The 144,179-nt window shown below is 43.2% G+C and overlaps 2 long non-coding RNA genes across 3 annotated transcripts; one reads left to right on the top strand and one right to left on the bottom strand.

Moving 5' to 3' along the window:
- Positions 1–40,016: 40,016 nt before the first annotated feature.
- Positions 40,017–120,929, bottom strand: LOC132398348 (uncharacterized). Of its 2 annotated transcripts, none has more exons than XR_009513620.1 (3): positions 120,787–120,929; positions 47,321–47,480; positions 40,017–40,597 (listed from the first exon to the last, which is right to left on the bottom strand). It is a non-coding gene; the product is annotated as an uncharacterized LOC132398348 (long non-coding RNA). The 2 variants fall into 2 exon arrangements; XR_009513621.1 differs by having other exon boundaries at positions 120,834–120,929.
- On the top strand, positions 120,816–130,317 carry LOC132398349 (uncharacterized). Its single transcript, XR_009513622.1, has 4 exons — positions 120,816–120,919; positions 127,534–127,637; positions 128,818–128,962; positions 130,250–130,317. It is a non-coding gene; the product is annotated as an uncharacterized LOC132398349 (long non-coding RNA).
- The last annotated feature ends 13,862 nt before the right edge of the window (positions 130,318–144,179 follow it).

Genomic DNA, 144,179 nt, shown 5'->3' with positions numbered 1-144,179 from the left:
TGTGAGTGAACCTCGTGGTGAGAAGGCCGCAGGTTGATGCACGAGCCGATGTTTGACCCCATTTTGCCGATCACAGCTTCCGTTGCTCACTGATCGAAGGGGTGAGGGCGATTGAAACATCAAGGCTAATGCAGAAGTTTGGAGATCATTTGGGTGTTGCAGTCGTCTGCAGTCTCTGAGAGGATTCCAGGAAGCAGAGGCAGCGTGCATGAAGCTCATAGCGGCAGGCTGCAAGATGGAGCGCTAGACAACGTTTGGCTCCATTGCGCGCCGATTGAAGGGACAAGGGAGACTGACGCATCAAAGTGAGCGCAGAGGGTGAGCACCGCCACTTGCCTTTTCATCAGTTGCTCTGTACCTGAGAGGTGAGAGCCTGCCGCTGCACCCGGAGAGCATCGCCCAGGTTTCTACTGCGTTTCGGATGCGGACTTGGAAAATGGACTCTATTTTCCAGCCTTATAGTTTTTATACTCTGTGTTTTTCTGCCCGTTCTTCTTATTTTTTCTTTTGTGCGGTTGGGGGGATTTGGAGGGGTCAATGTGTCTGACCTGTTTTTTTTATTTTTGTGTGGAAGGAGGGAGTTGGGGGTTGATGTGCCTGTTCCATATTTGTTTTTTTTTGCAGGGAGGTGGGAATTGGGGATTGATGACCGTGCTGCCTTTCTTTTATTTCTTGGTTTCATAGCAACCCGGAGAATTGGAGAGTTTCAGAGTTGTGTACTTTGATCATGACTGAACCTTTGAACTCTTGAGTTGGTTGTGGCCCTTGATCTGATCAGGATCACAAGATCACAAGAGAAAGGAGCAGAAGTAGGCCATTTGGCCCATCGAGTCTGCTCCGCCACTCCACCATGAGCTAAACATTTCCAGTTTTTTTCCCATATCCCTTGATACCCTGACTAATTAGATACCTGTCAATCTCCTCCCTAAAATCCCTCAATGATTGGGCCTCCACAGCTGTATGTGGCAACGAATTCCATAAATCCACGACCCTCTGGGCATGATTACTCCATTACGGTCAGTCATTCTGAAAATGGGCTTTCCATTCATAATTATCTTCTGCCCTAATTTTCAAGTCAAACTTTCAATCTCAAGCACCCAAATCCAGCGTCATAAGCTGGAAGCTTCCAACTCCATACTGGAGGTCCAAATGTGCTAAATTTGTTAACTTGCTCATTGTTACTTACAATCTCGAATCTCCATGAGACTGTTGTTGCAGTAAAAGTTTTAACCTATCTGCCTGTAGAAAGCCACTCCACCATGGGAGGTGGGTATTGGTCTGTGTAAGGGGCATCGCAGCCCTCCCACGAGCTACGGTTCAGCTGATGACATCACAGAGCTGGTGGAGTATGACCCCCATGCACGGTAACTACGCACTCCTTTTTCACTCTTCTGTCACTGTGGACAAGGTAGACAAGGGGGGGGGGGACAGAAAATGTAGACAGTGGAGATGTGCTGCAGTAAAGAGGGCCCATGCGCACACTTTAGGTAAGTATCTGCCACTGTGTGTTTTGTTCTGCCATTTTGGGTGCTCAGGTTAGATAAGTATTTGTAACCAAGTTTAGCTTGTAGGGTTTAGCAGATGTTTAATATCTGTTTTTTTCTTGTAAATAAATAGTTACTGGTCAATAAGTCTTATTTATTTATTTGTTTGTTTGCTTATTGAGATGGAGCATCTCAATGGAGAAGGCCCCTTCTGGGCCTTCCAGCCAAACCGCCCAGCACACCTCACTTTAACCCTAGTGTCATCACAGGTGCATTTACAATGTCCAGTTAACCAACCAGCCGGTGCATCTTTGCACTGTGGGAGGAAACCAAAGCACCCAGAGGAAACCTTTGCGGTCGTGGAGAGAACATACAAACTCCTTACAGACGGTGGCGTGAATTGAAACCAGGACTCTGGCACCGTGAAGCGATGTGCTAACCATTGCAATTTTTACCTTCCAATCCACATACATTTCTACAATCTGGGGATTTCTGGAATATCAAAACCACAATCTCCTGAGCATCTTAAAATCCTGGGATTTAAATGAACAGCTGCAGAAAACCTGTTTTTGTGGATAACTTGGTCTCCACACTTGCACAATATTGAGTATTTATTGATTAGATCACTTATGATTTATGATGTGATCACTTGAGCTGAGAATAATTTCTCCTAAGGGGTATCGTAGTCAGCCATCGATCCCGGGGATCCTCTGGTGGGCTGGGTCCTCTCCAGATCGCAAGCTGGGGTGGGGAGATTTTGAAGAACTGGCTGTTGCCCATGCAGTGGGCTCCGCCTCTCCACGTCACTGATCTAGTCCGAGGGAAGGGCAAGCGCCAATACAGCTTGGCACCTGTGTCATCGCAGAGGTTGCCAGAGTGAAGTTGTAAACATCATCAAACTGCCCTAGGGACCCCGGCTCCAGATTTCTTCCTCGGGGTTTACTCCCGTAGTCTTTCCCATGGGTGGGTATGGCCGCAAGGCAGCAGAGGTTTAAAATCAGAGTTTTCTTTCTCCTGAGTAGATTTTCATAAAGGAGAATGCCTGTGAATGACTTTGTTTAATGTGGGGAGGCTGATGCATAGCTAACCACCACATAATCCATATCAGATCGAGGTCAGGGTCCAGAGGCGTGGAATAGACGATCACTGGGGACCCTTCACCATTGCAGCCTTCCTCCCCCTTCTCTGTCTTTGTGATGTGTCACCATCTTCTGCCAGCTCCACTGCTGAGGTCTTGGTTGGATCAGCATTGCCTGGAGCATCCCCTTTGACCTTACCACCATGGTTGACCCTACCTGAAGCCTCCCCTTTGACCTCACCACCATGGGTGACCCTACCTGAAGCCTCCCCTTTGACCTCACCACCATGGGTGACCCTACCTGAAGCCTCCCCTTTGACCTCACCACCATGGGTGACCCTACCTGAAGCCTCCCCTTTGACCTCACCACCATGGGTGACCCTACCTGAAGCCTCCCCTTTGACCTTACCACCATGGGTGATCCCTACCTGAAGCCTCCCCTTTGACCTCACCACCATGGGTGATCCCTACCTGGAGCCTCCCCTTTGACCTTACCACCATGGTTGACCCTACCTGAAGCCTCCCCTTTGACCTTACCACCATGGGTGATCCCTACCTGAAGCCTCCCCTTTGACCTCACCACCATGGGTGATCCCTACCTGGAGCCTCCCCTTTGACCTCACCACCATGGGTGACCCTACCTGAAGCCTCCCCTTTGACCTCACCACCATGGATGACCCTACCTGGAGCCTCCCCTTTGACCTCACCACCATGGGTGACCCTACCTGGAGCCTACCTGTCTAGAACTCCAGACAGCATCACTCAGGATCTCCGTGGATCCCAAGTCTCTCCATCAGGACAATTGACGATCCTCGGAGAAGATTTATTCATTACGTTGCTCTCTGCTCCCAGCATTCTCCATGTTAAAAGTTAACTCGTTTCAAAAGTATTAGATCTGACATGTTTTCGGACATTTGAAAGATGTAAAAACCACTATTAAAATTCACTATCCACTGGTGCTTCCATTAGATTCTCTCATTCCACTGAAGCCACTGACCTATTTTTAAAACAGGGTTGCAATTTCATTCCGTGGAAACTTCACTGGGAAATATTTCTCCCTCTCGAAGTGGAAGCTGTCTGAGAGTGTGCAGCTAACTTCCCAAGTATCTGGCTCCAAAAAGGACCATTCCTTGCCTCATCAGAGTGGCTGAGGTTACTCCCGATTTCATTCTGCATTCGGTGCCATTTGCTATCCTGATCTGTTACCTTATCTAAATGGTAGTCCTTCCCAGAACAAGGAAAAATATAAGCAGGGAGCATTGACTTTGCAGTGCTTTTGGTCAAGATTGAAACGAGAGGACGTAAGTTAAAAACCATCACAATGGAATACTAATTGGCTGCAGTGTGCGTACTTACAAGGGTGATTGATGGGCCCATTTGGCAGTCCATCTGCGACCCCACGGCAGAATACACAATTGTGACAGCGACCCCTCCCTAGACACAGATTCGAAGGCACCAGACACCTGTGACCGCTGTAAGTCCTGGGTGAGGGACTTGTCCAGGATGTCGTAGGCTGTAACCCAAGAATGTTCCTCAGCGCAGTACCTCTCTCAATCCTCGAGATACCGGACCCTACCCCACACCTGGTGAGATGCCGCACAGAGTAGATGAGGGACTCGTTCAGCAAGTGGGGAGGAGGGCCAAACTGGGACAACTGGAGCAAGAGGGGAGGAGATATTGGCTTGAGTAGGGAACTGTGGAACACTAGCTGAACTTTAATCGATGATGGTAGCACAGTCCATATCAAACCTTGTTAATAGCTTTCTCCACTATGAAACCTAAAACCTGAGCTTTGTCTGACATCAGAATGTGTACCTCCTACCTGATAGTAACAGTGAGAAAAGGGCACGTCCTGGAGGCTGGGGGTCCTTAATAATGGACGCTGCCTTTCTGAGACACCGCTCCCTGAAGATGTCCTGAGTATTTTATAGGCTAGTGCCCAAGATGAAGCTGACTAGATTTAAAAGCTTCTGTAGCTTCTTTTGGTCCTGTGCAGAAACCGCCTCCATACCAGACAGTGATGTATGTAGCCTGTCAGAATCCTCTCCACAGTACAATTATAGAAGTTTTTGAGTGTATTCGTTGACATGCCAAATCTCTTCAAATTCCTAATAAAGTATAGTCGCTGTCTTGCCTTCTTTATAACTACATCGATATGTTGGGACCAGGTTAGATCCTCATAGACTGACACCCAAGAAATTGAAACTGTTCACTCTCCACTTCTCTATGAGGATTAGTGTGTGCTCTTTCATCTTATCCTTCCTGAAGTCCACAATCAGCTCTTTCACACATGGATAGAGAAAGATCCATCATGCCAAACCACAAGATCTTCTTCTACCCTTCAGCATTATGTGAGAAGAAAAGCACAATGTGAATTTGAAAACAAAGTAAAATCAATTCTGGCTATTAATTATCCAATCGATTGTAGTCTGGAGTTTGAGTTCAGTGTCTGAACAGCTCAAATTCCTTCTATTTAAGATTCAAGATTCACAATTGTTTAATGTCATTTCCAGTACACAAGTGTAAAGAAAAACAAAATAATTATTACTCAGGACAAAATAATACGCAGTAAGATAAAGGACACAATATTGAAAGTGAACGATAAATATAAGATAGCTTACACACTGTACATATGTTGAGATTTCAAGTAACAGGCAGTGTTTGTAAAGAAGATGACTATGAAAGGAAATGACAAAGTAGTGAGTCTTTGTTTCTGTTATTCACAACATTTATAAATTAGCTTCAGATGTGTATTGTAGATGGCTTGGTGTTTCTAGAATGTATAGTTTCAGCTGCTCCGTAATAACGTAAGGCTATTGATGCATTAGCATATAGAATTACTTTGTTGGTCGAAGATCCATTTAGCAGTGTAATGTTAGGGTATGAAACTGGAGTTACTTCAGACCTTATGATGTCTGCTGAAGCTATAGTCTCAGTCAAACTGACATCAGACCCAGTATAGTGTGAGTCTTTCCTGTTTCTATGGTGATTAACGCAATCCAGTGTTAACTTGTTCATAGCTGTAGTGTGGAAACCTGAACTGCATCAAGAGCTATCAATAAAGGTTGCAATTCATTTCTGTTCACTCCAGTAATGTGGAATTTTATAGCACCTTAATGTATTGTAAATCCGATAACGTCCTGGAGTGAAGTAGATCAGCTGGTCGTGGAGTTGCCATAACAGCAATGCGCTCAACATCAGCAAGGCCAAAGAATTGATAGGAAACTTCAGGAGAACACACACCAGTCCTCACTGGGTGGTCAGCCGTGCAAAGGGTGAGCAGTTTTGAGTTCCTGGATGACAACATTTCAAAGTATAAGTCCTGGGTCCAACGTATTGATGCAATTACAAAGAAGGCACCCCAATGGCAATACTTCATTAGGAGTTTAAGATTTGGTATCTCACCAAAGACACTAGAAAATATCTACAGATATACATTCTGACTGGTTGCATGACCATCTGGTATGGAGATGCCAATCTATAGGATCACAAAAGGCTTCGGGGGTTCTGGACTCAGGCAGCTTCATCTTGGACACCAGCCTCCCCAGAAGATAAAGATTATCTTCAACAAGTGGTGCCTGAAGAAGATGGCATTCACCTGATGAACCCTCAGTGATCTGGGACACGAACTCTTCTCTTACTACCAACGGGGAGAAGTACAGGAGCCTGAAGACACTCACTCAACATTTTAGGAACAGCTTCTTCCCCTCAGCCATAGGATTTCTGAGCAGTCCATGAACTCATGAATGCCACCTTGCTATTCCTCTTTGGAAATGTCATTTTTATTGTGACTGACAGTGAGTTGTTATTCCAGGGCTGCACTGCTGGCAGAAAATAACACATTTCACAACTAATATCAGTGACAATAAACCCGATTATGATTCTGAATCTGAATATGAGAAAGGATAGCCAACAATATAGCTAAAAATGGCTTTCAGAGGAACTTTGTTGGAATCAGACAGGGAAACAGATTTGTAAGACAGCAGAGAACCTCCAATGATGTGCAAAGGGATCTGGAGCCAAGTGCTTGGAAAATGTTATAGAAAGGTTTTAGCCAGAGAGTAGTGAATCTGTGGAATTCATTATGGGCAGCTTTGGAAGCTAAGTCGTTGAGTATATCTAAAGTGGAGGTTGATAGGTTCTTGATTGGTCGGAGAGTCAAAGGTTACAGGGAGAAGGCAGGAGAATGGGGCTGAGAGGAATAATAAATTAGCCATGATGGAATGATAGAGCAGACTAGATGGGCTGAATGGTCTAATTATACTCCTATGTCTTATGGTGTTATGGTCTTAAAAAAAGGAGATTAAAAATAAATCAGGGAATTTAAAATTTAAGACATTGGCTCCTAATTCAACATAGCTGTGAGACTAGGTAAGAAATCAGCAGAACCTTGAAGCTGTTTATTAACTATAAATCATTCACGTTCCAATGTTTGCTATAATTTGTGACTGTTGGTGAGTGCCATCTAGTCATCGACTCAAGGCAACCCTATGGATGGTGTAGTTGTCCATAGAGATATGGAAGTAGACTGTTAGGCCTTTCTTCCGTGCAGATCCTACTGCTGCCCAGATTGGGACCTGGCTGGATTCGAACTCAGGATCATCCGCCTCGAAGTGCAGTGATAATGCCACTACACCTTTGCATCCAAAGCCGACAGGATTAGTCATTTGGTTAATTGGTCAATTGGGTGTAATTGGGCGGTGTGGGCTCATTGAGTCAGAAGGGCCTGTAACCGTATTGTATCTTAAAATAAAATAAATAGAAATAAGTTAGCTATTCCAATACCAGATTTGTTTCTTGCCCTATTTTCTGCTATTGCTGACATGACTAATTGTTTGTAACATCATACACAAAATGCTGAAGAGACTCAACAAGTCCAGCAGCATCTTTGGTAGGAAATAGATGTCTACATGAAGGGGACACGGTCCAAAATGGCAACTGTTCATTTCCCTTTGTTGATGCTGCCTGACCTGCCAGGTTCCTCCAGCATTTTCTGACTAACTGTTTACTGGCTTTCTTTCCTGCTCCCCCAATGTGCCAAGTTAAAGATATCTATTAGTGAATCAGTCCAAAGCCTGACATATTCTGTCTGTCGCAGCTGCTGTTGCACATAAGACTCCAGGATCATAAGACAAGGGACAGAACTAGGCCATTCTGCCCATTGAGTCTGCTCTGCCATTCTATCATGGCTGCCTTATCATCCCTCTCAACCCCATTTTCCTGCCTTCTCCCCATAACCTTTGATGCCCTTACTAATCAAGAATCTATCTAATTCTGCATGAATAAATATACCCAATGACTTGGACTCCAAAGCTGTCTGTGGCAATGAATTCCACAGATACACCACCCTCTGGCTAAAGAAACTCCTCCACATCTCAGTTCTAAAGGGACATCCTTCTACTCTAAAGCTGTGCCCTCTGATCCTAGATTACTTCACAATAGAAAACATCCTCTATATATCCAGACTTCTAATATTCATAAGTTTCAATGAGATTTCTTCCTCCATCATTCTTCTAAACTCCAGCGAGTACAGGCCCAGAGCCATCAAGCCCTCATCATACATTAACCCTTTCATTCCTAGGATCATCCTTATGAACCTCTCCAATGCCAGCATATCCTTCCTTAGATGGAGAGACAATACTCCAGCCGTGGTCTGATCAATGCCTTATAAAGCCTCATATTGTTTGGCTTTTCCTGTTTTCCCTTTCACACTTTGCCATCTTCCCCACACTGCCACCACTATCCCAGTTACAATCAGTGGCACACCCTCTCGTTCTCTCTTTTACTTTTACATTTACTGGTAATAACATCAGTACCATTTCACTGTGTTTTGAATTTCTTTCTCCCTAGTTTGATTTCTGTTAGCAGCTGCCCGTTCTTATATTACTGGCTCAATGCGGTGTATTGTGTCGTAACAGTGAGATCCCTCAAGTCCAGTATCATGCTCTTCCAAGGGGTCTTCAAATGGCTGAAGAGGCCGAACCAGGATCCACATATTCTAGACTCAGGGCTTCCAGGCCTCACAGTCTTGCCCCCTTTGCCACTTGCTGAACACCATGGGATTTAACTCAGGATGTTAGGGTGGATTCCCTCCAAGGAGAATCCATGTGCGTGACTCTGTTTGATGTGGGGAGGCAGCCATTATGTAGTCCTTGACAGATTGGGACCAGGGTCCAGTGACAGGGAATGCATGAATGGAAAGCCTTCACTACTGTTGTCATCACCTTCCACCTTTGGTTGGATTGTGCTTTGTCTGGAAGATCCCCCTTGACTTTACCGTCATGGGTGACCCTACCAGGAGCTAAATGCCAGACGGTATCGCTTTCAGGATCTCAGGTGCTCACAAACCCCTCGACCACAACAAGGTGATAAACCTTGAAGTGGGAAGTCTGCTCTGAATCAATGTACGGCTGTGTAGCCTGCATTTCAATTTGCATGCTCTAGATGGAGCTGTGCTTCAAGCAGACGTGAAGGCTTGCTTTACATGACTCAATCGTTTTTCAATTAGTCATCATATTCTCAGGTAGCCCTTTGGGATTGAGTATGACTCACTCTTATTTCTGATGTGTGGGTTCTGAGGTGGTTAATGTTGCCACAGGGGCATGGGAGGTGGGTAGTTTGGGAGGTGGTACACTCCGTCTGAACTGCACACAAGACTTGTCTGTGCTCCCAATTATCAGACTCGATGTAATGCAAAATGCTCCTCCATATAGATCAGGAAAGGTCCTGATAAAGCATCCTTTCATGTCTCTTCATGCCCTTGTCTTCAGTGAATATCGATAAGTATTCATTTAGAACTTGACCCACACATACACCCAGTGAAGAGTTTATTAGGTACACTTGTACACCTGCTCCTTAATACAAATATCTAATCAGCCAATCATGTGTCAGCAACTCAATGCGTTAAAGCATGCAGACACGGTCAAGAGGTTCAGTTGTTGTTCGGACCAAGAGTTCGAAGAGAAAAAACTTCCAGTGAGTGACTGAAAATCCTTGTTAATGAGAAAGGTCAGAGGAGAATGGCCAGACCGGTTCAAGCTGACAGTAACTCAGAAAACCACGCGTTACAACAGTGGTGTGCAGAAGAGCATCTCTGAAAGCTCAACACATCGAACCTTGAAATGGATGGGCAACAGCAGCAGAAGACCATGAACATACACTACGTGGCCATTTTATTAGGTGGAAGAGGTACCTAATAAAGTGGCCACTGAGTGCAGATGACCCCTTTGGTCACTAAGGGAACCACTCATTTCTCCTGCTCATGATGCACTATAGACTGACTTAGGGTTCTCCCTAATCTTGCTTAACAATCATTGTCCCTTTTCTCCTCTTAATTTCTTTCTAATATCAATGCTGCTATAAAGAAGGCAAGACAGTGGCTATGTTTCATCAAGAATTTGAGGAGATTTGGTTTGTCACCTAAAACACTCGAAAACTTCTGCAGATGTACCGTGGAGAGCATTCTGACAGGCTGCATCACTGTCTGGTATGGGTGGGGTGGGGGGCTACTGCAAAGGATCGAAAGAAGCTAAAGAAAGTTATAAAATGAGTCAGCTCCATTATGGGTACTAGCTTCCGTAGTATCTAAAACATCTTCAAGGGGTGCTGCCTCAGAAAGGCAGCATCCATCATTAAGGACCTCCAGCACCAGGACGTGCCCTTTTCTCACTGTTACCGTCAGGTAGGAGGTACAGAAGCCTGAAGGCACACACTCAACGATTCAGGAACAGCTTCTACCCCTCTGCCATCCAATTTCTGAATGAACACTGAAGCTATGAACACCACCTCACTTTTTAAAAATTATTTCTGCTTTTGCACTACTTTTAATTTAACTATTTAATATGCATATATATTCATTTTTTCTATATTTTTCATGAGTTGCATTGTACTGCTGTCATAAGTTACCGAATTTTATGCCAATGATAATAAACCTGATTCTGATTCTTCTAATGCACTTTCTGACAAGATCTACTTCCTCCAAGAGACTCCCTTGATCTCAAATACCAATGCAGGGGATTCTGATTAATGGGGCCATCGGTTAATCAGAAAAGCTGCTTATTTGGGACAAAAACTAATCGAGAAAATAGGTGGAATTCCCTTCGGTTGTTTGGGTTGCTGTGCTGCTTGATTGGGACAGGAGCCTGTTGCTGAACAGCTTCTAATTAGTGTCAGTCACGTGTACTTGCACAGGTGTTAGACACTACACTGTGCTTAGACCGAACAGTTTTTAAATAGCATCAACTGTGTGTGTTAATGTTCAAAAACCAGTGGTTATTGTCAATGACAGTTGGTGAGAAATAAGCAGTAAGACAATTCAGAACTGTTTTGCTCACTGTGGTTTCAAGCACTCAGGCTTGGAGATGCCAAAGATAGCCAGGAGTGAAATTAAGCAATTTTGCTATTTCAACAAATATAAAAACTACAAAAAATTTGAAGGCATCAACAATTATCTTGAATGTTACAATGAAAATGAAGATTTGGAAGATGCAATTGTTGAAATAATTGTTTGAAGGTAGTCCATTATCTATGCTGCAGTAATTTTGGTCAAATAAAAGAAGTGGCAATGTGTACAATGGATAGATTCCTCCATCGATAATTATTAGGAACTAATTTATAGTTTTATAATACTGTAGTAATATTGATATTGCACAAATTTCTGTATTTCATTTAAACACATAATTTGTTAATCAGTTTGTCTTTTTTATACCTTTTAAACCACTTTGTTGAAATTTCGGCCAATTTGGGCAGCTGTTTCATTGAGGCAAAACATACTGGTCCCAAAGTGCCCCAGCTGAGAGGAATCTACTGCATTCTTTTTCTGATCAAGCCTTCACTGTTCTTTATCATGGTTATTTACAGAACCTCCTGTGGAGGAATCATGTCTCCTTCATTAATAAAAAGGCTTGGCAGAGAACATATTTCCTGCAGGTTCATAAAATTCAATCTTCCCCAGTACACACAGGTTCAATTCTACACTGCCATCATAGACAGCATCCACACGTCAGCCATTACTGCCTCGCTTGGCGCAGCATCTTCTCAGAAAATACAAAAACTGCAGTGAACCATCAAGTCAGCAGAAAAGGTCACTGGCTGCGCCTACCATCACTGTAGAACTTCCATGTGTCCAGGACAAAGAAATCAGCAGGAAAAACTATTGTGGACACTACCCACCCAGCAAACTTTTTTTTTCCCCCAGAAGCTCCCTTCTGGAGTGGGCTATAGGTACATTAAAACAAAAAAAAAAGTTCACACCATCTTAAAAGTTTCTTTTCCCTAGCAGCTAATCTGAATAACCATTCTCATTAACCCCCTGCTCCCCTCTATCTATGCCTTGGTCACTGCACACTACAGTACTGTAAAACTTTCTTCTTAAAATACTCTTAACATATCTGGTATTTGTACATTTTATTCTATACCCATACTTCTAACTTTATTTTTATATGATCCTTTATAGTTGCTGCATGTCAAGCCCAGCACACCACTGCAAAATTACTAATATATGGTAATATATATGGTGAATAAAGTTGATCGTTGATAGCTCCAGAGACCCAGATACAATCTCATTCTCCGGTGCTATCTGCGTCTTTTGCACATTTTCCTCGTCAGCACTAGGGTTTTGTCGTCTTTTCCAGTAAAGCTTGGGCCCATTGCTCATTCAGAAAGCCAATACCATCGCGCACAACCTTCCTGCAGCTGCTGTCGCACATGGAGTCATTTGAGTCTGAATAAAGCTTGCTCCTCCATTTAAAAAGACATATAACAAATGATAGATATAATTGGCACTAGAAAGCTGAAGGAAAAGTTGCTAACTGTCTACTCGTTAGAGACCACACAGGGAAAGTGATCACCATAGCAACTTGCAGAACCCGACTCTAGATCAGCTGGAGACCTAATTATCTGAACTACATGAAAGATTCTTGGAAAAAGCAAATGGAATGTCAATAAATCCTGTTCTGAGAGATAGTGGAACACAATACGAACCGGCACTACTTTTAGTAATTGAAAGGTGAGCTGTGGCCCAGTTGGCTGCACTCTGACCTTCTGAGTCATAAGGTTGTGGATTAAAATTCTGTACAACAACTCTAGCATAAAACTGCAGGCTGAGTGACCCATGCAGTACTGAAGGAGAGTGACACACTTGGGGTGCTGGCCTTGAGAGGAACCCATCTGGCTTCTAAGATGAACACAGAAGATCCCATAGTACTACATCAAAGGGGAATTTTCTCCTTTTATGTCCTTGTCAACCTCTATCCTTGTCAAATTCATGAAAAGGCTCGCTAGTAGGTATCGTGGATCTGCTGTTGTGGAGCTGAATGTGATCTTCAGAAGTATTTCATTAGTTATAATAGACCAATTGGTCCAACCACATGGACACCACTGTCTAGAAAATGCAACGCTTCCCCAGGTGGCTAAGGAAATCGGGCATGTTTATATTGCCCTTACCAATTTGTGTAGCTTCTTTTCATTTCCATACCAAACCAACTGAGTCACAGCTGCTCAGCCAGAGACCACAAAACACAGGAAGGACCCTGTCTCTCCTCACTGCATCAGTAAAGCAGCCAACATAATGAAAGACAAAGCCACCCCAGACATTTTCTCTTCTCCCTTCTCCCATCAGGCAGAAGATATAAAAAAGCTTGAAAATGTGCAACACCAGGTGCAAGGACAGCTACTATCCCACCATTATAAGACTACTTAATAGTCTCCTAGTCTGATGGAATGGACTCTAAAATTCACAATCTATCTCACCGTGGCCTTGCACATTATTGTTTGTTCGCACTGCCCTTTTTCTGTAACTGGAAATATCATTGTTTTTTCCCTTGTACTCACTAAGTGGGATCCTGTGAACCAAAGGTTCTTCAGAAGTCAAGACTGAAGCGTAAAACTTATCACATGGTATTATTTTATTAAGTGTTACAAAAGTGGAAGAAAGAGGAGTTGAGAGAACAAAGAAAAGACAAAGGAAAAAGCAGTCATAGTCATCTTGTACTCGGACCAGGGTTACAGAAATTCCAGTGATGACCATTAACCTATAAAATATTCTGATTCGTGTAGTGTGACACCTGCTACAGAAAACTAAGAAGCTTCTAGAAAAACACAAAAGCAACTGTACCATAATTACTGGAAAATTCACTGAATAGTTACATGTAATTAGGTGCTTCTATAAAAGTACAACCAAGCATGTGATAGTTAAACTACAAGAAAAACACAATTCTACACCCTTGATCCAATATCACCTCAATACACTCATGCAATGGAATAATTTGTATAGATACCATATAAAGAGAAGTTGTGGTACAAGTCACAATAATAATTTGATTTACCAATTAATTTTTAAAGGGCATCCTGAAGGTTTGTCTCATAAATGAAAATCTCCGTTTTAAAGGGTGTGCCTCACTCTATCCATGAGTCAACCAGATTGACAGAGTCAAGCTATTGGGTGATGAATCTATATAAAAGCTCAAAATGGTTTTCATAGAGGAACGAAAATGGATCTGCTGCAGAGATGGGTTGAGTGACCTCCGGGCATCCCATAACCTTCAATAGCACAGAAATTGGCCTTGGTCAGACCCCACTTGGAGTACTGTGCTCACTTCCGGTCATCTCACTACAGGAAGGATGTGGAAACTATAGAAAGGGTGAAGAGGAGATTTACAAGGATGTTGCCTGGATTGGGGAGCATGCCTTATGAGAATAGGTTGAGTGAACTCGGCCTTTTCTCCTTGGAGTGACAGGGGATGAGAGGTGACCTGATAGAGGTGTATAAGATGATGAGAGCCATTGATCATGTGGATAGTCAGAGGCTTTTTCCCAGGGCTCAAATGGCTAACACAAGAGGGCACAGTTTTAAGGAGCTTGGATGTAGGTACAGGGGAGATGTCAGGGGTACGTTTTTTACACAGAGAGTGCTAAGTCCGTGGAATGGACTGTCGGCGATGGTGATAGAGCCGAATACAATAGGAAAATAGAGGGCTATGGGTAACCCTAGGTAATTTCTAAATTAAGTACATGTTCGGCACAACTTTGTGGCCCAAAGGGCCTGTATTGTGCTGTAGCTTTTCTATGTTTCTATGCTTCTAAATCAATTTGGAGAAAATAATGTCACCAATTCAGTATGTAGAGTTGTCTGAATCCTGTGCCGAGGGTAGATGTCAACGAACACATCTAGGGTATGATTTGCATATGACCTTTAATATATCAGCTAATTCTTCTTATTGTCACCTCATCATTGTGAAAATACTCGTGGGTTCCTGAGAGCCTGAGAGTGATGCCGTCTGGTGTTTAGCTCCTGGACTGGACACCCGTGGTGGTAAGGTCAAGGAGAAAGTTCCAGAAGAAGAGCAATCCAACCAAGACCTCAGTGTTAGAGCTGGCAGAAGGCGATGACCCTCTGCAACCACAGTGAAGGGGCAGGAAGGCGTGGACTGTGAAGGGTCCCTAGTCGTCTTACGCGCCATAGCAATGGACCCTGACCTCGATCTGATGGCTGATCATTCAGCTGCTTCTCCATGTTAAGAAAAATCAAGCACAGGCGTTCTCCATTGAGGGAATCCACCCTAACATCACGGTTACGTGGATCCCAGATGGGCCTCTACAGCCACCAAAAGGCAACCCCTTAGGAGAGCATCACTCTCCACTCAAGTGATCGCACCACAGTGGTGTGATTTGAGCTGACAGGATAACGTACACTAACATCTGAATCCGAAGGGAGACACTCCAACCACATGGCTCATAGTCTATTTATACTGTGTGCTTTTCCTGAATGAGGGGACCACCCTAGGACTGTCATGCTGACTGAAAAATACCACCCATAATTCTATTCCAAGGGTTGATCAATACATATATCTTTTTATTTATTTGGAGATTCAGCACAGTAACAGGCCCTTCCAGCCCAATGAGCCTGCACCACCCAATTGACACCCATGTGACCAATTAACCCTCTCTGTGGAATGTGGGAGAAACGGAAACCCACACTCTCACAGGGAGAACACCAGCTCCTTACAATCAGTGGTGGGAATTGAAGCCAGGCTGCTGGCATTGTAAAGCGTTGTGCTAACCACTGCCACACTGTGCCACCCCCTATACTACCATGCTGCCACAAAGTGAGACCCTCCTCTTTGAAAGAACTTCTGTATTTCCATGTCTGACCCAGGTCACTGAGACAGCTGTTCTGACGCACGGGGAAGGGGACACATTGATGAGCCCAACAAGAATGTCCGAGTGCTAGGACAAGTGTGACATGAAGCCCAGATCGAAATTCTCAGCTGTCCTGTGTGTGGTGCCCAGTTATGTGTTTACCACGGGAAACCACTCTTCCCAGAACATCATCTGAGCTAATGACAAAATTATCAGAGGACCACTGTTAGATCAGGATTGATGATTCAAGTTTATTTAAACTTTGAAGCCTGAGTGAAATGTGCTGTTTGCATTAACAATCCACTTCCGGATCTGCCCACAAATAGCACCAGATATTCCGATGCCGAAATAGCATGCACACGACGCTGGGCAGAACCATACGACAAGCAACAAAACAACAACAGCAGAATAAGCCCCATTCATCCCTCCTACCCACCAACACACACACGCAGAGTCCTCTTCAGCCCCCAGCGTCCCGTGAGCCCGGATTCTGTTACTGCAGTACCGTTAATGTTAATGTGACTTTCCCCGTCATTTGCAGTTGAAGTAAAGTCAGGAGAACAGCAAAATCAAAGTTCAAAAACACAGCATCTCAGGTCCTGGTAGCAATAAGTAGAGACGGCATGGAAACCCCGGGGTTAGCACAAGCTTTACAGTGCCAGCTGCAAGACTGGGACTCGATTCCTGCTGACACCTGCAGGGAGATTGTACCTTCTCCCTGTGACCGCGTGGGTTTCCTCCGGGTGCTCTGGTTTCCTCCCACATTCCAAAGATGTACAGTTAGGGTTAGTGAGTGGTGGGAGTGCTGTGTTGGTGTGGAAGCATGTCGATACTTGCAGGCTGCCATCCAGCACAATCCTCGCTGATGTGTTTTGACACAGACGATGCATTTCCCTGCATACTTTAATAGGTTTCAATAGGTACGTTTAATGTCAGAGAAATGTATACAATATACATCCTAACATTCTTTTTCTTCGCAAAAATCCAAAGAATGAGTGACAGATAAATGTTTGAACCCCTAAGAACCCCCCTCCAGCTCCCCCTCCCATGAATAAGCAGCAGCAAAGCAAAGTCAAAATGTCCATTGAAAAATCTGGTAATAGCAGATGGAAACTATCCTTGATCATGGTGGCTTTTGTAAATTCCGTCTGTTGGAAGAGGGGGCAAAAGGGAATGCCCGGGGTGGATAGAGTCTTTGACTATGCTGACTCCTTTACTAAGGCAGTGAGGAGTGTAGACAGAGTCCACACCCACACCCACCAGCAAAATGCACTGGCAACCCCTACTGAACACTCAGGCATTCAGCAAAGAATCAATAAAGACACAGACTTACAGTATCGCAAAGACTACTGATTCACCCGGTATTCAACATGCCACAGGCTCTCTCTCACTAGTTAAGGAAAAGAGGTGTTCCAACATACACGGCACAAATAAAGCTAATCTTTACCCATGCAGTCGGATTAGAGTGTAAACCACCACTGCTTCCAGTAGGACTCCGCACTGCCCACAATGTGTTTCATTCAGCAAGTATCTTTCTCTGACCAAAGATGCTCACAGATCTCCCACTGAGGTCTCACCAAATCCTAAATATGCACCACGAGAAGACTCCTATCAGGATGCATCTTGGTACCACAATGGCTCTGCAGGTGACTGCAAGGAACTTAGGAGAGCTTATGCAACCCACCCTCCGCACTGGGGACTCCCCACTGTCTACACTCCCCACTGTCTACACTCCCCACTGTCTACACTCCCCACTGGCTACACTTCCCCACTGGCTACACTCCTCACTGTCTACACGCCCCACTGTCTACACTCCTCACTGTCTACACTCCTCACTGCCTACACTCCTCAATGTCTACATTCCTCACTGTCTACACTCCTCACTGTCTACACGCCCCACTGTCTACACTCCTCACTGTCTACACTCCCCACTGTCTACATTCCCCTCTGGCTACACTCCTCAGTGTCTACACTCCCCACTGTCTACACTCCCCACTGTCTACATTCCCCACTGTCTACACTCCCCTCTGGCTACACTCCTCAGTGTCTACACTCCCCACTGTCTACATTCCCCACTGTCTACACTCCTCACTGTCTACATTCCCCACTGTCTACATTCCCCTCTGGCTACACTCCTCAGTGTCTACACTCCCCACTGTCTACATTCCCCACTGTCTACATTCCCCACTGTCTACACTCCTCAGTGTCTACACTCCTCAGTGTCTACACTCCCCACTGTCTACACTCCCCACTGTCTACACTCCCCACTGGCTACACTTCCCCACTGGCTACACTCCTCACTGTCTACACGCCCCACTGTCTACACTCCTCACTGTCTACACTCCTCACTGCCTACACTCCTCAATGTCTACATTCCTCACTGTCTACACTCCTCACTGTCTACACGCCCCACTGTCTACACTCCTCACTGTCTACACTCCCCACTGTCTACATTCCCCTCTGGCTACACTCCTCAGTGTCTACACTCCCCACTGTCTACACTCCCCACTGTCTACATTCCCCACTGTCTACACTCCCCTCTGGCTACACTCCTCAGTGTCTACACTCCCCACTGTCTACATTCCCCACTGTCTACACTCCTCACTGTCTACATTCCCCACTGTCTACATTCCCCTCTGGCTACACTCCTCAGTGTCTACACTCCCCACTGTCTACATTCCCCACTGTCTACATTCCCCACTGTCTACACTCCTCAGTGTCTACACTCCTCAGTGTCTACACTCCCCACTGTCTACACTCCTCAGTGTCTACACTCCCCACTGTCTACACTCCTCGCTGTCTGCATTCCTCACTGTCTACACTCCCTGCTGTCTACACTCCTCACTGCCTCAGTAAAGGAGCCAGCATAGTCAAAGACCCTATCCACCCCAGGCATTCTCTCTTCTCCCCTCTTCCAACAGACAGAATTTACAAAAGCTCCCATTATCAAGGATAGTTTCCATCTGCTATTATCAGATTTTTCAATGGACATTTTGACTCCTGACTTTATAATCTACCACGTTATGATCTTGCAGCTTATTGATTACCTACACAGGACTTTCTCTGTTGCTGTTACACTTTATTCTGCATTCTGTTAATGTTTTACCTTGTTCTACCGCAATGCACTGAGGATTGATGTGATCTATATGAACAGTATGCAAGAGAAGATTTAAGTTTAGCTCAGTTTGTGTAACAATAATAAAATGATTCCAATTCTACACTCAGTGGCACTTTATTAGGTACATTTGCTTATCCAATCAGCCAATCATATGGCAGTAACCCTGTACATGGTCAAGAGGTTCAGTTGTTGCTCAGACCAAACATCAGAATAGGAAAGAAGTGTGATCTAAGTGACTTGACTGTGGAATGATTGTTGGTGTCAGACAGGGTGGTTTGAGTATCTCAGAAGCTGTTGGTCTCCTGGGATTTTCACGCAACAGAGCTTATAAAAAAAAAGTGCGAAAAATAGAAGGAAGCATCCAGTGAGCAACAGTTCTGTGGGTGAAAATGTCTTGTTAATGAGAGAGGGAATGGCCAAAATGGTTCAAGGGGAAAGGCACTCAAATAACAATGCATTACAACAGTGGTGCACAGAAGAGCATCTCTGAATGCACAACACATCAAACCTTAAAGTACACGTTTGTAGATGGGTACAGCAGCAGAAGACCACGAATGTTTCATTAGGTCTCTATTAGGCACAAGAGGTACCTAATGAAGTGGCCATTGAGTGCATACCTAGCCAAATACTCAATCTTCTTAATTTAAAATAAGAAATGTTGTTTTGCTTTTGTGCTAAACTGATCCATGGAAGTCCATTCATTCTTACATTTTAAAATTATTCAGGTATTTCATTAGGGAAATAACTGATTTAAAGCCAACAGATTCATTCATCTTAAGCTGAAATACCTTAGCTTGCAAGGATCTTGCAAAGCTTGGAGTGCATGCAGTTGAACGTTCCAGCCTGTGGGAAATTCCACTGAATTAGAATTCATCCTGTTTAGGAACGTGTGCAAGCATTTTCTGGGAATGAAAGGTTTAACATATGAAGACTGTTTGATGGCTTTGGCCCTGTACTCACCAGAGTTTAGAAGGATGGGGGGTGTAGTGTTCTCGCTCAGGTGTAAGAGAACGCTGAACTAAACACCGAGGTAAACCATAGTCAATGAAAACAGGATTGCAGTAAGATTAACCGTTTACTGTTCGCTCTTCCTCATTAACGTATGGTGAAAACTGTTGATAAAACGATACAAGATTTGTACAGTATTTGTTTCCTTCTTGATATCACATTTACATCGTAAATACTTGCAAAAGTAAAACTACAACTACATTGCATTAAAGTGCAGCATACAGTCAGAATCTACCTACGCCATTGACTGCTTTAAATACACTTCAACACAAACTATCCACAACTCTTTAACTAACAAAAACATAAACATTATCAACCGTCATTACTTTTAACAGAATCAGCGTTAACACTTTAATTCAACATATCGATTATCTCATGAACTTACGGCGTTGCTTCATTATGTTTCTAGTGTGCAGAAAGACAACTTTTCTTGCGCTGATCCTGCACATGTGAGCTCCCTCCTTCCCATTTCTCCAAACTGGTATTTTCCCACAGAACGCGGCGAAACCGGATGTGACGTCATCGCATGCCGCGATATATCACAGACAACGAATTTACTCTAAACAATCCTAACTTTAACTAAAATGCTAACAAACGAATTACTAAAGTGAAAATATTATAAACTAAATAAAGGCCATAAAGACAACACAGGGGGATCTCATTGAAATCTATTAAATGTCGAAGCCAAACTAGAGTGGACATGGAGAGAATGTTTCCTATAGCAGGGGAGTCTAGTGCCAGAGGGCACAGCTTTCAAATAGAAGGGTGAAACTTTAGAACAAAAATGAGGGGGAATTTCTTTGGCCAGAGAGTTAAAAGTTCAAATTAAATTTATTGTCACCATATACTATCTGGAAATTCAATTTCTTGTGGGCATTAACAGTAAATAAATGGAATAGAATCAGTGAATAACCACACATAACAGAGACGCACAAACAACCAATGCACACAACACCACAAACTGTAAACACAAAAAGAAAAGAAAAAAAAATATACAAAAAAAAGAAAGAAATATGAGTTGAAGAGTCCTTAACAGTGAGTAAGTTGAGGAATCAGTTTGATGTTGAGGTAAGTGAAGTTATTCACTCTGGTTCAAGAGCCTGATGGCTGAAGGTTAATTGCTGTGCCTGAACATGATGGTAAGGGACCTGAGGCTATCTGGTCCGCCTTCCTGATGGCAGCAGGGAGAATTGAACATGGCCCGGATGGTGGGGGTCCTTGATGATGGATGCTGCTTTCCTGTGACAGTGCTCCATGTAAATATGCTTGGTGGCGGGAAGGGCTTTGCCTGTGATGGACTGGGCTGCATCCATAGCTTTTTGTAAGTTTTACTGTTCAAGGGCAATGGTGTTCCCATACCAGGACATGATGCAGCCAGTCAGTATATTCTTCTGTAGGAACTTGGCTAAGTTTTAATTGGCATGCCGAATCTGTGAAAACATGTAAGAAAGTAAAGGCACTGCTGTGCTTTCTTTGTTAATGCACTTAACTGCTGGGCCCAGGACAGGTCCTCTGGAATTTAAAGTTGCTGACCCTCTCCACCTATGATCCTCTGATGAGGACTGACTCGTGGATCTGGTCTCCTCCTCCTGAAATCAATAATCAGCTTGTTGCTCTTGCTGGCATTGAGTGAGAAGTTGTTGTTCTGGCACCACTGAGGCAGATTTTCAAACTCCTTCCTATGCGTTGATCAGCAAGCTTAAGTATGGCATTGGAGCTGTGCTGACCTTCGCAATCTAAAGCAAGTAGAGTGGGCCTGATCAGGCCAGTCCTGTAGCACAGTGGGCAGCTCTGAAGCTCATCAAAGCAGGGCAAAGCCAGGCAGAGTGTTAGTGAGAAAGGACTGTATAGTTACAGGGACCGACAGAAGATTCAGTGGCTGTGTGAGAGAAGTCAAAATGGTGTATTACCTCCCAGGTGCTAGGGTCCAGTACATCTCAGTATAGCTGCAGAAGATGCTCAAGAAGGAGGGTGAGCAGCCAAAAGTTGTGGTGTACATTGACACCAATATCCTAGGTAGAAAGGGGGAAGAGGTCCTGCACAGTGAGTACAGGGAGTTCAGGAAGAGGCTGAAGAGCTGGACCTCCAAGGTAGTAATCTCAGGATTATTCTCAGAACCATATGCTAGTCAGGACAGGAAGAGGATGATAGTTCTAATGAATGAGTGGCTGAGGGAGTGGTGCAGAGGCCGAGGTTTCAGATTTCTGGATCATTGAGATCTCATATGGGGAAATTGTGATTTCTAAAAAGATGTATGTGTCACATTAGAATGTAGTTTACTCAATTTTTTGTAATATTTGAGTAATATTGAAAATACATTGATTAAGCATTTTTCTTTGATTACACAATTCATTACAGGTTATATGTAAGAAATACGTGAAAGGCATACGTCAATGCTCCACCATGTCATATTTGAGTGCCTCACTAAAATAAAACTAAATAGACAAGTTATCCTAAGCACCTTTGTTTTCTTTTCGATTCGTTTCTGGAGTTACAAAACACAACAGTGGCTAAGTTCAACCCAAAATAACTACCTTGAAGCACAGCACGTTTTTTTCTTAACAAGGGAAGAAAGAGAGATATTTGAGTCTTTAAAAAAGCAGAACATGGATGTACAGTAATTCATGGGTTCATATACAGTGTGTACTGTGTGATAGTAATAATAATACATTAGAAAGAAAGCAGAAATGGCTGGCTATGTCAGAAAGAGAGACATGTTTGATTGCACAACAGATAACTGGATGATATAAACTGAACAAATTGAGCAATAATTGGAAACAAATGAAATAGCCAATAAAAAATGAGTTCCAGTATTATTGAGTGCAATAGGTGGAAAAGCATGTAGTTTGCATAGAAGTTTAACTATTCCCAACAAGCAAGCCAAAACGAAAATTGCTGCTATTCTAAAAGTTATGTGGGAATGCTTAGAACCAAAACCACTGCTGATTGCAGAATGCTTTAGGTTTCATAAGCAGAATCAAAAGAAATTCAGCTTACATGTCTGAACTGAAAAAATTGTCTCCAGCATTGACAGTTCACCACTGATGGACTTAAAGAGAGAATGATAGATTGTTTAGTTTGTGGTATCTCACAAGAAAACATTAAAAATGGCTCCTAACTGAAACACAACTCACTTTTAAAAGAGCAGTTGAAATCACTGTATCTATGAAAGCAGCAGCCAGAGGCACAATTGAATTGCAGTCAGGAATAAAAGTGAGCATGAATAAAATAGAAATGTCTAAACAAAAAACAGCATGGCTGAAAAAGTTGCATTACCATTGTGGCAGGGAGCTACATGCACCAGACCAATGCAGGTTGAAATATGAAACGCAGAAAATACAACAAAGTAGGACACATGCAAAGGGCGTGTTGGGCAGACAAAACTAAGCAGACTGCACAGGGAAGACAAAAATGTCCTTTGACTATCCTGCTTGTTATTTCTTCAAAGGATTCCAACAGATTTGTCAGGCAAGATTTTCCCTTAACGAATCCATGCTGACTATGGCCTATTTTATCCAAGTAGCCTGAAACCACATCCTTAACAATTGAATCCAACATCTTCCCAACCACTGAGGTCAGATTAACTGGCCTGTAATTTCCCTTTTTCTGCCTCTCTCCTTTCTTGAAGAGTGTAGTGACAATTGCAATTTTCCAGTCCTCTGGAACCATGCCAGAATCTATTGATTCTTGAAAGATCAGTACTAATGCCTCCACAATCTCTTCAGCCACCCCTTTCAGGACCCTGGGGTGTCGATCATCTAGTCCAGGTGATTTATCTACCTTCAGAACTTTCAGGTTCCCAAGGACCTTCTCCCTGGTAATGGCAACTTCTCACACTTCTGTCTCCAGACACTTCTCTAACCTGTAGCATTCTGCTAGTGTTTTCCACAGTGAAGACTGATGCAAACTACTTATTCAGTTCATCTGCTATTTCCTTGTGCCCCATTACTACCCCTTCAGCATCATTTTTGAGCAGTCTGTTATATAATCTCACCCCTCTTTTACGCTTTATATATTGGAAGAAACTTTTGGTATCCTCTTTAATATTATTAGCTAACTTACCTTCTTATTCTATCTTTTCCCTCTTCATGAATTTTTTAGTTACTTCTGTTGGTTTTTAAAAACTTCCCAATCCTATAACTTCCCACCAATTTTTGCTCTATTAGATGCCCTCTCTTTGGTTTTTCGGGTGGCTTTAATTTCCCTTGTCAGTCACAGTTGCAAAATCCTGCCTTTAGAATATTTCTTCCTCTTTCTTTCTTCTTTATCAATCTTTTCATTGATTTAAAAAGAGCATATATACAAGCAAGAGGAGAATTAACTCAAATATATGTTTGTATATATCAATAACTATACATTCAGAAGGTGAAATAAGCATTATCAAAATATACATAGTATTAATCTGATATAGAATGAATAATAAGGAAAAAGATAATTAATTCTCCTCTTATCAGTTCATATAAAGAAAAAAAGACTTTTTGAATTTTTTATATGAAAACAAACCCACTATTCTCTACAAACAAAAACAAAAAGGGAAAAATAAGGACTGGGCAGTCCATCCTGAGAGTAAAACCAAAAAAAGAAAGACTTTCTGATCAAATCCAAAACTTCGAAAAAATAATTGGAAGAGAATCAGTACAAAATCTTCCTCTTTGGATGTTTCTATCCTGGGCCTTCTGAATTGATCCCAGAAATTCCAGCCGTTGCTGTTCTGTCATCATCCCTCAAATACATTCTGTATTTGAGATGAGATACATTCTATACTGAGCTGGAGTTTTGAGCCAAGCAAGGAGGAATGGTGTGCATTTCAGCAATATTTAAGTAATATTGTAAATATATTGTTTGATTAAGCATTTTGTTTACATAATTTGTAATGGCTTATATGTAAGAAGTACATGAATTGCTTACGTTATTTGAGAGCCTCACTAAAGTAAAACCAAGCAGACAAGTTATCCCAGGATCCTGGGTTTTTCTTTCAATTGGTTTTGGAGTTACAAATCGTAACTCTGAAGCCGAGAGGGACCAATATGCCAGTGGGTTGAATAAAGCTGCTGAGGAGGGTTTAAACTAATTTGGTAGGGGGATGTGAATCAGTGTGTTAGGGCTGAGGATGCAAATCGATGCAGTGTGTGGTGAGACATGTGAGGAAGGACAGGTAGACAGTAGGGCAAAAATGCAGTTAGTGGGATAGGTGAAGTTTAACATGGGGGCAAAGTCAAAAAGAGTGATGAGTACAGTAAGTGTTAAATAGGACTGAAGGTGGATGATCTTGTAGCACAGTTAGAGATTGGAAGGTGCGGTGCTGCGGGTGTCACTGAGCCAAGGCTGAAAGAAGATCACAGTTGGGAGCTAAACATTCAAGGATACACATTGTATTGAAAGGACACGCAGGTAGGCAGAGGGGTGGGGTGGCTTTGTTGATAGATCAAATCCTTAAAAAGACATGATATAAGATTCAAGAAGTGAAACTGCGAGGGTTAAAAGGCCCTTCTGGGAATTATGTATGGGTAACCAAACAGTAGCCAGTATGTAGGATTTAAATGACAATGGAAGATTGAAAAAGCATGTAATAAGGGCAATGTTACAACAGTCATGCAGATTTCAATATGCAAGGGGATTGGGAAAATCAGATTGGTGCTGGATCTCAAGAGAGAGAATTTGTAGAATTCCTACAAAATGACTTTTTAGTGCATCTTATGGTTGAGCCCATGAGGAGAAAGGCAATTCTGGATTGGGTGTTGTATAATGAACTGGATTTAAATATGGAGCTTAAGGTAAAGGAACCCTTAGGAGACAATGATTATAATATGATAGAATTCATCTTGCAGTCTGAGAGGAAAAAGATAAAGTCAGATGTATCAGTATTACAGTGAAGTAAAGGGAATTACAGAAACACAAGCGAGGAGCAAGCCAAAGTTGATTGGAAGGGAACACTAGCAGGAATGATGGCAGAACAGCAAGGGCTGTAGTTTCTGGAATCAATTCAGAAGGCACAGGATACATACGTCGCAAAGATCAGGAAGTATTCTAAAGGAAGGATGAGTCAATCATGGCTGACCAGGGAAGTCAAAGACATCATGAAAGCAAAAGAGGGGGCATATAATATAGCAAAATTAGTGAGAAGCTGAAAAGCTTTAATAAAACAACAAAAGGCAACTAAAAAAGCCATAAGGAGAGAGAAGATATTTTAGAAAACAAGCCAATAATATAAATGGGGATATTAAAAGTTTTCAGATATATAAAAGGTAAAAGAGAGGTGAGGGTGGATATCAAACCACTGGAAAATGATGCTGGTGAGGTAGCAATGGGGGGACAAAAAATGGCAGATAAACTGAATAGGTACTTTGCATCAACCTTCACTGTACAAGACATTAGCAGTATAGCAGAAACACAAGACTGTCAGGGGACAGAAGTAAATGGAACTGCTAATACTAAGAAGACGGTGCTTGGGAAACTGAAAGGTCTGAGGATGGATAAATCTTCTGGACCAGATGGGCTACACCTCAGGGTTCTGAAGGAGGTAGCTGAAGAGATTGTGGAGGCATTAGTAGTGATCTTTCAGGAATCACTAGATACTGGAATCGTTCCAGGGGACTGGAAATTTGCAAATGTCACTCCATTGTTCAAGGATGGGAGGCAGAAGAAAGAAAATGATAGGCCAGTTTGCCTGACTTCAGTGGTTGGGAAGATGTTGGAGTCAAGTTTTAAGGATGCGGTTTCAGGGTACTTGGAGGCACATGATAAAGTGGGCTAAAGTCAGCGTGGTTTTCTTAAGGGGAAATCTTGCCTGACAAATCTGATGGCATTCTTTGAGGAAATACCAAGCAGGATAGACAAAGTAAAATTGATGGATGTTGTGTACTTGGATTTTCAGAAGGTTTTTGATGAGGTGCCACACATGAGGCTGTTTAATAAGATAATAGCCCATGGCATTACAGGAATGATACTGTTATGGATAGAAGATTGGCTGATAGGCAGGAGGCAAGAAGTAGGAATAAAGTGGTCAGCCGGTGGTGACCAGTGGTGTTCAGCAGGTGTCAGTTTTGGGAACACTTTGTTTCACATTATATGTCAATGATTTGAAAGATGGATTTGATGGCTTGCGGCCAAGTTTGCAGAAAAAAACAAGGGTTGGGGGAGGGGCAGGTAGTTGAGAAAGCAGGGCTGACAGATTGGGGGAATGTGCAAAGAAGTGGCAGATGGAATATTGTGCAAGGAAGTGTATGGTCATGCACTTTGGTAGAAGGAATAAAGGCATAAACTATTGTCTAAAATTCAGAGGTGCAAAGCTGCAAAGATTTCCTTTAAGGTTAACTTGCATTTTGAGCCAGTGATAAGAAAGCCAAATACAACAACAGCATTTATTTCAAGAGGACGAGAATATAAGAGCAAGGGTGTGATACCGAGGCTTGATAAGGCATTGTTCACACCACACTTGATGTACTGTGAACAGTTTTGGGCCCTACATATAAGAAAGGATGTGCTGGCATTGGAGAATGAATCCAGGAATGAAAGGATTAACACATGTGGAATATTTGATGGCTCTAGGCATGTACTCACTAGAATTCAGAAGAATGATATCATTGAAGAATATCAAATATTGGAAGACCTAGATAGAGTGGAAGTGAATAGGATGTTTTTCTATAGTGAAGGAACTTAGGACCGGAGGGTAGAACCTCAGAATAGAGGGATGTTCATTTAGAACTGAGATAAGGAGGAATTTCTTTATGCATGGGATGATGAATCTGTGGAATTCATTGTCACGGACGGCAGTGGAGGTCAAGTAATTGGGTATATTTAACGCTGAGGTTCATAGGTTCTTTATTAGTAAAAGTATCAAAGGATACTGGGAGAAGGCAGGAAAATAGGGTTAAGAGGGATAATAAATCAGCCATGATGGAATGGTGGAGCAGACTCAATAGGCTGAATTTTGCTGCTATGTCTTACGGTCTAGTGGGCTAAACACACAGCCTGTGCTGATGATAATTGTGGAGAAGATGTTGCCAATCCAAACTGATCTGAGGTCTGCAAGTGATGAAATTGAGATTCTAATTGCACAAGGAGGTATTAAGGCCCACGGTTTAGAGTTTATGATTAGTTTTTGAGGGATGATAGCGTTGAATGCACAGCTGTAGTCCATGACAAGATTCCTATTGTATGCATCTTCTCTGTCCAGATGTTCCAGCTTTGAGTGGAGAGCCAATGAAATCTGTTCTTGACATGTTGTGATGGCAAGCAAATTGAAGTGAATCCAAGCACTTAATCATAGTGGATGAAAGTGCTATGAATGATAGTCATTGAGGTAGATTACCAAATCTTCTTGAACACTGGTATAAATGAAACCTGCTTGAAGCACGTGGTACCTCAGACTGCAGAAACACTTGATTAGATTTATCAGTGAACATTCCAGTGAATTGATCAGCACAGGTCTTCGGTACTCGGCTAGATACCCTGCGTGAGCCGAATGCCCTCTGTGGGGTCGCCCTCCTGAAGGATGCTCTCATGTGGGCCTCAGAGACTGACATCACAGGGTCGGGGGCTGTGGGTGTTCATGAAGTTGCCTCTATGTTTTGTGGATCAAAAGTGGGCATAAAAGGCATTGAGCATTTCGGAATGAAACCTTGTTATCACATATGTCGCTTGGTTTCTCTTTGTAGGAGGTGACACAATTCAAGCCCTGCCACAGCTGTCAAGCAGCCTTCAGTGTTTCAATTTTGGTCCGGAATTGCCACTTCACATATGAGGTGGCTTTCGGGAGGTCATACCTCGATCTCTTGCATTTTACTTGCTTCCCAGACCTCAACTCCACTGAACTGACCCTCAGCGGGTTCCAAATCTCCTGGTTCATCCAGAGCTCCTCTGGTTGAGGAATCTGTAGAATTCATTGCCACCGATGGCTGTGGAGGCCAATTCAGTGGGTATATTTAAAAGAGGAGGTTAGTAGGTCCTTGATTAGTAAAGGTGTTAAAGGTTACTGGGAGAAGGCAAGAGAACGGGGTTGAGGGAGATGATAAATCAGTCATAATGGAATTACAGAGCAGACTCAGTGGGCTGAATGGCCAAATTCTATTCCTATGATTTATGGCCTTCCAGTCTTATAGTCATTTCCATTGCTACTTTATTAATTGACACAAGTGTCTATTCATATCAGATCATATTCAGTAGATTATTATTCTCCTGCGGACTGGAGAACATTTTCAAATCAAACTGAATTTATTATTAAAGTACCTATATGTCACCATATACTACCCTGAGATTCATTTCTTATGGCATTCGCAATTGATACAGAGAAACACAAAAGAATCAGTGAAAAGCTATGCAAAGAAAGACAGACAAGCAATTAATGGACATAAGAAGACAAACTGCATGAATACAAAAAATAAAGATATAAATAACTAACTAAAAAGATAAATAAATAAATACTGAGAACATGAGTTGTCCTTGAAAGTGAGTCCATAGGTTGCAGAAGAGTTCTGTGTTGAGGGGAGTGAAGCTATCCACACTGGTTCAGGGGACTGATGGCTGAAGTGTAATAACTGTTCCTGAACCTGTTAGTGTGGGTCTTAAGGCTCCTGTATCTCTTTCCCAATGGCAGCAGCATGAAGAGTAGGGGTCCTTGATGATGGATGCTACTTTCCTGAGTCAACTCTCCTTGTCGATGTGCTCAGTGGTGGGGAGTGCTTTTCCAGTGATGGACTGGGCTGTGTCCAACGCGTTCTGACTCACTGCGTCACCACCTGGTACTGGGGCTCCAATGCCCAGGATCGCAAGGGGCTGCCGAGGCCTGTAGACACAGCCAGTTCCAGCGTCGAGGACCCCGGCAAAAGGTGGCGCAGCACCCATTAGTAAAGACACTCAACATCTAGGACATGCCCTCTTCTCATTACTTCCATGGAGGAGGAAGTACAGGAGACTGAGGTCCCACACTCAGAATCAGAATCAGGTTTAATATCACTGGCATATGTCATGAAATTTGTTGTTCTGCAGTACATGGCAATGCATAATAAAAACTATAAATTGCAATAAGAAGAATATATAAAAAATAAACTAAGTAAGTAGTGCCAAAACAGAGGAAAAAATATACTGAGTTAGTGTTCATGAGTTAATTGTTTATTCAGATATCTGATGGCTGGCAGGAAGAAGATGTTCCTGAAACATTGAGTGTGTGTCTTCAGGTTCCTGTAGCTCCTCCTTGATGGTAGCAATGAGAAGAGGGCATGTCCTGGGTAGTGAGGGTCCTTAATGACGGATGCCACTTGTATGAGGCATCGCCATTTGAAGATCTCTTGCACGTGGGGGAAGCGAGTGCTCAAGATGGAGCTGGCTGAGTTTACAACTTTCCGATCTTGTGCAGCGTCCTCCTCCCCCTATACCAGATGGTGAAGCAACCAGTTAGAACACACTCCACAGTAAATTTGTGAAAATTTGCAAGTGCCTTTGTTTCTCTCAAATTCCTGATGAAATATAGCTGCTGTCGTGCCTCCTTTGTAAGTACATAAATATGTTGGGCCCGGGATAGATTCTCAGAGATGCTGACACCCAGGACCGTGAAACTACTCTCCCTTTCCACTTCTGATCCCTCGATGAGGACTAGTGTGTCTTCCCTTGACTTCCCCTTCCTGAAGTCCACAATCAGGTCTTTGATCTTACTGACTTTGAGTGCAAGGTTGTTGCCACTCAAACAGCTGAGCTATCTCGCCCCTGTATGCTTCCTCATCAGGATATGAAATTCTGCCAACAATACTTATATCGGCAGGAAATCTATAGACGGTGTTGGGGCCTAGCCTAGCCGCACAGTCGTGGGTGTAGAGAGAGTAGGGCAGTGGGCTAAGCACACACCCTTGAGGTGCACCCGTGCTGATTGCCAGCGAGGAGGAGATGTTACTTCCAATCCACGTAGACTGTGGTCTCCCGGGGTGAAAGTCAAGGATCCAGTTGCAGAGGGAGGTGCGGAGGCCCTGGGTTGGGAGCTTGTTGATTGGAACTGACAGTGGGATTGTGTTGAACGCTGAGCTGTGGTCAATAATCAGCAACCTGACTAAATATTACTCGTGCTCAGGTGATCCAAGGCCGAGCAGAGACCCTGTAAAACCTTAAAACGATGCTGTATGCTGAAGTGCTTATGGCTGTGACTGGAGATTTCAGCTGTAGTAGTTGTAAATGAGAATATTTGATGATTTCACATGTAGTTACTTGCAAACAATCACCACTTAATGGCACCATTTTGCACTCAATGATTCCACAGCTTCTTCCCCTCCACTATGGGGTTTCTGAATCGTCCAGGAACACTACCTTCTTATTCCTTGTTTTTGCACTATTTATTTATTGTTGATGATTTTACCTCTTTGCACTGTACTAATTAAAGTCAAAAGTTGAGTTTATTATCATGCACAGTTGTAATGAAAAGCTTGCAAAAGTATTATAGCCACAGCATCATATAAACAGCATATTAGTTGCATTCACGTCATATAAAGTAATAACAAATCTGAAGTAAAGTTGCATTCAATGCAGTTAGGGTTGAACAAATGCAGGGCTCTGACTTGGTGAACTGGACACTTAGAGCACTACAGTCATGAGCTTGAGAGACGTGGTTTATATTTCAATCTATCTCTTCCATCCAGTGAGAAAATGCTTCTGAAATTCTGTGAGCCATCAGCGGATTCTGTACAGATGACACGGTAGCAGTGTAGTAACATGTCACACCATGAAAGGTGACCTTCAACTGTGTCAAGTGCTTGCCTTATTGATTCTTTTGGTGAGACAGCTGGCACTGCTGAATAATTCTCATCTCACTGACATACAGCATCCTCTCTCCCTGCTGTCTCTAAAGTGACACCAAAAAGGAACAGGTGTTCTATCAATGCAGGAGCTGAAAAGAAGCCACTCGTGATGTTTTTAGATCGTAAGAGCATAAGACATAGGAGAAGAAGTAGGCCATTCAGCCTGTCATGTCTGCTGTGCCATTCTAACATGGCTGATTTATTATCTCTCTCAACCCAATTCCTGCTTCAGACTTGGTTTTTCTAATGAACCTGAGTGTGTGAGGACTCAGATGGACCTTGTAGCAAACACTACGTTTCTGATCAATTCTGTGGAGCACCGTGGTAGTGGACCTGTAAGCTCAATGCTACTGCAGCTTGCTGTGAATCAGTTCAATTCCAACAGCATCGGAAAGGAGTCTCCGTGACTTCCTCCCGAACGCGTGGGTTTCCTCTGGGTGCTCTGGTTTCCTCCCACAGTCCAAAGATGTACTGGTTAGTAGGATAATTGACAACTGTAAATTGTCCTGTGATTAGGCTAGGGTTAAATCAGTGGGTTGCTGGGCAATTCAACTCATTGGGCCAGAAGGGCCTGTTCCGCATTAATTCTCTAAATAAATCAAAATCTAATCTTCAGGGATTTATTGAAATAACATTATGATGAAACCTTGATTAAAAATTGATACAGTAAACTTTCTTAATATTTCTGGGCATGTTTCAGTCCTGCAATTTACACTCAGTGGTCACTTTATTCAGTACCTCCTGTGCTAATAAAGGGGACACTGAGTATATGTTCATGGTCTTCTGCTGCTGTAGTCCATCCACATCAAAGTTTGATGTGTTGTGTATTCAGAGACGCTCTTCTGCACCCCCCTGTTGTAATGAGTTGTTATTTGAGTGACTGTTGCATTCCTGTCGGCTTGAACCAGACTGGCCATTCTCCTCTGACCTCTCTCATTAACCTGGCATTTTCACCCACAGAACTGCTGTTCACCGGATTTTTTTTTCACACCATTCTCTGTAAATTCAAGAGACTGTTGTGCATGAAAATCCCAGGAGATCAGCAGTTCCAGACATACTCAAACCACCCCGTCTGGCACCAACAATCATTCCACAGTCAAAGTCACTTAGATCACATTTCTTTCTCATTCTGATGTTTGGTCTGATCAGCAACTGAACCTCTTGACCATGTCTGAGTGCATTGAGTTGCTGCTATGGGATTGGCTGATTAGATATTTGCATTAATAAGCGGGTGTACTTAATAAAGTGGCTACTGAGTGTACCTGTCAGCAGTAAACTATATAAAATGGGGTTTGGAGACCTCAGTTTACCTAGTCCACTTAGTTCATCAGGATGTCAGTAATTCCTTTGCCAATATTACCAGGACAGTCACACAACATTTTGTTCTATCAGTACTTTTTGAGCAGTCCGCTTGACACTGGAAATGCAAACTATTATTGTTCTCTGTCATAGCTCACAGCCTTTGTGATGCCATGGGACCTTTCCCCCTACAGTGACATGCTCTGCATTTAGAGTTATAGAAACTGGCCCTTCCGCCCTTCTGGTCTATGCTGGCAAAGATTCCCATTACACTCGTCCCATTTAGGGTCAGAATCACGTTTAATATCATTGGCATACGTGTTAAAATTTGTTGTTTCGTGGCATCAGTACATATAAGCATATAAATTAAACTACCTAAGTAGTGCAAAGTGAGAACAAAATAAGAAAAAAAATAGTGAGGTAATGTACATAGGTTCATTATCCATTCGGAAATCTGATGGTGGAGGGGAAGAAGTTGTTCCTAAAATATTGAATGTGTGTCTTCAGTCCCCGGTACCTCCTCCTTGATGGTAGCATTGAGAAATGGGCATGTCCTGGGCAGTGAGGGGCCTTAATGATGGATGCTGCCTTCTTGAGGCATCACATTTTGAAGATGTCCTAGATGGTGGGGTGGCTCGTGCCCATGATGGAGTTTGCAACCTTATGAAGATATCCTCTTTTTCCTACTTACCCATATCCCTCTAAATCTTTCCTATCCGTGCACCTGCCCATATCCCTCTAAACCTTTCCTATCCGTGCACCTGCCCATATCCCTCTAAACCTTTCCTATCCGTGCACCTGCCCATATCCCTCTAAACCTTTCCTATCCGTGCACCTGCCCATATCCCTCTAAACCTTTCCTATCCGTGCACCTGTCCATATCCCTCTAAACCTTTCCTATCCGTGTACCTGTCCGTATCCCTCTAAACCTTTCCTATCCGTGTACCTGTCTGTATCCCTCTAAACCTTTCCTATCCGTGTACCTGCCAATATCCCTCTCAACCTTTCCTATCCGTGTACATGTCCAAGTACCTCTTAAATGTACATACCTCAACCACTTCCCCAGGCAGCTCATTCCATATATTGTTGTCTCACTGACTGGGAAAAGTTACCCCACAGGTTCCTGTTAAATCATTCCCCCTCATCTTAAACCTACCATATGTCCGTTGTTTTTTTATTTCCCAGCCTTGGGAAACAAACTGTGTGTTTTCACCCTGTTGATATCCCACCTGATTTTATAGTCTTCACTAAGATAAGCACTCATTGTCTTACGCATCAACGAATCAAGTCCCAGCCTGGTCACAATCCCACCTATACTCAGTCCTTCAGATCCTGACAACATCCTTGTAAACATCCACTGTACTCTTTCCATTTACTGGCACCTTTTCTGTAGCAGAGTGACCAAGACCCTCAGAATCAGGTTTATTATCACTGGCATGTGTCGTGAAATCTGTTAACCGAGCAGCAGCAGTTCAATGCAATAGATTATACAGAAGAAGAAAAAAATAATAATAACAAATAAATAACTGAATCAATTGCAGTATACAATTATTGAATAGATTAAAATTGTTCAAAAAACAGAAACACTGATATTAAAAAAGTGAGGTAGTGTTCATGGGTACAATGTCCATTTAGGAATTGGATGGCAGAGGGGAAATTGTTCCTGAATCGCTGAGTGTATGCCTTCAGGCTCCTGTATCTCCGGCCTGATGGCAACAGTGAGAAAAGGGCATGCCCTGCTAATTTGAAGCTCAAGCTCAAGTTTATTGTCATGTATAGAACCAAATGAAACATCGTTCCTCTGAGGCAAAGGAGCAAAGCTCAGTACGCACAGTCAAACACCGCACATATAGTATGATCCAGCACAACACAGTCACAAAACAATATCAGCATAAGTACTTGAGTGACATGGCCTGAAGACTGACCGGTTGACATAAAGTGTGAGGTGCATGTTCATGTCAGACAGTGTAATGTTACTGGCTCCATTATGATAAAACAAGCAGTCATACAATCATGTGAAACATCAACAATAAGAGATGAAAAGTGAGCAGAGCAGGATGGAAATGTGTCTGTGAGCTGGGGAGTGGTGGGGATGTTGTGTTTGGCGGCAGTACATTCATACAGAGCTCAGACAGCAATCAGAACTAAACACAATATCCCAAATGTGCCATTGTTCCCTTTTCATTACAGAAAGCTGCAGGGGACATCTTTCTCGTTGTCCGAACGGTATTGTAATGAAGCAAGCATGAAACCCGGTTTGTGTACAACGAGCTCCAAGAGTCTTTGGAATATTGTGTTCAGCTCTGGTCATCTCATTCCAGGAAGGATGTGGAAGCTTTAGAGGGTGCGCCAAGGAGATTTACCAGGATGCTGCCTGGGTTCAAGAGCATGTCTGATCAGGATAGTTTGTACAAGCAAGGGGTTTTCGTTTTTGAGTGAAAGAGGATGAGAGGTGATTTGATAGAGGCATAAGAGATAATCTAAGCATAACTTGAGTGGACAGTCAGAGATTTCTTCCTTGGGGAGGAATTGCTAATATGAGGGTGCATAATTTTACGCTGATTGGAGGAAAGCATAAGGGAGATGTCAGAGGTAAGTTCTTTAAGCAGAGAAGGGTGGGGCCATGAAATGCTCTGATAGGGGAGGTGGTTGAGGCAGATACATTGGGGATATTCAAAAAGCTCTTAGTCACACATGGATGATAGAAAACTGGAGAGCTGCGTAGGAGGGCAGGGTTAGATTGTCCTTAGAGTAGGTTAGAATGGTGAGCAGAAGGGCCTAGACTGTGCTGTAATGTTCTCTGCTATTAGATAAATAGCTTATTTATTTCATTTTATTGAGTATACGGTGCAGAGTGGGCCTTTCCAGCCCTTTGAGCCACACTGCCAGCAGTCCCTGATTTAACTCTATTTTAATCATGGGCCAGTTTACAATGACCAATTAACCTACCAACCAGTATGACTTTGCACTGTGGGAGGAAACTGGAACACCCAGAGGAAACACACACGGTCACGGGGAGAACGTACAAACTTCTTACAGGCAGTGACAGGGTCACTGGTACTGGAAAGCTGTGTACTAACCACTACGCTTCCGTACTGCCCCAGTATACTGGTGTGTAAGCTATGCTATCCGACCACCCATACCCCCTGTCAATGTATCTCGAAAGTTGCTATGTACCGGTTAGTACATTAAATTCAATGCTACTAACAGTAGTCACTTCACACTTATGACTGTGTGGCTAAGCACAGTTCCAATGCCATATTCAAGGTTGTTGGCAACACCACTGTCTTTGGCTGAATCAAAGGTGGTGATGAATCAGCATATAGAAGGGAGAATGAAAATCTGGCTGAACGGTGCCACAACAACAACCTCTCACTCAATGGCAGCAGGACCAAAGAGATGATTATTAACTTCAAAGTTTACGAGCCAGTCTTCATTAGGAAATCAGAGGTGGAGAGGATCAGCAACTTTAAATTGATTGGTGTTATTTCAGAGGACCTGTCCTGGGCCCAGCACATAGGTCCATTACGAAGAAAGCACAGCAGTGCCTTTACTTTCTTAGAAGTTTGTGAAGATTTGGTATGACATCTAAAACTTTGACAAACTTTTATAACTGTAGCTGTGTGGTGAGGTGCATTACAGCCTGGTATGGAAACACCATTGCCCTTGAACAGAAAATCCAACAAAAAAATTGTGGATATGGTCCTGTCCATCTTGTGTAATGCCCCCTCCACTATTGACCACATCTATACAGAGTGTTGTCACTGGAAAGCAGCATCCTTCATCACGGACCCCCACCATTGACGCCTTGCTCTGCTTCACTTCTGCCATCAGGAAGAAGGTACAGGAGCCTCAGGGCTCACACTACCAGGCTCAAAAACACTTATTACCTCTCAAACAACAGGCTCTTGAGCCAGAGGAAATAACTTCAGTCAACTTCACTAGAACCATCATTGAAATGTTCCCACAACCCTATTGACTCACTTTCAAGGACTCTTCATCTCATGTTCTCAGTTATTTATTGCTTTTTTCTCTTTTGCACTTGCACAGTTTGCTGCTTTTGAACGTCTGTCCACCCTGTTGGGTATGGTCTATCATTAATTCTATTATGATAATTAGATTTACCAAACATTCCCACAAGAGAACGAACCTGGGGTTTGTACATGGTAACATATACTCACTTTAACAATAAATTTACTTTGAACTTCTGAAATTGAAATGAATGTTGAAGAAAGAGTTGAATGCCTGTCAGGGGTGGTGTAAAGACATACATCAGAGACATTTAAAAAACTCTTAGATAGGCACAGAATGATAGAAAAAATGCACGTCTTTGTAGGAGGGAAGGGTTAGATTGATCTTAGAGTAGGTTAAAAGGCTAGAACAAGATTTGGGGCCGATTGCTCTGTATTGTTATACGCTCCACGTTTGAAAGTGAAATGGGGCACTAGCCCCCCCAGCATCCAAGACAGCTTCAAGACCTGATGACCCTAAGATGTGGCATCCATTAAGGACCCCCATCAGTCAAGACATGCCTGCTTCTCATTGCTACCATCAAGGAGGAGGTACAGAAGCCTAAAGGCACACACTCAGTGACTTGGGGAATTGCTTCTTCTCCTCTGCCATCATGTTTCTGACTGGACATTGAACCCATGAACACGACCTCACTACTTTCCTATGCGTGTGTATACTGTATATATAGACTTCTTTCTGCAATTTATAGTTTTTTATTACATTGTACTGCTGCCACAAAGACAACTTTCACACACATGCCGGTGATATTAAGCCTGATTCTGATTCTGAAATGCGATAATGACCAAACAATCTGTTTAATGGCATTGACTATAGGATAACCACAGACTGGAACACTCAACACTTGTCGTCAGTCTGTCATGTTCTTTAGAGCCAGCGCAGGAATCTTTCAGTATTTCCCTGAAACCCTCATCTGGATTCCAATATCAAGATTCTGGACTGGGGCCTGAATTAACAGACTCCTAACCTGCAGGTAGGAGTGCAACCCACTGAGCTACAGCTGACACAGGCTTCAGGGGGTCGTTCAGACAAGCTAACATTTAAATCTCTTAATGGCCAGGCAGCAAGAACTTTTATTTTCTCACTCATTTTAGGTCTCAACTTGCCACCCCCAGAGAAAGATGACATGAAGTACCAGATTCTAACAGTCTGGAACTTCCCTTAATTCCAGACCACAGTGACTTAATTTGGAATTTGCTTGATAACTCTGGCCATAGATATTTATTTCAAACAACTAATATTTCAGATTCAAATTCATTTATTTATCACACGTGCATGGAAACATACAGTGAAATGGTCATTTGTGTTAACTACCAACACAACCTAAGAATGTGCTGGGGGCTCACATTCCAGCACCAACGTAACATGCTCAGCCTGTTCAGCAGGATAATGAGGGTGCGCGTTAGTGTAGTGGTTAGCATAACGCCATTACAGCACCAGCAACCTGGGTTCAATTCCCGCCGCAGTCCGTAAGGAGTTTATCCCAGTGACCGCGTGGGTTTCCTCTGGTTTCCTCCCACATTCCAAAGAAGGAGATTAATTGGTCACATGGGTGTAACTGGGAGGTGTGGGGTCGTTCAGCTGGAAGGACCAGTTACCCCGATGTATCTCTAAATAAATAAAATAAATAAGCAACGCAGAACACAGCAAGCAACGAAAGAAGAGTGGAACAAGCCCTGTTCATCCCACCTACCCTGGAGGTTAGTCCAGTGACCTTGACCGTTGACTCACCTGATGGGCAAGGCTGACAGAATCAATACCAGCTCCAATGTTCATCTGCTTCCAGCCATAGAAATGCATATTGGTCAGCTTGCCGTAATTGGGCTCGGCCACATGGACGTTGAGCAACATCTATGTGCATGCTAATATTTCTGTATTTTACTCCTTCTTCTGCAGCACAGACAGCCAGAGTAGTGAGATACAGTGTAATTGCTTTATCAGAATTGTATTGTCCTGATGGCAGAGCTGTTTCTGTTTTGGACAAAATCCCTTGCGTATATCTTGTCCTACATGACAAGTATTGCAGGCGATCCAGCCAATCCGATTCATCAATCTTGTCATTACCTCCCAGTGGTCAGCCTTTGGTGAGCGAGTTTTTAATTAGGTACTTTCGGGTTGCTTGCTTTGTGGCCGACAAATCTCAAGGGTTGTGTAATTTATTTGTACTTTAATAATAAATGTACTTTGAATCTTTGAGTCTCCCAGTGTTCCCATCTTTGCTATGGAATCATAGAGTCGTAGGGAGCTACAGCACAGAAACAGGCCCACCTATTCTGTGCAAACTCTTATTCTGCTTAGAATCATTGACCCGCACCTGGACGATAGCCCTCCATAGCCCTCACATCCATGATCTTATCTAAACTTCTCTTAAATGATGGAATCAAACCCGCATCCACAACTCATTCCACATTTGCACCATCCATTGAGTGAAGAAGTTTCCTTTGATTCTCATTAAAGTTCTCATTAAATATTTCACCTTTAATCTATGACTTTTAGTTCAACCTCGGTGGAAAAAGCCTACTTTCATTTACCCAATCTATCCCCTCATAATCATAAACCTCTATTAAATCTCCCCTCATGCTCCTACGCTCCCGGGAGATAAAGTCTTCAAGCTTTTTCTTCAACTTTTCCTTATAACTCAGATCTTCAAGACCTGGCAATATCCTTCTAAATTTTCTTTGCACACTTTCAACCGTATTGTTATCTTTCCTGCAGGTAAGTGAACAGAGCTGTCCACAATACTCAAATTTGGCCTCCCCAAAATTGTACGTAGCTTCAACATAACATTCCCACAAGCATCTGAAAGACCAGACCTATCAACAATGCATAAACTGAGGAAGCACCCGCCTGGTAATTGAGTTACTGGGTTAGTATGCAGAGGCCTAGACAACTGATCTAGAGATGTGTTTGAATTCTATCAGAGTAAATGTGGCTAATTTCAAGTTGTAAGTTATATCTGGAACACATAGTCAATGTCATTAATGATTATCATGTACTTGTCCAAACAGACAATCTGATTCACTAATATCCTACACAGAAGGAAAGAAATCTCAAAGCAAATTTATTTAAAGTTCAAAGTAAATTTAATATCACCATATGTTACCCTGAGATTCATTTTTTGGGCATTCACAGTAGATACAAAGAAATACAATAGAATGAATATACACAAAGACAAATAACCAATGTGCTTGCAAGACAATCTGTGCAAAACACACTTATATTAAAACTACTTAGGACAGAAGGAGGAAAATGTATAATAGACATACAAAATTTACACAACAGTTTGGCTGGGTTAAACAGTCAAAATGTAATTGGCAACTGGTTGTATTGAATGGAATTTGTTGGTGTTGCAATAAAAATTAGTGATAAAAAATTTACACAACAGTCAGATAAAACTTCTAAAGATATATTATCTTTAACGAAAATAGGATTCAGCACCCCACACGAGCATATGAAATTCTAATAAGAAGTACACACCACTAAACTTAAATAAGAGCACAGCCCAGAAAAATGAAGACATCGTCACTATTGAAGAAAAGTTTAACCAGTGGAAGAGCATGACCCTCCATGAAGACATCCCCACGATCAGGACAGTCAAGATGTCAACAAGGAAGTGTCGAAATGGCTCCGAGTTAAAGACCTCGTCCCAGAAGCAGAGCGGTTCCTTGTGGCAATATAATACAGGATTAGGTTTTAACACAAAGAATTATCAAAAATACATCATAAAAGACCAACAAATTCAAGATAATAAATGCAGGAAATGCCAAAAGAAACCAGAAATGATCCAACACGTCACCGGATCCTTCAGCAGTTTGACTCAATCTGATTACCTACACTGGCACAATCAAGCGGCAAATATCATTCACCAAAATCTTGCTTTAAAATATAAACTCGTAAATGCCACTATACCATACTATAAATACAAGCCTGATCTAGCTTTAGAATCTGAGTTCTACGAATTGTATTATGATCAAACCATTTTAATTGCCCTAATGTAATATTATAGGATAAACAACCAAAAACAGCTTACTTAATAGATATAGCCATTTCAGATTGGGTATGTCAACAAAACAAAAAAGCTTTTAAAAACTTCTCTAGATGTACCATGGAGAGCATTCTGACATCCAGCATCACTGCATCACTGTCTGGTATGGAGGGGAGGAGGGCTACTGCAAGGACCAAAAGAGGCTGAAGAGGACTGTAAATTTAGTCAGCTCCATCTTGGGTACTAGCCTACAAAGTACCCAGGACATCTTCAAGGAGCGGTGTCTCAGAAAGGCAGTGTCCATCATTAAGGCCCTCCAGCATCCAGGGCATGCCCTTTTCTCACTGTTACCATCAGGTAGGAGATACAGAAGCCTGAAGGCTCACATTCAGCGATTCAGGAACAGCTTCTTCCCCTCTGCCATCTGATTATCTGATTCCTAAATGGACATTGAACCCTTGGACACTAACTCACTATATATATATATATATATAAAAAATCTAAAAATATAGATTAAAAATATATATATAATTTCTGTTTTCTGAATGATTTTTAATCTATTCTATATTTGTACACTGTGATTGATTTACTTATTTATTACTATTACTTTATTTTTTCTCTTCTAGATTATGCATTGCATTGAACTGTTGCTGTTAAGTTAACAAACCACGTAATATGTCAGCGATACTAAATCTGATTCTGATTCTAACACACATAATATACAAAAATCAATCATTGAAAAACACCAGAAAAATGCTGAATTAAAAGAGGAAATTGAAAGACTATGGAACATGAACAGGGTATACATTGTCCCAAAAGTAATACCTACAACTGGTATCATCCCAAAGTCACTGCACAATAGCTTTAAACAACTAGGCCTACACGGCAATATTTATGTAAATCTCCAGAAACACCACTAGAATATTTTGAAAGCTCTTTGCAATTGAGAGGAATAGATGCAGTGGACAGCCAGAGCCTCTTCCCCAATACAAGAAGACATGGCTTTAAGGTAAGGGGAGGAAAGTTCAAGGGGGATATTAGAGGAAGGTTTTTTACTCAGAGAGTGGTTGGTGTGTGGAATGCACTGCCTGAGTCAGTGGCGGAGGCAAATACACTAGTGAAATTTAAGAGACTACTAGACAGGTATATGGAGGAATTTAAGATGGAGAGTTATATGGAAGGCAGGGTTTAAAGGTCAGCACAACATTGTGGGATGAATGGCCCGTACTGTGCTGTACTGTTCTATGTTCTAATTGAGAAATGAGTGCGCTTGGCTATGCCATACCTCAGATTTTATCAGCTAGAGCTGAAATAAATTAATAAATAATGAGAACATGAGTTGTAGAGACCTTGAAAGTGAGTCCATAGGGATAGTCAAGTTTGGTGAGTCCTTCAAGAAATTGAAAAATCACTAGTTCATTCAGATGATTCAAAAGAACATTTCTCAACGGGAAGTTACAGGCTGCAGATTGCAGTGACAGTAGTTCAGAAGAAGTATATCTAGAAGTTTTGTGAGCTGCCTGCCAAATGTCACCAGATATTGCCAGTGCCATCTTGGTTCACTTGTCCTTAACCTGTCTTGTCTGTATCTTACTCCAGTCTCACAACAACAATTAATTCACTTCTGAAATGGCTTGGCATGGCACATATATTATGTGCAATTAGGGATGGACAATAAACATTCATTTAGCCAATAAAAACAACATCCTGTACACAAAACAGAAGTTAAACAAATAATTTACCAATGGTCTTCATCAAGTGTTTCAGCCCAAATCAATGACTGTTTATTCCTCTCCGTAGATGCTGCCTGACTTGTTGAGTTCCTCCACCATTCTGTACTTATTGCTCTGGATTTCCAGCATCTGCAGAATCTCTTGTGTTTATGATTTACTAATAATCTTTTGATCATAAGCTACAGCTTAGGTGTATTTCTTTTCTTACACTTCACTTAATCTTCTGTCTCAAACTAAACAAGACCTGGCCCACAAGGTTAAGCAACCAATTCCTAGTCAAATACATTCCAACAATGAGTATCCCTCTAAGACAAACTTGTACTTGCACAGATGTAGATCCCAAGTGGATTTACTGTGAATTAGAGGAAAACAGTGCAAAATTTTGTTTCAGCAGGAATGCCAGTTTATTGCTACCATGGCGAAACATAGCCTCACTTAAATCGATTGCCTTTTTAACACTTTAAACGTCAAACAGTACAGGCCCTTCCGTCCTCAATGTCTGCATTAAAAACAGTGATGTATTAAGCTAAATATCTTCTGCCTGCATGAGATCCATAACCCTCTATTTCCTGATTATTTATATATATAACAACTGTTTAAATACCATTGTCCTATCTGCTTCGAGCATCGCTGCAGTGGCACGGTCTAGGTACCAACCCCTCCCTGTGTATAGTCGCCCCACACACCTCCTTAAGTTTCACCCCCCCCCCCCATGTTAAATGTTTTCCCTCTAGTACAGAGTATTTCTACCCTGGGATAAAATTCTGACTGTCTACCCTATCTCCACCTCTCAGAATTTCACCAAACCTTTTTGTCAGGTCTCCCCTCAGCCTCCAGAGAAAACAACCCAAATTTGTCCAATTTCTGCTTTTAGCTCATACTCTTCAGCCCATGTAGCATCCTCTTCTGCACCCTGTTCAGTGCCTCCACATCCTTCCTGCAACAGGGAGACCAGAAATGGACCAAATTTAGAGCGGTGGTTCCCAACGTGGGGTCCACGGTACCCTTTCTTAATGGTATTGGTCCATGGCATTAAAAAAACAGTTTGGAACCCCTGCTTACATAGCCATAGAGCACTACAGCACAGAAACAGGTCCTTCAGTCCATCTAGACTGTGTGGGCTGGACTTCTTCCTTGTCCCATCTCCCTGCACCCAGAACATAGCCCTCAATACCTCTCACATCCATGAACCTATCCAATACTTTAAGTGTTACAATTACACTCACACCACCATCTGAGTGAAGAAGTCCCCCCTCAGATTTCCCTTAAATATTTCACCTTTCACCCTTAACCCATGACCTCTAGTTCTAGTCTCACTCAACCTGAGGGGAAAATACCTGCAAACATTCAATCTGTACCCTCATAATTTTGTGAACCTCCATGAGATCTCCCCTCATTACCCTACACTCCAGAGAATAAAGTCCTAACCTATTCAACCTTTCACCATATCTCAGGTCCTCAAGCCCCGGCAACGTCCCTGTAAATTTCCACTGTACTCTCCCTTCACAGTTTTTTTCTTGAGAAAATACGGGGGTCCTCTTAGAGTGCAAAATCAGGGCAAGGATTCACATATCTACGTGTGCATTCAAATGTAGATATTCATCAACTCCTCTTCAAATCAGAATCAGATTTATTTTCACTGACTGATAAATGTTGTGAAACGTGCTGTTTTGTACCAGCAGCACAGAGTAATACATAAGAATTACTATAAGTTACAGTAACAAATATATAGAAAATAAATAAATAGTCCAAAAAGAGAGCAAAATGGTGAGGTAGTGTTCATGGGTTCATGGACCATTCAGAAATCTGACGGTGGAGGGGAAGAGGCTGTTCCTAAAGCATTGAGTTGCATCTTAAGGCTCCTGTACCTCCTTCCTGGTGGCAGTATTGAAAAGAGGCCATGTCCTGGGCGGTGAGGGTCCTTCACGATGGATGCCACATTCTTGAGGGTCCTCCTTGGAAAATGCCCCCGATGGTGGGGAGGCTTGTGCCCATGATGGAACTGGCTGAGTGTGCAACCCTCTTGCGATCCTGGGCATCGGACCCTCCATAACGGACAGCAGTTCAACCAGTCACAATGCCTTCCACTGTACGTCTGTAGAAATTTGTTGACGTAACATATTCCCTCCAACTCCTAAAGAAGTATACCTAAGGGCATGCGTGCTTCGTGAACATCAATATGTTTTACTTTTAATTACTTTGCCCTGAACCATACAAAACTGCATATCTGCCTCTATAGGAGGTAATTTGCTTCAGGATGTGCTAGGGAGGATTATTCCACCTAAAAGCCATCTTTTGCATCAACATCAGTTACTTTAAAAAAATATGCAAGAAAAAACCTCCTTGTGTTTGATGAAGTTTATCATGGTGAGTCTGATAACATAATTGCAGTATTAAGGAACTGAACTCCCAGATTTAAATGATGAATGGACATTTGCAATTGTGTTTGTGCAGCGATAACACCTGTTTTTAATGGGAGTCATTTGCAGATAAAATAGATTTGAAATACTCCAGCCAAAAATATGTGGAATCGGCTGCCAGAGGAAGCAGTTGAGGCAACTACAAAAAGAACACGTAAAAAAAAAGACAATTTTGGGCAGGTATGTGGATAGCAGAAGCTGAGAAGGATTGCAAAATCAGAATGAGGTTTATTATCATGCTGAGAATCGAGTATTTTGACAGCAGTTCAGTGCAAGACATTAACACTTTCTATAAGTTAAGATAAAATGAGGAATAACGAAATTGTGTTCATGGATGTGGGCCAAATGCAGTCAACCATGACCAGGGTAGATAAGCCTCTTAGTTTGCATGGATGATTTGGGCTGAAGGACCTATTTCCATGTTCTGTTGACTCTATGACAATACTGAATGATTCAATAGGTTATAATTGGTTTTCCTGCAATGTGTGTGCCCATACACACATGTATATGCATGCACAGTATAAAATGGGACAATGTAACAGATGTAAGAATGTAAAGTCTGTTTTATCCTAACCCTAGAGAATTCATGTTTTTATTCATAAAAGACATATTCTACATGAATAAGAAAATGAATTCTCTAGAACTAGGGTAAAATAGACCTAAATTTCCTCTGAAATGCTGCAGATTAACGCATTTCCCAGTGTGCACTGAGTGGCCACTTCATCAAGTACACCTACTCATTAATGCAAATATCTAATCAGCCAATCACGTGGCAGCAACTCAATGCATAAAAGCTTGCAGGCATGGTCAAGAGATTCAGTTGTTGTTCAGACCAAGAATCAGGATGGGGGAGAAATGTGATCGAAGTGACTTTGACCATGGGATGACTATTGGTATCAGACGGGTTTGTTTGAGTATTCCAGAAACTACTGATCTCCCGGGATTTTCTTGCACAACAATCTCTAGAGTTTACAGAGAATGGTCCGAAAATCAAAATACCATCCAGTGAGCCACAGTTCTGTGGGAGAGCGTACCTTGTTAATGGGAAATGTCAGAACGGCCAGATTCAAATAACAGTGGTGTGCAGAAGAGCATCTCTGAACACAAAACATGTCAAACCTTGAAGTGGCTGGGCCACAGCAGCAGAAGACCATGAACACACACTAGGTGGCCACTTGATTTGATACAGGAGGTAACTATTCAAGTGGCCTCTGTGTGTATATCAATGATTATAAACCTGAATTTGATCATGACCTCCAGGCGTTCTTAATTGCACACATTTAGCACTGTTTTCTTTTATATTTAAGTGTGTGGCCTTAGTGGATGTGTGCTGGGAGAAGATGGTGGAAGTCATGCCATTCTTGAATAAGCTATAATTAACAGGATACAAACCACCTGTCTCAGTGTTTGTCACCTGATATTCACCCTGATTCTGTGTTTAGCTGACAGCTCAGAGTATACAGTGTCAAAGAAAGATATGAATTAGCAGAATTAATCCAAGCCCTTGCGTTACTTATTAGGAAAAATAATCACTCATTTTAATGTGTGCTGCATTTTTAATCCATCTGCCAGCTCAAGTTAAAGAGAGGCGTGTACCTTTTGGAGAGAGAGAGAGTGATACGTGTTGAGTCTTGTTGGTCTTAAATGTCATTGGTATTATTTCAGCTCTGTTGACAGCTCTACCCTGGAACAGGCCTTTGTGCGTTGTTCAGGCCTGCCAGGAAGCTCAACTGTACTGCACCTCACTCCGTTCTCCCAGACAAGAGAATTACACTCACCAACAATGTTATTAGGCACTTCCTGTAGCTAATAAGGTGGCCACTGAGTGTATGTTTGTGGTTTTCTGCTGCTGTGGCCCATCTGCTTCAAGGTTTGAGGTGTTGTGTATTCAGAGATGCTCTTCTGCACACCACTGTTGTGCCCTGTGTTGGAATGCCCCATCTAGCACCAACAATCTTTCCACTGTCAAAGGCACTTGGACCCCATTTCTTCCCCATTCTGCTGCTTGACCTGAACAACAACCGAACCTCTCGACCACATCTGCAGCTTTTATGGACACTCTGTTGCTGCCTCGTGATTGGGTGAGCTTGCATTAGCGAGCAGAAACGCAACAAAAAAGCTTGGCAAAATTGCAATAAAGCAATCCAGGTTCATTCCCTGTGGAAAGGACAGGGATAAAACGGTCATCACGTCCACATTATTCTGAGCCTTTCATTCTCCAACAACAGAGAGAGTAAATAAACATTTACCTTGCGTATTCTCGATGGGCACCTGCCGCTGCGAGGAATGACAAGCCATTAATCGTATCCTCATCCTGTTAGCCTCACAGAACACTAACTTCATTCTTCAGCGTTCATTTCAATAGTGCCAGCTCTGAATTTACTGTACTACCTGGTACGTATCGACTTTCTGGATACATTTGGAAGGGGAAGTGTTAGTAGGATAAGGCATCTTATTTATTTATTGAGACACAGTGCACAATAGGTGCATCCAACCCTGCGAGCCGCGTCACCCAGCAACCCGCGATTTAACCCCAGCCTAATCACAGGACAATTTACAATGGCCAATTAATCTACCAACTCATACATCTTTGGACTGTGGGTGGAAACTGGAACACCCAGGGGAAACCCGGGCGGTCACGGGGAGAAGGTACAAACTCCATACAGACAGCAGCAGGAATTGAACCTGGGTCGTTGGTACTGTAAAGCATTGTGCTAATCACTAGGCTACTGTGCTATGGTGGCCACTTTATTAGGTACCTCCTGTACCTAATAAAGCGCCCGTGGAGTATATGCTCATGGTCTTGTGCTGCTGTAGTCCATCTACTTCAAGGTAATGCAGTTACTTGAGTTACTGTTGCCTTCCTGTCAGCTTGAACCAGCCTGGCCATTCTCGTCTGGTCTTTCTCAACGGCATGGTATTTTTGCCCATAGAATTTCTCTTCTCTAGTTTTTTTTTTGTTTTCTGCATCATTCTCTATAAAACTCCAGAGACTGCTGTACGTGAAAATCCTAGGCAAGCTGGAATTTCTGATGTACTACATTCAAACCACCCTGATTAGCGTTAACAATCATCCCAGGGTCAAAGTCACTTAGATCACATTTCTTCCCCATTCTGATGTTTGACCCTGAACGACAACTGAACCTCTTGACCAAGTCTGCATGCTTTTATGCATTGAGTTGCTGCTACATGATTGGCTAATTAGATACTTGCATCAACCAGTAGTTGTACAGGTGTACAAATAAAATCGCCATTGATTGTGTGTTTATCTAATAACACTGTACTTGCTCACTTATTTTTCAAAATACTAGGTGTTGGCTACATCACAGGTTCAAATATACTAAACTTTGCTTGAAACCATGAAATAGTAAAATATAACAAACCACTTTAAATAAATAGGAAATCAAAGGTTGAACTGATTTAACTTTTGCCTATCACTTCACCTGGGTTCTCCTATCACTTGCCAGATTTTCAGCATCTGGAGAATTTCTTGTGTTTATAACAACTTCTGACTGTGTTTTCAACTAACGATCCACAGCTCCTTACTTTGAAGTTCAGTTGAAGAAGAGGTATATTTAGTTGCTGAAATGAAAAAGACTGTGTGCAAATTTTCAAATTAAAGTTGTGAAGGGTCTTGCCCCAAAAAGCCAACTGGCCATTCTCTTCTATAGATGCTGCCTGACTTGCTGAGTTCCTCTAGAATTGTGAGTGTGTGTTGCTCTGGATTTCCGGCATCTACAGAATCTCTTGAGTTAAAGGACCTAGAAATGGTCTATCGCATTTTATCGATGAGGACAATGAAACATGTGGTTTACATGGATCTTTAACCAGTTTCCAGATGAGTACTGGTCAAAACGGTTAGGACCCATGGGTTCCAGGGCAAATTGGTAAACTGGATCCAAAACTGGCTTGACAATAGAAGGCAAAGCCTGATACTTTTTATGGCTGGATGCCTGTGGTTAGTGGTGTTCCATAGGGGCCAGTGCTGTGGGACACTTGCCCTTGATGCTTGTAATATGCATGAATAATTTGGACATGGGTGTGGGAAGCATTATCAGTGAGGCCACAGATGACAAAGAAGGTTGTGCCAAACCAATGTCATACCGGTTTTTTAGATTAGATTATGAGGACATTCAGCCCTTGTTTATTGTCATTTATTAATGTATGCATTAAGAAATGATACAATGTTCCTCCAGTATGATATCCCATAAACACAAGACAGACCAAGATGAACTGACAAAAACCACATAGTTATAACATACAGTTACAACAGTGCAAAGCAATACCGTAATTTGATAAGAGCAGACCATTGCACAGTAAAAAAAAGTCTCAAAGTCCCCGATAGCCCATCATTTCATGCAGACAACAGAAGGAAGAAAAACTCTTCCTGCCATGAACCTCCAACGTGGCAAAACTTGCCGATGCAGCCTCTGGAAGCACCCGACCACAGCCAACTCTGAGTCCGTCCGAAAACTTTGAGCCTCCAACCAGCCCTCCGACACCGTGCACCGAGCACCATCTCTGCCGAGCGCTTTGACCCCGGCCCTGGCCGCCAAGCAACAGGCAAAGCCGAGGATTCGGGGCCTTCGTCCCGGAGATTTTTCCGATTGCACAGTAGCAGCAGCAGCGAAACAGACATTTCAAAAGTTTCACCAGATGTGCCTCCGTGCTTCACACATCCGTCTCCATCAAATCAGGATTGTACACGGCCCCTTCTTACAGATAACAGATATTCATTCCTGGAGTGGCCACTGCGCCCTGCTGTCACGCCGCCATCTTCTCATGGTAAATTTTGAGGAAATTACCAGGAAAGTCGATGAAAGATGTTGTCTGAATGGAATTTAGCATGGCCTTTGACAAAGTTCTGCATTGGAGGTTGATCAAGGTGAAGCAGTAAATTGGATTAGACATTAGCTTCACAGGAGAAGCCAGAGAGTGGTCGTAGATGGTTCACTCTCTGACTGGAGGCCTGTGACTAGTGGGGTGCCGCAGGGATCAGTGCTGGGTCTGTTGCTGTCTATCATCTATATCAACGATCTGGATGATAATGTGGTAAACTGAATCAGCAAATTTGCAGATGACACCAAGCTTGGGGGCATAGTAGCTAGCAAGGGGGATCGTCAAAACTTGCAGCAGGATCTGAACAAACTGGAAGAATGAGCTGAAAAATGCCAGGTGTAATTTAATGCAGACAAGTGTGAGGTGTTGCACACTGAGAGGAAAATAGAGGGTAATAGCTCCATGATAAATGGTAGGGCACTGAGGAGTGCAGTAGAACAAAGGGATCTGGGAATGCAGATCCATAATTCCTTGGAAGTGGCATCACAGGTCACAAAGGAAGCTCTTGGCATATTGGTTTTCATAAATCAAAGTACTGAGCTGGGATGTTATGCTGAACTTGTATTAGACATTGATGAGGCTTAATTTAGAGTATTCTGTGCTGTTTTGGTCACTTATGTATTCCCTAGAGCATTGTCACATCTCTGACAACGGCCTACACTTCCCTCCAATCACCTCTTGTATTAGTCATGTCTACTCTGGGAAACAGTCTTTTCATCTTGTAGACACCTCATCAACCTACGATCCAAACAGAAAAGCCCGAGCTCATCTAACCATTTCTCATAAGACATGCTCTCTAATCCACATAATATCCCAGTAAAGCTCCTCTGCACCCTTTCTAAAGCTTCCACATCCTTCCTATAATGAGGCGACCAGAACACAACACAATACTGTCCAAGTGTGGGTTAATCAGAGTTTTACAGAACTGTAACACTTGTAAAGTTGCAGCTCTACATGTGTGAGGTGGTGCCACGGGGGAGCTCCATGAATGGTCAGGTCTTTGGGAGTACTGAGGACAGAGGAGCTTTGAAACGTTACATGATCGAGACAGTTATGGAGTAATGGCATTCATTAGTTGAAATACAAACGTATAACAGTATAACAGTAGCCAAGTTATGTTCCAACTTCATAAAATATTGGTCTGACCTTAACTGGAGTAATGCATGCACAGTTGGTCACACATTCTGAGAATGATGCAATGGTGCTGGAGAGGATGCAGAGGAGATTCACCAGGTTGTTGCCTGGGGTGGAAAGAGTGACTGGAGATACCAGGTCTGCTTTCCCTGAAGTGGAGGAGATTAAAAGGTAAAGTGACTGAGGTATATGAAATTAAGTGGGGCACGGGTAGAGTAGACTGCTGGAAATTATTCCCCCATATCAGAGGTAGATAAAATTCGAGGACATAGATTTAGGGTTGGGGTAAGAGATTTAGAGAGAATGTGAGGAGAATCTTTTTCACCCAAAGAGTGGTAAGTTCCTGAAGAGCACTGCCTGAGAGAATGAGCGCAGTTTCGCCAACAGTATTTAAGAAAAGTCTAGGTTGAGCCATTAAACCATAAGGCCACAAGACTTAGGAGCAGATTTGGACCATTTGGCCAATTGACTCTGCTCCATCACTTAATCACAGCAGATTTATTTGCCCTCTCAACCCCATTGTACTGCCCTCTCCCCTTGAATTACCTAGACATAGGAAAAATTATGGGGCAAGTGCTGGAAAATGGGATTAACATGGATGGGTCCTCATTGGTGAGCATGGGCATATGGGCCGAATGGCCTGTTTCTGTGCAGTATGACTATGAACACATAACTCCATGAGACCTTCATCAATGAATCAGAAGATTCTAAACTAGGTCCCACTCCAGGGCCAAAGTGTAAAAATTTAATTTGGAACACAACGCAGTATATTGCAGTCTTTTGGATGAAATATTCAACTGAGGTTCAGCCTATATTCTCAGCTGCACATAACATGAAGAGTGGGTGGCTCAGTAACCAATAGAGCTGCTCCAGTGACCCAGGTTCAATCCCAACCTCAGCTGCTGTCTGAGCGGAGTTTGCACACTCTCCCGATGACTGTGTGGTTTCCTCTGAGTGCTCCAATTTCCTCCTACATCCTGAAGATACCAGATGCAGTATGTCTCTAGGTCCTCAATAAAGCCTTTACCAGTATTTAATCTTGACCCAAGGTAATGCTTGCAGGAAATGATTATTGGCAAATTAGTTACAACGCTGGTTATACTTTAGCAATTTAAAGTTCAAAGTAAATCTATTATTTGTGTATGTTACCATATACAACCCAGATTTTATTTTCTTGAAGGAATACGCAATAAATCCATAATAGAATAATAACCATAATAGAATCATGAAAGCCGCACCAACTTGGGAGTTCAACCAGTGTGCTCACAAAATAAATAAATAAATCAATATACTCATAAATAAAAAGGCAATAAATTGAGAAGATGAGATGAAGAGTCCTTGCAAGTGAGTCCTTAGGTTGTGGGAACATTTCAATGATGGGGCAAGTGAAGATGAGTGAAATTACCCACTTTTCTTCAGGAGCCCGATGGGGGTTGAGGGGTAATAACTGTTCCTGAACCTGGTGGTGTGAGTCCTGAGGCTCCTGTACCTCCTTCCTGATGGCAGTAGTGAGAAGACAGCGTGGCCTGGGTAGTTGGGACCCCAATGGTGGATGCTGTTTTTGTGCGACAACACTCCATATAGATGAGCTCAATAGTGGACTGTGCTTTACCCATGATGGTCAGGACTGTATCCATCACTTTTTGGAGGATTTTCCAGTCAAATATTGGTGTACCCATATCAGGCTGTGACGCAGCCAGTCAACAATACTCTCCACTATACATCTATCGAAGTTTGTCAAAGTTTTAGATGTCATGTCGAATCTTTGCAAATTCCTAAGGAAGTAGAGGCACTGCTGAACTTCCTTCAAAATTCCACTTATGTGCTGGGTCCAGGACAGGTCCTCTGAAATGATAACACCGAGTTACTAACCCTCTCCACCTCTGATCCTCCAATGAAGACTGACTCATGGACTTCTAGCTTCCGCCTCCTGAAGTCAATAATCAGCTCCTTGGTCTTGCTGAGGCTGAGTAAGAGGTAAGTATATTTCAAAGTATTTTGTAAGACCTGTATAGTGCTGATCTGATTTTGTATGTCTGATCGCCGCACTGTTTATGAGCAAAATCTAATTACATAGAACTATACCAGGTGCTAATGGGCCCATCAGAAGCCCTAGGCTTCATAAGAAGGCAGTGAATAGCAAAAACATACTTCTGGAGGTAAGTTTGGTTTACGAAAATAGCAATATACACAAAATATAAATAAGTAAGAACAATTCAAAATTCTAACATTCTGTTTTAGGTTCCAAATCTCAGATATCAAACAAAAACCAAATTCCTTTTTAGTTAGAATCAGTGAGATTCATTAGAATAACCTTCGTTATTCCAAGTTTCTCTAACTAATTAGATCTAGTGTTATTCCCTATTTAAAGGTTTCCAGACTAACAATTGCCTTTTTATTTATCCCTGGTTAGTTAGGAAACTAATTGAATTCCTATTTTTAAACATTATGGTTAACCTCAGTTTCAGTTTCAGGTCAGATTGTCTACAAATTCAAATTCAACCCCTCCACCCCAATATATCTATATATCCAGCTTAATTATCTTCATGACAAACTCTCCAACATCACAACTTTTAAACAAAGCAAATCCCATTCAGCAATTTATCAAAGCCCTGGCAAAAACAATCAGTTCTTCCAGAAAATCAAATTCAGATCCTTCGAATGAGAAGTAAAATTATACATCCAGCGTATTAAATCCTTTACGTCCCACACTGGTTCTTTGATCTTGGGTAGCTCACCATCTTGTTTCTTGGTTTGTTGGATGAAATGGCGGGTCATCCACAAAAAGTTGATTCACAATACTTACAAAAAAATCTTGACCAAATCCCTTGGTACGATTTAAAAGAACTAATTCTGGTTACACAGTCGAGGTCTTGGACCCCAGTCTCTGCCAAAATCATCTCGCAATAGCTGTAATGGTGCTCATTACAGCCATAGCTTCAATAAATCTTTTATTGATACCAGCTCTTCACCAGGGGTTTCACCCTGAGGATTTCCAGGAAGTAGGATAGAGATACTAACTCTCTACTTATAACAGTATATCTACTTTCCACTTTTCCACTATTAACAATATATCTTTTGTTAGTTGTTATAGTTTGCTGCAATTCTGTCACTTGTTCACACCTGCATCAGCCACACCTTGTTCACACATAGCTATTTTTAAAAGCTCTCTTTGCAATTCTCTAAGTCTTGTGGTCATCCCTCCACTAAGTAGAGCTCTAAGATTTCATCTTTGGGTTTAAGTAACCTGGGTTACAATTTCATGAACCATTAAGTGCCTTGGAATGTCCTGCAAGAATGCGTAAGAAGCTGTTAGACGTGTATAGGAACTTCCCAGTCTCCACCCAGCTAACAGGAGTCACCTGCACTCATTTCCAACACATCACCTGCAGCCTATTTAAACCCAGCTCTCATCCATAATCCTTATTCACTCAGCTGAACTATCCAGCCTCAACCAGTTGCTCCTAATTTTCAGTTACCTTATTACTTCGTCATTTTAAGTATGTGTTCTCTCTTCTTTTGTGAACCCTCATTGCTTGTTATTTTGCAGTTTATGAGTAAAATCTTATTTACTGATAAATTGCCTCTATGGTTCTGTTTTTGTATCAAGTTTCCTCTACATTTCCAGACTGAAGTTATATATAAAGTTTGTAAGTTCTTGTTTTCCAATTTGCCTGTGATTAGCTCAGGTGAACAGGATAGAACAGTCTCTTTCTACTTCCCATTCCCATCTCTACATCCCATCCTCTACTACCACAATGAGGCCACTCTTAGGTTAAAGGCTGCCCTCAAATTCCATCTGGGCAGCATCCAATCTGATGACTTGTACATCAATTTCTCTAGCTTCTGGTAATTTCTCTACCTGCCCCTTCTCTCTTTTTCCATTCCCCATTCTGACTCTTCTCTTACTCCTTCTCCTCACCTTTGGTTTACTTCCTCCATGGTCCACTCTCCTACTCCTATCAGATTCCTTCTTTGTCAGCTGCTTGCCTCTTCAACCTATCACCTCCCAGCTTCTTATTTCATCTTTCCTCTCCCCACCCACCCAACTTCTCCCTCATCTGGTCTCACCTATCACCTGCCAGCTTGTACTTTTTCCACTCCCCCCATATTTTTTTTTCTGGCTCTACCCCCTTCCTTTCCAGTCCTGATGAAGGGTCCTGACCCAAAATGTCAACTCTTTGTTCCTCTCCATAGATGCTGCCTTCCAGAATCTGTGTGTGTTGCTCAGGATTTCCAGCATCTGCCGTATCTCTTGTGTTTAGTCCCTTTCAGTGCAGACACTGGAATAATACCAGCAGATATGGATTGTTGAATCCTGAGGATTTTGTGATTGAAGAGCAAAAAAAGAAATATCAAGAGAAAGAAAGGTAAAAGAGACTGAAAATTAGTTGTAGTCTTCTCATAAGAGCATAAGAAATTGAAGCAGGAGGATGCCATCTAATCCATCGAGCCTGCTCCGCCATTCAATAAGGTCATGGCTGATCTGGCCATGGACTCGTCTCTACCTACCTGCCTTTTCCCCGTTACCTCAACTCCCCTACTATGCAAAAATCTAGCCAACCTTGTCTTAAATATTTTTACTGAGGTAGCCTCCACTGCTTCATTGGGCAGAGAATTCCACACATTCACCACTCTCTGGGAAAAGCAGTTCCTCCTCATCTCCATCCTAAATCTACTCCCCTGAATCTTGAGGCCATGTCTCCTGATTCTAGTCTCACCTACCAGTGGAAACAACTTTCCTGCCTCTATCTTATCTTTACCTTTCATAATTTCATATGTTTCTATAAGATCTCCCCTCATCCTTCTGAATTCCAGTGAATACAGTCCCAGGTGACTCAGTCTCTCAATCTGGTGAACCTCCTTCTTCACCACCTCCAAAAACAGTATATCCCTCCTCAAGTAACAAGACCAGAATTACATGAAGTTCTCCAGGTGTGGTCCCACCAGTACCCTGTACAGTTGCAGCATAACCTCCCTGCTCTTGAATTAAATCCCTCTAGCAATGAAGTCCAACATTCCATTTGCCTTCTTGATAGCCGGCTACACCTGCAAACCAACCTTTTGTGATTCATGCACAAGCACCCCCAAGTCCCTCGGCACAGCAGCATACCGCAATTTTGTACCATTTAAATAATAATCATGTGGCAGCAACTCAATGCATAAAAACATGCAGACACGGTCAAGAGGTTCAGTTGTTATTTGGACCAAACATCAGAATGGGAAAGAAATATAATCTAAGTGACTTTGACTGCGGAATGATTGTTGGTGCCAGATGGGGTGGTTTGAGTATCTCTGAAAGTACTGATTTCCTGTGATTTTTCACACAGTCCCTAGAGTTTACAGAGAATGGTGAAAATCCAGTGAGTGGCACTTCTGTTGGTGAAAATGCCTTGTTAATGAGAGAAGTCAAAGAACAATAGCCAGAGTGTTTCAAGCTGACAGGAAGGTTACATTTATTCAAGTAACCAACATTACAACAGTGGTGTACAGAAGAGTATCTCTGAATGCATAACCATCGAACTTTGAAGTGGATAGGCTACAGCAGCAGAAGGCCACGAACAAAAAGTGGCCACTGTGTCTATAAAAACACAGGCAAGCATAGGAAAGTTATTCTACAAGAAAAATAACGATTTTACATCCCAATCCAACGGGAAGTGAGGGAATTAAAGAACTGACTGTAGTTATAAATAAAATACTTAAAAAGTGAAGCAATAAGTTTTAATCACCTCACTGCATTTTGTGGTTCCAAAACCTCTTGATCCTTTTAAAGTTTTACAAGGAAAGTCATAAACTGACAAATTTATCTTCCTCAGCTACTATTCTGCAATCAATACCATCGTTCCTTAATCAGTGTATGTGGTCAGGCGTTGAATTAAGTTATTGAAGAGCTCAGTAATGTCTAAATAACTACAGCAGAACTGAGCTTGTACTTTGCCATTAGTCTTGAGTGATTGCTTAATTGTATTGGCAGTTCTAATAGAACACTCAGCGGTTAATGATGTTCTGAATGATTAAACATTCCACTGCAAGACCATTACTATAGTTGATTATTTGCTTGTCAATCTTTGTACATTTTAATCCCTGTCTCCATCAATTCTAAGATCTGTTAAGTAGAAATTGTCTGTTGTGTTGAGGACCAAGCCAGCATTCTGGAATGATCTGTACTGCGACCATTTGCACCGTTTGGCCTTTTAGATATACATGCACTTACAGCTTTATTAGGTCGCTCCTGTAGGTGTAAAATAGAAACATAGAAAACCTACAGTGCAATACAGGCCCATAACGCTGTGCCGAACATGTATTTACTTTAGAAATTACCTGGGGTTACAAGTAGTCCTCTACCTTTCTGAGCTCCATGTACCTGTCCAGGAGTCTCTTAAAAGACCCTATTGTATCCGCCTCCACCACTGTCGCTAGCAGCCCATTGCATGCACTCACCACTCTCTACATAAAAACCTTACCCCTGACATCTCCTTTATACCTTCTTCAAAGCACCTTAAAATTGTGCCCTCTCGTGTTGGCCATTTCAGCCCTGGGAAAAAGCCTCTGACTATCCACATGATCAATGCCTCTCATCATCTTATCAACCTCTATCAGGTCAACTCTTACCCTTCTTCGCTCCAAGGAGAAAAGACCGAGTTCACTCAACCTATTCTCATAAGGCATGCTTCCCAATCCAGGCAGCATCCATGTAAATCTCCTCTGCACCTTTCTATGGTTTCCAAATCCTTCCTGTAATGAGGTGACCAGAACTGAGCACAGTACTCCAAGTGGGGTCTGACAAGGAGGGAAAAAGGAGGGGATGAGAGGGAAAATATTTAATGGGAACCTGAGGGGCAGGTTTATTTTTACCCAGAGGGTGATCGGTATACAGAATGAGCTGGCAGACAGAAAAAATGGTTGAAGCAGGTACATTAATAATAACATTTACAAGGTGCTTGGATGGGTACATGGATAGGAAGGGTTTAGAGTGACGTGGACCAAATACAGACAAGTGGGACTGGCTTAGATAGGGATCTTTGTTCAGTATGAAACAGTTGGGCTGAAGGGCTTGGTGCCATGCTGTGTGACTAAAACTCCAACAGTTCTTGTGATTTCTTTAAAATGTTTATTCATGGGTTGTGAATGTTCCTGCAAGACTGACATTTTATATCTATCCCTAAATGTCTGTAAGAATTATTGGATTAAGGTGTTGAATTGCTATTTTTCTTGCATTTCCTTGTCATTTAACTTTCTTATGCTTGCCTCTATTTTTATATCATCACCTAATACATGAAATTGTTCAGTGAATTATGGAACAATTACTTCTGCACTTTTCTAGAAGTTTCTTAGTAATCTGTAGCAGGTGTCACACCACTTAAATCCAACTACCCTATGCACTCAGTGGCCACTTTGTTAGGTACCTAATAAAATGGCCACTGAGTGTATGCTCGTGGTCTTCTGCTGCTGTAGCCCACCCACTTCAAGATTCAACACGTTGTGTGTTCAGGAAGTTCTTCTGCCCACTGTTGCTGGAACAGGTGGTTATTTCAGTTACTGCCACCTTCTTGTCAGCTTGAACCAATCTGGCTGTTCTCCTTTGACCTCGCTCATTACCAAGGCCTTTTTATCCACAGAACTACTACTCCGCAGATGCTTTTTTTTGTTTTTCACACAATTCTCTGTAAACTCTAGAGTCTGTTGTGTGTGAAAATCCCAGGAGATCAGCAGTGTCTGAGATACTCAAACCACCCCATCTGGCACCAACAATCATTCCACAGTCAAAGTCACTTAGATCACATTTCTTCCCCATTCTGATGTTTGGTCTGAACAACAACTGAATCTCTTGACCATGCCTGCAAGCTTTTATGCATTGAGTTGCTGCCACTTGATTGGCTGATTAGATATTTGCATTAACAAGCAGTTTTGTTTATTTATTTAATTTACTTAGAGATACAGTGTGGAAAGGGTCCTTCCAGCCAATGAGCAACCCACACTAACCTTTGGACTGTGGGAAGAAACTGAAGCACCAGGAGGAGAGCCACACAGTCAAGGGTAGAACGTACAAAGTCCTCACAGATGGTGCTAGAAGCTGTCATCGAGTTGCACTAACTACTACACTACTGCGGTGCCCGGCTGCAGGGGTACCTAATAAAGTGGCCACTGACAGTAAGTACGTAGTCAATGCCACTTATAGTGTTCGAGCTGTTCAGCTCAGGTGCCTGCGTTGGATATTTGAGAGAACAGTAAGATTTGGGTTAGTTCCACTCTTTATGCTGCTCTTGTGAATCAAATCCTTCATATCCTCATGGCAACTTCTGAACACTTTTCCTGAGAGGCAGCGGCAGGACTTGGAAATACCAAACGTTTGAGAAAATGATGTTCATGCCATTAGGTGTCAGGAATTGTAGAGGAGGCGTGAACCAAACACAGAGCAGCGAAGAGGATTTAGCAGTAAGTGATAACTTAAATAATAAACTGCAAACTAATAGCCACGAGGGTTCACGAAACAAGAGAGAATGGATATTTACCTCGACAAGGCTACAACGTAACTCAAGGCTAGGAACAACTGGTTGAGTGAACTAAGGATTGTGGATGAGAGCTGGGTTTAAATAGGCTGCAGGTGATGAGTTGGAAACAAGTGGCAGGTAACTCCTGTTCACTGGGTGGAGACTGGGGGGCTGCCTGCCTGTGCTGGCCTGGCATTAGGGTGCAGGCTACCCGGATGTAATCGGAGTGTTGCTCCTCCATTCTGCCTGAGGCCTTATCATGGTGGTAGAAGAGGCCACTTCACTGCCATGTCAGAATGGAAATGGGAGGTTGAGTTGAAATGGATGGCCACCAGAAATCCTGCATTTTGTGGCGTACAAAAGAGTCCCCCAATCCGTGTCAGTCTCACCGATGTAGAGGGGGTCTCACCTGCAGCACATGCGATAGGTGACTCCAACAGACGCACAAGTCACCTCACCTGGAAGGACTGTTTGGCCTTCTTATACCCCTCATAATTGTGTAAACCTTAGCCAGCTATGTTCCAGTGAAAATGAACTGATTCTGTCCATTTTCATTGTCTCAGTGCCCAGGTTTTGAAGTAGCTTCGTAATGACTTCCACCCCTCTTTGCTTTCCTCTTCGTCCCCATGGGGTGGCACGATAGCAAAGTGGTTCGCACGTTCACTTTATGCCAGTGGTCACTGATCAGCCTGTGTTTCCGGCCACTGTCGTGCGTCCTCCCTCTGACCGCATGAATTGCCCCAGTGGAAGCAGCTTCCTCCAGTAATTCCAAAGACATACGGGTCGGGCGTAGTGAGTGGTGGGCGCGCTATGTTGGCACTGGAAGTCTGGTGACACTTGCAGGCTGCCCAGCACAATCCTCACTGATTTGGTTTGAGACAAACAGCTCATTTCACTGTACGTGTGACAGATTAAGCTCATCTTTAATATTTATCCAGCTCTTTATAAAAGCGATCCTCTGGAATATCATTCCATTGCCCTATCAGACAGTCTTGAAGATCGCAACAACCTGAAGTGGAAAAAATATTTGTGTCTCTTTTTGGCAGCCAGAACTGTTAAGTTGCTAATACAGATCTACACATTTCTCCTATATTCAATAAATGTCTTTATGCAGAGGGAGAGGTCACAGATAAAGTCATAATTATTTGTGTTACTTCAGAACAATCCATTAATTGGACCAGGTACACTGATACTGTTTATCAGATTTTCACATCTTTTTCCCACAGTGGATATGTGCTGGTGTCCTGACCGGCTGCATCATTGTCTGCTATGAGAATTAGAAGGCATCTGACTGCACATCCCTACAAGGGATTGCAAGGACTGCTGAGAGGATCATCAGGGTATCAGAGATATTTCCATCCATCAGAGATATTTATCTGGAGTGTTGCATATGCTGGGCACTTAGCATTGTCAATGATCCCTTCCTTTTGCCCGGTAAACTCTTTGACTCCCTACCATCAGGCAGGAAGTATCATAGGTTTAGGACATAGGGATGGGAAACAGCTTTGTGTAAGACCACTGAACTCCTACCACCAGCCAGGTCTCATCATGTTTAAAGCACCAGTAGCATTCTACAGGTTACTTTTTAACTTGTGCCATAAGTACACCTTATTATTTGTTAATTTAGTCTGGTAATATTACTTTATGTGTTATGTGTGAGTTATATGTACTTGGTACACCTTGGTCCAGAGGAACGATGGTTTGTTTCGCAGTAAATAGGACTATGCAAAAGTTTTAAGCACGCGCGCGTACGCACGCGCACACACACACACTCACACACACACTCTGTCACACACACTGTCACACAGACACACTGCGTCACACACACACACACACACACACATGCTCACACACACACACACACACACTCACACACACACTCTGTCACACACACTGACACACAGACACACTGTGTCTCACACACACACACACACACACAGAGCCAGGATTCCTAAGGCTTTTGCACAGTACTGTATTTCTCAAGCTGGAGCGGAGAGCAAGTTTGTAAGTCTAGCATGAGTAAAAGATGTTGGGAATGGCAGGGGTGAAGTACCATGGGAGGGGTGTGGGACGAGTGTCAGAGAAGGAGTGCCAGGAGTGGGTGGTGATGTGGATGCAGTCCTGGGACACCGGGCAATGACATTTGATTTGGTTTATTGATCATTACAGAATGTTTCCCGCTCCCTCCCTTCTCCCTTCCCCATTTCCCAACCATGATTCCCTTCTCCCTGCCCCCTTCCCACTCTCAGTCTACAAAAGAGACCCATATCAGAATCAGGTTTATCATCAGTCACACGTCATGAAATTTGTTTATTTTTATGGCAGCAGTGCAGTGTGATACATACAATTACTAGAGTACTGTGCAAAAACCTTAAGCTCCCTAGTTATATATATGTGCCTAAGAAATTTGTGCAGTACCGTACACATTTACAGTTGATTGACAATAAGCTTCAACTCGAACTTCATCTTGATGTGTAAAGAACGTTTCTGAATCATTAATGAATGTTTTTGACAAACTTTTCCTTTTGAAATTTGTGGGAATACACTTTCTGCTTACTTCCATACCCTACACTGTGTATGTTGGGACTGTGGGCTGGTTTCCACAGGGTGAAAGATAATATCTGATGTGTGAACAAAATATTTATACCTTCAGCGTCAACAGGTCAAACAATAGCATTTTCCATTCTCTCTCTCACTTCCTGGGATACAATAGCTGAGAAATCATGAATACAGACAGCTTCACAATGCAGCTGGATGACAGGTATGTCCTTGTTGACCTCATCTAGTTAAAATGTGACGAATTGTGTCATTAACAGGGCAGGGTGAAAACGGAGTCTGCCACGGATGAGAAAGTTTCCTATAGCTGTCCAGAACGTGTAAGAAAAACATGTCTGATCATAAAACATTCTGCCTGAGACTGGTTTCTAGTTACATACATGGAGATACAGTAGAAAGGTCTTGCTTGTGTGCCACCCGGACAGATCATTCCATACAGAAGTAAATCGAAGTGGTAAAAATGAAAACAGCAAGCAGAATCTTGTGCTGCAGTTACAAAGAAAGTGCATGACAGCTGGAAGTAAAGTTAAGCCAAGTTTAAGAGCGATGATGAGATACGTCAGAAAGTCAAGTGTTCATCTTTTGGCAAATAAGGCATCCATTCAAGAGCAACACACACAAACTGCTGGTGGAAATCAGCAGTCAAGTGGCATTTATGGAGGAGAAAAATAAATGCTACAGGCCGAGGCCCTTCATCAAGTCCATTTTGGAACCTGATGATGAGCCGGGCAGATGCTGACCGGTGGTATTTGCTCTTTGGCTTTTGTATCTCTGCCTGATGCGGCAGTATCTCTGAGGAGAGAAGAGATTCACTTCTCTCCCCTCCCATCCAGGATGCAAGGGTGTCCTAGATTACATTAGCTGCTTTGCCAAGGTAGTGAGAAGTGTAAACATCTTCCTTTCCCTCCCATCTGGTTCTATCTACATGTAGTCCCCACCTACCCTGGTACAGGCTCCACCTGCTATTCACCTCTCCCCCAGTGGTTCCCATGCTCACCTTCTTTTTACTTAGCAGATTCCTGCACTGGGAGCCCTCTATGTTCCAGGTAGCCCTCCATCTCCCCCCAGCAGCCGTCTCCAACTTTCATCCTACCCTTCTCACACTTCCATGGACTTTCATTTTTTTTCTGTGTCTCCCTCCATCTGTCATCCACCTGGCCACTGTTTCCCGACTCCACCTCTGCTTTCCTCCCCTACCTGGTGATAGCTCCTCATAAGTCCATAAGACGTAGGAGAAGGTTTAGGCCATTTGGCCCATTGAGTCTGCTCCACCATTCGATCACGACCAACTTATTTTCCCTTTCAACTCCATTCCTTTGCCTTCTTCCCATACTTTTGTTGCCTTGCTAATCAAGAACTTATCAAACTCCACTTTAAACGTACCTAATGACTTGGCTTGCGCAGATACCTATGACAATGAATTCTACATATTCACTGCACTCGAAGTAAAGAAATTCCTCCTCATCTCTGTTCTAAAGGAATGTCATTCTATTCTGAGGCTGTGCCCTCTGGTCCTGGAACCTCCCATTATTGCAAACATCCTCTCCACAAATACTCTATTTAGGACTTTTAATACTCAATAGGTTTCACTGAGTTCTCCCACACATTTTCCTTTAACTTCCTCTATCTATCATCTACCTACCACTACCTCCCAACTCCACCCCTGCTCCTCTCCCCTGCATGGTGCTACCTCACCATCATCGTTCTCCCCATCTCTGTCCACTGGTGACCTACTGGCACGTCATTCCGCTCCTCTTTCATTATTTCCCTGGCTATCTTTCCTTTCCACTCTCATTCCTGATGCATGGCTACTACCTGAAACGTTGGAACCTCCTTTCTCTCCATTGCACAAAAACCCAGCACCACCATCAGAACCCTCATCTCAAGAACCATAGATTCAACATCCCACATGGAGAAACATAATATACCAAGTCCAATATGGAGACTGCCACAAACTCTCTGTAGGACAGACAGGGAGAAAATTATCAGTGAGACTCCATGAATGTCAGCTAGCCATAAAAAGACACCATCCTCTGTTACCAATCTCAGTACAAGAAGAACAAAGCGCCATCCCTTTCTCTCAATTCTTCCATCTCTGCCACATCTGCTCTCAGGATGAGGCTTTTCATTCTAGAATGAAGGAGATGTCCTCCTTTTCTCAAAGAAAGGGGCTTTCCTTCCTTGACCATCAACTCTGCCCTCAACGGCATCACTTCAATTTCACTCATGTCTACTCTTACCCCATCTTCTCACCACCCTACCAGGGATAGGGTTCAGCAAATAAATCTTTAAGGCTTCCACCACCTCCAACGGGATCCACCACCAAGCACATCTTTCCCTCCCCCACCACCCCCTCACTTTCTGTTTCTCCACAGTGATCGTTCCCTACACCTCTCCCTTATCCATCATTCTTCCCCACTGATCTCCCTCCTGGCACTTATCCTTGCAAGTGGAACAAGTGCCCCTACACCTCCTCCTTCACTACTATTTGGGGCCCTAAACAGTCCTTCCAGGTGAGGCAACACTTCACCTGTGAGTCTGTTGGGGTCATTTACCATGTTTGGTACTCCCGGTGTTGCCTCCTCTATATCAGTGAGACCCAACGTTGATTGGGAGACTGCCTCACCGAGCGACTACACTCTGTCCACCAAACAAGCGGGAACATTTTAATTCCACTCCGCATTCCCATTCCAATGTATCCATCCATGGCCTCCTCTGCTGTCACGATGAGGCCACGCTAAGGTGAGAGAAACAATACTTTACATTCCATTTGGGTAGCCTCCAACCTGATGCATGAACATCAATTTCTTAAACTTCCAGTAATGCCCCACACCCTTTCCCCCTTCACCATTTCCCACCCCCTTTTCCCTTTTTCACCTTATATCCTTGCCCATCCATCACCTCCCTCTGGTGCTCCCCCCTCCCTTTTTCTTTGTTCCATGGCCTTCTGTCTCTTTCAGCTATCAACTTCCCAGCACTTTACTTCATCCCTCCCCCTCCAGGTTTCACCAATCACCTGGTGCTTCTCTCTTCGCCTCCCCCACCTTTTAAATCTACTCTTCAGCTTCTTTTTCTCCAGTCCTGCTAAAGGGTTTTGGCCTGAAACGTTGACTGTACTCTGTTTTATAGATGCTGCCTAGCCTGCTGAGTTCCTCCAGCATTTTGTGTGTGTTGCTCAGGTTTCCAGCCTCTGCAGATTTTCTCTTCTTAGGGCCACAAGTTCATCTGGGAAACTACAAAAGTCCTGGCCGAAACACTAAATGAGAAATCAAGAGAATTCTTAGAAGCTTGGTTCTCAACAGAAGACTGTATTAACAAGCATATTGAACTGGATGCAATTTATGAATCTATGCGTTTGCATGATAGGAGCCAAGGGATGAGCCGTGGACACTTGAGGAACCAACTGCTAACCAGGGTCACTCAGCTGTCCGGTTGTCTGGTGCCCAGTGGCAACAAGCAACCAATCAGAACAAAGAGTCAGACAAATACAAACATAAGCACTCAGCGAGGAGTAAAAATCTTTACATTACGTCTCTGTCTAAATGTGAAGTGTGCAATTTATAGTAATTTGTAATAAATAGTATGTACAACAGGACAGTCAATATAACATAGAAATACAATTGTATCAGCATGAATTAATCAGTCTGATGGCCTGGTGGAAGAAGCTGTCCCAAAGCCTGTTGGTCCTGGCTTTTATGCTGCGGTATCGTTTCCCAGATGGTACCAGCTGGAACAGTTTGTAGTTGAGGTGACTCGAGTCCCCAATGATCCTTCGGGCCCTTTTTACACACTTATCTCTGTAAATGTCCTGAACAGTGGGAAATTCACATCTACAGATGTGCTGGGCTGTCCGCACCACTCTCTGCAGAGTCCTGCAATTGAGGGAAGTACAGTTCCCATACCAGGCAGTGATGCAGCCAGTCAGGATGCTCTCAATTGTGCCCCTGTAGAAAGTTCTTAGGATTTGGGGGCCCATGCCAAACTTCAGCCATCTAAGGTGAACGAGGTGCTGTTGTGCCTTTTTCACCAGACAGCTGGTGTGTACAGACCACGTGAGGCCCTCATTGATGTGTATACCAAGGAAATTGAAGCTGTTCACCCTCTCAACCCCAGATCCATTGACGTCAGTAGGGGTTAGCCTGTCTCCATTCCTCCTATAATCCACAACCAGCTCCTTTGTTTTTGTGACATTGAGGGAGAGGCTGTTTTCTTGATACCACTGTGTCAGGGTGATGACTCCTTCTCTGTAGGCTGCCTCGTTATTATTTGAGATTAGGTCAATTAGTGTAGTGTTGACAGCAAATTTAATTAGCAGATTGGAGCTATGGGTGGTGACACAGTCATGGGCATAGAGAGGGTAAAATGAGAGGGCTTAATACACAGCCATGAGGGACACCTGTGTTGAGGGTCAGAGGGGCAAAGGTGAGGGAGCCCACTCTTACCACCTACTGGTGATCTGACAGAAAGTCCAGGATTCAGCTGCTCAAGGCAGGGTGAAGGTCAAGGTCTCTGAGCTTCTTGTCAAGTCTGGATGGAATTATGATGTTGAATGCTGAACCAAGATCAGCATTCTCACATAAGCATCCTTCTTCTCCAGATGTGTCAGGACGGTGTGTAGAGCTGTGGCTATGCGTCATCTGTCAGTCGGTTGTGTCAGTAAGCAAATTGTGCACTGATGATCTCATCTTGGCTGGTGACAAAACTTTTCCGACCTAACCTCCAGCCTCGACAAACAACTCTACAAGCAAATTGACTGAATTGGTGTTGCACCACCAAGACATGTATCACCAGGTTCAAGGACAGCTTCTACCCTGCCATTATAAGACTACTAAATATTTTCCTTGGATTCTTGACCTCACAATCTACCTCGTTATGATCTTCAATCTTATTGGCTGCACTGCACTCTCTCTGTAGCTGTTACACTTCTCCTGCATTCTGTTACTGTTTTACCATGTACTACCTGGATGCATAACAGCTTGATATGGCAACTGCAAGAAACTGCAGACAGTGCTGGTCACAGCTCAGCACATCAGAGAAACCAACCTCCCTTCTATGTCTTGGTGAGGCAGCCAGCTCAATCAAAGACCCCACCCACCCCAGGCATTCTCTCATCTCCCCCTATGTTTGAAGCAGCAGGTTCAATGACAGCTCTTTCCCACTGTTATCAGACTCCTGAACGGACCTCCTGCATGATAAGATGTACTCTTGGCTTATCAAGTGCCTTGTTATCAAGTGCTCTTCATTGTTCACCTGCACTGCATTTTCTCTGTAGCTGCTACACTTTATTCTGCAATATTATAGTTTTGCCGTTTTCTAGCTCAATGCACTGTGTAACAATCTGATTTGTATGAACAGTTTGCAAGACAACCCTTTCACTGTATCTTGGTACATGTGACAATAATAAAACAAATTTCAATTCCAAATTTTAACTTCTTATGTTCGTCCTTTCACTTAAAGAGAAGAACAGCTAAATCCTCTTCAGAACTATAGTCTGATAAGAAGCTCCAACAACGAAAGACACATAGGAGCAGAATTAGGCCATTCAACCCATTGAACACACTTCAATCATGACTGATTTATTTTCCCTTTCAACCCCATTCTCCAGCTTTTTCCTATAACCTTTGAAGCCCTTACTAATAAGAACCTATCAATGTCCATTTTAAATATACCAACTATTTGCTATCTACAGCCATTTGGTTAAAGAAATTCCTCCTCTTCTCTGTTCTGAAGGAACGTCTTTGTATTCTGAGGCAATGTCCTCTCTGGTCTCTGACTCACCCACTGTAGAAAACATCATTTCCTCATCCACTCCACAGCCATTTCCAGAATGCCACATGTGACTAGCATATGGAAATATTAAACTGAAACAATAGACTGGATTTATTCTGTAACTTGTAAAGACTTTCAATTTAAATTTTCACACTGTTATGTGGTTTAGTCATTTATATAATCCAGGGAAGCAGCTGTAAACACATTCCCAGAACTAAGCTGCAAAATAGACAACTGTTAACTTGAATCAATTATACTGAGTGAAGTGTATTGAACTATGAGTAAAGACAGTATCACAGAAGAAACATTCAACTTAAGTCCACTAGCTGACTCAGGTGGATTTAAAATTCCCTTGGCATTGTTTCAACAGTGACCTGGGCAATCATTCCCCCACCCCCAGAGGTTTCAACTATATTGAACTTTTGCCAAACAGATGGAATATAGAAAACTCCTCCCAATACTGGCACTTTGGCCCACAATGTTGTGCCAACATTTTAACCTACATTAAAGTCGGTCTAACACTTCCCTCCCGCATTGCTATCCAAAAAAGATCACCAAAACTGATATGCCAAATGTGGTCTTATCAAATTCTTCTCCAACTGCAAAATGGGTCAAAATCAAAAAGGGTGATCAATACAGGACTGAAGATATTATAGTTGAATGCACAGAGTATACAGAATAAGATAGATGATCTTGTAGCGTAGTTAGGTTGGTGAGTATTACATTGAGAGCATCACTGTGTCGTGGCTGAAAGAAAATTATAATTGGGAGCTCAACATCCAAGGATATAAACTGTATTGAAAGGACAGGATGGCAGGCAGAGGGGGTGGGGCGGCTCTGTTCTTTAAAATGAAATCAAATGCTTAGAAATAGGTGGCATAGAATCAGAAAATGTAGAATTCTTCTAGGTAGAGTTGAGAAACTGCAAGGGTTAAAAAGACCCTGATGGGAATTATATACAGGCCTCCAAACAATAGCCAGGATGTGGGAGATAAATTACAATGGGGGATAGAAAAGGCATGTAAAAAGGGGAGTGTTATGATAGTCGTTTCAATATGCAGGTAGATTGGGAAAAATCAATTGATTCTGGATCTCAAGAGAGGCAATTTGTAGAAATAAGCCTATGAGATGACTTTTTAAAGCAGTGTGGTTGAGGCCTCTGGGGGAAAGGCAATTCTGGATTGGATGTTGTGTAATGAACCAGATTTGATTGGGAGCTTATAGGTAGCAGTGATCATAACATGATAGAATTCACCCGGCAAACTGAGAGGGAGAAGATAAAGTCAGATCAGAAGCATCCGCATTACAGTGAAGTAAAGGGAATTACATAGGTGTGAGAGAGTTGCTGGCCAAAGTTGATTATAAGGGGGCACTAGCAGAGATGATGGCAGAACAGCAATGGCCGGAGTTTCTGGGGCAATTTGGAAGGACAGATGTATCCCAAAGATGTAGTATTCTAAAGTGGGATGATGTAACCGCGGCCAACAAGGGAAATCAAAGACAGCAAAGGCAAATGAGGGGGGCACATAATCTACCAAAATTAGTTGGAAGGTAGAGGAGCAGGAAGCTTTTAAAACCAATAGAAGGCAACAAAAAATCAATAAGGAGAGGAAAGATGAAATATGAAGGTAAGCTAGCCAATAATATAAAAGAGGATACCAAAAGTTGTTTTACTTTTCAAATATATAAAGAGTAAAAGAGTGACGTGAGTGGATATTAGACCAATGGAAAATGATGCTGGAGAGAAAGTAAATGAGGACGAAGGAATGGTGGACAAACCTAATAAGTGGAAGACAAGAACAGTGTGCCCGAAATTTGAGAGGGTCAGGGGGCAGAAATGAAGGTAGTTGCTATTACTAAGGAGAAGGTGCTTGGGAAGCTGGAAAGTCTGGATGAAGACCAGCGTGTAATAGGAAGAGCAGTTGATAGGGTTGGAAGAGGAGAAAGAGATTAGTGTTCAAAGTTCATATATGTCACCATCTACTACCCCGAGGTTCATTTTCTTGCGGGCATTCACTGTAGAACAAAAAGTACAATAGAATCAATGAAGTACTACACACAAAGACTGACAATAAATGTACAAAGGTAGACCAACTGCAAATACGAAAAAAAAAGAAAATAATAAACACAGAGTTGTAGAGGCCTAGGCAAGTGAGTTTGTAGATTGTGGAACCAGTTCAGTGTTGAGGTGAGTTAAGTATTCAACCTGGTCACTTTCTGTGTGCTGTGACCTATGGAGCCTTTGGGACAAAACTCTCTGACTGATTAGATAAGTGGCTTTCATAGAATCATACAGCATAGAAACAGGCCCTTCAGCCCAACTCTCCCATACCAACCACTTTGCCCATCTAACCTATTTCCATCTATCTGTATGAGGCCCATATCCATCAACACTACCTCACTATTCCTCCTTTGCACTGTTTAGTTATTTTAACTTATATCGATTTTTATGTAAGACACACAAACTGCTGGTGGAAAGCAGCATCTATAGGAAGAAGTAGAGTCAACGTTTCAGGCCAAGACCCTTCGTCAGGACTAACTGAAAGAAAAGATAGTAAGAGATTTGAAAGTAGGAGGGAGAGGGGAAATGTGAAATGATAGGAGATGACTGGAGGGGGAGGGATGAAGCTGAGAGCTGGAAAGGTGGTTGGCAAAAAGGATACAGAACTGGAGAAGGGAAAGGATCATGGGACAGGAGGCCTAGGGAGAAAGAAAGGGAGAGGGGAGCACCAGAGGGAGATGGAGAACAGGCAGAGTGATGGGCAGAGAGAGAAAAAAATGGAGGGGGGAATAAATAAATCAGGGATAGGGTAAGAAGGGGAGGAGGGGCGTTAATGGAAGTTAGAGAAGTCAATGTTCATGCCATCAGGTTGGAGGCTACCCAGCCGGTATACAAGGTGTTGTTCCTCCAACCTGAATGTGGCTTCATCTTGACAGTAGAGGAGGCCATGGATAGACATATCAGAATGGGAATGGGATGTGGAATTAAAATGTGTGGCCACTGGGAGATCCTGCTTTCTCTGGCGGACAGAGCATAGGTGTTCAGCAAAATGGTCTCCCAGTCTGCGTCGGGTCGCACCAATATATAAAAGGCCACACTGGGAGCACCGGACGCAGTATACCACACCAGCCGACTACAGGTGAAGTGTCGCCTCACCTGGAAGGACTGTCTGGGGCCCTGACTGGTGGTGAGGGAGGAAGTGTAAGTGCAGGTGTAGCACTTGTTCTGCTTACAAGGATAAGTGCCAGGAGGGAGATCGGTGGGAAGAGTTGGGAAGGATGAATGGACAAGGAAGTCGCATAGGGAGTGATCCTTGCAGAAAGCAGAAAGGGGGGAAGGGAAAGATGTGCTTGGTAATGGGATCCCGTTGGAGGTGGCGGAAGTTACAGAGAATTATACAATGGACCTGGAGGCTGGTGGAGTGGTAGTTGAGGACAAGAGAAGCCCTATCCTGAGTGGGTGAGGGCAGATGTGCAGGAAATGGGAGAGATGTGTTTGAGGGCAGAGTTGATGATGGAGGAAGGGCAGCCCATTTCTTTAAAAAACGAAGACAACTCCTTTGTCCTGGAATGAAAAGCCTCATCCTGAGAGCAGATGCAGTGAAGAATTGTGAGAAGGGGATAGCATTTTTGCAAGAGACAGGGTGGGAAGAGGAATAGTCCAGGTAGCTGTGACAGTGCATAGGCTTATAGTAGATATCAGTAGATAAGCCATCTCCAGAGATGGAGACAGAAAGATCAAGAAAGGGGAGGGAGGTGTCGGAAATGGACCAGGTAAATTTGAGGGCAAGGTGAAAGTTGGAGGCAAAGTTAATGAAGTCAACGAGCTCAGCATGCGTGTCTTCTCTTACTATATTTTCTTTCAGATGAAGTGTCTTGGCTTGAAATGTTGACTGTACTTCTTCCTATAGATGCTGCCTGGCCTGCTGTGTTCCACCAGCATTTTGTGTGTGTTGTTTGAATTTCCAGCATCTGCAGATTTCCTCATGTTTTCGATTTTTATGTCTTGCTCTGCATTTGAAGCCCATACCTCCCTGTCACCAGGCTCTACAGCGAGTTAACCAGCTTTAAGGAGCTGCCTGCCCTTTTAAGTTATTGAAGCCATAGTTTGAAGGTGCGCTCCAGATCTCCCGCTGAAACTTCAGCAGGTGTAGAGCAGGCTGCCTGCAGAAATGGCTGCTTATGCCTTTTTCCCTGGATGTTTGCCAAAGTTTCATTGGAAGAGTGATGAATCCCCTGTGGAGATTCGGGTTTGTAATGTTAATGTCACCTCCTTCCTAGGGTAAGAGTCTATTTAACCCTTGCAGTTTTCACTCAATTCTGTTATGTCTGACCCAGAACTTGGCTATACACTCACTGGCTACTTTATTAGGTACACCTGTACACCTACTCATTAATGCAAGTATCTAATCAGCCAATCGTGTGGCAGTAACTCAACGCAGAAAAGCACGCAGACGTGGTCAAGAGGTTCTGTTGTTTTTCTGACCAAACATCAGAATAGTGAAGAAATGTAATCTAAGCGATGCTGACCATGGAGTGATTGTTGGTGCCAGATGGGGTGGTTTGAGTATCTCAGAAACTGCTGGCCTCCTGGGATTTTCACACACAGCAGTCTCTGGAGTTTACTGAGGATGGTGCAAGAAACAAATAAGTATGTTCAGTGAGCTGCAGTTCTGTGGTGAAAATGCCTTGTTTTTGAGAGAGATCAAAGAAGAATGGCTAGACTGGTTGAAGCTAACGGGAAGGTGACAGTAGCATAAACAGTCAAGTGTTACAATGGTGATGTGCAGAAGAATAATTAAGGAGAATTGGTGTGTCACCAAAGACACTCAAAAATTTCTACAGATGTACCATGGAGAGCGTTCTAATTAGTTGCATCATTGTCTGGTATGGAGGTGCCACAGCCCGAGATCGGACAAAGCTGCAGAGAGTTGTAAAATCAGCCAGCTCCATCATAGGCACTGGCCTCTGCAGAACTGAGGACACCTTCAAAAGGTGATGCCTCAAAAAGGCAGCATCCATCATTAAGAACCCCAATCACCCAGGAGGTTTGTTATCATCAAGAAGGGAGTACAGGAGCCTGAAGACACACACACAGTGTTTCAAGAAGGACATTGGGAATGCCAAGAGTGGATCACCCTGGGAGGGATGCAGGACAGGTGGCAGAGCCCAGCCCTGAGACACCAGACAGGGTCATTTCATTCCAAACAATTGGTTTATTAATCATACAGAATGTCTCTCTGGTGCTTCCTGCTTCCTTTCCCTTTTCCCCAACCATGATTCCCCTCTCCCTGCCCCCTTCGCACTCTCACTCCACAATAGAGACCCATATCAGAATCAGGTTTATCATCACTCGCATATATCATGGAATTTGTTTTTTTTTTGCGGCAGCAGTACAGTGCACTTCAGAAAATTAGTACAGTACTGTGCAAAAGTCTTAGGCTCCCTGGTTAGATATATATGTTCCTAAGACATTTGCACAGTACTGTATCTTTAATTTGTGCCCCTTAGTTTTAATTTCTTTTTGCTGTTAAAAAAAGACTGCGTGCATTCCCCCTATCTCTACCCCTCATGATTTTATATACCTGGTCGTAATAGTATGGCCACTCAAGTGGATATGATGTTCCCTTAAAGGACAGTCTATTGGTGGCTCTTCAGGTAACATTAAAGGTTGATCCAGAATATACTGCACCCTTCACCACCTGCTGATTGCTATGGGACTTAACCCATGATGTGAGAGTGGATTCCCTTAACGGAGAACGCCTGTGCGTGACTGCTTAGTGTAGGGCCGCTGATGCACGAGCAGCCACCCCACGGTCCTTGACAGACTGGGGTCAGGGTCCATTGACATGGAATGCAGGATGACTGGGACCCTTCACCACTGCAGCCTTCCTCCCCCTTCACTGCCGTTGTCTTCCACCAGCTCCAATGCCGAGATCTTGGTTGGAACGCTGTTTGTGTGAAGCATCCCACCTGACCTTATTGCTATGGGAGACCCCATCAGGACCTAAGCCCCAGATGGCTAGACTCGGGATCTCAGGAACTCACAGGGTGACAAGGTGACGATCCTTGGAGAAGGATGTACCTGCCAAAGGGTGAGCCCTGGAGAGTGTTGCAGAACAGAGAGGGCTTGGGGTGTGAGAGTATAGTTCTCTGAGAGAGGCGATGCAGGTAGTCATGGTGGTGAAGTTAGCTATTGGCACACTATCCTTCATCAGTCAGGGCACTGAGGAAATGAGCTGGAACGTGGGGTTATCACTCAAAGTTGTTGGTTTTGCCTACACTGAAGAAGTTTAAATCTTCTCTTCGACGGGAGTTCAGTGAAACCCTCTCTCACTGCTCCCCATCTATAATTTCTTCGGCCCTTCAACTTTTCGATCATATTTTGACCCAGACCCACTATTACAGCCATATATCCTTCCTTGAAACGTGTCTTCGCTGCCAACTGACTCCAGTTGGCTTCAGGATCCGTTTTCGAGCTTCTCAATTTGCACCTTCTGAGGATCGCAGGTACTCACATTTAATTGACTCTGCCTCCCGTTGTTTCTCCCGTCGAGCTCTGAGGGCGACACTCTCCGCCATGAGAAGGTACCTGGCGTCCCTATCACAATCCCTTCCACGCCTCCGGGACACCTTTCTCTCCGTTTGCAATGGACCTGTCTGTTCTTTCATCCTCCGTCGGATCCATGCATGCAATCGCCATTTCTTTGACTTTATCACGTCCTGCAAGGATCGCAAGATCTTCCATCTGCAGACCCCAGAGCCTACTGGCTCCACCACTAGCAGGCATGGACTTCGTATCGCGGCCCCAGGTCTTGGCCGTCGATCTCGGCTGCCCCAGCAACCCAGGGCATATTCACAACCTGGACTTCAGCACCATCAACGCGGGTTCCAACTGCCATGGATTCACCCCGGCTGTTGATCTCGGCTGTCCCAGCAACCCAGGGCATATTGAAAACCCGGACTCCAGCACCATCACCGTGTGTTCCAATGACCATGGATTGGCCTCAGCCGTCGATCTCAGCTGCCCCAGCAACCCAGGGTATGTTCACAACCCGGACTCCAGCACCATCAACGCGGGTTCCAACGGCCATGGATTGGCCTCAGCCGTCAATCTCGGCTGCCCCAGTGACCCAGGGCATTTTGAAAACCCGGACTCCAGGACCATCAACGCGGGTTCCAACGACCATGGATTGGCCTCAGCCGTCGATCTCAGCTGCCCCAGCAACCCAGGGTATGTTCACAACCCAGACTCCAGCACCATCAACACGGGTTCCAATGACCATGGGCAGCTTCAAAGCGATTGCACAACCACCGACTGCGACTCCAGCCTTGAACTCCAGACCGGGTCTTCACAGGCTGCGATTGTGTCTCCCATCTCCCCTTCCCCCACCACCACTCTGCAATCCCGTCTCCCCTTCCCACACCTCCACTCTGCAATCCCGTCTCCCTCAGATCCCATCGTCAGCTCCTGGGCCCTCAGAGGCTCCATCTTCCTCTCACTCCAACCCTCCCCTCTCCACCGACACTACCAGCTCCCTCCCCCCTCTGATCCCATCTCTTATCTGTGCCGGGTCTTTACCATTCCCTCCTACCTTCAACTCTCTGAGGCAGATTGCTCTGTCTTCATTAAGGGCCTCACCTTTGTCCCCCTTCGCCCACACCTCAGCGAGTTCCGCGTACGCCATGATGCTGAACTCTTCTTCCGCCGTCTCCGTCTTCGAGCTTACTTCTTTGACAAGGACTCTCCTACCCCCAGTGATGACCCCCTTCTCCCGTCTTCAACCCTCCTCCTCTTCATGAACACCCAGCTCTGGTCTTCTGCCTGCTCTGGATCTCTCTATTGCTAATTGCCAACGGGACATCAACTGTCTCGACTTTACCACATAGTGATCCAATTCCAACCTCACTCCTTCCAAATGCTCTGCTCTCTGCTCCCTCCGCACCAATCCCAACCTTACTATAAAACCCTAACTTGACCCTCACAAATGACCTGACTTGGTCTAACCAAGCAGAGTCCACTGCCAAGAAGGCCCACCAGCTCCTTTACTTCCTGACAAAGCTGAAGAAATTTGGCCTGTCCCCTAAAACCCTCACTAATTTTTATAGATGCACCGTAGAAAGCATTCTTCTAGGGTGCATCACAACCTGGTATGGAAGTTGTCCTGTCCAAGACTGGAAGAAGCTGCAGAAGATCATGAACACAGCCCAACACATCGCACAAACCAATCTTCCATCCTTGGACTCACTTTACACCACACACTGTCGGAGCAGTGGTGCCAGGATAATCAAGGACATGACCCACGCAGCCAACATACTTTTTGTCCCTCTTCCCTCTGGGAGAAGGTTCAGGAGCTTGAAGATTCATACGGCCAGATTTGGGAACAGCTTCTTTCCAACTGTGATAAGACTGCTGAATGGATCCTGACCCGGATCTGGGCCGTACCTTCCAAACATCCAGACCTGACTTGCACTACCGTACTTTCCCTTTTCTATTTTCTAATTATGATTTAAATTTTTATTATATTTATTTCAATTTGTACTTCAGGGAGCACGAAGCGCAGAAACAAATATCACTGTGATGATTGTATGCTCTAGTATCAATTGTTGGTGACAATAAAGTAAAGTAAAATAAACCCGTTGATAAGGGGGGAGCTGTTGTTGTCTGGCGTACTGACCTCTACCTGGCCGAAGCACAGCGACAACTCTCTGAAACCTCCTCTTATTTACCCCTTGATCATGACCCCACTAAGAAGCACCAGGCCATTGTCTCCTATACCATCACCAACCTTATCATCTCTGGGGATCTCCCATCCACTGCCACCAACCTCATAGTTCCCACACCCCACACTTCCCGTTTCTACCTCCTACCCAAGATCCACAAACCTGCCTGTCCAGGTAGACCCATTGTCTCAGCTTGCTCCCGCCCCACTGAACTCATTTCTGCATACCTTGACACTGTCTTATCCGCCCTTGTTCAATCTCTTCCCACCTATGTTCGTGACACTTCTCATGCTTTGAATTTTTTCAATGATTTTAAGTTCCCTGGCCTCCATCGCCTTACTTTTACCATGGACGTCCAGTCCCTATATACCTCCATCCCCCACCGAGATAGTCTCAAAGCTCTCCACTTCTTTTTGGATTCCAGACCTAACCAATTCCTCTCTACCACCACTCTCCTCCATCTAGTGGAATTAGTTCTTACTCTCAATAATTTCTCCTTTGGCTCCTCCCACTTCCTCCAAACCAAAGGTGTAGCCATGGGCACCCGCATGGGTCCCAGTTATGCCTGCCTTTTTGTTGGCTTTGTGGAACAGTCCATGTTCCAAGCCTATACAGGTATCCGACCCCTTTTTTCCTTTGCTACATCAACGACTGCATTGGCGTTGCCTCCTGCACACATGCTAAGCTCATTGACTTCATTAACTTTGCCTCCAACTTTCACCCTACCCTCAAATTTACCTGGTCCATTTCTGACACCTCCCTCCCCTTTCTTGATCTTTCTGTCTCCATCTCTGGAGACGGCTTATCTACTGATATCTACTATAAGCCTACAGACTCTCACAGCTATCTGGACTATTCCTCTTCCCACCCTGTCTCTTGCAAAAATGCTATCCCCTTCTCACAATTCCTCCGTCTTCACCGCATCTGCTCTCAGGATGAGGCTTTTCATTCCAGGATGAAGGAGATGTCTTCCTTTTTTAAACAAACGGGCTTCCCTTCTTCCACCATCAACTCTGCTCTCAAACGCATCTCTCCCATTTCCCGCACATCTGCCCTCACCCCATCCACCCACCACCCCACTCAGGATAGGGTTCCCCTTGTCCTTACCTACCACCCCACCAGTCTCCAGGTCCAACGTATAATTCTCTGTAACTTCCGCCACCTCCAATGGGATCCCACTACCAAGCACATCTTTCCCTTCCTCCCCTCTTTCTGCTTTCCGCAGGGATCACTCCCTATGCAACTCCCTTGTCCAGTCTTCCCCCCATCCCTTCCCACCGATCTCCCTCCTGGCACTTATCCTTGCAAGCAGAACAAGTGCTACACCAGCCCCTACACCTCCTCCCTCACCACCATTCAGGGCCCCAGACAGTCCTTCCAGGTGAGGGGACACTTCACTTGTGAGTTGGCTGGTGTGGTATACTGTGTTCAGTGCTCCCGGTGCGGCCTTTTATATATTGGTGAGACCCGACGCAGACTGGGAGACTGTTTCGCCGAACACGTACGCTCTGTCCGCCAGGGAAAACAGGATCTCCCAATGGCCACACATTTTAATTCCACGTCCCATTCCCATTCTGATATGTCTATCCATGGCCTCCTCTACTGTCAAGATGAAGCCACACTCAGGTTGGAGGAACAACACCTTATACACTGGCTGGGTAGCCTCTAACCTGATGACATGAACATTGACTTCTCTAAATTCTGTTAATGCCCCTCCTCCCCTTCTTACCCCATCCCTGATATATTTAGCTTTTCCCCATCCTTTTTTCTCCTCTCTTTCTGCCCATCACTCTGCCTGTTCTCCATCTCCCTCTGGTGCTCCCCTCCCCCTTTCTTTCTCCCTAGGCCTCCCGTCCCATGATCCTTTCCCTTCTCTAGCTCTGTATCCCTTTTGTCAATCACCTTTCCAGCTCTTAGCTTCATCCCACCCTCTCTGGTCTTCTCCTATCATTTCGCATTTCCCACCACCCCCTCTCCCAACTTTCAAATCTCTTACTAACTTTCCTTTCAGTTAGTCCTGACAAAGGATCTCGGCCCGAAACGTCGACAGTGCTTCTCCCTATAGATGCTGCCTGGCCTGCTGTGTTCCACCAGCATTTTGTGTGTTGCTTGAATTTCTAGCATCTGCAGATTTCCTCATGTTTGCTGGTTAGAAAAGGCATGGTTTATTCTGAGAAACACACACGAACTGCTACAGGAACTTGGCAGGTCAGGCAGCGTCTATGGAAATGAATAAATAGTCGACATTTCAGGCGAGACCCTTCCTCAGGACATGGATCATTCTGTGAAGATCTGGTTGCCCAACTATAGGAAGGATGTTACTCAGCTAGAAAGGGTACCGAGAAGGCTCACAAGGAACTCCAAAGCAGAGGACTTCACTTCAAAGCAGAGGCTGGGACATCTTTTGCTAGAACCCGGGAATCAGAATCAGGTTTAATATCATTGACATATGTTGTGAAATTTGCTGTTTAGCATCAGAAATACATGAAAAATACTAAATTACAATGAGAATTTATATATGAGTAAAATTAAATGAGTAGTGCAAAAAGAGAGCAAAAATTGTGAGGTAGTGTTCATGGGTCTGTTCACCATCCATTCAGATATCTGAAGGTGGAGTGGAAGAAGGTGTTTCCGAAATGCTGAGTGTGTCTTCAAGCTCCTGTACCTCCTCCCCGATGGCAGGAATAAGAAAAGGGCAGGCCCTGAGTGATAGGGACCCTTAATGACGGATACTGCCTTTTTGAGGTATCACCTCTTGTTGTGGGCTAGTGGCCAAGATGGAGCTGGTTGAGAACACAACCTTCTGCAATCTTTTCCAATCCTGTGCAGTGGCCCTTCCAGAAAGCTAATGGGCGATCCTGTAGCGGTTTATAAAATCATGACACATTTGTACGACTTTAGAATGATATGGACCAAATGCAAGTACATTGGATTAACTAGGACAGACATCTTGGTTAGCAGTGATGCTGGGTTGAGAAGACTGTCTCTGTGTTCCATATGTTCTCTGTATTGTTGTATATCACAAAACAGCCTAGTGATTGAACATGCAAGATCCAATTAATTCATGGGCCTTAAGGCACTTTCTATGATGTCCATTTGGCCCACAATGGCATTCTAACATTGAATACGTCAGCACATGTGCTTATTGAAGGAGAAGGAGCATTTATATTTTTCTTGAGATAATGTTGCAGTTCTATAAAATCCTGGTTAGACCACACTTGGAATGTTGTGTTCAGTTCGTCTCGTTCTAGGAAGGATGTGGAAGCTTTAGAGAGGCTGCAGAGGAGATTTTCCGGGAAGCTGCCCGGATTAGAGGGCATGCTTGCTAGGCTGAGTGAGCTAGGGTTTTTTTGGAGTGAAGGAAACTTGATAGATGTGTACAAGATGATGAGCTGTAGAGAGAGTGGACAGCCAGAGACTTTTCTCCAGGGAGCAATGTGATTGGAGGAAAGTATAGGGGATGTTGTCAGAGGAATAGTTTTTATGCAGAGAGTGGTAGGTACATGGAATCAGACTTTCCCGCTCAATTTAGTAACATCAGCAAACTTAAATGCACTACACTCGGTCCCTTCCGGATCATTAATGTATATTGCGAACAGTTGCGGGCCCAGCACCAACCCCTGTGGCTCACCGCTCACCACTGATTGCCAACCACAGTCACACCCATGTATCCCACAAAGTAAAACCAAACAATATTGGTGACAACAAGGCTTCACTCCCAGATGAGCTTGATGCCTTCTATGCTTGTTTTGACCATTATAACACCGAGGACCCTTCACAGAAACTCACAGCCCCTGATGACCCTGTGATTTCAGTTCTGAGGCTGACGTGAGAGCATCATTAAGGATGGTGAACCCACTGGAAGCATCTGGCCCAGAGAGGATACCTGGCTGAATACTAAAGACGTGTGCTGATCAACTGGCATGAGGGTTCACCGATATCTTTAAAATCTTGCTTTAGCAATCGGAGGTAGCCATCTGCTTCAATCAGGCTTCAGTTATACCGGTTTCAAGAAGAATATGGTAACCTGCCTCAATAACTATCATCCAGTAGCACTTACATCTACTGTAATGAAATGCTTTGAAAGGTTGATGAGGAAACATATCAACTTCAGCCTGAATAGCCACTTAGATCCGCTCTAATTTGCCTCCCAGCACAACAGGTCCACAGCAGATGTCATTTCATTGTCTCCTCACTCAACACTAGAACATCTGGACAGCAAAGATGCATACATCAGGTTATGCTCCATCAACTACAGCTCAACATTCAATACTATCACCCTTTGAAACTAATCATTAAGCTTCAAGACCTTGGCTTCAATACTTTCCTGTGCAACTGGATCCTGATTTCCTCATTTGCAGACAACAGTCAGTTTGGATTGGCAACATCTCCTCCATGATCTTCATCAGCCCTGGTGCACCACAAGGCTGTGTGCTACTCACTTTATACTTATGACTCTGTGGCGAAGCTCAGCTCCAATGCCATGTTTAAGTTTGCTGACAACACCACGGTCACTGGCCGAAACAAAAGAGGTGACAACTCGGCTGAGTGGCACAAAATAGCATCTCACTCAATGGCAGAAGACGAAGGAGCTGATTTTCCACTTTAGGAGCAAGAAACCAGAAGTCCATGAGCCAGTCCTCATCGGGGGATCAGAGGTGGAGAGAGTCAGCAATTTTAAATTCCTTAGTATTGAGCACATTTACATGAAACGCTGTCTCAGGAAAGCAGCATCCCTCATCAAGGAACCCCACCATCCAGGCCATGTTCTCTTCTCACTATGGGAACCAGGGAGGAGGTAAAGGAGCCTCAAAACCCACACCACCAGGTTCAGGAACAGTCATTGCCCCTCAACCATCAGGTTCTTAAACTAGAGGGGATAACTTCACTCACCCCATCACTGAACTGTTCCCACAACCTCTGGACTCACTTTTGAGAACTCTTCATTTCATGTTCTCAATATTTATTGCTTATTTTTGCACCTTGGTCCCAGAGAACTGTTGTCTCATTCGGCTGTATCCATGTATGGTTTGAATAACAACTAAACTTGATTTGATTTTGATTTTGATTTTGATTTTATTTTATTATTATTATTATTATTATTATTATTATTCCTGTTATTACTTACACTGTTTGCTGCCTTTTGCACATTGGTTGTTAGTCCATCCTGTTGGGTGAGATCTTTTATTGATTCTACTGTGTTTCTTGGATTTACTGTGTCTGCTCTCAAGAAAATGAATCTCAGAACTGTATATGTACTTTGATAATAAATTTACTTTGAACTTTGAATGCCTGCCATTGATGGTGGTGGAAGCAGATACATTAGGGACACTTAAGAATCTCTTAGATAAGCACACAGATGAAAGAAAAATGAGGGCTAATTAGGAGGAGAGGGTTAGATTGATCTTACAGTGGTCTATAAGGTTGGCGTGACATCGTGGGCCAAAGGTCCTCTGCTGTGTTGTCATATTCTATGTTCTGTATTTTATCTTTGATGTCTGTAAACTAACTTGCAGTAGATCCACTGTTTGTTGCTTGGTGTGTCCTGTTTTGTTCTGTCCTGTGGTGTTCTGCTGAACATTGTGGGCAGGCTGTGATCATGTCGGAGTTGTACTCTATGTGGTGACTCCTGCAGGCTGCTTATCCTTGAGTGTTGCTTGTTAACACAAGTGACACATTTAGGCCGTAAGACCACAGGACTTAACAGCAGAGTTCAAGTCTGCTCTACCATTCCATGTCTGATTTACTATCCTTTTCAACCCCAATCCCTTGCTAACCAAGAACCTATCATCCTTCGCTTTAAATATATCCGATAATTTTGCCTCCACACTTCAAAGTAAAATTTATTATCAGAGTACATACATGCCACTACATACAACCTTGAGATTCTTTTCCTGCGGGCATACTTAGCAAATCTATAGAACAGTAACTGTAAACAGGATCAATGGACAACAACCTGTGCAAATATAAATAAACAGCAATAAACAACGAGCATCAAATAACAAGATAAAAGATTCCTTAAAGTGAGACCATCGGTTGTGGGAACACCAGAAACAGAATGAGTGTAGTTATCCCTTTTGTTGAAGAGTCTGATGGTTGAGGGGTCGTAATTGTTCTTGCACCTGCTGGTGCGAGTCCTGAGGCACCTGTACCTTCTACGTGATGGCAGCAGTGAGAAAAGAGCATGGCCTGGGTGTGACAGGAGCACAGATCTCTGTGACAATGAATTCCACAGATTCATCACCGTCTGGCTAAAGAAATTCCTCTTCATCTCTATTCTAATGGGACATCCTTCTATTCTGAGTCTATGCCATCTGGTCCTACACTCCCTCCACTATTGGAAACATCCTCTTCACATCCACTCTATCTAGACCTTTTAACATTTAATAGGTTTCACTGTATCTTTTGACATACACGTGATAAGTAAATTAATCTGACTCTGATCCCTATGTGACAGGTCCTTTAAGTGGAAGGTGTGATTTTCCTTTAAGGTACAGTTAATTGGACACGGCAAGTTCAGATCTTGATCCAGCCACAGCACAGAGACTCTGATTTTTCCGTGCTGAGAGCCAAAGTCTTGCCCGTGCCAAGTAATTACAATGGCAAAGGCAACCCCCCACCCCCCACCGTTCCTAAAGGACTGCACTGAGATTTACAGCCTAACAAAAGTCAGTAGATAGCTGGCTTCTCTTTCCGAGGTTGAGTGGAACCTTTATTCCTTTACACTGAAACCAGATGAGATTACCCTATTGGTTCGGCACTTCCATGCTTCTTGCATTTATTATTTCCCCGCCCTCCCCCCATCCCACCCACCACAACACTCTGCCAAACTGAAAGCCAGATTTGACCTTCTATAACCCTCCCTCCATCTCAGAAAGTCCCACAGCAATTTACAGCATTTTCCAAAGTGTATTCACTGTTGAAATAGAGTAATGCAAGATTCAAGTTATTTACCATGTGTACAGTACATTGAAATTTGCAGTGTTATGCATCATTGGCGTTAACAAGTAACACTCCTGAAGGTGTGCTGGGAGCAGCCTACAAGCATGGCCACACATTCTGGTACCAACACAGCACAGCCACTGCAACAAGCCCTTCAGCCCACTGAGCCTTTGCTAGCCATCAAGCACCCATTTACATTAATCATACACACTAATCTCACTTGCTATTTTCACTACATTCCCATCAACACCTCCCCATCCCCCCAGATTATACATACTGGGGGCAATTTATATTCAAAGACCCCTTTACTAGGTAACCCTGTACACCTGCTCATTAATGCAAATATCTAATCAGCCAATCACCTGGCAGCAACTCAATGCATAAAAGCATGTAGACACAGTCAAGAGGTTCAGTTGTTGTTCAGACCAAACATCAGAATGGGGAAGAAGTGTCATCTAAGTGACTTTGACTGTGGAATGGTTGCTGGTGCCAGATGGGGTGGTTTGAAAATCTCAGAAACTGCTGGAATCCTGGGACTTTCACTCACAGCAGCCTCTACACTTTGCAGGGAATGGTGTGAAAAATGAAAAGGACCTCCAGTGAGCAGCAGTTCTGTGGGTGAAAACACCGCGTTAATGAGAGAGGTCAGAGGCGAATAGCCAGACTGGTTCAAGCTGGCAGGAAGGCAGCAATAATTCAGATAACCATGCACTACAACAATGGTGCACAGAAGAGCATCTCTGAATGCACAACACATTGAACCTTGAAGTTGATGGGCTACAGCAGCAGAAATATGGTTAAATCTCTAATGGGAATGGTGATGCAGGACCTCCATCTGACATGCATAGGGCTACAAGATCATACAGCACAGAAGCATGCCCTTTAGCCCATCTTATTCATGCTGATCCTAACCACATTTCCACCAAGAGGACCACTACCTTGCTATAGTTTGCAGTTTTGCATGCCTTAATGACCTGGAGAGCTATGTTAGCTAGTGTTAAGGCTTTATGCTTTGACACTTAGTAGGGTCATCCATATCAAATAGGTCAAAGGGTAGAGGATAGACTAAGAGTGGTCCACCGGCCCTCCAGAGTCAGGGGTTCAGCTCAAGCTTAACAACCCTGACTGATCAAACAAACCTGTTACGGAAACAACAATGAAGAATCCTTCTATGTCTGTGACAACAGTATGGCCAAGGACAGGCAGAGATGGAGGACTTTCATTCCTACCCTAATCACCAGTGGGGGTAACAGGCAGTAAGTAAGTCATCCCATTTACCAGCCTATAAACTTTGTTTTTTTCAGGCATTCATCCAGGCGTTGTGACAGTCCCTGTTTCCACCACCACCTCACCTACAGTGATGCAGGTTGGAACCACACTTCAGGTGAAAAAAATCTTCCTCATCTCCCTTCTGGACGTCTTTGTCCTCGCTTCAAACCTATACCCTCTGGACTCACTCACTACTGCCTTAACTTAGAGCAATATTCAGGATGGATCTATTCTAAAGTAGAACAGAGAGATCTAGGAATAACGGTGCATAGTTCCCTGAAGGTGGAATCTCATGTGGTTAGGGTGGTGAAGAAAGCTTTTGGTATGTTGGCCTTTATAAATCAGAGCATTGAGTATAGGAGTTGGGATGTAATGTTGAAATTGTACAAGGCATTGGTAAGGCTGAGTTTGGAGTATTGTGTAGTTCTGGTCACCAAATTATAGGAAAGCTATCAACAAAATAGAGAGAGGTACAGAGAAGATTTACTGGAATGTTACCTGGGTTTCAGCACCTAAGTTACAGGGAAAGGTTGAACAAGTTAGGTCTTTATTTTTTGGAGCATAGAAGGTTGAGGGGGGGGACTTGATAGAGGTATTTAAAATTATGAGGGGGATAAATAGAGTTGACGTGGATAGGCTTTTTCCTTTGAAAGTAGGGGAGATTCAAACAAGAGGACATAAGTTGAGACTTAGGGGGCAAAAGTTTAAGGGTAACACAAGGGAGAATTTATTTACTCAGAGAGTGGTAGCTGCATGGAAGTGGTAGACACAGGTTCGGTATTGTCATTTAAAGTAAAATTGGATAGGTATATGGACAGGAAAGGAATGGAGGGTTATGGGCTGAGTGTGGGCCAATGGGACTAGGTGAGAGTAAGTGTTCGGCACGGACTAGAAGGGCCGGGATGGCCTGTTTCCATGGTGTAATTGTTATATGGTTATAAATACCAATCTTACGATGAACAAATAATAATAATAATAGTGGAGCCAGAGTAGCACAGAGGTTAGCGTAATATTTTACAGTGTCAGCTGTAAGATTGGGCACTGGGTTGGTCACTGATGCAAACGAAGCATTTTACTTTATGTTTCAATGAACAGGTGCCAAATAAAGCTGATCTTTTCATCTTTAATCTTTAATGACAACAATGCATTTTGCTTTAAGATTCCAGCTTTTACAATGTGGCTAGTTTGCAATGGGCTTCTCAGAGACTGAATTTGTGAATATGTGATTAATATATCAATCAGAGATGTGACCTTGGGTGGGAGGGAGATTTGTGGAATTGGAGAGGTTGCTGGCAGCTGTTGGTGCCTTTGAATATGCACACATCATAACTGATAGTCTGAACACATCATAACTTCAAATACCCACTACCAAAACCAATCACCAATGGCTCAGTATACTGCATGTAGTTGGACTCCGTTTTGTAAATACAAATACAATTTAGATACAAATTATATTTATATAGTTTTCTTGCTTATTTACTCACAAAACTCGATATTGTTGTCCATCCTCAAATCCCCTTTAAGAGACAACTACACTGGAGAGTTCAGAGTTACATTTCGACTGTTGTCCATTCTTTGGGGCTCTCCTCTGTTTTTGTGGATGTTTGCGAAAAAAAAGCATTTCAGGATGTATATTGTGTACATTTCTCTGACATTAAATGTACCTTTGAAACCTTTAAGAGGCAGAATTAGGCCATTCAGCCCATCGAGACTACTCCACCATTCGATTGTAGCTGACAATCAGATTCTCTTGTCTTCTCCCCATAACTGCTGATGCTCCTACAGCATGCACTTTAAATAGACCCAATGACTTGGCCTCCACAGCCATCTGTGGCACTGAATTCCACACATTCACCACACACTGGCTAAAGAAGTTCCTCCTCACCTTTGTTCTGTTGGAACATCCTATTCTGAGGCTGTACCCTCTGGTCCTAGACTCTCCCGCAACAGGAAACGTCCTCTTCACATCCACTCTATCGAGGTTTTTCTTATGGTCTAAATAGTCATTTTTCTTGTAGTTTAACTTTTTTTATGCTAGTTTATGCTTTGTAATTATCTGTCTCCAAATGCTCAATGGATTTTCGGTAATTTGTAGGGTAGCTGGAACTGTACTTCAGAAGTTCCCTTGTCTGTGAGCCTGAGGTTCACAGAAACATAAATCAAAGCAGGACATAGATCATAGGCAGCTCTTAGCAGAGAGTTCCCTTATCTTTCCAATTTGAACACATTTTCTGCATAAAGATTGACCACGAGGCCCAGTCTGCGTCCTTTTCTTTGTTCTCTTTCCTCCTCACTTAGGTTGATGGCTGTTACAGTTAGTTCCCTGTTGCAGTGTTACTTGTTGGCAATAATTTACAGTAATTTCTTTGTTATAAACATCTAATAAAATGGATGTAACCACAAGATTTGCACCTCATTCAATTTCTGAAGAACCTCCGAGGCAGAAGCATTTCCATTTCCAACCACCGCCACGGTGGGATTCAATCTCATGTCTCTGGAACCCTGGCTGCTTGTCAGTACCATGACTTTATGCCTCCGTACCAATATAAAAATAATATCAGGTGTACAAAAGTACCACTGTTTAAAGGCAGATGGCCACAAAGAAGTTTAAAGGGTAGCTTTATTTTTCATGCGTACATCAAAGCATTGTAACACACAGCGAAATGCATCGTTTGCAACAACAACCAACACAGTCAGAGGATATGCTAGGGGAGAGACTACAAGTTTTGTCACGCCTCTGGTACCAATATAGCATGATCACAGTTTACTAATCCTAACCCAAAGATCTTTAGAATGTGGGAGGAAACCAGAGTACCCAGAGGAAACCCACACGGTCACGGAGAGAACGTACAGTCTCCTTACAGGCAGCAGCTGGAATTGAACCCTGGTCAGTATCGCTGGTGCTGTAAAGTGTTGTGCTAACCCCTAAGCTACAATGCTACTCCTGTTATAAAATATTAGCTTTCTATCAAAGGGAAAGAAGACATTTTAGTAGGAATTCTGCAATTTCACATCTCAAACAGTGGGCAGTGTAATTCTGTTGCAGGTTACCCATAGAGATTGGGAGCTGACTGTTGGGCCCTAAATCTGCCTCCGTGCCGTAATTTCTTCATCAGTGAAAATATTTTTGGCTATCTCACAAAGTGCACTGAATAGAAATACAAAAAGCACAAAGGACTGCTTTGCATCAAGCCTGGCGGACAGTTCAATGTGCCAGACCACTTGGATGCATTTTCACTTCACATTAGATTTGCTTTTCATCATTCTAATGGAGAAAGTGGCCACACGTCAGAGGAGAGTCATTTAAAATGGGCAGGATTTACATTTGTTTATCTTCAGGTTCTCTGAGGAAACATCAAAGCCACCCATATCTTTCAAATTAGAAGCCTTGTTCATTCATTTTGCATGCACAAATCTGTTTGCTGGTTTCAGATCTGTGACAAATGTTTTCATTCAGAGAGTCGTTTGATTTTTGAGTCACTTGGTTACAAGGATGTGTGAGGGTGTTGGTAGAAATAACCTTTCCTGCTCCACATGAAATGCCTTGTGTGCCTCAGTAGTGATGATTAGCTGCTCTTGCCAGACTGCACTCCCAGCCTGGATCACACTGGACGAGCAAAACGCGATAAGAAAATTAGACCAATTCCAGCCACAAGCTTGGACTGGAGAAGTGAGGGTTGTGTTCCTTAAAACAAGTAAAATAGAATGGAGATTTTATAGTGTAATATTCTTCACTGTTAGAGCTCAAGACATAAGAGCAGAATTAGGCTATTCAGTCATGGCTGATTTATTATCCTTCTCAACCCTATTCTGCTATCTTCTCCCCATAACCTTTGATGCCCCTAATGATCAAGAACCTATCAACCTCCACTTTAAATATACCCCATGTCTTGGCTTTCACAGCTGTCTATGGCAATCTATTCCACAGATTCACCATACTCTGCTTAAAGAAATTCCTCCCCTTCTCTATTCTAAAGGGATGTCCCTCTATCTGAGTTTGTGCCCTCTGATCCTAGGCTACCCCACTATAGGAAACATCCTCTCCACATTCACCATATCTAGGTCTTTTAATATTCTATTATTATTTAAATACAATCTTATCGTATTAATATATATTATATAACATGTATATTATATAAATATACATAATGTTATTTTATATATTATATAAAGTGAGGGTCTCATCTTGCCCATCTGGGTGGAACCATCTTTATTTTGTCATCTAGATCCCCAAGCTGGTTAACTTGGCAACACAACAACAACCCAAGACAGACAAAAGCCAAATTGTACAACACAATATATTGCAGTCGAAGAGCGGAGATCACAGGAGGGGTGCAGGCAGGGTCCAGATGCTCACAGAGTCAGTCTAGATAAAGGTCTCAACTGTCTGTTTCTCTCAGATGATGTCTGACCCATAGAGTTTATCCAGCATTTTGTGTGTTGCTCAATATACTTAGACCGGATCTCTCTTTGTGATAATCTAGAAACTATAACCACTCATGGACACACTACATAACAGTTACTCTCCCATAAGATTCATCCCTCTTCAGTCTTTCACCTCTTCCACCCACCTTCCCCCTCACCTGGTCTCACCAATCACCTACCAGCTTGCACTCCATCCCCTCCTCCCACCTTCTTATTCTGGCTTCTGGTCCCCTTCCTTTCCAGTCTTAATGAAGGGTCTCAGACTAAAACGTTGACTGTTTATTCTTTTCCGTGGATGCTGCCTCACCTGCTGAGTTCCTCCAGCATTTTGTGTGATGCTCTGGATTTCCAGCACCTGCAGAATCTCTTGTGTTTCTGTAACAGTGACTAACTCTGGGCTGAAGTGAAATATTTAACCCCAGAACAGGTCCAGCAGATTCTTCTTCCTACAACTTGTATCCAGCTATTGAAACACAGTCAGGAGTGTTCAATGGGAATGACAAATCTCTCTGTGGTCTTCCACTGCTGTAGAAGGTATCTTCACTGGGGGTTAATGGATTCTGACAATACTTATCTATCTTTCCCTTGTGGAACCAGTTCTATTGCAGTAATATGTCAAGGAGATACTATTTCAGTAATTACTACATATTACTACTATTGCAGTAATAGATCTTTTATATCTGCCTGATGACCCTGAACAACACCTGCAGGCAGGGTTGGGACATCTGAGGATGAGAAGTGTTCACAAGAACATGGCTATTCTCCACTTGTATTCTGTAGATCAAAGGCTTTTTTATGTTTGACGGCCTTGTTCTGTATTTAACATTTCAGTAGTATTTGAGTAAGGTTATAAATACATTGTTTGAATAAGCATTCTTTATTGTTTACATAACTCAGACGCATTGACCATTGCCTCACAGGATGGAACCTCTGAGCAGGCGTTGTCAACTCAATGGCGCAGGACAAAGCAGGCTTGAGCAAAGCTGTGTGAGGTGTGTCCCACCCTGAAAGTATGAACTAGCCCCACATTTGGGACGTACAAATGGATGGAGGATCCTGTCTTGTTCCAGGTCTTTCTGAGAGTATGTACAGCCCCATTTATGGGGGATGAGATATGGAACATGATGGATGCCATTTTATTTTGGAGAGCACTCAAATTTATGTACAGCAAATAAGGGCCTTCATCAGATAGAGAAAAATAAGATACATGAACAGAATTAGGCCATTCAACCCATTGAATCAGGTGCACTTTTCTCTCTAGGCTGATAGTGTTTTCAACCCAATTTTCTTGCCTTGTAGGCATTACTAATAAAGAAACTGTCAATCTCTGCTTTAAATACACACAATAACTTGGCTTCTACAGCTGTCTGTGGCAATGAATTCCACAGATTCACCACCCTCTGACTGAAGAAATTCCTCCTCTTCTCTGTTCAAAGTAATGACATGCCATCTGTAAATTCACCGATGACACCAATGTTGTTGGCAGAATCCCAGATGCCGATGAGGAGGTGTACAGGAATGAGACAGATCAGCTGGTTGAGTGAATCCTTGCATTCAGTGTCAGCAAGACCAAGGAAATAATCGTGGTTTTCAGGAAGAGGAAGTCAGAGAACACACACGCAAGTCCTCACTGAGGGATCAGCAGTGGAAAGGGTGAGCAGCTTCATGTTCCTGGGTGTCAGCATCCTGGAGAATCTATCCTGGCTATACTTCATTAGGAAATTGAGGAGATTTGGAATGCCACCGAAGACTCTACAGATGTACCACAGAAAGTGTCCTGACTGATAGCGTCACCATCTGACACGGAGGCTTCAAAACACTGGATCACAAAGGGCTGGAGAGGATTGTCGACTCAGCCAGCTCCATCACAGGTACAACTCTCCCCACTAGCAAGAACGTCATCAAATGGTGGCGTCTGTCATTAAGGACCTTCCCCACCTGGGACTATCACTGGGGGGGAGGCACACAATCCTGAAGACCCACACGAAGTCATTCAGAACAGAAACCTCCACCATCAGGTTTCTGAACCATCTATGAATATCATCTCATTATTCCTTTTTTTGGCACAACTTGTTTGTTTCTTTTTTGTAATTTATTGTAATTTTGTGTCTTTGCGTTATACTTGTGCTGCAAAACAAGAAGAAAATCATGTCATCGGTCTGTGATAATCACTGATCTATTATTCAAAAAGATTGTTTCTTTTCCTGAGGCTGTATCCTCAGATCACAAAGTCAACTGTGCTGCTCCAAAGAATGCTATGTGTGGTCATTCTTACCCTCTGCCATTAGGCTCTAGAATGAGTCAACCTGTAGTCATGGAGGTGATAACACCCCCCCTCCACCTTAGACTGTTTGTGGTAATTTATTTTTTATTCTTTCTACTTCTCTTGTAATATTTATATCTGGGCACCTGTGATGCTGCTGTGACACCGTAATTTCCTTTGGGATCAATAAAGGAACTACCTATCTATCTAAACTCACCTGCTAATGGAAACATCCTCTCCACATTGATATTATCTGGGCACTTCAGTATTCTTCCACAGAATAGACCAGGACCAATTGGTTTGTCCATTTTCTGAACAATCTGGTTGAGCTTTGAGATTATGAAGCCTGCTTCTAAAGGAGTACTGAGGTTTTGGTCAGACCGCACTTAAAACATTGTGAGCAACTCAGGAAAGATGTGCTGACACTGGAGAGGGTCCAGAGGAAGTTCACGAGAATGATCCCAGGAACGAAAGGCTTCACCTATGAGGATCACCTGATGTCTCTGCACCATCAAACTCCAACTCAATGGAGTTGAAAAGGAGTTCGCGGGGAAGGGGGAGGGAGATCTCACTGATATCTACCGAATACTTGGATTGAGTGGAGAGGATGGTTTTTATGAACAGGAAAGCCTCAGGTCCAAGTGCATAGCTTTCAAAATAGAACAACATCCCTTTAGAACTGAGATGAGGAGGAATTTCTTCAACCAGAGAGTGGTGAATCTGTGGAATTTGCTGTCAGTGAGGACTGTAGAAGTTAAGCAGATGTCAATAGATTCTTGGTAGCTAAGGGGGTTGAGGTTTATAGGAACGAGTTGGGAGAATTGGATTGAAGAGAATCAGCCATGATTAAATGGCAGAGCAGACTCAGTGGGCTGAATCCTACAGTCTCATGATCTAATAGTCTATTACAATCTAAATAAATGGATAGCCAGTCATTGTTACCAAGAAGAGGATATAGTCCTGTGTCTTTAAGGACATAGTATTAAATCTATGATTTCAGAGGAAAGGAATCCCACTTGTTTCTGTCAAAATATGGCATAAGTAGGTGCCTAATATACAATACTAGAAACCGCACTCCTTCATCATCACTTCCTGTGCACGGCAATCAACAGAGCACATCAATATTTACAGAACAAGGGCGGATCGCATTGAAACCTATCGAATGTTGAATGGCCTAGATGGAGTTGATGTGGAAAAGATGCTTCCTATAGCGGTGAGTCCAGGGCCAGAGAGCGGCCTCAGAATAGAGGGACATCCATTTAGAACAGAATTGAGTTGGAACTTCTTTCACAAGAGAGTGGTAAATCTGTGGAATTCATTGCCACAGACAGCTGTGAAGGCCAAGTAATTGGGTATATTTAAAGCAGAGGTTGATAGGTCCTTGGTTAGTCAAGGTGTAAAAGGTCACACGGAGAGGGCAGGAGAAAGGGGTTGAGAGGGATAATAAACCAGCCATGATTGAATGGTGGCGCAGACTCAATGGGCCAAATGGCTTAATTCTGCTCCTATGTCTTCTGGTCTTATAGTCTTTAGGTCTTATGGTTCTGAGAAGGTTTGCACTTAATGTTGTATTCCTTGGCCAAGAAAATCATGGCCTTGTGCTATATTCTCAATGGGTTAGAATTGCTGACTTTGGCTGAAGTTAGGTCAAGAGAGGTTTCTCTTCTGGCTGAAGGCCCAACTCAGCAAACACTTGTGAAAACTCTTGACGCTGAATATTATGGTCAATGCTTCTTTTTCAGTCTGAGTGTGACTTGGCTCATTTGTTGTCAGCAGGGGAAATGGAATTTGTTTATTGTTGTCACACTTACTGAGATACACTGAGAAATTTGTCCTGCTTACTGTTCATACAGATCAAATCATTACACAGTGTACTGAAGCAGGACAATAACAATGCAAAATAAAGTGTGATGGCTACAGAGAAAATGTCATGCAGGTAAACGATAGGGTGCAACATCAGAACAAAGTAAATCATAAGCTCAAGAGTGCATCTTAATCATCCTGTGGATGGTGTCCAATAATGACAGGAAAACCTGTGCGGGCAAGTTTCTAAACTGGAAAAAACAATAACCAGGGCAGTTCCACCCTCTCAAGCTCGGAAGTCCCGGCCCAGTGGTACAAATGGTTGCTACAACTGGGGTCTTCCTCGGTTACAGTGGATGACCACTCTCCAAGGAGAGTAGCAGTACTACCTGGCTGGCCAATGGATCCCACTGCAGATCTCATCCACCCAGTCTGCCGGAGCTGACTTACGTCCCTATCTCACCAGGGTATGAGGCCATTGGTTACTCTCACCTGGTTTCGCCCACTGTCGAAGCGGTGTAGCACGGTGCGACTGCTGTCACATACAAGCAGCTACTCAGGGCTACAGGTGGGAGCTGAGTGTCCAGTGGGAAGCAAGGGTGAGTGAGCTGACCCAGAATGGCCATGACAAGTCACTTCTCCAGAGACGCTACCACTCACTGAACACCCCATACACCTCTGTGAACCTTTAAATAGTCTTATTTAAGGATAGAAACTGAGTAAAATCTGTCTTTGAGCCTGGTAGTGGTAGTAGCAGTGGGATCTCTCAGGTCAAGTGTGATGTCCTCCTAAGGGGCTGTCTATTGGTGGCCCTCAAGTGAGGATAGAGGCTGATCTAGGATCCACATACTCCGGCTGCTGGACCAGACAATATTCCCGGTAGAGTGCTCAGAGGATGTGCAGACCAGCTAGCAGATGTTCTCACTGACATCTTCAACATCTCCCTGAGCAGCGCCATCGTTCCAACGTGCTTCAAGGCCGCCACCATTGTCCCCGTGCCGAAGAAGTCTTCAGTGTCCTGCCAAAATGACTACCGTCCCATTGCACTCACATCCATCATCATGAAGTGTTTCGAGAGGCTCATCATGAGGCATATCAAGACCCTGCTGCCCCCCTCACTGGACCCCCTGCAGTTTGCGTACCGTCCCAACCGCTCAACAGACAACGCCATTGCCACCACCTTCCACCTGGCCCTAACCCAATAAAGACACATGCGTTCGGATGCTGTTCATGGACTTTAGTTCAGCATTCAACACAATCATCCCTCAGAAACTGATTGGAAAGCTGAGCCTACTGGGCCTGAACACTTCCCTCTGCAAATGGATCCTAGACTTCCTGACTGGGAGACCTCAGTCAGTCTGGATCGGGAGCAGCATCTCCAACACCATCACACTGAGCACAGGGGCTCCCCAGGGTTGCGTGCTCAGTCCACTGCTGTTCACTCTGCTGACCCACGACTGTGCTGCAACACACAGCTCAAACCATATCATCAAGTTCGCCAATGACACCACTGTGGTGGATCTCATCAGCAAGAACGACGAGTCAGCTTACAGAGAGGAAGTGCAGTGGCTAACGGACTGGTGCAGAGCCAACAACCTGTCTCTGAAAGTGAGCAAAACAAAGGAGATGGTTGTTGACTTCAGGAGGGCATGGAGCGACCACTCCCCGCTAAACATCAACGGCTCCTCGGTAGAGATCGTAAAGAGCACCAAATTTCTTGGTGTTCACCTGGCGGAGAATCTCACCTGGTCCCTCAACACCAGCTCCATAGCAAAGAAAGCCCAGCAGCATCTCTACTTTCTGTGAAGGCTGAGGAAAGTCCATCTCCCACCCCCCATCCTCATCACATTCTACAGGGGTTGTATCGAGAGCATCCTGAACAGATGCATCACTGCCTGGTTCAGAAATTGCACCATCTCGGATCGCAAGACCTTGCAGCGGATAGTGAGGTCAGCTGAGAAGATCATCAGGGTCTCTCTTCCCACCATTACAGACATCTACACTACATGCTGCATCCACAAAGCAAACAGCATTATCACGGACCCCACGCACCCCTCATACAAACTCTTCTCCCTCCTGCCATCTGGGAAAAGGCACCGAAGCATTCGGGTTCTCAAAACCAGACTATGTAGAGTTTCTTCCCCCAAGCCATCAGACTCCTCAATACCCAGAACCTGGACTGACACCAACTTACTGCCCTCTATTGTGTCTATTGTCTTGTTTATTATTTATTGTAATGCCTGCACTGTTTTGTGCACTTTATGCAATCCTGGGTAGGTCTGTAGTCTAGTGTAGTTTTTTTCTCTGTGTTGTTTTTTACGTAGTTCAGTCTAGTTTTTGTACTGTTTCATGAAGTTCCAAGGTCCTGAAAAATGTCTCATTCTTACTGTGTGCTGTACCAGTAGTTATGGTCAAAATGACAATAAAAAGTGACTTCTTGACTTGACTTGTGTGGGCACGAGTAAGTGGTGGCTGTGGTTAGTGGTTGGATCTTTCGGCTGTTCAGTCTGTCCTTTGTCATCTGCCTCCTGTTCTCTGCAGCATAGCAGAGCTCACTCCCATGCAGTGCATCTCCCCCTCTTGAACAGATTTCTTGCAGGTGTTTCTACTAGTGCAATGTCTTCCCAGTTTTGAGATGTAATGTTGGATTTTTCATGCTGATTTTGATGTTATCTTTGAAGCATTTCCTTTGCCCACAAGGGGCTCGCTGACCTTCCATCAACTGGGAGTAAATGCCTGCTTGCTGCTGTCCCTGAAGTCATTTTGTGTTCTGCCCCCGAAGGTGATATATTCAAGGTGAAGGCACCATCTCCATATGGAGATACATCACCAGCACGTCTCTGAGTCATAGTGTGCAAGCGATTTGCTTTTCAGATGTTACTACTTGCATTGCTAAAATGCCTCTTCACACTGCGGAGACCAGTTCCATCTGGCCTCAGCTAGCAACAGCTCATGTGATGGCTGTAACAACGTTAACAGATTGGCAAGGAAACATTCATAATAATTCAAGGAACTCAAAAACTCATTATTCCTTTTTTGCACCATTTATTTTTTGTAATTTTGCTATGAATTACAAAAATAAATTGTAATGTGGAGGCAGATTCGAGGATCGAGTGAGTGAAACAAAGAACACAGATTGCAAATGGGTACATTAACTATTTATTTACAAATGAAGACGGAAACACCAAACCAGGTGTCTAGCTAAACAAGTGATGCTCTAAACTACCCCTAACTACACAGAGCTACATTACTGAACATTCGGTTAACTTAACAATGCTCCATTAAATCGCCCTAAATTATATGCTTGCAGAACTAAACATTCTACAGATGAATATTTAACTAAACAAAAATGGTGGGCCTGCAGCTCTTTCTTCATGGTCCTTTGGCGCTGGTTGTGACTTCAGCCTGAAGCAGGACCTGGAGACAAAAGAAAGAGGTTGAGCCTCCAACACGAGCTAATCTTACACCCCCGAGGCTCCCAGAACCAGAAACCGGTGCCGCGGCACACAAACGAACCAATAGGAAAGAGCGACCACGTCCATTAAACAGGCCGGTCAACAACCGACATGACCTTTCGACCAGCAAATATTCCAACCCCCCACATAATAATTTTATGTCTTTGCACTGCACCATCTAAGTTGGCGGTAATAGATTTGATCTGAATGACTGAGTTCTGTGAGATTGGTTGCAGTTTCTGTGTCAAAAGTTGTGTCCAACTTGCACAGAGGAGACCTTTAGCCTAGCTTTCGCATCCATTTGCTCTGCAACAGGCCACCTCTGGGTACATCTCAAGGGACAAACCCTTGACCTGTGGGCATGCCCTACATAGAACCAAGCATCCTTAACATTATTAAATCCACAAGTCCCACATACAGTATGTACATATAATCCTTCCTATGAATGGCCAAGCAAGCTTCTTCACTTTTTCCACTTGTAGTAAGCGTTCTTTCTTATCAGTCCACCATTGGTCATCATCTTCCACCAGCTCCAACATTGAGGTCTTCATTGGATTGTTCTTTGTCTGGAAACTCCCCCTTGACCGTTCTGCCATGGTTGCCCCTGCTAACAGCGAAGCACCAGATGGCTAAACTCCAAACAGAATTGCTCTAGGGGTTTCAGGAACACACAAGCCTTTCCAACGCAACGAGATAATGAACCTCAGAGAAGACCTCAAAGATGGAGCTGGCAGAGGATGATGGCATATCACAACGGCAGTGAAAGCAGAGGAAGGGTCCCCAGTAGTCTTGCATTCCATGTCACTGGACCCTGACCCTAATTTGTCAAGAACCATGTGGTTCTACCCACGCATCAGCCTTCCCTCATAAAACAAAGTCATGCACAGGCATTCTCCTTTAAAGGAATCTCCCCTGATTTCTGGGATTAAGTCCCGTAGTGATCAGCAAGTGACAAAGGTGACAGGATTGTGTCTGGAAGCCTCTAGTCGCCAGAATATGTGGATCTCAGATCAACCTTCTGAAGACCTAACAGACAGCCCCTCAGGCGACCATCGTACTTGACTCAAGGGATTGCACTACGACTTATCAGTCTTGAGAGTTTTGGCATTGACATTGGTTTATTATTGTCACATGTATCAAGATGCAGTTTAAAGCATCCCTTGAATAATGTTTATACAGATCAAATAATTGCACAATTGATCAGTTCAGAATAAGGTAAAACAATAACAATGAAGAATGAAGTGTAAAGGAGTGCAGTGCAAATAAGTCATAAAATATAAGTTCATAATAAGGTAGACTGTAAGGCCAAGAGTCCAACTTATTGTACAAGAGGTCTGTTCAAGAGTCTGATAACAATGGGATGGAAGCTGTCCTTGAGTCTGGTAGTATGTGCTTGCAGTGAATCTAATATTTCAGTAATATTGGAAATATATTGTCTGATTTAGCATTATCTGTTTCATTAGGCATTATATGCATGAAAGACATACGTCATTACACCATCACATCTGTGCACACCTCACTAAAGAAAAGGAAAGAAAAACTAAGTAGATCCATTTCTAGGTTCCCGTGTTTTTCTTTCAATTAGCTTCTGGAGTAACAAAACATAACAGGGCTTTCAGGCGTTTATGTCTTCTGCCCACTGGGAGAGAATAGAAGAGAGGATGTCTGCGGCCTGAGTCCATGTTTCCATGATGTCCTGATCTGCATCCACAACTCTCAGGAGATAATTTTATGATTAACGCATTGCTGCTGATAGATCTTTCTGTTTGGGGAGTTACTGCAGTGTTTCTCGACACTGACTTTATCTTAAAATGTACAATGAAATCATGCAACATTAAAGTTCTTAATCTCTCCACCTTCTACAACCATGCCTTTATCTACCCTCCCCTAACTTATAGAATCCCTTTAAAACCTCTCTCTGTCTCTCTCAAGTTGTACAGAGTTTTCAGTTACCCATCCTAACACTTGTCTCTCTACCGAAGTATTGTTGACTGTTTCTCCCTTTACGGAGAAGATACCTGAGTATTCTCAGCTCTTCCTATTTTTATATTTTCAATACTTCTTCATGTGACTTACTATCAAATTTTGTTTGAGAGCAGTTATTTGAACCACCTCGGGACATTTCTCACATTAAAAGTGCCAAATAAATACAAATTGCTCTATTTTCAAATATGCATTTTCTCAACCCGTAATTTATTGCTTCTTCGAATTAGTCCCAAACTGTGAACCACCTCAAGCTAAATCCCATTATAGACTCTACATGAATGTGAGAACGAAACTAAAAGTTTCTAACCTACTCATCATCATTGCCTGCTGCATCATACGGCGTGTGTGATCATGGTCTTTGACCGTGAATGTTCTTCGCAAATTTTTCTTCAGAAGAGGTTTTGTCTGGGCAGTGTGACCCCAGGCATTATCAATACTCTTCAGAGATTGTCTGCCTGGCGTCAGCGGTCGCATAATCAGGACTAGTGATGTGTTCATATGACCATCCATCACCTGCTCCCGTGGCTTCACATCACCCTGATTGGGTAGCTAAGCAGGTGCTACACCTTGCCCAAGGGTGACCTGCAGGCCAGCAGAGGGAAGGAGCACCTTACATCTCCTCTGGTAGGGAAGTATCTGCCACCCTCTAACCCATCAATGCAATGAATATAAACACAAGAGATTCTACAGATGTTGAATATTCAGACCAACACACACACACAAAAACTCAGCAAGCCAGGTTGCATCTATCGAAAAAAGTAGAAACAGTTGACGTTTTGAGCTGAGACTAGAAAGAAAGAAAAGTTAGAGTAAGAAGGTGGAGGGAGGAAAGGAAGATGTACACAGTGGTAGGTTATTGCTGAAACTGGGTTAGGGAAAAGGTGTGACGTTGATTGGTCAAAGAGTTAAAGGGCTGGAGAAGGGGGAATCTGATAGGAGAGGACAGAAGACCATGGAAGGAAGGGAAGAGGAAGCAGCACCAGATGGAGATGATGGGCAGGTAATGAGATAAGGTGAGAGAGGGAAACTACCATGGAGAATGCTGAAGGAAACTTGCATGCCTCCCCCCCAACAAATACCGAAAGTTGGAGAAATCAATGTTCATGCCATCAGGTTGGAGGCTACTTTGATGGAATGTAAGATGTCACTCCTCCAACCTGAAAGTGGCCTTACCATGGCAGAAGAGAAGGCCACGACCGACATATCAGAATGGAAATGGAGTTTGGAATTAAAATGGTTGGCCACCTGAATCTCCTGCTTTTTGCAGAGATAATTGACAAAGCAGTCCCCCAATCTACAATACATTGGGAGGAGGCCTCACCAGATTCAGGAGACAACCATAACAGGTTCCCAGATGTGTTGCCTCACTTGAAAAGACTGATTGGGCCCTGGATCAAGGTGAGGAAGGAGGTGAATGAGAAGGTGTAGCACTTTGGCAGGACTAAGTACCAGGAGGTACGAATGGACAAGACATTCACAGAGGGAGTGATCTCAGTGGAAAGCGGAAACTGAAGGGGAAATAATGATGTGTTTAGTGGTCAAGTTCTGCTGAAGATGGCAGAAGTTGTGGAGAATGATGTGTTGGATGTGGAAATTCATGTAGTGTCAGATAGAATAGTGTAATGAATATTCTTGCTTCAAGCAAACAGATTTATGTCTTTGGAGTAACCCAGCCCAGAACAATTTTATTTAGATGCAGAAGAAGCTAATATTTGGATTCTGAAATCACAATATGAGGCATTATGCTACTTATACATGTCTAATTCAATTTGGTAATTGCCTTCTAGGTCATTTATTCAGCAAGCTGATGTATTTTGATGATACTACAATGTATATAACTGCTTCACTTGGATCTCTGTTCCTGTTAAAATGCAGATATTCAAAACCGTGTGAGGTGTGTGGAATACAGATTAAATATGAATGATTTGACTTTTCTTACTAAATTTCTAAATTGTTACCCAGTGGATCATAATTGTATAAAAACGAAGAGCAGTCTGAGATAAGAGGGGTGATTGATATGTTCGTGGCCTAAGGTAGAAGGAGTCAATTTTAGAAAACTTAACACATTTATTTTTCAACATAGTCCCTTCCTACATTTACACACTTAGTCCAGCAGTCATGGAGCATATGGATCTTGGACCTCCAGAAAGTATCCACAGCAGGGGTGATTGATTAGTTTGTGGCCTAAGGTAGAAGGAGATGAGTTATACAGCTCTCGTTACATGTACATGCAGTTCAACTCTTTGAGTGATTATGCAGAAAGTTTAAAGTTAATAACTCATCGATTAATAACTCATCAGGGTGATCAATAAGTTGGTGGCCTAAGGTAGAAGGCAATGAGTTATACAGCTCTCGTTACATGCACATGCAATTCAACTCTTTGAGTGATTATGCAGAAAGTTTGAAGTTAATAACTCATCAAGAGTGATTGATAGGTTCATGGTCTGAGGTAGAAGGAGATGAATTATTAACTATAAGTTACTACCTTAGGCCACGAGCTTATCACTCACGCCTGGTATTTGCTAAATCTTAGACAAACTTCTGCAGACGTACAGTGGAGAGTATCCTGACTGGTTGCATCACAGACTGCTATGGAAACACCAATGCCCAAGAACAGAAAGGCTACAAGAAGTGGTAGATACAGCCCAGTCCATTATGGGAAAAGCCCTCCCCACCACCTACAAGAAAGCAGCACCCATGATCAAGAAGACCCACCATCCAGACAATGTCCACATCTCACTGCTGCTTCAGGAAGGAGGTACAGGAGCCTTGGGTCACACATCATCAACTTCAAGAACAGTTATTACCCTTCAACCATTAACCTTCTGAGCCAGCATTATTAATTTCACTCAGCTCTGCACTGATTCCACAACCTATGGACGAACTCCAAGGATTCAACGACTCATATTCTCAATATTATTTTTTTAACTTGCACTGTTTGTCTTCCATTACACACTGGTTGCTCGTCAGTCCTTGTGGGTAAATTTTTCATTGATTCTATTTTATTTCTTGGTCCTACTGTGAATGCCCACAAGAAAATGCCTACAAGGTAGTATATGGTGACATATATATGCATTCTTTGATAATAAATTTACTGTAAACTTTGAATTATTTACATCTTTGGCATATTGTGTTGATACTATAGTCTTGTCATGAGCTGTGAGATATGATTCCAGAGGATGCCAGCACATGAGCTGTATGAATCTGTCAAAATTTTAATTATGTTATGCAGAATAAAGTTAAAGGCTTTTTTATTATTACAGAATTAAGTTTATTATCACTGATATAAAATGTGTCATAGAAACATAGACATAGAAAACCTATAGCGCAATACAGGCCCTTTGACCCACAAAGCTGTGCCAAACATGTCCTTACCTGAGAGATTACCTGGGGTTACCCACAGACCTCTGCTTTTCTTAGGTCTATGTACCTGTTCAGGAGTCTTTTAAAAATCCCTATCGTATCCACCTCCACCATCATCACCGGCAGCCCATTCCACACACTCACTACTCTCAACGTAAAAAAACTTTCCCCTGGCATCTCCACTGTACCTACTTCCAAGCACCTTAAAGCTGTGCCCTCTTGTGCTAGCCATTTCAGCCCTGGGAAAAAGCCTCTGACTATCCACATGATCAATGCCTCACATCATCTTATACACCTCTATCAAGTCACCTCTCATCCTCCATCACTCCAAGGAGAAAAGGCCAAGTTCACTCAACCTATTCTCATAAGGCATGCTCCCCAATCCAGGCAACATCCTTGTAAATCTCCTCTGCGTCCTTTCTATGGTTTCCACATCCTTCCTATAGTGAGACAACCAGAACTGAGCACAGTACTCAAAGTGGGGTCAGACCAGGGTCCTATACAGCTGCAACAATATACCTCTTGGCTCCTAAACTCAATCCCATGATTGATGAAGGCCAATGCACCGTATGCCTTCTTAACCACAGAGTCAACCTGCACAGCGCTTTGATTATCCTATGGACTTGGACCCCAAGATCCTTCTGATCCTCCACACTGCCAAGAATCTTACCATTAATACTATATTCTGCCATCATATTTGACCTATCAAAATGAACCACCTCACACTTGTCTGGGTTGAACTCCATCTGCCACTTCTCAGCCCAGTTTTGCATCCTATCAATGTCTCACTGTAACCTCTGACAGCCCTCCACACTATCCATAGCACCCCCAACCTTTGTGTCATCAGCAAATTTACTAACCCATCCCTCCACTTCCTCATCCAGGTCATTTATAAAAATCACAAAGAGTGCGGGTCCCAGAACAGATCCCTGAGGCTCTCCACTGGTCACTGACCTCCATGCAGAATATGACCCATCTACAACCACTCTTTGCCTCCTGTGGGCAAGCCAGTTCTGGATCCACAAAGCAATGTCCCCTTGGATCCCATGCCTCCTTACTTTTTCAATAAGCCTCGCATGGGGTACCTTGTCAAATGCCTTGCGGAAATACGTACACACTACATCTACTGCTCTATCTTCATCAATGTGTTTAGCCACATCCTCAAAAAATTCAGTCAGGCCCATAAGGCATGACCTGCCCTTGACAAAGCCATGCTGACTGTTCCTAATCATATTATGCCTCTCCAAATGTTCATAAATCGTGCCTCTCGGGATCTTCTCCACCAACTTACCAACCAACCACTGAAATAAGAGAGTGTCATAAAATTTTAATCACAAGAGATTCTGCAGATGCTGGAAATCTTGAGCAACACACACAAAGTGCTGGAGGAACTCTGCAAGTTAGGCAGCATCATTGGAGGAAGGTAAACAGACAACATTTTGGGCTGATCATATCGACTGGGATCTCAGAATGGATCAACAAGTACAGCTACTGTCTCACAGCTCCAGTGAGTCAGGTCCAATACTGACCTCGAGAGCCGTTGCTGCGGAGTCCCACCACCATCCAGGACATGCTTTCGGCTCACAGTTGCTATTGGTAAGAGGGTACTGAATCTTTAGGTCCCACACCATCAGGTTCAAGAACAGTTATTACCCTTTGACCTTCCGGTGTGGACAACTTCACTCATTTCGACGTTGAACTGATTCCACAACCTGCGGAGTCACTTTCATGGACTCCATAACTCGTGCTGTCAGTATTATTTATTTAACCATATAGCCATATAACAATTACAGCACGGCCCTTCTAGTCCATGCCGAATGCTTACTCTCACCTAGTCCCACCAACCTGCACTCAGCCCATAACCCTCCATTCCTTTCCTGTCCATATACCTATCCATTTTTTTTTTAAATGACAATATCGAACCTGCCTCTACCACTTCTACTGGAAACTCATTCCACACAACTACCACCCTCTGAGTAAAGAAGTCCCCCCTCATGTTACCCCTAAACTTTTGCCCCTTAACTCTCAACTCATGTCTTCTTGTTTGAATCTCTCCTACTCTGAATGGAAAAAGCCTATCCACGTCAACTCTGTCTATCCCCCTCATAATTTTAAATACCTCTATCAAGTCCCCTCTCAACTTTCTATGCTCCAAAGAATAAAGACCTAACTCGTTCAACCTTTCCCTGTAACTTAGGTGCTGAAACCCAGGTAACATTCTAGTAAATCTCCTCTGTACTCTCTCTATTTTGGTGACATCTTTCCTATAATTCGGTGACCAGAACTGTACACAATACTCCAAATTTGGCCTCACCAATGCCTTGTACAATTTTAACATTACATCCCAACTCCTATACTCATTGCTCTGATTTATAAAGGCCAGCATACCAAAAGCTTTCTTCACCACCCTATCCACATGAGATTCCAACTTCAGGGAACTATGCACCGTTATTCCTAGATCACTCTGTTCTACTGCATTCCTCAATGCCCTACCATTTACCATGTATGTCCTATTTTGATTATTCCTACCAAAATGTAGCACCTCACACTTATCAGCATTAAACTCCATCTGCCATCTTTCAGCCCAGTCTTCTACTTACTTATTTTCTTTGCACTATTTGTATTCTTTTGCACATTGGTTGTTTGTCAGACTTTGCGTGTAGTTTTTCATTGATTCGGTTGTATTTCTCTGTTCTGCTAAGAATGCCTGTAAGAAAATGAATCTCGTGGTTGTATATGGGGACATATACATATGTACTTTGTTAATAAATTTTATTTTGAAATTTGAACATTTGAACTTTGGTTCTGAATGTTCTCCCGGTGACTAAATGGGTTTTCCCTGGATGCTCCCGTCTTCTCCCACTTCCAAAAGACCGTGAATTGGTGCTAGTGTGCTGGTAAATGGAGGAATATGTGAAGAATTGAAGAAAAGAGTGGTGGAGAGCAGAGAATAGGTGGTTGGTGGTACAAGCTCAGAGGGCTTCCAAGTTGCAAGTTCCCAGTAGGAAAGGAGCATTTTGTATGATGCTGTGACCTATGAACTCTCAAAATTTATGCTCTTCCATTGGTTCACCCACTCAAGAGCAAAGAACGATCTCGGAGCCGGAACAACCACACTCTGGTACCTGTGGCCAAGCTCTGGCAGTAATTAATGAGTGCAGTTGGAACATACCCAGACCTCACACACAAGGGAGTGATCTGAAGAGGGGAATCAGAACTCCAAGCTTGTGTGTGCTGGTAAAGAGCATAACCTCAAGAGCAGAGTAAGTCAGGATCAGAATCAGCATGACATAAAGTATGCCATAAACTTTGTTGACTTTGCAGCAGCAGTACAATGCAATGCTTAATAATAGGAAAAATCATAAATTACGGTAAGTGCATGTATATTTAATAGTTAAATAAGTTATTCAAAAATAGAAATAGGTAGTGTTCATGGGTTCAACGCCCATTCAGAAATCGGATGGCAGAGAGGACGCTGTTCCTGAATTGTTGAGTATGTACCTTCAGGGTTCTGTACCTCCTTCCTGATGGTAGCAATGAGAAGATGACATGACCTGGGTGATGGGGATCCTTAATGATGGATGCTACCTTTTTGGGGCATCACTTGTTGAAGACATCCTGAATACTATGGGGGCTAGTGCTCATGAGGCCGCTGATTAAGTTTACAACTCTCTGCAGCTTATTTCAATCCAGTGCAGTAGATCCCCATCCTCCCCATGCCAGACGGTGATGCAGCCATCAGAATGCTCTCCACTGTACATCTGTAGAAATTTGTCAGTGTCTGGTGACAAACCAAATCTCCTCAAACTCAGAATGAAATATAGCTGCCATCATCCCTTCTTTGCAGCTGCATCAATATGTTGGGACCAGGTTAGATCCTCAGAGATGTTGACAGCCAGGCACTTGAAATTGCTCACTCTCTCCACTTCTGATCCCTCTATGAGGACTGGTGAGTGTTCCCTCGTCTACAGTGGATGCAATCTGATTGGCTCTCCATTCGGCCTTGGATCACCTGGACAAAAGCAATATGCACATCAGGCTGTTGTTGATTGATTACAGCTCTCTTTTCATTGCTACCATCAGGGAGGAGGTACGGGAGCCTGTAGACACACACTCAATGTCTTCCTCCCCTCCGCCAGCTGATTTCTGAATGGACAATGAACCAGCCCATAAACACTAACTCACTATTTTAGCTCTCTATTTGCAGTACTTATTTACTTTGTATGTATATTTCTTATTGTAATTTATAGCATTTTTATGTGTTGTTCTGTACTACTGATGTTAAACAACAAACTTCACAGCATATGTCAGTGATGCTAAACCTGATTCTGATTCTGATCCAGATGTGACAACGATCAGTGATGTCAGTTCAGGATGTTTCAGGGTGGTGAATTTGTTGAATTCGTTGTTACGTGAGGCTGTGGAGGCCAGGTCGTTGGGTGTATTTAAGGCAGAGATTGATAGAGTCTTAATTGGACAGGGCATCAAAGGTTACAGGGAGAAGGCCTGGAAATGGGGCTGAGGAGGAGGGGAAAAGTGCATCAGCCATGATTGAATGGCTGAGCAGACTCCATAGGCCAAATGGCCTAATTCTGCTCCTATGTCTTATGGTAACGAGAGGATGTGTAGATCTTTGGCATTTCAGTTGAGGTTGTCAGCAGCGATATGTGTGTACATATATATACTGGTGTGTTTTTTATATATATATATGTACGGAACTGTGCAAAAGTCTAAGGTGCGCGCGCGCACACACACACACACACACACACACACACACACACACACACACACACACACACACACACACACACACACACACACACACACACACACACACACACACACACACACCCCGCACCCCCCCCGGTGCCTAAGAGTTTTGCACAGTATTCTATATGTGTAAGTGTGTATATATACAATATAGATGTGTGTATACAGTATATGTTTCTGATTGTAATTTATAGCATGTTTACATATTCCATCATGCTACTGACTCAAAGCAACAGATTTCACAACAGACTGTATGTCAGTGATATTAAACTTGATTCTGACTCTGATTTTGAAACTCTGAAATCTTTAGCATTTGCAGGGCTGACAAAGTGTATGTCACCCTGGCCTTGTCAGTTATAGGAGCCTTATGCATATTATTTGTAGCACAACATTTAAAGATCTGCAAGCACCTTGATTATTACATTTTTGCACAGCAGAACAGCTCATCTCTGGGTAATCCCTTGTGGGAAACTGTACAAATATCAAATCCTTACAGGCAAACATTCTTGATCGACATTGAAGGATAAATCAACAAGAAGGATCACCCTGTTTGATAGTCATCACAGCTCAGAATCAGATTTATTATCATGTAGTGAAATTTGTAGTTTTGTGCTAGTGAAACAGCGCAAGACATAAAAAAATCTTTAAGTGACAACTGAAATAAATAAATAAATAGTGCAAAAGAGAAATAACATGATGGTGTTCGTGAACTGTTCATAAATCTGATGGCAGAGGGGAATAAGCTGTTTCTAAACCATTGAGTGTGGGTCTTCAGGCTCCTGTACCTCCTCTCTGATGGTCATAATGAGAAGAGGGTATGTCCCAGATCGTAAGGATCCTTAATGATAGATGCCACATTCTTGAGGCACTGCCTTTTGAAGATATCCTTAAGGTGGGGAGGCTTGTGCCTGTGATGGAGCTGGCTGAGCCTACAACTGTCTGCAATCACGTTTGATTCTGTGCACTGCATTGCAGGTGGTGATGCACCCAGTCAGAATGCTCTCCACTGTATATCTGCAGAAATGTGCTGGTTTCTTTAGCGACATACGGGATAGTCTCAACCTCCTAATGGGGTGCCTACTTCATTATTGCATCAGTATGTAGGGCTTACGATAGATCCTCCAAGATGTAGATGCCCAGGATCTTGAACCAGCTCGTCTTTCCCACTGCTGACCCTCAATGAGAACTGGTGTGTTATCCTGACCTCCCCTTCCTGAAGTCCATAATGAATTCCTTGGTCTTACTAACATTGAGCGCAAGGGTGTTGTTGTGACACCACTCAACTAGCTGACCTATCTTGTTCTTGTATGGCTGCTCATCGCCATCCGAGATTTGGACCACAACTTTCAAGCCACTGACAAATTTATAGATGGCATTTGAGCCATGCCTAGCCATGCAGACGACTGTAGAGAGAAAGGGCAGTGGGCTAATCACGCATCCTTGCACTCGTGTTGAGTGAGATTGAAGAGGAGATAGTATTACTGAATCACCCTGATGATGAGGAAGTCAAGGACCCAGACACAGATGGAGGTACAGAGGCCCAGGTTTGGAAGCTTGTTGATTAGTACTGAGGGGATGATTGGTATTATTTGATTTTAGTGTTTGGGCTTCTTTGACAAGGCACATTCATTGCCCACTATGACATAGCCTCCTGTATGGTGATCTTGGGCTGTATATGCTTCCCACTACTTTTGTCCTGAGGTTACAGCCAAAATGGTGTTAAGGGTGAACCAGAGTGGATAACTTCACTCACCCCAACACTCAACTCACTTCAAAGACTCCATGGATTCACTTTCAAGGGCTCTACACCTCACATTCTCAATATTGTTTTTTCAGCTCAAGCTGGTAAAACTTGAAGTATGGGCATAGCCAAGCACCCTCATTTCTTAATTGCCAGGAACTTTTGAACTATTTTGGTAGTTAGTATGGTGGCGTTCTGGAGATTTACATAAATATTGCTGCGTCAGCCTAGTTATTTAATGCTATTGTGTAGTGACTTTAAAATGATACCAGTTGTAGATATTACTATTGGGACAATGTATACCCTGCTCATCTTCCATAGTCTTTCAATTTCCTCTTTTAATTCAGCATATTTCTGGTGATTTTCACTTACTGATTTCTGTCTGTTTGAAATGGCTATATCTATTAACTAAGTTGTTCTTGCTTGTTTATCCTGTATTATTACATCTAGATGATTATTATGGATATTATTAGCAGTAATAGTTTTTTTTTGTATTTGCACAATTTTTTGTTTTTTGCGCATTGGTTGTTTGTCTGCCTTTGTTGTGTGTAGTTTTTCATTGATTCCATAGTGCTTCTTTGTATTTATTGTGAATGCCTGCAAGAAAATGAATCTCAAGTTTGTATATGGTGACATATATGTACTTTGATAATAAATGTACTTTCAATGTTGAACTTTGAAGGGTTGAAGGATATGGTGGAGGTGAAGTAGATGTCAGCAAGAGGTTGCCAACACAAGTAATTATTTCATGCCCAACCCTAACCATGGTGATAGAATCCATGAGAGACACAGCTCAGAACCTGGGCCTTCAGCCCATCAAACCCATACTGACCACCAACCATCCACTTGCAGTAATCCTACTTCTAATTTCTTCTCTCAGAGCATCTACTCTGGGCCCAACACCTGGAAGCAATCACTAAAAAGGCACGCCAGCCACTGTAATTTCTCAGGAGTTTGAGGAAATTTGGTCATTCTCCAAGGACTCTGGCAAATTTCTATAGACGTACGATGGAGTGGTTCTGACTGTGTGCATCACAGCCTGGTATGGAAGCTCCAATGCATAGGATCGCAAGAGACTAAAGAATGGCTCTCTGGTGTGTCCTGTTCCCTTCATCTTTTCCCAACATTGATTTCCCTCTCCTTGACCCCTTCCCACATTTGAGTCCACTATAGAGACCCAGACCAGAATTAGGTTTATCATCACTCACACATGTCGTGAAATTTGTTTATTTTTGTGGCAGCGGTACAGTGCAATGTATAAAATTACCACAGCATGGTGTAAAAGTCTTAGGCACCCTGACGATATACGGGTGCCTGAGACTTGACAAAGTACTCTACAACAGCATCATTTTCAAAGGCACTGAGACAGGTACATGGTGAGAGAAGGTTTAGTGAGGTATGGGTCAAACTTGGGCAAATAGGACGAGCTTAGGTGGGTATCCGGGTTGGCATGGCCTGTTTCTGTGCTATGTGACATCTGTGACTAGTCGGCCAACCCAGTAAGACAACCCAACACTCTCCAGATGCCATCGATCTCGGGATCTCAGGAACTCACAAGCCTCTCCACCACGACAAAGTGATGATCGAATTGCTATAACTGTATGGATGGGAGGGATGTGGAGGGCTATGGTCCAGGTGTAAGTCGATGAGAATAGGTAACGTAACAGTTTGGCACAGTCTAGATAGGCCGAAGGGCTTGTTTCTGTGCTTCAGTGCTCTATGACTCTATCAAAGCCCTTCACAATTTGGGGAAAAATGGCTGAAAGTTAAAACGTGCACCAAGGGTCATTTCTTTGAACATCATTAAACTTTTTAATTGTTCACAGTTATTCCTGTCCAAATCTCGTCATGTTCCTTGAAGCCACCAGCCAACACAGGTCAGCGATTCGTCATTATTACAACTGCGGCTCAACACGTTCAATAAAACGATATGTGCCCACAAATTGGCTCTTAATTCCTGCAACCCTCTAAAGCGTGATAGGTTTCCACAAGATGTTCTGTGCTTGAGCACCTGTAATAACCGTGCCAAATTTAAATCAGCTGCTCAAAACGGAGCTCGTATTTCATAGCAAACGCAGAGGGACATGAGCAGGTCAGGCGGTATCCATGGAGAGGAACAGAGTTGAGGTTTCAGGCCGAGGTGCTTCATCAGAAGGTGGTCTTTCATTCCTGAGGAAGGGTCTCGGCCCGAAACATTGACCATTTATTTATTTCCATAGATGGTGATTGACCTCCAGCATTTCATGTGTGTTATCTTTCTTTGCAGCTTTTAGGGTAAAGAAACACAAGCTATTGAAAATGTCTCATTTGGTTTATTGGAAGGATTTTTTTTAATAGGATTAGTGCGGGTGCGTGCAATAGACAGCATCGAAATGCTGGACTGAAGGGCAAGCTCTGTGCAGTATGACTCTATAATTATCTGTTTTCTGCTAGAGAGTTTGGGAGCAGGGTCCTAGTTTATTGTCTCTGTCTGTTTCCTGTGATGGGGAAGTCTAAGATCAGAGGGCATACCATTAGAATAGAAGGAAGTCCATCTAGAACAGAGATGAGGAGGAATTTCATTAGCCAAAGGAAAGTGAATCTGTGAAATTCATTGCCATAGACATCTGTGGAGTTCGAGTTATTTGGGTACATTTAAAGTGGAGGCTGATAGATTCCTGATTAGTAAAGGAATTAAAGAATGCAGTGAGAAGGCAGAAGAACGGGGTTGAGAAGGATAATAAATCAGCCAAGTCTGAATGGTAGAACAGTTATGATGGGCTGAATAGCCTAATTCTGCTCTTACGGTCTGGTACATATATACAGTACAGAAGGAAGCCTCCCGGGAATGAAAGTGTTAATGTATGAGGAACACTTGATGGCTCTGGGCCTGGACATGTTGGACTTTAGAGCAATGAGGGTAGATTTCATTGAAAACTACCAAATACCAAAAAGATCAAAATAAAGTGTACATGAAGAAGCTGTTTCCTGCAGTTGGGGAATCTAGTACCAGAAGGCACAGCTTCACAATACAATGATGCCCCTTTAGAACAGAGATGAGAAGGAAATCTGATGGCAGAGGGGAAGTAGCTGTTCCTAAAATGTTGAGTGTGTGTCTTCAGGCTCCTGTGCCTCCTCCCTGATGGCAGTAATGAGAAGAGGGCACGTCCTGGTTGGTAAGGGTCCTTCATGGTGGATGCCAGCTTCTTGAGGCTTCTCCTTTAGAAGAACTCTTGACCTCACAGTCTACCACGTCATGACCCTTGCACCTTCCTGCACTGCACTTCCCCTGTAACCACGATGGTATATTCTGCACGGTTATTTTCCCTTTTCATATTGCCTCACTTGGTGCAATGAACCGTACGGATGTCAAGCAGTAGTAAATCAATGCAGGTGGACTAGCTGTATGGTCTAGAAGACATGTCACCATTCATCCGAGAGGCTTCTTCATGGTGCTTGTTGGATTGTCTTCTAGACAACACAGCAAGACCATTTACCTTGATGTACTACTGCTTGAAACACAATGACCTGGATGACTGAGAACCTCCTTAGTCAACCGTGTGGATGGTTCACAGACAAAGCTTCTCACTGTATCTCGGTACACATAACAATAATAAGTAAGACAGAGATAAGGTCTTATTTAACTTTTATTTACTTATCTTTTTCCTGGGATGGGGGAGCCTGAAACTAGAGGTTGTAGGTTTATGATGACAGGGGATCTGAAGCTTTCCACATGGAAAGTAATGGGTATATAGAACAAGCTGCCAGAGAATTGGTTACATTAACAACATTTTAAAGACATTTAAACAAATACATGGAGAGAAAAGAGGATATGGGTCAAATTCAGGCAAATGGAACTAACTTGGTCAGCATAGCCCAGGCGAGTCTAAGGATCTAATTCCTTGCGGTATAGCTCGATGACTCTGTGACTACAAGATAATAATTTTCAGCACCTGTGTTACTTAAATGACCAGGGCAATGGGACAGTGGGTAGTTGCTCTACTAATGGCCAACATGGCCTCGATAGGTTGAATGGCCTCCTATGTGAAATCGAATCCATGATTTTAGTCTGGTATATTAAAGTTCAGCCTTTGGCCAGAGTACATTTTCAAATTCAAATTGTCATTCAACCGTACACATGTATACAAATAACATAAGCCTGGGGTGGCTCAGTAGCATAGCGGTTAGTACAACGCTTTACAATGCAGGCAATCCTGGTTCAAATCCCATCACTGCCTGTAAGGAGTTTGTATGTTCTCTCTGTGAATTTGGTAGGTTAATTGGTCATTGGAAGTTGTTCTGTGATTAGACCAGGGTTAAATTGGGCGGTCACTGGGCAGTGCTTCTCGAAGGGCTGAAAGGACCCACTCCAGGCTGTATGTTGATAATAAGTGAAAAAAACTGAATGAAACAGCATTCCTCCAAGGCCAAGGTGCAAAACACGTACATACAGTCACATACAGTATGTGTAGTTACGACAGCACATGCAGTCACGTAATAATATTAGCACAAGTCCCTGAGTGTATGGCACATCTCTGCAAGAATAAGCACGCAGCAGTTCCTCATCTCACACTGGGTCAGCTGCAGGTGAAGGTAAATCAGCGTGTCTCGCGCTAGGTCTGCCGCATTTGAAGGAAATTGGTTTCTCTTCCAGCGAGCGAACACTGGAGAGCAGCACTGACGGGAGAGCCGACATACAGGGCCAGCCCCCAACCCAGCACAGATTCCAGTACGCCTGCTGCACCTCTGTTCTCTCTCACACTGCCTCCAAAGCCTCCTCCCCTGGGTGACTGTAACAGGCAGTGCCGCGGCACGAGGGCCTGGTCCGCACAACGGTGGAGGGCAGGTTGCTTCCCTGCCATCAGCCTTACCAATGAGTTGGACTTGCAGCAGTTTGTATTGCCAGCGTCCAACAGGGTCCTGCAACCACAGGAAGAGTGATTAAGACAGACATTTGCACCATTTGTTGGACCCAGTGAAGCTGCTGCAACCAAGCATGTTGCCATCTCGATGGAAACACCCGTCAAATGACTGGAAATCACCTGTTAAATTCCCAGAAATCTCCTGTTTCCATGTTATTTTAATGTTCCACAAGGAAACCAGATGGCCTTGCAACTTCAATCTTTGATGTCATTCAGCCATACATGAATAGCCAAAGAAAACAGTATTACTCCAGAGCCAAAGTACAAAACACAGTACCAACAGTCATACACAGAACAAAGCACATACAGTACATATAAGGTAGCAGTAAGCATACAGTTACACAAAAGAAGTCCAGAACAGTAGAGAAGGTAACTATTCATCTTCCTTAATTTGTCCCTAAAACCACAAAACGTAGGAGCAGAATTAGGCCATTCAGTCCATTGAGTCTTCTCCACCATTCCATCATGGCTGATTTATTATTTCTCTCAACCCCATTCCTCTTCCTTCTCCCCATAACTTTGGCATTCTTACTCATCAAGAGTCTGTAAAATTCTGCTGTAAATATACCCATTGAATGGCCTCTACAGATATCCGTGGCAATGAATTCCACAGATTCACCACCACCTAGCTAAGGAAATTTCACCATTTCATTTCCCCCTCAATCTCTCTCTTTCACCTACCTGTTTTTTGAAAACAACCATCGTTTCTGCCTCCACCACCCTTCCTGTGTTACACTGAAATCTCTTATATAAATAAAAAGTTTTTCATTTAATTTCTCTGCCTGTAATCTTTAATCTGTTTCCTTCAGTCATTAACTCTCTTGCCAATAGAAATTGTTTCTTCCGAATTACTTTATAACCACAAGATTCCTTTTAAAAGTACATTGAAGCATTTGATAATAAACCGTAAGACCATAACACTTAGGAGAAGAATTAGGCCATTTGGCCCATCAAGTCATCTGCACCATTTGATCATGGCGGATTTATTATCCCTCTCAAACCCCAGCTTTTTCCCTGTAACCTTTGAATCAAGAACCTATCAACCTCCACTTTAAATATACCCAATGACTTGTCCTCCAGAACCATCTGTGGCAATGAATTTCACTGATTTACCACCCTCTGGCTAAAGAAATTCCTCCTCGTTGCTATTCTAAAGGGACACCCTTCCCTGTTGAGGCTGTCCTCTGGTCCTAGACTCCCCCACTATTGGAAACATCCTCTCCACATCCACTCTATCTGAGCCTTTCAGTATTTGATAAAATCCCTCCCCATTGTTCTAAACTCCAGTCAGTACAGGCCCAGAGCCAACAAACACTCCTTATATGTTAACCCTTTCATTCCCAGGATCATTCTCCTAAATCTTCTCTGGGCCCTCTCCAGTACCACACCTTTCTTAGATATGGGGCCCAAACTCTCAGTGCAGACTAACCAATGCCTTAGAAACCCTCAGCATTACACCCATAATGAACATTGGCTGTATCTGTTTCGAGGGGTGGCTGATGGTCATGTGTGGGACAGAATTTAGCTTCTCACTTCATTCCCCCCTTCCCCCCACCCATCTACCTTCCTCCTTACCTAGCTAGACCTATCACCTTCTAGCTTGTAATCCTTCCCATCCAGCTTCTTATTCTGGCCTCTTCCCCCTCCTTTCCAGTCCTGATGAAGGGTCTCGGCCTGAAATGTCAACTCTTTAATCCTCTCCACAGATGAGGCCTGACCTACTGAACTACTCCAGCATTTCGTGTGTGTTACCCTACACAGTGTAGGGATACAGGGAAATAAGGAGAGGTGGAATAGGGCAACTGGGAGCCGATATGGAGCCAAAGGGCTGAATAGCCTCCTCCCTTGTCATGATGAGTCCAAGATTCTCAGGTTTCTCAAAACAGAAGATCTCAACTTTCAATCTCATAGCACCGCATTAAACTGGTAACATTGGCCAGTCGGCCAGTGAGCACATACAACAACCTGCTTGTAGTCTTTCACTAGTGGAATCGGTGTGTCTTTGCTCATCTACCGTCCGTTGTCTTTACGGCACATTTTCGCACACCACATGTTCCCATTTGTTCTGCTTTGGTGAGAGGATTGAGATGTAGTTCATCAAAGCTATCTTAGAAACCAAATTCTGGACACTATCCACTTGGGCACTCAGCTAGTAAACCCCTCACGTGGTATCAAACTCCTTACTAATCAGAATCAGAACTGGGTTTGATATCACTGGCATATGTCGTGAAATGTGTTGTTTTGTAGCAGCAGTGCAATACCTGAGAAAACTATAAACTACAAAAAGAAGTATATATATAAAGTAAATTAAATAAATAGTGCATCAAGAGAGCAAAATCAGTGAGGTAGTGTTCATGCGTTGGCTCTCTGCCTGTTCAGAATTCTGATGGTGGAGGGGAAGAGCTGTTCCTCAAATCAGAGAGTGCGTTTTAGGCTGCTGTACCTCCTTCCCGGTGGTAGTAGAGGGCATGTCTTAGGTGACAGGTGCCATTTTTTTGAGACATCACCTTTTGACGATATCCTCGATGGTGCCCACAGTGGAGTTTGCAATTCCCTACAGATTTTTCTGGACCCTATGCATGACTAGCGACTATCCCAGTGTACAAGATCTGCACAATGTGGGAAGCCTGTTTTACACAAGCTGAACTATCATTTGATTTACTCTGTGAAGCAGAAAGCTTCATTTGACCCATTTCTCTCTGTCAGAAGTTATCAACTCATCCATAGCAGAATGTGAATTTTGCATTAAAGATGTTTCTAGTCTGCATTCCATCCTGTTCCTGAGTCATCACCCTTACAGGGGAGCACGTGTTTAGCATAACACTATTACAGCACCAGTGACCTGGGCTCAATTCCTCCACTGTCTGTAACTCTGTGACCATGTGGCGCTCTGGTTTCCTCCCACATTTCAAAGACAATAAACCTATTGGTGCAGAAGTAGACCATTCGGCCCTTCGAGCCTGCACCGCCATTCTGAGATCATGGCTGATCACCTGCTATCAATACCCGGTTTCTGCCTTGTCCCCATATCCCTTGATTCCCCTATCCATAAGAAACCTATCTAGCTCCTTCTTGAAAGCATCCAGAGAATTGGCCTCCACTACCTTCCGAGGCAGTGCATTCCAGACCCCCACAACTCTCTGGGAGAAGAAGTTTTTCCTTAACTCTGTCCTAAATGACCTACCCCTTATTCTCAAACCATGCCCTCTGGTACTGGACTCTCCCAGCATCTGGAACATATTTCCTGCCTCTATCTTGTCCAATCCCTTAATAATCTTATATGTTTCAATCAGATCCCCTCTCAATCTCCTTAATTCCAGCGTGTACAAGCCCAGTCTCTCTAACCTCTCTGCGTAAGACAGTCCAGACATCCCAGGAATTAACCTCGTGAATCTACGCTGCACTTCCTCTACAGCCAGGATGTCCTTCCTTAACCCTGGAGACCAAAACTGTGCACAATACTCCAGGTGTGGTCTCACCAGGGCTCTGTACAAATGCAAAAGGATTTCCTTGCTCTTGTACTCAATTCCCATTGTAATAAAGGCCAACATTCCATTAGCCTTCTTCACTGCCTGCTGCACTTGCTCATTCACTTTCAGTGACTGATGAGCAAGGACTCCGAGATCTCTTTGTATTTCTCCCTTACCTAACCCTACACCATTCAGATAATAATCTGCCTTCCTGTTCTTACTCCTAAAGTGGATAACCTCACACTTATTCACATTAAACGTCATCTGCCAAGTATCTGCCCACTCACCCAGCCTACCCAAGTCACCCTAAATTCTCCTAACATCCTCATCGTATGTCACACTGCCACCCAGCTTAGTATCATCAGCAAATTTGCTGATGTTATTCTCAATGCCTTCATCTAAATCGTTGACGTAAATTGTAAACAGCTGTGGTCCCAATACCGAGCCCTGTGGCACCCCACTAGTCACCACCTGCCTTTCTGAGAAACACCCATTCACCACTACCCTTTGCTTTCTATCTGCCAACCAGTTTTCTATCCATGTCAATGTCTTCCCCCCGATGCCCTGAGCTTTGATTTAACCCACCAATCTCCTATGTGGGACCTTATCAAATGCCTTCTGAAAATTGAGGTACACTACATCCACTGGATCTCCCCCGTCTAACTTCCTGGTTACATCCTCGAAAAACTCCAACAGATTAGTCAAGCATGATTTACCCTTGGTAAATCCATGCTGGCTTGGCCCAATCCTATCACTGTTATCTAGATATGCCACTATTTCATCCTTAACAATGGACTCTAGTACCTTCCCCACCACCGATGTCAGGCTGACAGGTCGATAGTTCTCTGTTTTCTCCCTCCCTCCTTTCTTAAAAAGTGGGATAACATTAGCCATTCTCCAATCTTCAGGAACTGATCCTGAATCTAAGGAACATTGGAAAATGATTACCAATGCATCTGCAATCTCCAGGGCCACCTCCTTTAGTACCCTAGGGTGCAGACCATCTGGATCTGGGGATTTGTCAGCCTTCAGTCCCATCAGTCTTCTCATCACCGTTTCCTACCAAATGTCAATCTGTTTCATTTCCTCTGTTACCCTATGTCCTTGGCCCATCCATACATCTGGGAGATTGCTTGTGTCTTCCTTAGTGAAAACAGATCTAAAGTACTCATTAAATTCTTCTGCCATTTCTCTGTTTCCCATAACAATTTCACCCAATTCATTCTTCAAGGGCCCAACATTGTTCTTAACTATCTTCTTTCTCTTCACATACCTAAAAAAGCTTTTGCTATCTTCCTTTATATTCCTGGCTAGCTTGCATTCATACCTCATTTTTTTCTCCCCGTATTGTCTTTTTAGTTAAGTTTTGTTGTTCCTTAAAAACTTCCCAATCATCTGTCCTCCCACTCACCTTAGCTTTGTCATACTTCCTTTTTTTAAAAATGCTATGCAATCTCTGACTTCCTTTGTCGACCACTGTGGCCCCTTTCCCCCCTTTGAATCCTTCCTTCTCTGGGGGATAAACTGATTTTGCACCTTGTGCATTATTCCCAAGAATACCTGCCATTGCTGTTCCACTGTCTTTTCTGCTAGGATATCCATCCAGTCAACTTTGGTCAGCTCCTCCCTCATGGCTCCATAGTTTCCCCTGTTGAACTGCAACACTGACACCTCCGATCTGCCCTTATCCTTCTCAAATTGCAGATAAAAACTTATCATATTATGATCACTACCTCCTAATGGCTCCTTTACTTCAAGATCGCTTATCAAATCCTGTTCATTACATAACACTAAATCCAGAATAGTCTTGTCCCTGGTCAGCTCTCGTACAAGCTGTTCCAAGAACGCATCCCGTAGGCACTCTACAAACTCCCTATCCTGTGGTCCAGCACCAACCTGATTCTCCCAGTTCACCTGCATGTTGAAATCCCCCATAACTACTGCGACATTACCTTTGCCACATGCCAGTGTTAACTCCCTATTCAACTTGCACCCAATATCCATGCTACTGTTTGGTGGCCTGTAGACAACACCCATTTGGGTCCTTTTGCCCTTACTGTTCCTCAGTTCTATCCACACAGACTGTACTTCTCCTGATCCTATATCCACCCCCCCCTTGCAAAGGACTGAATCTCATTCCTCTCCAACAGGGACACCCCACCCCCTCTGCCCACATTTCTGTCCCTACGATAGCATGTATACCCTTGTACATTTGTTTCCCAGGTCTGATCTCCCTGCAGCCATGTCTCCGTTATCCCAACAACGTCATAGTTACCCATTCGCACCTGGGCTTCAAGCTCATCCGCCTTATTTCTGACACTTCGTGCATTCAGATATAGAATTTTTAGCCCATTTCTCCTCTCTCTGTTTGAATCGCTGCCTATTGTGCTTAACCCAGCTCCCCGAACCCCCATCGGGCTACACGCCCCTAGAATTTTGTTGTCCTTCCTAAATTTACTTATTCTTTCAACACATTTAACTCCATGTTCCATCAGACCATCCCTCTGTACATGTGTCCTCCTTATCACTTGTTCCGCCTCACCTTTCTCTACTACACACTTAATATTCCGGAACTGTGTAGTCCCCACCTGTCCTTTATTCTTCCTCTCGCTATCCTCTCTCACATTCCGGATCCCTGCCCCCTGCAAGTTTAGTTTAAACCCCCCGAAGAAGCACTAGCAAACTTCCCTGCAAGAATGTTAGTACCGCTCCAGTTCAGGTGTAAACCATCCCTTCGGAACAGATCCCACCTTCCCTGGAACAAAGCCCAATTATCTACAAACCTGAAGCCCTCCCTCCTGCACCATCCTCTCAGCCACGTATTAATTTTTATAATCTTTCTGTTCCTTGCCTCACTCGCACGTGACACGGGTAGCAATCCTGAGATTGTTACCCTGGAGGTCCTGCTCTTCAGCTTCGCACCTAACTCCCTGAACTCCCTACGCAGGACCCCCTCATTCATCCTACCCTCGACATTGGTCCCTACATGGACCACAACATCTGGATTCTTGCCCTCCCTCTCGAGAATAACCTGCACCCGATCTGTGATGTCTCGGACCCCAGCACCAGGGAAGCAACATACCATCCGAGACTCCCGATCTTCCCCACAAAATCTCCTATCCGCCCCCCTGACTATAGAATCCCCTATCACTACAGCTCTCTTCTCTTCCCTCCTCCCCTTCCTAGTCAAGGGTCCAACCTCAGTGCCAGAGACAGGACCACTGCAGCTTGTTCCTGGTAGGTCATCCCCACCAACAGTATCCAAAACGGTATACTTATTGTTGATGGGAATGGCCACAGGGGTGCTCTTCTCTCTCTGTCTGCTCCCCCTGCCTCTCTTGACTGTCACCCATTTGCCTACCTCCTGTCTTTTCGGTGTGACTACCTCCCGATAACTCTTATCTATCTCTGCCTCTGCCTCTCGAATGATCCGTAGTTCATCCAGCTCCTGCTCCATTTCCCTAACTCGGTCTGATAGGAGCTGCAGCTGGATGCACCAATTGCAGGTGTGGTCGTCAGGGACAACTGTGTTGACCCTGACCTCCCACATACTGCATACGGAGCACACCACTGCTCTAACTGTCTCCCCTATTACCTGATCCCAAATTAGTCAGAATAAGTGAAAAGCACGTACTCAGGCTCACTGATTTCTTCTTGCCGAAGTCCTCTTGCGCCGAAGCCCACTGAGCCAAAGCCCAGCACTCTGCTACTGCGCATTCCACTGCCCACACCGACGCTGCCCGCTGCTGAAAGTGGGCCGCTTTTTAAATCCCGCGCTCGCCGCTGACGTCACCCGCGCTTGCGCAGCTTTACCTTCCTCCTCAGGTACTCTCCAGGTAGGTGCTAGGGTCTCGGCCTACCTACAACGGCTGATCCTCCGATCTCCAGTCGTCTGTCGATCACGAACACTCCTTACTCCCGCTCCGCTGCCCGCACCGACATTCAGGTTAGTAGGTTCATTGGTCATGTGGGTGTGAATGAGCTGTGTAGACTCATTGAACCAGAAGGGCCAGTTACTATGTAACTATCAATAAAAATAAATTACAATTACCGCTATACTTCCAAAATCATCTCTGTTTCACCCTAAGGTCATGGAAGGTGCTATGGAAGTGAACCATTTTCTTACTCTTTAATTACTGATAACAAATCGAATCCTCCAAATGCAATTGAGTGCTGGGATTGATTAACAATGGGAACGTAACTCACTGGGGAACCTGACAACTGAAGTCATTGATTCAGTTTATAAAGCAGATTTCTGTGTAAGTGAGGATTGAGGATTACTCCCTGGTGATATGAGTGAGCAGGCTAAAACTACAGTCTGTGTGCTTCAGCAGTGCTGGGAAAATGGAATCCCCATATGGCCTTCATACAATTTGGAAATGTTTATCTAAGGAATAGCTACATTAAGGATTTAACTTTCATAGGAATAAGGAAACAGATAAAGAGGAGAGATCTATTCGGCTAATATGACTTATTAGCTTAATTGATCCATTCACATGAAGAAAGCCGGAGGCTCCAGTTTGTCCCAGTATTCAAAAATCCATGATACATGAATTAACCCCATCACCCTCAAGTTGCTATCAATTGGTAATGGTTTTATTATTCTCAAATATATCCAGATGCAACAGGAAAAGTTTGTTTTGAATGCCTTCCACACAGGTAATTTCAAAATGTTAACTGGTGCAGAGCCAACAACTTGTGTCTGAATGTGAACAAAACAAAAGAGATGGTTGTTGACTTCAGGAGGGCAATCTCCGCTGAACATTGACAGCTCCTCGGTAGAGGTCGTTAAGAGCACCAAATTTCTTGGTGTTCACCAGGTGGAGAATCTCACCTGATCCCTCAACACCAGCTCCACAGCAAAGAAAGCCCAGCAGCGTCTCTACTTTCTGTGAAAGCTGAGGAAAGTCCATCTCCCACCCCCCATCCTCATCACATTCTACAGGGGTTGTATTGAGAGTGTCCTGAGCAGCTGCATCGCTGCCTGGTTCGGGAATTGCACCATCTCGGATCGCAAGACCCTGCAGCAGATAGTGAGGTCAGCTGAGAAGATCATTGAGGTCTCTCTTCCCGCCATTACAGACATTTACACTACACGCTGCATCTGCAAAGCAAACGGCATTATGAGGGACCCCACGAACCCCTCATACAAACACTTCTCCCTTCTGCTGTCTGGGAAAAGGCTCCGAAGCATTCGGGCTCTCACGACCAGACTATGTAACAGTTTCTTCCCCCAAGCTGTCAGACTCCTCAATACCCAGAGCCTGGACTGACACCAACTTACTGCCCTCTACTGTGCCTATTGTCTTGTTTATAATTTATTGTAATGCCTGCACTGTTTTGTGCACTGTATGCAGTCCTGGGTAGGTCTGTAGTCTAGTGTAGTTTTTTTCGGCGTTATTTTCACGTAGTTCAGTGTAGTTTCTGGACTGTTTCATGTAACACCATGGTCCTGAATAACATTGACTCATTTTTGCTGTGTCCTGTACCAGCAGTTATGGCTGAAATGACAATAAAAAGTAACTTGACGTGACTTGATTTATAAGTGTTGAGAGTTAATATTTGATAGTATTATAATGAGGTCTTCAGCCTGTGTGGGGAGCCAGAGAGCATTGGACGCTGAGATTTTTAGAGCACTCGAACTGGTTAATTGTTGTTGAATGAGGTTCTGTAATCCAGAGTTCCTTCTCAAGCGGCTCTTAGTAATAAAGTCATCTAGTGCTTTCTGCTTAAACTTGTTAAGTTTATTCTGATAGGCTCAGGTATTCCATAAACTTGCAATGTTTAAGTGGGTGCCTGATTAGTGCTAATCACGGGGTCCTAGTATTGAGAATGTTACGCCTCACAGCATCACTTGGGCTGAGCTACTGATGTTCTATTGGAAGTCTGATGAATAAACTCTGGCCACTGTTTCTACACTGGCTTCTGTCTCTCCTCCACACTCAGGTTCAACATTGCCAAGTATGTTGGAAAATTACAAATCGTGACAAATACAAAGGGTAAAGCAATAACAGGATGCAGAATATAGAGTTACAGTTACAAAGAAAGTGCAGCGCAGCTAGACAAGAAAATGTTTGGGGCATGATGAGGTAGATTGAGAGACCAGGAGTTCAAGTTCAGCGGGGTAGAAGAGTCATTCCGAATGGAAACAGGCCCTTCACCCATTATGTCCATGCTGACCATTAATCCCAGTTAGAGGCAGTTGGTCTGTCAGCTTCTATACCTAGATACATCTTTAATGTTGTGAGAGTTTCTGCCTTAGGCAACACATTCCAGATTCCAGCTACCCACCTTCTCAACTTAAACCCATGCCATAGTGTCTCAGACACTCCCTCCAAGGAAGAAATATTTTTACTATCTATGCTATCTCTCCCCTTCATCACTTCCATCAGGTCAATCCCTCAGTCGCCTCTGCTGCAGAGAAAACAAACCCAGCCTGTCCTTATAACTCTACCGCTCCAATCCAGGTAACTAATCAGTAAGCTCCAAGACCTAGGCCTTGTTCACTTGGATCATCAACTTCCTTTCTCACAGACCACACTCAGTTCAGATTGGCAATACAATCTCCATCGGCACAAGTGCACCACAAAACTGGATGCCTAGCCCCCTGCTCTACTCGCTTTGCGCTTACCGCTGTGAGGCTAAGCACAGCTCCAAGGCCATATTTAAGCCTGTTGATGGCATCACTGTTGTTGACTGAATCAAAGATCGTGACAAACTGACATTTAGGAGGGAGATTGAAAATCTGGTTGACTGGTGACATAACAAAATCCCTCACTCAAAGTCAGCCGCACCAAAGAGCTGATTGTCAACTACAGGAACTGGAGGTCCATGACCCAGTCCTCATTAGGGGATCAGAGGTGGAGAGGGTCAGCAGCTTTAAATTCCTTGGAGTTATCATTTTAGACGGTCTGTCTTGGGTCCAAAACACAAGTGTTATTACAAAGAAGGTAATGCCTCTGCTTTCTTAGGAGTTTGTGTAGATTCAGCATGTCATCTAAAGCTTTGACCAGACTTCTATAGATGCACAGTGGAGAGTATCCTGACTGGTCGCATCACTGTCTGGTGTGGAAACACCAACGCTCAGGAATGGAAAAACCAACAAGAAGCAGCGGATAGAGCCCAATCCATCACAAGAAAAGCCTTCCCATCATTAAGCATGTCTACAAGGATCACTGCCACAAGAAAGCAGTGTCCATTAACAAGGACCCTACCATCCAGGCCATGCTCTCTTCTCATTGCCACCATCAGGAAGGAGGTGCAGGAGCCCTAGGTCCCACACAACCAGTTCAGGAACAGTTACTACCCTACAATCATCAGGCTCCCTGAACTGGAGTGGATAACTTCACTCACCTCAACACTGAACAGATTCCACAACCTACAGACTCACTTTCAAGGACTCCCCAACTCATGCTCTCAGTAATATTTATTATCTATTTATTTATTATCAATTGGTTTCCACACCCATCAGCACTACTTAATCACTTCCTGTCAGAGTCACCTTATGTACGGACTCTCCTGCATCTAGCGTCACTTTAAGGACAATCTAGCTATTTAAGCTGTCTTATGTATTTAAATTTATTGTATTTTTTTACTGTTGGGTCTTTATATTACTGTGGCTTTTCATGTGCTGCGTCGGATCTGAAATAAAAAGTATTTCATTCTCCTTTACACTTGTGTACTGAAAATGATGTTGAATGATCTTGACGTCTTGACATATTTTTGTATTTGCCCAGTTTGTCTTCTTTTGCACATTGGTTGTTTGTCTGTCTTCATGTGGAGTTTTTCATTGATTCTATTGTATTTCTTCATTCTACTGTGAATGGCTGCAAAAAATCTATTTCAGGGTAGTATGTGGTAACACATAAGTTACTTTGACAATAAATTTATTTTGAACTTTAAACTTTTAATTTCTTCTGCATCCTCTCTGGCATAACCACACCTCATGGTGTGGTGACCACAACAATACACAGGGGTACTCTAAACTGTCCTGGAATCATCGAAGGAAAAACAAGCACTCTTTGACTTAAGGAGAACAACTAGCTTATGAGTATCATCAATCCCATGTCTCCCACAGCCTGGGTTCAATATTATGTGTGTGGAGTTTGTGCATCCTCCTTGTGAGTATGTGAGATTAGCCCAGGTTTCTCACAAACCGCACAGACATGCTGGTTATTACACTAGCTACAGTACATGCAAAGTAGACATAGTGTGTGGTTAGGGTTGCACTGGTCGGTTCAAGAACCAAATGGTTGAAGGGAAGCTGTTGTGTTTGATCCTACTGGTTTGAGACTTCAGGCTTCTGTACCTCTGGCCCCAAGGTTAGGTTAGAGGCAAGTAAGTAGGGGAGTGGTCTACCCCCTTCCTAACCTCCCAAACCCCGACTGGTCTAAGATGGGTGTGAGATAGAACAGGGTCAAAGCCAAAGTTGAGTTTATTGTCATTTGCACAAGTACTTATATGTGTAGGTACAGTTTAAGAACCTTCTTGCAGCAGCTTCACGGTCACATAGCATCAAATAAGCAGTGTTCACATGAAAAGCATAAACTAAACATAAACTATACCCAATTTTTGCTAAATCAACAACAGAAAAAAAGCCCATTTTAGTGCAAAGTGATCAAAGTTGTGGTGATTAGGGTTATGCAGTTTGTTCAGGAACCAAATGGTTAAAAGCAAAAAGTTATCCCACATTTATCCCATCTCTCACGTTCACCCTATCTTCCCGCAGCCATAATAGTGACAGAGTCCCTCTTGTCCTTACCCACCACCCCATCCAACACATTATCCTCGGCAACTTCCGCCATCTCCAAAGGGACCTTATCACTAAACATATCTTTCCCTCCCCCCCCACCCCACTTTCCCACACGTTAGCTCCATCTGCAATTCCCTTGTCCATTTGTCCATCCCAATAATCTTCCTCCACACACATCCCTGTAAGTGGCCGAAGTGCTACACCTGCCCGTGCATTTCCACCTTCACCTCCTTTCAGGGCCCCAGACAGCCCTTCCAGGTGAGGCGACCCTACACCAATGAGTCTGCTGGGGTCGTCTATTGTGTCAGGTGCTCCCGACGTGGCCTCCTCTACATTGGTGAGACACATTGTAAACTGGGGACCACTTTTTTGAGCACCTCCATTTCATCCACCAAAAGCAGAACATCCCGGTGGCCAGACATTTTAATTCCCATTCCAACATGTCAATCCAGGGCCTCCACTTGAGCTGCACTGAGGCCATCCTCAAGGTGGAGGAGCAACACCTTGTATTCCCTCTAAACTGAAGGCGTGAACATCAATTTCTCCTTCCGATGAATAATTTCTCCTTCTTCCTCTATTCCCCACTCTGACCTCGCTCTTCTTTTTGCCTGCCTTATTATTTCTCACTGCGTCTCCTCCTCCATCCCTCTGTCCTATTATCCACTCACCTCTCCCAAAAGATTCTTTCTTCTCCAGCCCTTGATCTTCCCCCCCCACCCAACCCACCTGGCTTCACCTATCACCTTCCAGCCAGCCTCTTTAATCTCCCCACGCCTTTTTTATTCTGGTGTCTGTCCTCTTCCCTCTCAGTACTGATGAAGGGTCTCGGCCGAAATCATCAACTGTTCACTCTGTCGGTAGATGCTGCCTGGCCTGCTGAGTTCCCCCAGCATTTTGTGTGTGTTGCTTTGGATTTCCAGCATCTGCAGACTTCCTTGTGTTTGTATTCTTGAACCTGCTAGAGTGGGGCTTCAGTACCTCCTTCCCGGCTGATTGATATTCTGTCATCCGCTGTGGTTTACATTGAATACAGAACAGCCCAGAGCTGTTCCTGATGCCAAGTTATATTAAATGTCCTCTGCTTGTGTGTGATCCACATCCCTCCATTCCCTTCATTTTCCTGTGTCTTTCTAAAACTCTCTTAAGGCTCTTCAACGGAAGTTGAATTTTCTCAACCAGTAGCTGAAAACAAACTCCTGTGAAAGGGTTTACTTCATCCAAAGCACTACAGCATTTATTGATGGAGGCCAAGTTCATCAGGCCTATTCACACACAGAGAACATAAGTTAATTAACCCCTACAAAGGATTGTGAGGACTGCGGAAAGGACCAGCGGCGTCTGCAGGACCCTTAACATTGTCAAGGGTCCTGTCCACCCATTCCAGAATCTCTTTAACACCCCCCCAACCCCCTGTACCATCAGGCAGCAGGTACTTTAGCATTAGGATAACAACTGTAAGGAAGGGAAACAATTTCTTCCTCCAGGCTGTGAGACCACTGAATTCCCAGCCACCGCCCAGGTCTCATCACACATGAAGTGACAGTAGCATGATATTGTTGACTTTTAACTTGTGCCCTAAGTGCACCTTATGCCAAATGTCAATCTTCTGGAATATACTTTAATATTTTTAATTTATTTGTGGTAATATTACTTTATGTACTGTGTGTGTTATACACAATTGTGCAAAAGCGTTAGACACATGTGAAAAAAGTTCTGTGAAGTGAAGATGCTTTCAAAAATAATAAAATGAAAAGTTTCTAAATATCAAAATAAAATTCTCTAAAGACCTCTTGATTCTGTCTCTCCAGGTAATCCTAGATAACGGGATGATGTTCAGATCAGGGCTCTGTGGAAGTTATACCATCTGAAACCATATAAAAACATCTCGGGTGCCTGACTTTTGCACAATGCTGTAAGTACTGTCTTGTGCACCTTGGTCTGGAGGAACGTTGTTTAGTTTGGTGGATACATGTAAACGGTTGAATGACAGTAAACGTGAACTTGAATCAATGCAGGTCACAGACACTGAAACCCATCACAATTCATGCTCCTTTTGCCTTTATGTCAGTACAAGTCCGAAAACCTGAAAGAACGCTAAATCAGTTAGTCAGTGCTTCTGCTCATTTACCCTGCTCAAAACCAAGAGCTTGCTTGACCATTTTTACCAATATTTTTAATTCTGAGTAATACACAAATAAATTTTCTCAGCTAGTGGCTGTGGGTTGCTATAAGCAAATAAACCATAGGACTGATTCAAAGGGAGATTGGCATAAAGTCATTAATATTGCTTGATTCAATGAATTAACTGCCCTCATCATTATTGTCTGTAAAAATGCAGCATCTTGCCTTTTCTCTCTTTCCATCCTGCTATCCAGCTTCCCAATCTCCCATTCAGGGGAAACGAGGACTCACCATTCATTAAAGATTTTTAAAAACTGCAGGTGCTGGAAATATGAACAGAAACAGAAAATGCCAGCAGTATTTAAGTACTTACTGACTGGTAGTTGGTCTGTTGTTGTAACATGTATCAGGATATCGTGAAATATTTTTGTTTCTGTGCCATTCAGATAGATCATTTCATATATTAAGTACATCAAAGTCATGCAAAGTAGACAAAAGAAATCAGAATACAGAATAAAGTGTTACAGTTACAGAGGAAGTGCAGTGTGGGTAGAGAAATAAAGTGCAAGGGTCGTGTAAAGTTAGATTGGAAGATCAAGGGTTCATCTTTAGCATGTAAGAGGTGCATTCAAGACAGAAGAGATTCTGCAGATGCTGGAAATCCAGAGTAACACACAGAAAATGCTGGAGAAAATCAGCAGAACAGGTAGCATCTATGGAGAGGAATAAGCAGTCGACGTTTTAAGCCGAGACGTTTCATCAGGACTGGAAGGGAAAAGGGAAGAAGCCAGAATAAGAAGATGGGGGGAGGAGAAGAAGTACAAGCCAGAAGCTGATAGCTGAAGCCTGGGAGGAGGGATGAGGTGAGAAGCTGGAGAGTGATAGATGGAAAAGGTCCATTCAACAGTTGGGTGCAAGTTGCTCTTGAGCTTGGTTGTACATGTTCTCAGACTTTTGCATCTTCTACACAGTGGGAAAGGAAAGAAGAGAAGATGAAGAATGGTGATCGGGGTCCTTCATTATGTTGGCTGCTTTCCCAAGGCAGCAGGAAGTGTAAATGGATTCGATAGAGGGGAGACTGGTTTTGTGATGGACTGGGCTACGTTTACTAATCTGGTATGTCTTGTGGTCTTTGGCAGAAAAATTCCTATGTCAAACTGTAATACATCTGGATAAGATGATTTCTATTGTGCATTTGTAAAAATTGGTGAGGATCAGTAGGGACATCCTGAATTTCCTTAACCTTCTGAAGAAATATAGACGCTAGTGTGTTTTCTTGAACCAGTTGTATCTCACATTTTCCAGCATCATAGTCTTTCAAGTTAACAGGAGTGAACTAAATAAATTTTAAAACAATGAAGTGCTGGAAATATTGGAGAGAGTTCAGAGGCAGGATGCTGCCTGGATTAAAGAGCATGATTTATGAGGAAAGGTTGAGCGAGCTCAAACTTTTCTGTTTGAAGCAAGGAGAATAGGAGGTGATTTGATAGAGGTGTACAAGATGATAAGAGGCATCGATTGAGTGGACAGCAAATATGGGAAATGCACAGCAGGTCGGGCAGCATCTATAGGAAGAGGAACAGATAAAGATTAAAGATTAAAGCTCAACTTTACTTGTTATATATGCATCAGTGAAATGTACCAATGGCGTCAAATCAAGTCAGTGAGGATTAGTAGTTTCCACATGCATTCCAAAAATGTATGTGTTAGCGTTATGTTTAGTAAGTTGTGGGCACGGTATGTTGGCACTGGAGGCAGAGGGATGACCTGATAGAAGCTGATACAATTATGAAAGGCATGGATAGTAAGCACTGTAATGTAGTGCTTAGCGGAACACTATTGTAACGCCAGTGACCTGGGTTCAATGGATGTACCATGGAGAACATTCTGACAAGCTGCATCACTGTCTGATATGGGGGGCAGGGCTACTGCACAGGACCGAAAGAAGCTGCAGAGGGTTGTAAATCTAGTCGGCTCCATCTATAGACATCTTCAGGGAGCGTGTCTCAGAAAGGCAGCGTCCATTATTAAGGAACCCCAGCACCCAGGGCATGCCCTTTTCTCACTGTTACCTTTGGGTAGGAGGTACAGTAGCCTGCAGGGACACACTCAGCAATTCAGGAACAGCTTCTTCCCCTCTGTCATCCGATTCCTAAATGGACTTTGAACCCTTGGACATTACCTCACTTTTTTTAATATGTATTATTTCTGTTTTTTGCACAATTTTAATCTATTCAATATACATATACCGTAATTGATTTGCTTATTTATTTATTATTACTTTTATTTTATTTGTATTTTTTCTCTTCTATGTTATGTATTGCATTGAACTGCTGATGCTAAGTTAACAAATTTCACAACACATGCCGGTGATAACAAACCTGATTCTGATTCTGGTTCTAGCCTGTGCATCTTTGGAACGTGAGAGAAGACCAGAGCACCCACATGGTCAGAATCAGGTTTAAAGTCGCTGGTGTACAGTATGTCGTGAAATTCATTGTTTTGTGATGACAATAGATGTAATAAAAACTATAAATTACAATAATTGTATATATTTTTATACATTATGTTATATTTTATCTAGTATTTTATGTAAGTATGTCTAAATTAAATTAAATAAGTAGTGTAAAAAGAGGGGAAAATAAATTGATGTGCAGTTGATGTGCTTACTCAGCCAGCTGATCTATCTCAGTCTTGTACACCTCCTTGTCACCATCTGAGATTTATAGATGGCTTTTAAGCTGTGCCTCGCCACATAATCGGGGGTGTAAAGAGGGTCGAGCAGTGGCTAGAAATGGGGGGAATGACCTTACAGTCAGCAGCGGAATTGAACGCAGATCATTGGTGCTATAATATCGTCACTACTACCGCGATTCCCACAGCTTAGCCCAATTTTTCAGCAAATAATATGTGATAATTTGAGAGAAGCAAGTATTCTGTAAAGCTCCCAATATGTAATTTCTTTTTTAAAAAAATGCCTCACTTGTAAAAAAAGATTTGATTAAATTAGATAAAAGAGCTTTAACTCTAGATCAGAGGACAACTTCAGTAGCAGTCAGACTTTATCAACTAAGGGTTCTTACACACAGGGGAAGCAGTTGGCTGAGATAAAGGAACAGACCTATTATTAGTGATCTTCCTGTCATATTACATTACACTTTGCTCACTGTGAGTCTAAGTGACGCTACAGTGCTTCAGAAAAGCAGTTCCATCTGCTTTAGCCTCATGAAAACCTCAGGGAAAATCAAGCACGTGGCCTCATCAAGAAACTGGGCATCATGATGCTGTCTGAATCCACTGGGAAAATTTCCAGACCCACTCACTTCCAATGAAACAAAACATGTTCTTTTTTTTAAATGCATGTTTGTGCAGCGCTGATGGAAGTGAAATGACGTGCCAAAGAAATCACAACCATACCCTTTCAATAATAAGCAGGTTTTTTTTAGAAGACAATAGCTGGTCTTTTAACTCCTTCCCAAAATTATTTTCCAAAACACAAGGTATCGGAGACTTGTTCTACTCAAAGCAAAAGGATTTCTGAGTAACACAAGGTACAGATGATATATAAACACCGAGAGAAATATTGCTTTATGAGTATTGATGCTTACAAGAATAGTGACATCTACAGTGTATATGTTAAGTGAAATAAAATCAGAAAGTATTAGAAACATTCAGCAGGTGAGGCAGCAGCTGTGGGTCTGAGATCCTGTGGGATTGGTATTGACTTATTAATGCCACATGTACTGAGATACGGACAAATGTAGCTCAGACAGACATCTGGGTTAGCATGGACATGATGGGCAGAAGGGGCCATTTCTGTGCTCTGATACAATGCTCTGGGTCAAACACAGGCCACCTATGTCCTCCCCCAGCTGCTGAGGTAATGTTCCTCCATGCTTTCAACACTTGATCATGGCGAGGTGACAAAATGGACTCTCGCAGGGTTCATCGCTGAGAATGGCTTTTGGTTCCATCACCAAACTGCAGCTGGCCAAGTCCAGAAGGAGAGACCCATCAGAGTGGGTCTGTCTAAAGTGGGAAGTATCCAATATGAAGGATAATGTTATTTCTAATTAATTCTCATCCCTCTAGCTAGAACTGATGTACTGATTGGAGTGACCACTACAGAGTACGAGTGAGATAAAGATTAAAGATTAGATCATCTTTATTAAAGATTCTATGAGCTTTATTTGTCATATATAGAGTACGTCAAAACATACAGCCAAATGTGTTGTTTGCATCAAACCAATCAGCAAAGATTATACTGAGCATCCCGCACAATTCCAGCTTGCCCACAGCTCACTAGGCCTAGCCCATACACCTTTGGAATGTGGGAGGAACCAGACCACGTGGAGGGTCATGGGGAGACTATACAGACAGTGGAGGGAATGGAACCCCCAACCTTACAGCTGCCACTGTAAAGCGTTGTGCTAACCGCTACTTGTGCTATCGTACTACAGGTGCCCCCCACTTTACGAATGTTCGCTTTACGCCGCTTCACTTTTACAAAAGACCTGCATTAGTAACCTGCTTTTGCATTACAAAATTACTGGTTCTTCGCTTTACACCATTTCAGCTTAAGAAAGGTTTCACAGGAGTGGTCTACCTTTGTCTACCTCTATCTGAAAGGTAAAGTTCCAGCTTTACTCTGATGACATTGTCTGGTGGTCATCCCTCAGGCCCACAGCGGGGACGCAGGAATGCACACCACTGTATTCTGCAACAGTGTGGCCCAGCAGATACCTTAGTCTAGCATTCCACCAGGACTACTTCCGGGAGAAGTACAGGAGATCAGACTGACAGTGCTCCAAAAAGCTGAGGCAACAATCTGGTGAGGCTATACCTCAGCACTACAGAGAGCTAAAGAGCAAAATGAGCTTTCACTAGTTAGGGAGGAGGAGACACACATTCAATATTTTAGGAGCAGCTTCTTCTCCTCCAACAACAGATGTCTGAATGGTCCTTGAATCTATGAATCCTACCTCATTATTTGTCTTTTGCACTATTTATTTATTTTGTGTCTTGCCCTGTAGTTCTGTCATGAAGCAACATGTTTGAGGAAGCCTACATGGCCATGGGGAAAACATACAAATTCCTTACAGACAGCCTGGGTCACCAGAGCTGTAAAGTGTTATGCTAACCACCATGCCACCTTGCTGTTTATTGGATAATAAACCTGAATCTGAGCTAAATAATCTTATAACCACTGGATCAGAGTGGAGCTTTGCATCCTGCCAGGGCTTGTTGTGCCTCATGGACAACGAACAGCCAGTGGGAGGGGGAGCACACACAAAATTCTGGAGGAACTCAGCAGGTCAGGCAGCATCTATGGAAAAGAATGAACAGTTGACATTTCAGAGACTTTCCATCAGACTCCAACAATAACTTTAGATCAATGCCTCCGTTATCACTTTAGACCACAAAACCATTAAGAGACAGGAACAGAATTAGGCCATTTGGTCCATTGAGTCCATTCCGACATTTCATCCTGGCTGATCCATTTTTCCTCTCAGCTCCAGTCTCCTGCCTTCTCCCTGTATCCCTTCATGCCCTGGCCAATCAAGAATCTATCCATCTCTGCCTTAAATGTACACAAAGATTTGCCCTCCATAGCTGCCTGTGGCAAATAATTCCACAGATCTACCACTCACTGGCTAAAGAAATTCCTCCTCGTCTCTATTCTAAAAGGACGTCCCTCTATTCTGAGGCTATGTCCTCTGGTCTTAGACCCTCCCACCATAGGAAACATCCTCTCCACATCCACTCTATCAAGACATTTCACCATTCAATAGGTTTCAATGAGAATAGGTTTCTCATTCTATTGAATTCCAGTGAATACAGGTCCAGAGGCATCAAATGCTTGTCATATGACAAGCCATTCAATCCTGGAATCATTTTTATGAACCTCCTTTGAATCCCCTGCAATTTCAGCAGATCCTTCCTAAGACAAGGGGCCAAAAACTGCTCACCAAATGAGGCCTCAGCAGTGCTTTATAAAGTCTGAAATGTACACCCTTGCTTTTATATTCTGGTCCTCTTGAAATGAATGCTAACATCGCATTTGCCTTCCCCACATCTGACTCAACCTGCAAATTAACCTTTAGGGAATCTTACACAAGGACTCTGAAGTCCCTTTACATCTCAGTTTTTGTATTGTCTTTTCATTTAGAAAATAGTCAAACCTTTCATTTCTTCTACCAAAGTGCATGGCCATACACTTCCCAACACCATATTCCATCTGCCATTTCTTTGCCCATTCTCCTAACTCTCTATGTCCTTCTGTAGCCTCTCTACTTACTCAAAACTACCTACCCCTCCACCTATCTTCATATCACCTGCAAACTTTGCAACAAAGCCATCAATTCAATTATTCGAATCATTGACATATAACGTAAAAAGAAATGGTTCCAACACAGACCCCTGTGGAACACCATTAGTCACCGGCTGCTAATCAGAAAAGGCTCCCTTTATTCCCCATCTTTGCCTCCTGCCAATTAGCCACTGCCTTATCCATGCTAGAATCTTTCCTGTAAAACCATGGGCTCATAGCTTGTTAAGCAGCCTCATGTGTAGCATCTTACCAAAAACCTTCTGAAAATCCAAGTACACCACATCAACTGATTCTCCTTTGACTATCCTGCCTGTTATTTCTTCAAAGAATTCCAACAGATTTGTTAGGCAAATCCCTTGAGGAAACCATGCTGACTATGGCCTAACTTATTATGAGCCTCCAAGTACCCTGAGATCTCATCCTTAATAATCAACTCCAACATCTTCCCAAACACCGATGTCAGACTAACTGGCCTATAATTTCCTTTCTTCTGCCTCTCTCCCGTCTTGAAGAGTGCAGTGACATTTGCAATTTTCCAGTCTTCTAGAACCGTTCCAGAATCTGGTGATTCTTGAAAGATCATTACAAATGCCTCGTTGAAGGTTCTTCTGCCCCATGCATTAGGCCTCCTCTCATATTAAAATCTGAACAAAAGTTATGAATAGAATTAACAATGTCAGATTTTCTGAAAGCACACCACAGGATAGAGTTAGAGAGTCATAGAGCACTGCAGAACTGGAACAAACCCTTTGGCCCACCTAGTCCATATAAACTATTATTTTTGCCTAGTTCCATCGACCTGCATCTGGACCATAACTCCCCCACACCCTTCCCATCCATCTACTTATCCAAATTTCTCTTAAATATAGAAATCGAACCAGCATTCACTGGCAGTTCATTCAACACTCTCACTACCCTCTGAGTGAAGAAGTTCCCCTTCAGGATCCCATTAAACATTTAATGTTTCACCCTTAACCCAAGACTTCTAGTTCTAGTTTCACCCAAACTCAGTAGAAAAAGCTGCTTGCATTTAACCCCTATACCCCTCATAAATAACCCCTCTTTCTCTTCTGCTCTAGGGAATAAAGTCCTAACTTTTTCAAACTTTCCCTATCACTCAGTTCCTCTAGTCCTGACATCTTTGTAAATTTTCTCAGCATGCTGTCAATCATATTAACATCTCTCATGTACTGTAGATACCGTACTTGACCAAAACTGCACCGAATACTCCGTTAGGCCTCACCAATATCTTATGCAACTTCAGCATAACATCCCACTTCCATGACTCAGTACTTTGATTTATGAAAACTAATGTGCCAAATGCTTTCAAGACATCCTGTGACACTACTTTCAAGGAATAATGGAATTGTATTCCCAGATCCCTATACCCTACCCCTCTGGTAAGGTAAGGTGCCTTACCTCCCAAAGTGCAACACTTCACACTTGCCTGCACTAAATTCCATCTGTCTTACTTTAGCCCATTTTTGCAGCCGGCCCAGATCTTGCTGCAAGATTTGACAGTCTTTTTCACTATCAACTACAGCCCCAATCTTAGTGTCATTTGCAAATTTGCTGATCTACTTTACCACATTATCATCCAGATTGTTGAAATAGATGATAAGTAACAATAGACACAACACCAATCCCTTCAGCACACCAATAGCCACAGGCCTCCAGTCAGAGAGGCAATCAACTACTACCACTCTCTGGCTTCTTTCACAAAGCCAATTGTCTAATCCACTTTTCTACCTCATCTTGAATGCCAAGTGACTGAACCTTTTTGACCATCCTCCCATGCGGGATCTTGTCAGAGGCCTTACTGAAGGCTATGCAGACAACATCCTCTGCCTTGCCTTCAACTTTCTCGGTAACTTCCTCGAAAAACTCTATATGAGTGGTTAAGGAGGACCTACCACACAAAAAGCCATGTCCTTCTTTTTCTGCAGCCCATCCCTCCTACTGAGGATACATAGTCTGCCTACAGCAACTCCGCAGAATTCTCTGTCCTGGGCCAGTGTTTCAAGGTGGAACCCATCGAAGATGCTTCCCCTCCCAGCAATGAGGTCTTTGAAGATTCTCTTGGTGTCTCTGCAGCACTAGGTTTTTATGGGATGGATTTACTAGCCTCATGCCCAACCTTCCTAATTTTACAGCGGACTTGGTAGTGTCCAGGACAGTTACAAAGCCATATTAACTATCTCCAGTCAATCCCTGTCTATCCAAATACCATATATCCACTCCAATAACTTACCCACGACTGAAGTTGGGCTCATTAGCTTATAATTTCCTGGCTTATTTTTCGAGCCTTTCTTAAACAACAGAACAACATTAACTATCCTCCAATCCTCTGGCACCTCAGCCATAGCCAAGGGTGTTTTAAATATTTCTGTTAGGGCCCTTCCATTTTTTACACTAGCCTCTCACAGGTTCTGAGGGAACATCTTGTCAGGCCCTGAGGATTTATCCACGGTGCCATTAAGTAGCGATCTTTTGCGCACAGCACTGGTGGGAATCGTCAAATATTCCCATTTAAGATTTCTACAGCTGAGATCCACAGACAGATCAATGCATACTTCAGCAAGCAACATCATTTTAAAAAGTATTTTAAAAATCTATCTTCTTATCGATGTAACCTATAGTAATTTTTATGTATTATTCTGTACCGCTGCCACAAAATAATAAGTTTCATGACATACGCCAGTGATGATTAACCCGATTCTGATTTAATTTGTGCCGCCAACTCCACAGTTGTCACAGACTTCAGCAAGACCCGTGTGGGTGAGTGAATGCCTCCAGGAACATACCCAGACCAAAAGCCGGAATGAACGAGATTTGTGATCTGCTGACAGTTAATCTGTGGCATTCAAGAGCAGTGATCCAGAGCTAATCAAGAAGTCCAGATATGACCTACAAAAGGCTTGTTTAAGAGTGAGAAAGCAACTCCGGAGATGGAATCAGATGCATGTCAGCTCTAGCAGGGTTTGCCAGCCATTACTTCCTACAAAATGAAACCTAAAATCGTGAATGACTGTGAAGCTTCACTCCCACATGAGCTCATCGCCTTTTAAGCACACTTTGAAAGGCAGAATAAACCCATACCTGTGGAAATCCCTGCAGCACCTGGTGACCCTGTGATCTCTGTCTTGGAGGCCAATGTCTGAACGTCTTACAAGAGGGTGAACTCTCAGAAGGCATCAAGCCCTGATGGTTTACCTAGTAGGCACTGAAAACCTGTACCATTCAACTGGAGGAAGTGTTCATAGACATCATCAATCTCTCTCTGCTCAGTTAGAGGTTCCCTCCTGCTTCAGAAGAACATCAGCCATATCAATGCCCAGAAAGAGCAGGGTGAGCTGCTTCAATGACTCACAGCTACTTGAAGCTGGATAAAGTGCTTTGAGAGGTTGGCTTAAGCAAGGGCCTGGACCTGCTGCAATTTGCCTATCTCTACCATAGGTCTACAGCAGATGCAATCTCACTGGCTCTCCACTTGGCCGAGAACCACCTGGACAACAACAATACCTGCATCCGGCTGCTGTTTATTGATTTCAGCTCAGTGTTCAACATCATCATACCCTCAGTTCTAATCAAAACCCCTCAAAACCTGGTACCTCTGAACCTCTCCCTGCAACTGGATCCTTAACTTTCTCACTGGGAGTCATTGCGGGTCAGAAGTAACATCTCCTCCTCGCTGGCAGTCAACACCAGTGCTTTGTCCACTGCTCTACTCTCCCTATACCCATATAGCTAGGCATTGCCAAAACATTATCTATAGATTTGTTGATGGCACAACTATTGTTGGCAGAATTTCAGATTGTGACGAGGAAGCCTACAGGAATGAGATAGATCAGATATGGTTGAGTGGACCTCTATCACCCAGGACATGCCCTCTTCTCATTGCAACCATCGAAGAGGAGAAGCAGGAGCCTGAAGACAGCACTCAACATTTTAGGAACAGCTCCTTCCCCTCCACCATCCGATTTCTAAATGGAAATTGAACCCAGGTACACAACTTCATGATTTTTGTTCTGCCTTTGCACTGCTTATTTAACTTAATCTTATAGAGAGAGCACAGAGCAAAAGTCTTAGGCACCCTAGGTTCTTTTTGTGGTTTCAGATGGTATGGTCTCCACAGAGCCCTGATCTCCACATCTGGGATTACCCGGAGAAACAGAAGAAGCAAGACAGTCAAAGTCTGTAGAAGAACTGTGGCAAGTTCTCCAAGATGCTTGGAACAACCCACCTGGTGATTTTCTTAGAAAAACTGTATAACACTGTACCTAAGAGAATTGATGCCATTTTAAAGGCAAAGGTGGTCACACCAAATACTGATCTGATTTATTTTTTTTTACTGTTTACTGCCCTTTATAGGAAATGTTCTGATGCTTAGAAACCTTTTATTCCATTATTTTTGAAATCATCTTCATTTTACAGAATTTTTTCACATGTGCCTTCGACTTTTGCATAGGATTATATGTATATTTCTTATGCAATCTATATTTTTTTTATTAAGCAGCACACTGTGGTTGGCGGGATGAAGCTATGTCTGTGCCAAAGGAGGTGTAAGGCGCTCTTTCCTTCCACAGCCTGCTGGTCACCCTTGGGCAAGGTGTGCAACCTGCTTAGCCGCCCTGATAATGGTCACGTGAGGCCATGAGAGCAGGTGGTGGATGGGTGTATGAGCAGCTGGTGCATATCACTTCCCTTGGTTATGCGACCACTGATGCCAGTCGACAACTTCTGAAGAGTATTGATAATGATTGAAAATGACTAGAGTCACCCATCTTGTGGAAACACTACCCAGAAGATGGCAGTGGCAAACCAGTTCTGCAGAAAAATCTGCCACGAGCAATGATCGCCTCTGTTAGATAACACGGCACATACAGATGATGATGTTGATTGCATTGTACTTTTGCTGCAATCCAACAACTTTCATTGCTTATGCCAGTAATTCTGATTTTGACTGATTTGTGCTCAAAGATCAAAGTTCAAAGCAAATTTATTATTAAGTACATATATGTCACCATATACCAGCTTGAGATTCATTTTCTTGCAGGCATTCACATTAGAACAAAGAAATAGGATAGAATCAATGAAAAGCTACTCTGACAAATAGTGTGCAGAAGACAAACTGTGCAAATGCAAAAAATGATAATAATAATAATAATAAATTAATAAATAACATTGAGAAGGTGAGCTGTAGAGCACTTGAAAGTGAGTCCACAGGTTGTGGATTCAGTTCAGTGTTGAGGTGAGTGAAAGTTTCCACACTAGCTCAAGAGCCTGATGGTTAGGGGTAATAACTGTTCCTGACCCTGGTGGTGTGGGACCTCAGGCTCCTGTACCTCCTTCCCAATGGCAACAGTGAGAATTGAGCATGGCCTGGATGGCAGGGGTCCTTGATGATGGATGTTGCTTTCCTGTAGCTCTGTGCTCCTTGAAGATGTGCTCAATGGCGGGGAGAGCTTTTCCTGTGATGGACTGGGCTGTGTCCACTACTTTTTGTAGGCTTTTCGTTTATGGACATTGCTGCTTCCACACTAGGCAGTGATGCAGCCAGTCAATATACTCTCCACTAGACATCTATAGAAGTTTGTCAAAGTTTTAGATGACATGCCAAATCTATGCAAACTTCTGAAACAACGTAGAGGTGCTGCTGTACTTCATTGTGATGGCACTTACTTGCTGACCCCAGGACAGATCAAATGATTACACTATGGAATTTAAAGTTACTGACCCACTCATATTAATATAATCCATATTAATGACAAAGAAAGAATCTTGGCCAAGGATACAGTTGTGGTGTGGACTCCGCACAACTTCAGCAACAGACAGACAGACATACTTTATTGATCCCGAGGGAAATTGGGTTTCGTTACAGTCGCACCAACCAAGAATAGAGTAGAAATATAACAAAATAAAACCAGAAATAATTAAATGATAATAAGTAAATTATGCCAAGTGGAAATAAGTCCAGGACTAGCCTATTGGCTCTGGGTGTCTGACACTCCGAGGGTGGAGTTGTAAAGTTTGATGTCCACAGGCAGGAATGACTTCTTATGACACTCAGTGTTACATCTCGGTGGAATGAGTCTCTGGCTGAATGTACTCCTGTGCCTAACCAGTACATTATGGAGTGGATGGGAGACATTGTCCAAGATGGCATGCAACTTGGACAGCATCCTCTTTTCAGACACCACCGTCAGAGAGTCCAGTTTCACCCCCACAACATCACTGGCCTTGCGAATGAGTTTGTTGATTCTGTTGGTGTCTGCTACCCTCAGCCTGCTGCCCCAGCACACAACAGCAAACATGATAGCACTGGCCACCACAGACTCGTAGAACATCCTCAGCATCGTCCGGCAGATGGTAAAGGACCTCAATCTCCTCAGGAAGTAGAGACGGCTCTGACCCTTCTTGTAGACAGCCTCAGTCACAGCCTGAGTGGGCAAGTGAATCTATTGCAAGTGGTCACGTTTTGAAAGCATTTGTTTTCCTGCACTTCAGGACTAGTGTTTTATTATGTTGTGGTTGGTGTGCTGATTGAATGGGTCCAGTCTGAGACACTGAATGCACAGCATTGTTAGTCAGTGATCATCACATCCTTTCAATTCTTGGCAATGTAATAACAAGAGGTGTTATCCCACAGTGGATTGATAATTACGTGCAATCAAAATGGTGGGTGTGAACCTCTGAATGGATGCCTGCTCTGTGTTGACTAATTCAAGTATTTTTGGTCCTATCTAAAGCTGACTCATTCTGCTAAGCACTCTGTTCCTGTGCCCGTTAGCAGAGTCAGTGAGAGGCTTCCATGATGCAGAGGTAGTTTTCTTGTGTGAGTCAAGAAGCTGATGTGTAAACATCAGTTTTGCTTAAGCCAGGGGTTCCCAACCTGGGATCCACAGACCCCTCAGTTAACAGTGTTGGTCCATGGCATAAAAAAAGTAAAATTTATAATAACCAAGAACAGATTGCTGCATTACACCATTAGTCACAGGCCTCCGGGCAGACTATTGTCCATCTAGTACCTCATTCTGCCTTTTATAGGCAAACAAATTCCGAATCTATGCAGCTGAGTTGCCATGGACCCCATGTCTCATGACTTTCTGGGTTAGTCTACCATGGGGAACCCTGTCAAAGACCTTATTAAAATCAATATTCACCACATCCAGGGCTCTACCTTCATCAATTTGTGTTGTGACTTCCTCAAAAAACTCAAGTAGGCTGGTGAGGAACAATCTGCCCTTCACAGAGCCATGTTAACTATCCCTTTCTCCAGATGCTCATAAATCCTGTCCCAAATGGTTTGCCCACTGCTCTGTAATTCCCAGGACAGTCCCTGCTACCTTTCTGTTTTTTTAATATTATTTATTTATTAAATTTTAGAAATTACAAAGAATAAATGTGATAATAAAAAAATAAGAAAAATAATATTAACCCTCCCCCCCCCCTTAACCCTTATCTAAAGGAAAAAAAAGAAAAGAAGAGAAAAATTGCCTGGATATCGGAGGATCCCCACATGCTCCATGGAGTTCAAAATAATTTTGATATTTATTTTTACTTTCCCAAATTACTATAATTTTATCTTCAAAGGACCTATGCATTTAATCTTATTTTTTGTAAGTATGGAAAGCAAATTTTCAAAAATATATCATATTCATTTCTTAGATTATACATAATTTTTTCAAGTGGAATACAACTATGTATTTCATTATTCCAACAATACATAGTTAAATATAAATCCCTTCGATATCTCCTAATAAAAATAATAGTGGACTATGTGGAAGTTGTACTCCAGTAATTTGTTCCAATAACAGTCTTAAATTTATCCAAAATGGTTGAATTTTAAAACAAGACCAAGTAGAATGTAAAAAAGTACCAATTTCTTGATTACATCGAAAATATTGGTCAGACATATTTGAATTTAATCTATCTTTTCATTTTCTTAATATATGTTTTTCTTTTCACAGGTCCATTAATTCCATTAACATTAAAACTTAATAAATTAAGTAAATTTATCATTCATAGTACCTTGGGACCTCTTTAAAATTCTCCATGTTGCTATGAGTCTCTTCCCAACCATCCAGGCAAAAAAGAAGAAAAATAGAAGAAAGATAACTAATATATAAGGAAAAAAAAACAAAATACCCCCCCACTAATGTTATGAATAAAAAGAACACAACATTACCCCCCTCCCATTTTACGGGTCATGGCAATCGCCATGATTGTACACGTGAAACTCGCAGCCATCGATCAGGAGCTCCTCCAGCTCCCCCGCAAAAAAAAAAGAAAGTATATTAGTGAAGAAAAAAAGACAAATAATTAATGTCTCTACTCCCAATTAATACTCCTCGACTATTTTTTCCCTTATAAATGTCCATCAAGTCCAACCTTGTTTCAGTCTTCATCATTAGTCCATTTCATTTCTATAATTCTTTACTCCTCTTCACAGACATCAGGTAATTCTTGTACAAATTCCTTCGCTTTCTGGTAGTCAACGAAGAAACTTCTTTCTTCGTTATCCAGGAAAATTATCAATTTTGCTGGGTAGCTCAATAAAAATTTATAGCCCTTTTCCCATAAAGATTTTTTCACTGGATTAAATTCCTTCCGCCTCTTCAGAAGATTGTAACTTATGTCTGGATAAAAAAAAAACTCTTTTCCCTCCTATTATCAATGGCCCATTTCTCTTTTTAGCACCTTGAATAGCTGCCTTCAAGATCATTTCTTTATCTTGGTACCTTAAGCATTTTATCAAAATTGATCTTGGATTTTGATCTTGTTGAGATCTTGGTCTTAAAGCTCTGTGTGCTCTTTCAATTTCAATTACTTGACTTCCTTCTTTCATTTCCAAAATCTTCGGAATCCATTCTTGAAAGAATTTTATTGGATTTTCTCTCTCTGTACCTTCCATAAGACCAACAATTTTAATATTATTTCGTCTACTAGAATTCTCAAGCACATCCATTTTTTCCAACATCCGTTTTCTTTCTGTTGTCCAGGCAAGATTATTCACTTCTATCTTGTCTATTCTTTCAGTGTTTTCTTCCACTTTTACTTCCATCTCTTTAACTTTATTATCCATCTTCTTTTGTTTTTCCACCACATTATCAAGTGTATTCTGTATCCTTCTTATATCTGTTCTTACAACTTTTAATTCATTCGTCATATCTGTTCTTACATCTTTAAATTCATTCATCATATCTGTTCTTATAGCTTTTAATTCATTCATCATATATATCAGGATATCTTTTATCTCTCCTTTAATCTCTTCCTTCTTTTCCTCTTCTTCTTCCTCTGAATCTCCCAAAGAGTCTATTTCTACTTCCGATCCACTTCCAGCCGTAGTTGGGATTTGTAGTTTTGTTAACATCTGTTCATGCGTACTTCCGCGCGTGCATTGTTCTTGCCGTTTCTTCTTAGAGACTGCCGACATTGCTGCAACTTCCGGTCCCGCATGATCGGAAGTGCCATGCACTTCACCGGGAGAAGATCCAACTTGAGTCCTAGGCTTCGCCGAGACGGTTAGGCCTTTTTCCCCGCCGATTTGCACAGTCTTCGAAGTAGTAGCTTTCTTCTGTTTCAGTTTAGGAGCCATATCCAAAAATAATCCTGAGTTACTTATAAATAGTTTCTAGTAGGTATTTGTTAACTCTTCTTCATTTAAACCTTATTTCATTACTTTTTATGAGGGAGCTGGGTTCCCAACGTCTCGACCCTACGTCCCCCCGTTACCTTTCTTGAACAATGGAACAACATTTGCCATCTTCCAATCCTCTCCTGTCACTCCTGTGACCAGGCAGAATGCTGTTATCATCATCAACAGTCCAGCAATCTCTTCCCTCACTTCCTGTAGAAACCAGGGGATACCTCGTCTGATCCTGGTGACTTATCTATACTAACAGTCTCCCGCACTATTTCCATTCACTGAGAAGTATGTGAACATCAGCTTTCTCAATGAAGACCAACGTAAAATGATCCCCCATGGAATTCAAAGTTCAA

The sequence above is a fragment of the Hypanus sabinus genome, chromosome 8 (assembly GCF_030144855.1).
Source record: "Hypanus sabinus isolate sHypSab1 chromosome 8, sHypSab1.hap1, whole genome shotgun sequence".
In the NCBI taxonomy this organism is placed as follows: Eukaryota; Metazoa; Chordata; class Chondrichthyes; order Myliobatiformes; family Dasyatidae; genus Hypanus; species Hypanus sabinus.
Note: the sequence above shows the minus strand (reverse complement) of the source record. Positions and strands in the feature narration are given on the sequence as shown.